General features: G+C 37.9%; 2 protein-coding genes across 2 annotated transcripts; both read left to right on the top strand.

The window, feature by feature from the left end:
• Window positions 1-87,753: 87,753 nt before the first annotated feature.
• On the top strand, window positions 87,754-103,597 carry rgmb (repulsive guidance molecule BMP co-receptor b). The gene is made up of 3 exons (XM_081367292.1): window positions 87,754-88,232; window positions 97,080-97,606; window positions 100,885-103,597. Exons 1-3 carry the CDS (start codon window positions 88,127-88,129, stop codon window positions 101,557-101,559), a joined length of 1,308 nt encoding a protein of 435 aa, XP_081223418.1. The 5' UTR covers window positions 87,754-88,126; the 3' UTR covers window positions 101,560-103,597.
• A 5,594-nt stretch (window positions 103,598-109,191) lies between these two features.
• Window positions 109,192-143,412, top strand: LOC308690373 (leucyl-cystinyl aminopeptidase-like). The gene is made up of 38 exons (XM_081364774.1): window positions 109,192-109,254; window positions 110,272-110,859; window positions 110,942-111,080; window positions 111,214-111,348; window positions 111,488-111,608; window positions 111,725-111,879; window positions 111,973-112,086; window positions 112,745-112,876; window positions 112,959-113,090; window positions 113,184-113,252; window positions 113,411-113,586; window positions 113,715-113,794; window positions 113,972-114,155; window positions 114,283-114,439; window positions 114,623-114,807; window positions 114,930-115,091; window positions 117,618-117,758; window positions 117,864-117,945; window positions 118,030-118,160; window positions 121,012-121,067; window positions 125,021-125,080; window positions 127,755-128,577; window positions 128,740-128,878; window positions 131,060-131,191; window positions 131,288-131,408; window positions 131,562-131,713; window positions 132,307-132,420; window positions 132,539-132,670; window positions 132,807-132,938; window positions 133,132-133,283; window positions 137,760-137,851; window positions 137,948-138,131; window positions 139,159-139,315; window positions 139,431-139,615; window positions 139,818-139,979; window positions 140,070-140,210; window positions 141,030-141,111; window positions 141,221-143,412. Exons 2-38 carry the CDS (start codon window positions 110,366-110,368, stop codon window positions 141,350-141,352), a joined length of 5,937 nt encoding a protein of 1,978 aa, XP_081220900.1. The 5' UTR covers window positions 109,192-109,254; window positions 110,272-110,365; the 3' UTR covers window positions 141,353-143,412.
• The last annotated feature ends 767 nt before the right edge of the window (window positions 143,413-144,179 follow it).

Below are 144,179 nucleotides of genomic sequence, written 5' to 3'. Positions count from 1 at the left end.
GTGCTGGTCTGAAAATGAGATGTGTTCTGGCGCATTGTTGGCACGTTGCTATTTTCAGGCAACTGAAATAGACTGCGCCATTGACAAACTGAAACCTGGTCTAAAGTCAATAGACCAGTGGCGCAATATTTTTTTGTTATTAAAAGAATGCGTTACTAATGTGCGCCTACACAACGTACGTACACTTTGTCCCGTAGATGGTCTGCTTGCGTGCTTTAACCTTGCGCACGAGCCAATCCGTTTCCTCGCAAGAGAAGTGTTCAGTTTTTCAGCTTGCAAATTCCGCCATGTAAATAGAGAATCCGCCATGTCATGAGTGCAACTGGCTTTTAAAGGGAATGGGAGATGAGACTCAGATTTTTTTATCGTACGTTACGCCCAAAACACACCCATTACTCATTTAGAGAATAGAGACAACCCTTTAGACCAGGGATCAGCAACTCCGGTCCTGGAGGGCCACTGTCCTGCAGAGTTTAGCTCCAACCCTAATTAAACACACCTGAACAAGGCAATCAGTGTTTTCAGGATTACTAGATAGATACAGGCAGGTGAGTTTTTATCAGGGCTGAAGCTAAACTCTGCAGGACAGTGGCCCTCCAGGACCGGAGTTGCTGATCCCTGCTTTAGACCATGCGCCGGGTGCGCCGACCATTTTTCCCATCGTTAAGCTGTGCCCTAAGTGCACTTTAGACCATGCGCATAGATCTTTAAAATAGGGCCCTTAATGTCTGGCGATTTAAAGTGCCCCAATTATGCAATTTTAAAGGTTCCTAATTTTGTTTTAGAGGTCTACTACAATAAATTTGCATGCATCAAAGTTCAAAAAACACTTTCATTTTCTCACAATATACATTGCACATCACCTCATTTCTTATAGAGTCTGATAAAGGTTTGTTTGAAGATTCAGACTCTTTAAACCCCTCCTTCCCCAGAGCCTACTCTGCTCTGATTGGTCAGATGGCCCAGTCTGTTGTGATTGGTCTACTGCTTACAGTGTGTGTCGGAAACAAAACGCAATTACCATATCTGAATTTCAGCTCTGGAGGCTTCCTCTGCATAGTGATACGAACAGTAACGATGGTGTCGTTTTTTTTTCCCGTATCAATTCCAGCGCAATTAAGTCTTCAGCTGTTGAAGTGCAGGCAAAGTGGATTTGCAGCACTGAAAACAGTGTCTTCTCGACATGTTGACAACACGAACCAAACTCTTCCAGGCCTCAGCTACTACAACAACTACAGTGTTTGAGGGCAGGTCAAAGTAAACGGATTATGCACATTTGTTACATTGTTACGTAGGTATGTAACAGGAAGTGAGACTGGAATTGCTGACAACAGTTTAGAATTAGTCAAACGTGACACTCAACAAACCTAACCAGTCCAGGTATTTCATGTGTTCTAGCTCAAGCAAACCTGGTGAAACTAATGAAGCTCTTGATAAGTGGCATCCGGTGTGCTTGAGACAACACCTGTTTTGCAGATTTGTCCTGTTGTGAGGGGATTCTGTTCACGGGGATAAATCATTTTGAAACCCCATTTTGATAATTTTCAGTTGAATTCAGGGAAAAAATTTATTTGCTATTTTAATTACTTTTGTTTGATTTGTTCACTGCAAACAGCTAAAAGTCTGTAAATTTTGCAATAAACCTGATTTGCAATGGTCGTTGAATAATTTTTATCACAACTGCATAATAATATAATACACGCACACAATAAATATATATTGTGTGTGTTTTATTTGTCTTTTATTTTACAGACCATCCTTATGATTTTGCCTGCAGGGGGTTTGAGGGGCATTAACTGATGTTAAGCTAGCCTGAAGCTGAAACACCTGCTCCCACTGCATGGCATATAAATGAGCTCTCTCTTTCTGCTGAAGCCACAGGACACCTTGGCAAGAGGCAAACTAAACGAATGATGTGTGTCATTGCCATTTTTCGTTCACATCACTGTAAACCACTGTGCCAGTTTGTCTTTATTGTTCAGGGAATTGCCACTGAACCATGACAAGATAGAGAAGCAGAGAAGGAGAAAGTCCTGCTGATCAAAAAAAAAAAAAAAAAAGAAGAAATATAGAAAGAATGTTTGCTGGTCTATCTGGTCTCTCTATTTGGTCAGTTATCCAGATTCCCAGCTGACAAGCACCCAAATCCCTCTAAAACCAGTAAAACAAGCCAGCTGAGACCAGCAGGGAGAATAAGCACTTGCTATCGACTCATTGTTTTCTTCTAGATGTGGAGTACATATATTATAAATAGAATTTTTGAATTTGAGTTTATTTGCCTGTTCACTCTTCTGCCTTTGGAAGTTCCATTAATCCGGTTTGGCAGTTCAGCAGTATGTAGGACACTGCAGTTTAAAAAAAAAATATGTAAAGTAAACTTCAAAGGTTTCAAGCAGAAGGCTAATCCTGATCGTTAATGGAAAAACATGAAGTGGCTATGGGTTTTGGCGAATTTTCTCAAGTGTACAGAATCCACTGGCACGCAGTTGAACAAAGGGTGGATTGAAATGGATTTGTAATCCTGCAGCAGCTGTATCCTCCTTCTGGCATCCCTGCTCACAGGGCGGAAAACCCAAACTTGAGAGGATCGTTACAGATCCTAAACACTTGAGCTTCTTTAGCGATAAATATCCCTCTCCCCCCCTTTCCCACCCCTCATCCCCCAAAAGGCTTTTTATAATGAACTGGATTTTCTGGAGGTTTAGACTCAGTGCAGACACCTTATCTGTCAGAGAAGATCAAAGGATGAACTCAGGTTCAAAACTTACTGAGCTCAACTTGAAGATTTGCCGTTTAATTAGGCCCTAATTGGTGCCGGATAAACAGACCCACTGAGCAGGTGTAAGCAAGATGGAATACGATCCATGTGGCAGCAGGGGAATCTCGAGGGGGAGGGGAGGGGGTACCTGATAGTACTGGACAGACTGAATGTCATATTATAGTTTTTAATGACTGTTTGTGAAAAAAGAAAAAGAAAAACTATTTGAAGTTTATTTCTAAAAAGACTGCATGCGCAGTCGTAATACTCGTTAATGAGCATTACTGTCTTTTCAATTTGTTTTCCCTTCCTAAAACACTTCACAGTTACGGACCTACTTCAACTGGATGATACCAGTAATGTGAAGATTATTATATTTGTATTGTCCTGTTAATCCCTTGTTTATGTAAAGACTTAGAAGGGTGGTTGTCATATATGACAGTGACCAATAGTGTTACAACACTCCCCAGTCTCCCCTATAGTGCTATAATGCGAGATGTACACATGTCGTGTGTTTGTGCTGAAAAAGGTCGGCTGGCTAATTAGTGAGTATATGCTTCGCTATGCCTGGATTAGCACAAATCCATTCCCGTCATTAATATTTTGTACAATTTTCAATATGATGACTGTGTTTCACAGTTCTGAGGTCTTCAGTCTCGCAGTGTTATTGTTAATTAAAACTATTACAATTTGTGGGGTAACACTTTACAAAAAGGTTCATTAGTTGGCATTAACTAATAATGAACTGCACTTATACAACATGTATTAATCTTTGTTCATGTTAATTTTAATGTTAAATGTTAACATTTACTAATACTTTATTAAAATCTTGTTAACATTAGTTAATACACTGTGAACTAACATGAACAAACAATGAACAGCTGTATTTGTATTAACTAATGTTAACAAAGATGAATAAATACAGTAACTAATGTATTGTTCATTGTTAATTTATGTTAGTTAATACATTAACTAATGTTAAATAATGGACCTTATTGTAAAGTGTTACCAGTTGGGGTAACACTTTACAGTAAGGTTTTATTTGTTCTGCAACATTTATTAATCTTATTTAATGTCAATTGCAAGATAAGGATCTAAATTTGTATGGTTGACATCAGTTAATGCACTGTGAACGAACATGAACATTAGCAAAGGTTATGTAATGCTGTAAAAATATATTGCTCATTGTTAGTTTATGTTATTTAATGCATTAACTAATGTTAAAAAATGAGACCTTGCTGTAAAGTTTTACCACAACTGTGTACTAAAGCTGAAATTAAATGATTAGATTAGTATTAGAAACTTAAACTTGAACGAAAATTAGAAATGTTGCCTTGACAACTAACTGAAATAAGTTTGTTGAAGTAAAAATTAAACTGAAATGAAAATAAATTAAAGATAAATAGATATAAAAAATCCCCAAAACTTAAAAGCACATAGTAAAATTACTAAAACTTAAACTAAAATACAAATTAAAAATATAGTCATAAAGGCTGTAAATACTGTAATATTATATAAATAATGCTAAAATAACAGTGGTGCAAATCAAGTCTATGAGCTTGGTACCGTCACTGAGGTGTTTCAGCAGTTTGATCATTATTCTGGAATAATCTAACAGAGGTGAAAGGTTAAAAGCCCTCTCGCTTTCTGTTTACGGCTAACGGTATAATACAAGACAGTGATCTATTTAGAGGGCGTGAATAAACATCATCCATTGTCCTGACAAGGCTTAATGCAGACCAATCTCTTTCCTCAGTCTCTGGCTCGAGCTGTGGAAACGCTTTGAAGGCATACATTTTATTATGGTTTGAAATGGAAATATATTGATGAGCTAGTGCATTACTCAGCAAAAGTGAACAAAAGAAGTTTTTATTAAGATTAGGCTCGGTCATTTATTCGTTTTTGTGTTTAGGTAGTACTTTGGCATAGTTTCAACAGCTCTTTGGAGATTGTCCTGAGAAAGTGATCTGAATGCCAGCAGCCGAGCTGTGTTCTTTCTTTCATCAAAAGACGGGGGGGAAACACCATGAGGGACACGTTTAGAAGGAAATTTTAACTACCATCAATAATGGATTAAAGACCCATATGTTCACATTTCAATAATGTATCCCACCTAAAATTTTAAACAAACAGAATAGCAAGTAATAAATTGCAAGCAACTTTAAATCAGAAACAGGGACTGTCACTTTAATAGGAATAGTACGGAAATCTTCATTAAAAATATTTGCCTCTTGGGTCGAAAAAGTTCATTTAAATTGAGGTGGGAACATGTAGAATTGTGATTTGAATGCAAGGAAGTAATTAAAGCGAATGGAAACCCACACCCAAACTGGCCTATGTCTACTGTAGTCCACGACAATTCGTACGAATTTTGCGAGGTGGATAATTCGTAGGCTACGAACTCATGTACGACCTGCACTGGTACGAACGACCTACCTCTGACCCAGCCCCTAAACCTAACCGTCACCGGGGTTTAGACAAATCGTGCGAATTCATACGAGTGAGGTCGTACAAATTCGTACGAATCAGTCACATTTTACTCACTCGTACGAATTCGTACAAATTGGTCGTGAGATAGCGTTGGTCTAGTCTCAGCTCACAGCCATGAACCGCCCACAGTCTGTTCACTGATCTTCTGATTAGCATTTAAATCTTTTTAGCATAAAAAAAATGCTGTTCTTTTGAAATTTCTATTCATCAAGAATCCTGAAAAACTTTTCCCCCACAAACATATTAAGCAGCACTGTTTAACATATTAAACAACTGTTTTCAACTGTGGTAAGAAATGTTTATTAAATGGCAAATCAGCATTTTAAAATTATTTCTAATCACAGCAGTAATGACCACTGAAAATTCAGCTTTGCATCACAGGAATAAATTACATTTTTAAATATATTAATATATGAAAATCAATTCAAATATGTAATCAATTTGAATTTAAAGTGTAATTATATTTTGCAATAGCCCTGTTTTTACTGTATTTTTAATCAAATAAATATAGCCTTGCTGAGCATATTGAAAACATATTTAAACTTTTGCAACGATAGTATGTATATTAACTCTGTTTTCTGAATAATTTTACAGAGTCTCAACACATTTCCCTCCATGTTCCTGTATTTTTGTACAACCATTCATAGGGGACTGCTTTATCATTATTTTAAATAGTACATAAAAAACAAATGAACTGTGGTTGGTTACTGTACATGGCCAGAAGATGTCTTCCAGTCTAAGTTGGTGGTTCTTGGCTAAACAAGACACATAGGCCTACATACAGTCGTGTCTGCTGATAAAACAGCATATCTATAGATAGATAGATAGATAGATAGATAGATAGATAGATAGATAGATAGATAGATAGATAGATAGATAGATAGATAGATAGATAGATAGATAGATAGATAGATAGATAGATAGATAGATAGATAGATAGATAGATAGATAGATAGATAGATAGATAGATAGATAGATAGATAGATAGATAGATAGATAGATTCAATTCTTCAGAGGATTGGGATTAGATATGGCACAGCAATTAATTTCAACAAACAAATCTGATTAATAACTATACTTAAATGTGTACCATAAATATGGGGATCTACAGTATATGAAAGCTCGAGACACAATGCAGAAAAACACAGTTACAGACATTAAAACAACATGTATTACAACACTCCCTGGTCTCTTCTACTTGTACTGTGCTGTTATAATACTAGTACAGTACAATATTATTCAATTATATATTTCCTTCCCTCCCCAAAAGACATGTGCACTAAAGGAAGTCTGAAGCTCTTGTTCCCAGAGGGATTTCTTTCTCTTCCTGCTCCGTCAACACATTCATTTATTTGAAAGCTTGTGACACAGTAGCCTGAAATATCATGAGCTAATGAGTTTATTCACAACACTCCGCTGCTCGTCATTGAATAATTTATCGTAAATGTGTCAGATAGGCACCTTGACTGGACAAGCATATCATCTTTCCAGATAGTAAGCAGATTCACTTCACTTGCTGTTTTGCTGATGCTGGTAATGTTGCATTTTGTTCTGAATCAAGACAGAAATTCATGCTGCCACTTTCCAGCCCAGTATATCTCAAATGCCCATTTTGCAGTTAATCAGCATTAAAATTACTCAGAAAATCTATGATTTTCTGAAGAAGCAGTGTCAGAAAGAACATTGTTTGACTTCACTCACAGGTTTGCCTGCAGCAGATTGGGATTCTTTTTTCGCTATAATTTCCAGTCACATCTGTATTCAGAGGGAGGATAAGTCTGAAGGTTTAAAGGGTTGAGTAGTATTTGGACTTAAACTCTTTGTACTAGTTGTCTCTCTTAACCCAGCACTTGAAAAGAAGGATTAGAGCACTAGGCGTTCATCTGGATTTTAAACTGCTTCACACATCACAGTCACGTTGCCTTTTACACCTAGCTTTGACCTTGCAAGTGCTTTCAAATGTAGACTGCTTTGAGAGTGAGTGGAGCAGACAGGGTGGTCCCGCTTCACTCCGAGACGAGCATGTGACCGCAGCCACATGACCTGTGAACATGCGATTGCTGTTGCCCTGTCGAATCAATGTCAGTTAAAAGAATAAAGCTGTGCAGCTCGTTATTCTTCCTTGAGAAGCAGTGTATTTTCAATCCAGGTATGTTTTGTGAGTAACACTTTATTCGAATGTGACGTTGTTACATGTTCTCACTATAGTAATAAAAGTGAACATGCATAATCAAGCAACTAACCCCAAACCTTAACCCTATGTTAAGTACATGTAGTTAATTAATATTACTCAGTCCTTACCACTGTGTTGTAACACTGTAACATCACCTTAAAATAATGCATGACCATTTTGTGTTTGGGTCATGAGATGATTCTAATACTTTAGTCTTCATATAACATGCTTTGAATTTCTGTATTGAAAATTCATTTTGACATTCTGAAGGCATAGTCAAAAAGTGTTAACTTGGTATCATAATGAAGAAAAAGCCTCATTAGTGTAATTATTGAAAAGAAAAACTTTAATTTGGCATATTATAGTTATAATTAAAGTCATGTGGTGCAACGAACATGCAAACAGAGCCGGCCCGTCCATTAGGCGACATAGGCGGTCGCCTAGGGCCCCGCCTTGCCAGAGGGGGCCCCTGTATCTAACAATAACTATACTTCATAAATCGTTAATTAAGCATAATATTTAAAATTCACTTAGGTGCGTGCATCTCGACTTCCGCAGTCAGAGAAGCCCGACGCATTGCATGGACCTGACTAATCATGATACAGTTCACAGAGACGGTGAGTATCTAATAAATTACCCAGACCTACAACATACATAAAAAGGATAGCTCTGTATAGTTCAGACATGACAAATTTCCGAAAAAGATAATAAATACATAACAATAGAACGAATAAAATACGAAAACATAAGAAATATACACAGTAGCTCGTCACATGCTAATTTGCACAATACCGCCCGAGATATAGTGGGAGACCTCGAGTACCGTAATTATCACAGTATCCACACACACGGATTCCACCACACTTCTCTCCAAAATGCTCACGTTTTAGAAACAAGAGACTTTTTTTTTTTTGTGGTGCTCTTACCCTTTAGTAATGCTTAATTTCTTAGGCCTATATGAGGCATTTTGCATGACAGAAAATGTGCTGTCAAAAATAAAATACCAAATATTATAATCTCTATGGTAATAACGTCACGAAGTCTCGTCAGAGTCGTAGTCATACAGCAATGCTATTTTTAGTTAATTGAAATAATAATATGTTAAACTGTGGTAGAAATGGCATCCAAACGCCATCTTTCTGGAGCTGAAAAAAGGAAGAGGAGAATGGTTGAGGAATAAAGACAAGCTCAAAGTAAAGGTGTGTTCTTCTGACTTCTATAAATAGTGCGTTATTTATTGCTGTATTATTAGTTTTACTAATAAATGTAACAATGCCCATGATCGCAGACAGACAGACAGACATGGAAAAATTGGGCCACATTCAGCGTGTTAAGAATTATCTACCCATGCATTTTGTATAGATTTTAATCCTCTGATGAAGTTATCGTAGTTTTTTTAAATTAAGGTGGACCATCTCAGACCTCAAAATGGCCGTTTTACCCCTTTTGATAGGCTATTTATGCAATTAATTTATATTAACTGTCTCTTTTTCTGCAATTTCTCAACTGAGAATAATGGTCATTAATAATCACTATTATAATTTTGAGCAAAATAATTGTGATTATCAGTTCCATTATTATCATGCAGTCCTAACCCACCCCATCCATTCTCCCTTACCGCTAAAAACAGGTTTCTCACTCTTTCCAAATTAATATTTAAACATTTCTAAATAATACAAAACATTTTTATTATTGTGATCATCAGTAAAAAGTTAAAATGTAGTAGCCTACTGCATTTCTAGTCATTATGCATAATTACTACTGCATTTACAAAAATACCTTTAATTTATGCTTTATTTTATATGCTTTATTTTTTTATGTGTGCTTTCTGTCTTTTATGTACTAGGCTAGGGCTATGCTAAAAATCTCTTAGTTTCTTAGTGTTTTTTCATATGTACGTTGAATGTTACACTTTTATAAACTTATATATTGAGCAATCTATAGCCTAATTTTATATATATATATATATATATATATATATATATATATATATATATATATATATATATATATATATTAAAATTTATGTACAATTCACACATTTTACTTCATTTATTTGAGTTTCATGTAAATATTTTTTTCATTTTTGAATGCTACACTTAATACACATTTACAAACTTAAATATTGAAATTGTCATATCATGTGCTTTCTCTTCCTTCATAAAATTGTTATGAGAGTTTTTTACTCCAGTGGGGCCAATTTTCATGATCTTGCCTAGGGCCCCACAACCCCACGGGCCGGCACTGCATGCAAATACATAAATAAGCAAAGAAAAGAAAACATCATAAAACAGAGTAGATTTGTACACTCATACGGAATGCCTAAAGGGATGTGGTGGTAGAAAAACTTGGGATGGGAAAAAATTATAATTCCAATCTTTTGCGTTCCCCCGAGAAAATTTGCATTCCCTTCGGACTTGTCTCTCAGCCGCCTGCTCTCATAGAGAGCAATTTATATTACAAAGCTCGTTTTGAGGAAAATTTGGTTGTAACTCGTTGTCTACATTATATGATTGTAAATAGGTGTCATTTGTGTTTTAACAACGTTTAGCTCACGAGTTATTGATCTGGGAAGTTCGAATCTGTGAATATATTACCAACTTCACTGAACTCCAAGAGTTAAGCACTGACCGCATTTCTTTATATTTAAGTCCAAGTTCAAACACTATGAAAAACTCCATTGTTAATGTACGGAGCTGTCTGATGCACTGCCAGCGGCACATTAAACAGGAAGTGTCTGAGCTCACAACAGGTTTGCGAGGGAATGCAACGTTTTTCGGGGGAACGTAAAAGTTTTGCGAGGGAACGTAAAGATTTTGAAAATCTGTTTTTCTCCCATCCCAATTTTTTCCAACAACATGTCCCTTAGGGGCTCCGTTCATATGCATTCAAGGTACAAGGAAAATGTGTTATTACTTTTAACTTGATGGTTACATCACATTACCATTTTTAGAGTCAATAAATAAAACAATTTCTGGAAAATGGTATACAAAATTTCAAAACCATATGAAACGAACTTGAATACAAAGAGTACATTTCTAAGAACTCAACACATATGTTTTAAACTCAATTTTAAAAGGTTTTTCCTTCTTTTCATTGTGTAAACTCTTATTTGTCCCATTATCAGCTGGTCACAAAGGCTTCATTTAGTTGTTCTCGAGCTGGTTTCCCCCCCACCAGTAAATATCTTCCTATGTGTATCATGTTTGAGTTGATTTCGAGGCCAGCCCAGAGCAGCAGGTGATCCAGGAGCTGGAGGTGGAGAATATTCACCCATGTGGTGCTTGAACAGCAGGGTGGAGGAGATACACAGGACCTTAACTGATCTGCCAATTATTTAGTCCTGATGGCCCAGCAGCAGGTGCATTTAGCAGGAATGAGAGAAACGGAAAGAGAGAGAGAGAGAGAAAAGCAGAGAGGGATTGAGAGAAGCCCCTACCACCTTAACATCTCTGCCTTTGCCTAAATCTCATGTTCTTTGTATTGTTATCAGCATGGTGGCTTTGCTTCTGTCAGACCTTCCATTTAATTCTCTTCGCCTTTCTATCGCTAGTCCTCAGATAGTTTCTCTTCTCCGTGGTAATCCATCCTATTCTACATGGTAATGGTCCATCAGTGGCGATCAATATTTCATACAGAAATAACCCAACTTGAGTGTTCTTGTCTAACCCGCCCTCCCCCCAGCCCCAGGGTCATCAAAACTGTTATTTCAGGAAAAAGAGCCCTGAGCTTGCATTAGTACGTGGAGGAGAAGGGCGAGACATCAATCATTCATGATACACTGCTGCCTGCCAGGAGAAACACAATGATTTATGCAACACTTGTTATGACGCCTCGGTACAGTCGGGGAGCTGCGCTGCGATGCTTCGTGACTTGCAATGATGGGCCAATGAGGCATTTTTAAACACCTCTGATGTCTGGCTTTGACTCAGATCTGATGTGCTTTCTTTTGGTAAGAAATGTGACATGCTGTGCTCTACAATATAACTATTTATCATTTATCGTAGGAACCTGGATTTGTTTGTGTATATTTTTGAAGTAACATTCAAGACACCAGATATTTTTATTTATAATGTATTGTATGTGTGCCATATGTTTCTTAATTTTTGTTTCACACTAACATTTTTCACTTATTAAATGTGTAACCCAAATTTTAGGGGACGTTTACATGACAATGATGTACTAAAATAGGAAAAGTTTTCCTTTGCTTTTTTGTGTCCAGATGACAACGTTGTAAAAATGATCCCTGTTCACAGGGAACCGCAAAAACGAAAAAAAAAAAAAAAAAAAAAAATCATGCGAGGCCAGTAGTTGGCGATGTCACTTTGTAAAGAAACACTACGCGCCTATTATTATATAGACTGAACACGTAATATGCATGCACAGGATGTCACCGTTTTCACAAATTCCTGTTTTTGTTGTTTACACAGGGACAATAACGGTATCGTTTTCAAAAACTTAAATCTTGAAAACCGTTTTCAAAAGCTTGCATTTTCAGTCCCCCAAAACGCAGTTGTTGTGTAAATGAACGGTCAAAACACTTAAAAAGTTTTCAGTTTTTAGTTGAATGTGGTGTTGTTTAAACACCCCTTAAGTATATATATATATATATATATATATATATATATATATATATATATATATATATATATATATATATATATATATATATATATATGTGTGTGTGTGTGTGTGTATGTGTGTGTGTGTGTGTGTGTGTGTGTGTGTGTATATGTATTTGTTTATATATATTTTCTTTTTTCTTTTAAAGGACAAGTGGAAATCAATTTTGATATTAATCAACATTGTCACAAATGCTTTCAACTTCCTGTTTCAAATAATTTCATGGGGTCTTTAAAGTCAAAACTTTCTTAGACCAACATAAACCTTCCCTCACACCATTATCCTTACTAGTTGAGGGCCATTAGGGAGTTGGCTTAGGGTATTTGGCAGGAATACTAGACCTTCCAGGAAAGCATCTCTCACAGACTGTATGATTCATTGCAAGGTAGCTCTAAAATAAACAATATTCTGCACAATATGTATACAGTATGAAATATAATATTGATATAAATTAATAACAGTATAAATAAAATAATATACGTAATAATAAAGAAACTATGTCTACTAACATGTGGCCTTTAAAAGAAAAAAAGAAAAAAAGAAAAAAGGAAGATGTTTTCAAATGAGATATTTGTGAGACTAGACACAGTTATCAGGGTAATTTGGAGTTACACTTGTTGTATTAACTCCAAAATATATGATGTCACTCTCTTTCTCAGCGCCAGCTTGTAGCACCTGTTCAGATCTGTCTTTTACTGAGAGTCCTCTTACAAAGTTACAAGTAGGATTAAAGTTGAAAGTAGGATTTGTTTGTGTGAGTGTGTGTTAGGGAAATTTCATTGTAACCTTTTTACCTCTATACAATGTGTCAGACATTTTTTAGTGACCATAGGTCTTTTTCTAGAGTGGAAAACTACTGTTTGCACTTTTTAAATTCCTAGCACCACTATTAATTTTGCACATAATTGTTTTAATACACTTAACTGTAAGTACTAAAGGTATCTGTAACCCATCCCACACTTTATGTACTGCAGACACAAATGACACCTCAAATTATGTGGCTTGTTGAGGAGAGGTGTGCTTTTACTTTACTTAAGATTCAGATGAACGATTATAGTTTGCTGTGTGATAAAACTGACAAAACAAATTCAATAGACTCACATTGAGAGAGGGATCTGAGCCATATCCACAGATCAGAATATCATAGAGACTTGGGGATGGTATCTTTTAATGTAAGCAACAACAAAAAAAAAAAAAAAAAAAAAAAAAAAAAAGAAAGAAAGAAGAAGCTTAGAACATCTTAGAAACCGCATAGCAAACACCTTTGCAACACCCCATAAACCAATCAGTACACCTTAGAAACCACATAACAATGTGCTAAAATCCAATAAAGACACATTAGTAACCAACCAGAACACCTTAGCAATGCTCTAGAAACCACCCATTTAGAAACTGCATAGTGATGAGGCACAAAAAAAAAAAAAAAAAAAAAATTCCTTCAGAACACCATAGCAACTGCACAGCAACATCCTGCCAACCACCCAGAACACCTTATCAACACTCCAACCCAGTACACTTTATAAACTGCACAGCAACATTGCAAAAACACTCAGAAAATATTAAAAGCCTTGACAACCACCCAGAACACCCTAACAACACCCTAGAAACCACAAAGCAATGTTGCAAAAACACTCAGAACACCTTAGAAACTGGACAGCAACATCCCAGCAACCAGAACCACATCCCGACAACCACAACACCCTATAAACCACTCAGAATAACTTAGAAACTGCATAGCAATGTTGCATAAAACACTCAGAACACCTTAGAAACCACATAGCAACACTCCAACAACGCCCAAGAAACCAACCTTGAAAACTGCATAACAATGCTGCAAAAACACTTAGAACACCTTATAGCGTTCTTAAAACTACTCAAATGCCTTGTCATGGTTTTGCACAGGTTTTGCACAAGCAAATGTATTTCTGTTTTTCATTGTCACTTTCACACTCACATTGGGTTGTAAAATAAAAATTCCACATTTCCAGTGATATTAAATATTGAAAGTATTAAAAATATATGCCTTTCCAAGTCTGTAATCAGAGAGGATTAAAAACAGCTCACGTCAAACACCTCCACAGGGCTTTTTGATGCTGCAACCTCTTGTCTCTTTTTCCACATGTTCTTTCATGTATCTGAAGAGCACAGTGTCGACAGTGACTTTCTGTCAAGTTTAGTCAAGAACTCTGGCTATAGAAGCCTATCAAAGTGGAGTTCAGACTCTTCCTACTCTGCGCGCTCCAGACACTCGCTCTCTGTTGCTCTTAAAAGCTCAGAGTGACGAAGACGTCTGACCCGGTGCTGTCAAGGTCTTGGCTGTCTGACCGTCGGCAGTGAAATTAATGACGTTGCTGCAGCCGTTTGATGTCTGTCTACTTTCAAGAGCTCACAGGATGTCATCTTCTGCCCCATATATGCAATCCTACCCTTAAATGATACTGGTCAGATCAAAGCTCTGCAGCTGTTAAAGCAGACACGTCACGGCGGACCAGAATGCACCTTTGAGAAGAGCCTGTTTTATCAAGTGACTCAACAGAAACTTAACAAGCGTCTGACATGGTTTGCATATAAACAGCCACTCTGTGTTGATTGCGTGGCAGTTTGACAGTGTGGTTAGTGATGTGAGTGTGCAGCATGGTGAAAGTGTGTGTAAGTGTGTGTGTGTTGCTCTCCGCAGTGGTGTGCGGTGATGTGGGACTGACAGGGCATGGACTGTAGCCCGGACCTCCCTGTGTAGGAGACTTTGGGCAGCGCAGGCCTGATTAGGCAACATGAGGCAGGCTGAGTGTTGACATCATCCCCTTAATAACTCCTTCACCGCTCAGACACACCACCCACATGCACACATGATTCCTGCCGATCATTACAGCATACGCCCTGGGATAATAAAAGTGACACCCAGAGCCAGAGTGCGGCTGATATGACGACACCTGTCACAAATCCGCTCACTACGGCCACTATGGCACATTCACCATGCGAAACCAGATGATGGACCGTAAATTAAAGGGATAGTTCAGCCAAAAAATTTGCATTCTGTCATCGTTTACTCATCCACATGTCCTTCCAAACCTGCTTTTGTCCATACAATAAAAATCAGTGGGGTCCAAAAACAACATTGGAAGCTACTGACTTTCACTGACAAGAAAACACAGATACATTTTTCAAAAAAAGCTTTTTGTGTTCTATGAAAGAATGTACACCACCTTTCAATAGTTTTGTTTTGCTTATCGCTTTGAAGTCTCTCATGGTCGCCAAAGCTGCATTTATTTGATCAAAAAGTACAGTAAAAACAATATTGTGCAATATTATAACACCTTCAAATATTGTTTTCTATTTTAATATACTATTTTAATGACAACATGTATTATGCAAAAGTCTTAGGCATGTTAGTATTTTTCACCCAAATAAATAGTCTTAAGCAATTTATATCTTTTGCTGTACTGTATAAGTAATATTAGTTTACATTTTCAAACATTCCTTTTGCTATTAATCGTAATAATCCAGAGTGATTTTTGTACGCACAAGGAGTCTGACAACAGCCGGCGATCTGATCTCACCATCATCGAGTCTGTCTGGGATTACATGAAGAAACATAAAAAACTGAGACAGACTAAATCCAGAAGCACTTTGAAGAAACCTGAAGAAACCTACCTACAGGCATTTAAATTTTGGGGCGAACTATCCCTTTAAAATATTATTGTTTGTGAAATTCCTGCGTTTTACACACCCCTCTCAGTTTTCACAGTGGCAATTACTTCCAGAAATAACAAACACTTGGCCTCTGATTTAACTTGATTCACGTTATCGGCTCAGACTTGTCAGAAGTACAGTCTTTTTCGCATGCGCATAAAACTGGTGTATCTTGTCCAATCCAAAACTGTGGAATAATCCCTCTTACATTCCTTTGCTCTCCAAGTCAAACATGTCTCCCTCTCTGCAGCTTCGCTGAGGTGGCCTGGCTTCTTTGGGCCCTTTGTGTGTGTGGTCCTTACCAGGGTGGCAACCGCACGGCTTGAGTCCGTCCTCTGTGGCGGCCCACCTGCTGCTTCTGGGATTCGCCGTGGCGCACTCTCTCCTGCTGCCAGGCCGCCCCTCCCTTCTCAATGAGAGACGTCGAAACCAAATATTTACACAAGGAACTGCTGGAATGCAGGGCTGTTGTAACTGTAGGCTGTTCAAAACCATGTTGAAATAATAGCCAGAGGTGTTTTGACTCATCAGAGAACCTGAGCAGGGTACCTTTGATGTGGCTGTGAATGTAATTTTGTTACAGCTGAAATCAGCTGAAGAACGTTCCTCTCTTTTGATTTGCTTAAAAGTGGTGACCGTTTGAGTGTCTATCCAGTGTTGCTGTTGAACAGTATGTCGTGCTTGTCACTTTACAACTTTATATATTTTCGGCAATGGAATATTTGAAACTGTGCAACTGTGCGACTGACTGTATTTTGTCGGATACTGGTTTCCATTTCTGTGGTGATGCACTAAGTTGTCCTAACTTGTTTTTCTACACTGTAAAAAAAAATCTGTCATTTTTCCTCCAACCCCCATTGCAAATCAGGTTTATTGGCACAATTTACAGACTTTCAGCTGTTTGCAATGAACAAATCAAACAAAAGTAATTGAAATAGCTAAACACAACAAATGTTTCAAGTGGTTTCCCCAAATTCAACTGAAAATGCAACTTTTAATGACTTCTGCAGTCTCAAAATTATTCAACCCCTTCATGGCAAGCATCTTTAGTACTTAGCAGAACACCCTTTTGCTGTTATGACCTTCTGTAATCGAGATGTATAACCAGACACCAGCTTCTGACAGTGTTTCTGAGGAATCTTAGCCTATTCCTCTTGAGCAATGGCCTCAAGTTCAGTAATATTCTTGGGTTTGCATGCTGCAACTGCCTTCTTCAAATCCCACCAGAGATTTTCTATGGGGTTCAAGTCAAGAGACTGTGATGGCCACTGTAGAATCTTCCAGGATTTCTTCTGCAACCAAGTCTTGGTGGAATTTGAGGTATGTTTGGGAGCATTGTCCTGTTGGAAGGTCCAATGACACCCAAGCTTCAGCTTCCTCACTGACGGCATGAGGTGATACCTCAATAAATCCATCTTGCCTTCCACACACTGCAGAGGATGCAAAGCAGCCCCAGAGCATCCATGCACCACCATGCTTAGCAGTAGTGTTTTTTTTCAACATGCTTTATTCTTCTTCCTCCAGACATACCGCTGATCCATAGGGCAGAAAGGTTCCAGTTTTGTTTCATCACTCCACAGAACAGAATCCCAAAACTTCCCTGACTTATTTATATGATTTTAAGCAAACTGGAGCTGAAATTTATTGTGTTTCTGGGTAAGTAGTGGAGTACATCTCGGAGTTCTGGCATGGAAACCGCATGCGTTTAGTGTCTGTTGCCATCAAGTCTTGCTGCAGGTCTTTTGCCGTCACTCGAGGGTTTTTCTGACCCTGCCTTCTCAGAAATCTGATTGCAGCCGTTGATAGCTTCCTTTTCTGCCCCGTCCTGGTAGTGTAACCACTGTTCCTTTAATTTTGAACTTGCTAACTATGCTTGTCTATAGGAACATTTAGTGCTTTCGCTATCTTTTTTTTAATCTTTTTTTTTATGAAGGGCGATCTTCTCGTAACTTTTTGGACAATTTTTTTGATTTATAAACGTTATTTGACCTTATTTCTAACATGCAGTCAAACGTGACACTCAACAAACCTAGCCAGTTCAGATATTTCATGTGTTCTAGCTCAAGCAAACCTGGTGCAACTATTGAAGCCCTTGATTAGTTGCATCAGGTGTGCTTGAGACAGCACCTGTGTTGCAGATTTGTGCTGTTGTGAGGGATTCTATTCAGAGGGTTGAATAATTTTGAGACTGCAGAAGTCATTAAAAGTTGCATTTTCAGTTGAATTTGGGGAACACTTGAAACATTTGTTGTTTTGAGCTATTTCAATTACTTTTGTTTGATTTGTTCCTTGAAAACAGCTGAAAGTCTGTAAATGTTGCCAATACACCTGATTTGCAATGGGGGTTGAATAATTTTGATTACAACTGTAAATACTGTACACACCATGATCAAAAGCTTGGGTCTGGTAAGTTTTTTTTATGTTTTTGAAGTATCTTATGCTCACCAAGGCTAAGTTTATTTTACCAAAATACAGTAAAACATAATATTGTGAAATATTATAGCTACAATTTAAAATAACTTTATTAATGAAATCACATGAAATCTGATTTCATGTTCAGATCAGGTGGCCGAGTTGCATTTCTGTATTATTGAGCAAACTTGTCAAGTGTTATCATTCTATTTCCGAATCAAGAATAACTTTATTTTAAATAGAGTTTGTAATAAAAAGAATCAAATGTAGTAAGGTATATTTTCTAAATTTAATCCGGTTACTTCTGGTCAGTGTTGTTTTCGTCAACGATGACGATAACGAAATGATTTCGTTGACGCACCTTTTTTTTATGACGATAACGCGACGATGACTGGCTAAAAATGGCTCTAAGGTGACTAAAACATGACGAGACGTTTTCGAGTTTTCGTTGACGAGACGAGAAGGAACGAATATTATTACAAGTCTGACGGTTGCCAACCGTTCCGTATAATACGGAATCGTCCCGTATTTGACACAAGTCTTGTTCAGTTCCGTATTTTTGAGAATCAATTCAGTGCAATCCAGGACAGACACATAGCCGCCTTCTAATATATGTCAGACTATGAACGAAGACATTTGTAGGCTATGAGAAAAAAACCCGACGGTGCGGTAGATACTAATTTCTCCCCCTGTTTGTCTATGATCAGCATAGCGTTTTTAACATCTTGGAACATCATCAGAGAATGCCCTTTTAATTGGTCGTTTCAGTCATTGTGAGTCACGTATCGTAGCAACGATGACGACAAGTGACAACAGCGGGAAATGTAAAAATGACTACCTCCGAGCAGCCGGCGAAAAAGAAAAGAGCACAGAAATGTAAAATTGAATGGGATTAAAATACCCGTGGCTGGAATGTGGAATGTGTGAGTGACAATGAATACAAGGCCAATTGTACCATATGCCGTCGCGTTTTTTTTTTTTTTTTTGTCACGGCGTAGTGTGTGATATTAAGCAGCACGCATCAGGAGATAATCTAATAATTCTATTGAATAAGTTCGCACACAAGGCTACAGAAAACTGTTGTGTTTATTTTTCTTCAAATGCAGTCTAAGCCGGTGAGTTTTGAATCTTTGTTATATGTTGTATTTGTTTAAGTTAAAAATAAAATGTATTATAAACTAACGTACTTGGTTACTTACGTAACCTCGGTTCCCTTAGACATAAGGGAACGAGTACTGCGTTGAAAACGCTGTGGGAAAACTCCTTTTCTCGAGAATATTGAAGCCTTTATTTTAAAACGCATTGCTGCAGCACATGCGAGAGCTAGAAGCTCGCGTGAGCATGCTGATTGGCTTGTGCAAAGCAACTGCACGAACCAATGGCGGATCAGCAGAGGAGCGCGGACCAATCGGGGCGCTTGGCACTCTGCCAGAGTCAAGCGCGCGAAACCGCACGTGACAGAAGAGTATAAATACACAGAGAATCCGCCATTTGACAGGTTTAAATCGACTGAAGCGAAAAGACACCTGCCATAAGAGACAATAGCACGGCAAGGCAACGCAGTACTCGTTCCCTTATCTCTAAGGGAACCGAGGTTACGTAAGTAACCAAGTACGTTCCCTTACGAGAACGTTCTCTCGTACTGCGTTGAAAACGCTGTGGGAACAATATTTAAAACGCCGTGCTTGTCGTCTTTGGCCAATCTGACTCACCGAGAGCTCCAGGAAGTACAGAATAGCCTAGGATAAAGAGACCGAATCTTCGGGCCCTTAGATATCCAAACAGATAAAGCTGGGCCAAGGGCCAGTCTTAAGAATCCCACAACTCAAGATGACAACCAGTGTCTGAGTCAAAAACTAGTCTGGGTCCACAGAGCCAGCGTTAGATAGAGACTACTCATGCCTATAAGGCAGGTACCATAGAGGTTTAAGATGCGGACGGAACGGACCAGCTGGCCGCCGCATAACATCCTACATAGGCATTTTCGTAACTAGTCTGGATCCATAGAGCCAGGGCCTAGCCAGAGAGAATTCGTACCTGCGGAGCAGGGACTTTTGGGTTGTAACGTTTCACAGATGTGGACGAAACAGACTAGCCGGTCATCACACAAATGTGCCAGAAGGAATGTCAAAACTAGCCTGGGTCCGCAGAGCCAGAGCTTAGATAGAGAGAACTCGTGCCTGCAGAGCAGGAACTTCCAGGTTGTAAAATCTTACAAATGTGGACGGGACGGACCATCCGGCCGCCGCACAAATGTCCTCGATAGGAACACCACTCAACCAGGCCCACGAGGAGGCGACGCCTCTCGTGGAGTGAGCTCTAACACCTATGGGACATGTAAGGCCCAGTGAGGTGTAGGCCAGAGCAATGGCATCCACTATCCATCTGGACAGCGTGAGCTTCGTGACGGGAAGACCTTTGGTTCGGCCCCCGAAACAAACAAAAAGCTGTTCAGACTGTCTGAAAGAGGCTGAACGCTCTAAATAAATTCTCAAAGCTCTGACAGGGCAGAGTGTGAGAACATCACTGAACTCTTCTGAAGTGGGAAGAGCTGACAGAGAAATAACCTGGGCTCTGAACAGAGTTGAGAGCACCTTAGGAATATATCCATGTCTTGGCCTAAGGATGACCTTAGAGTCATTGGGGCCGAATTCCAGACAGGAAGCGCTAGTAGAGAGCGCCTGTAAGTCACTTACTCTCTTGACTGACGCCAGTGCCAACAGCAGGGCGGTTTTCAGGGAGAGAGGTTTTAGGTCGGCTGACTGAAGTGGTTCAAAGGGAGGTCCCTTAAGAGCCCGCAGAACCAAAGAAAGGTCCCATGCTGGGACAGATGGCGGCCGAGGCGGGTTAAGCCTTCTGGCGCCCTTAAGGAAGCGAACTATAAGGTCGCATTTTCCTAAGGAGGCTCCGGCTTCCGATACATGCTGTGCAGCAATGGCTGCTACGTATACCTTGAGAGTGGAGGGGGAACGACCCGCATCCAGCATCTCCTGGGGAAAGGATAGCACTCTTGGTACTTCACAAGTGTGTGGGTCGAGGTTTCGTGCTAAACACCAGCTGGAAAACACTGACCATTTATGGTGGTAGAGGCGTCTGGTAGACGGAGCTCTAGCCTCCCTGATCGTGTTCAGGACGCCCTCTGGGAGGTCCTGGGGTACCCGTTGAGTGGCCAAGCGTGTAGGGCCCACAAATCGGGACGGGGATGCCATATAGTCCTGTTGGCCTGAGCCAGGAGGTCGCGCCTCACTGGGATTGGCCAAGGGTCTGTCACAGACAGCCGTATCAGCTCCGGGAACCAAGATTGGGTTCGCCAGAGAGGAGCTATCAGGAGCACTGCGCATTTCGTGTCTCTGATCTGTTCGATGACCTGAGGGAGCATCGAGACCGGAGGAAACGCATAGAGGGGAAGGCTGGGCCAGTCGTGGGCCAACGCATCCCTGTTCTTTGAAAAGAAGATTGGGCAGTGACGATTGTCTTCTGAGGCGAAGAGATCTACTTCTGCCTTCCCGAAGACCTCCCAAAGTAGGAGAACCGTCTGAGGGTGGAGAGACCATTCCTCTGGGGGAACCCTGCCCCGAGAGAGCATGTCTGCTCCTGTGTTCAACGTGCCCGGCACGTGAGCTGCCCTGAGCGAGCGCAGATTGGTGTGAGCCCATAACAGTAGCTGGGTGGCTATGGCAAGCAGGATGCGGGACCTGAGGCCGCCCTGGCGATTTATGTAAGATGCCACTGACATGTTGTCCGTCCGGACCAATACGTGGTGTCCAGCCAGGTATGGGAGGAAGGTTTTCAGGGCCAGAAAAACTGCTCTCATTTTGAGGCAGTTGATGTGTAGGCGTTTCTCCGAGCTCGACCAGAGGCCGGAGGCAGGCCTGCCCTCGTACAGCGCTCCCCAACCTGAGTTGGAAGCGTCTGTTGAAATCACCCTCCTCTCTGAGACCACCCCCATGCTTAGGCCCTGCTGGTACCAGCTGGCGTCTTTCCAAGGGGCCAGGGCTTGAACACAGCGCTGGTTTACCTTGATAACCAAGTGGCCTGAATGGCAGGCGTGGGGTGGCACCAGAGGTGCTAGCCACAGCTGAAGAGGACGCATACGCAGTAGGCCGAGTTGGAGTACTGATGATGCGGAGGCCATGAGGCCAAGGATCCTCTGGAACGTTCTGAGGGGTACATAAGAGCCCTCTGTGAGCGATGCTGCGAGCTGCTGAATCGTTAGAGCACGGGCCGGTGTGGGCCATGCTCTCATAAGTACGGAGTCGAGAACTGTTCCCAGGAACGTGATACGTTGGCTGGGCAACAGAATACTCTTGGCAAATTTGACCTTGAGCCCTAGACATTCTAGATGTCTGAGGAGCCAGGCTCTGTGAGTATGTGACTCCGCCTCTGACTGGGTCAATATGAGCCAATCGCCGAGGTAGTTCAGGATGCGCATTCCCCGCTGTCTCAGGGGGGAGAGAGCTGCATCCATGCACTTCGTGAATGTACGAGGTGCCAGTGCCAGTCCAAATGGTAGGACTGTGTACTGGTATGTCTGCCCCTCGAAGGCGAATCTCAAGAATGGCCTGTGGTGGGGGTTCACTTGAATGTGAAAGTAAGCGTCTTTTAGATCTATTGAGAAAAACCAGTCGCCTGGGCGAATTTGCGCCAGGATGTGTCTGGTCGTGAGCATTCTGAACGGCCGTGACATGAGAGCCTTGTTCAGATGTCTCAGATCTAAAATGGGTCTCAGGCCGCCGTCTTTCTTTGGAACAAGAAAGTAACGGCTGTAAAAACCTGACTCGCTCTGAGAAAGGGGGATCTTTTCGATGGCCCCTTTGGCCAGCAGACTTAACACTTCGGTGCGGAGGACATGACTCAGTGTGCTCCTTACTGTGGTTTGTATAACCGCATGGAAACGCGGTGGTCTGCGGGCGAACTGAAGCGAGTAACCGCGCTTTATGATGTTCATTACCCATTCTGAAACTCCGGGAATAGCTTGCCAAGCTAGAGCCCGCAGAGACAGAGACATTATCATATCTGGAACGCCCAGTGTTGGGGGTTCGAACTGACATGTATGTGAGGGAGAAATTTTGCTCGATTTGTGCTTTTTGTGGGTCGCTGTTAAAACAGCGTTTGAGTGCAGGGGTGCGTGACAGGTGACGGGCCCATGTTCTGCATTTAATACTGCTCCAACCGCCTGAACTGAAGAGGGGGCTGAGAGTAGCACTCGAGCGATCTTCGGGGCTGGTCCGGCCGCGGCGGGACAATGACCCCTCTTTAAGCCGGTTAGGACGGCTTCTTGGGCTCGTGATCGAGCGTGAGCTTCGGCTGCGGGCCCTGGCGCTTAGGGAACAGGAACCGTTTTGCAGGCTTCATGCGCTGGCTAGTCTCAGCCACTGGGCGGGGCTGGAGGACTTGTGAAGCTACCCTCTCAGGTCGCGGCGTGCTCTTGGGGCGCCGTTGGACCGAACTGGAGCGTTTAGGAAGGAAATGCTTCATGGCGCTGGAGACTTTCTGAGCCTCAGTGAAGCGGTCTGCGAAGCCGCTGACAGATGGGCCGAAGAGACCAGATGCTGTGACCGGAGAATCGAGGAAGGCGGTTGTGTCTGCGTCCCTGATTTCGGTCAATGTCAGCCATAGGTGGCGCTCTAAAACTACTAGGCTGCCATGTTGCGGCCCAGTGCTTGAGCGGTGGTCTTAGTGGCCCGTAGCGCTAGACCTGTCGCACTTCTGAGGTCCTTAAAAGTGTCTGGGTCAGAGCCTAACTCATCCATGTAGCGGAGGAGCTTCGCCTGAAACACTTGGAGGGTCGCCATGGCGTGGAGAGCAGAGGCGGCTTGACCGGCGGCAGCATAAGCGCGGCTGGCAAAGGCCAAAGTAGTTCTGCACGGCTTAGATGGGTGCACAGTCTTAGACCTCCAACTTCCTGCAGTGGGAGGGCATAAGTGTGCAGCGACCGCTTCCTCCAGTGGGAGGAGACACACATAACCTTTTTCTTCAGCGCCGTCAACAGTGGAGGGCGTTGAAGAAGCAGATGAGCGCGTTCGTGCTGAAAAGGGCGCTCGCCAGCTTTTAGTGAGCTCTTTGTGGACCTCAGGCAGAAATGGAGCGGCGCGCTGACGAGGGGCCTGTTGGCGCCCCGGCAGGTACCACTCGTCGAGGCGGCTTCTGGCAGGCTCAGCTGGAGAAAAACCAGTAGAGTCCCAGTTCGTTGACAGCGCGAGACATGACGCGGAAGAGTTCGGCGTCGATGTTCGCTCGAGTGTCAGAAGGTTCTAACTGAGACGGGGGGGAGGGGTCCGCGGAGCCCGACCAATCCTCGTTCTCAGATGCCGCCACGGAACTGCGTCATGCATTAACATCAGCAGATCCGTCAAAAGAGACGAATCCCGCCGATTCAGACAAGGGGCGTTGGTCGCTCTGAGAGAACTGAGAAGAGCGTGGGGGAAGCACGTGGAGAAAAGCCCAGCGTGCATCCGCTAAACTCACCGCGTTCAGGACGCCTCATGATCGCGCCGCTTCTTCCTACGGGGCTCACGGGGCGCCGAAGACGGAAGAAGGGCGGGATAACTCACCGACGAAGCGAGAGCGAGTCTCGAGCGGAGAGAAGAAACAGGCATCCCGTCGCAGAGAAGGCAGCCCCCTATAGTGAGCGCTGACTCGGCGTGCTCAGGGCCGAGACAGGCAGCACACAGAGTGTGTGTCTGTAAACACAAGCAGGGGAAACCCGCAGTATTCACAGATAGAGAGCGGCATTTGAATCAACACCGCGCGCTGTGAAAACAGCGAAATTGCTCTTTTAGGATAGAGAGAAAGAGAAAAAGGATACTCGTCGGATGCCACAGGGAAACGCTCAGCTGGCAGATGCCGGGATGCGAAGCTGTTCCGCTGGACGGCCGTTCAACGACGAGCGGCTTCTATCCGGAGAGGATCAGCGACGAGGTGAGTCGAAAGCTGAAGGAGATAAAATCTGTCAAATGGCGGATTCTCTGTGTATTTATACTCTTCTGTCACGTGCGGTTTCGCGCGCTTGACTCTGGCAGAGTGCCAAGCGCCCCGATTGGTCCGCGCTCCTCTGCTGATCCGCCATTGGTTCGTGCAGTTGCTTTGCACAAGCCAATCAGCACGCTCACGCGAGCTTCTAGCTCTCGCATGTGCTGCAGCAATGCGTTTTAAAATAAAGGCTTCAATATTCTCGAGAAAAGGAGTTTTCCCACAGCGTTTTCAACGCAGTACGAGAGAACGTTCTCGTAAGGGAAACAAATCCATGGTTCATTGTTGGCAAAATGATCATGATAGCCTTTATATTTCACATATATGTGGTTCAGTCTTGTATATTGATTAGGCTTGTATATTGTATAGGCTATTGTATATGAATTTAGTCTTGTATATTGACTACTTTGCTATTCTATAAATGTATAGGCCTAATAAGTTGTATTATAATATGCTATAAGGTATGAAATATATTTATCTAAATGTATCAATTAGTTTCCACAATATTCACCAGAAGTCATAATTTCAGGGGTTATTTTTCAAAATAAAAATAAAAAATAATGAATTGCAACACTTGCTACAACCTGTCAAACCTAAGCCCATTTCCAATACTTTTTAACCTAAATTAATTTGTTAAAGACTACTTTTTTTTTTTTTTACTAAAATTGACTAAAACTTTTTTGAGTTTTCGTTGACTAAAACTTGACTAAAACCTTTTTGTGTTTTCGTCGACTAAAACTTGACTAAAACTATCAAGTTTATAAGTGACTAAAATGTTACTAAAACTAAAAAGCATTTTCGTCCAAAAGACTAAGACTAAAACTAAAAGGGCTGCCAAAAACAACACTGCTTCTGGTTTAAGCCCCATCTACATTTGGTACTATCCGAATTTGACATTCAGAAAGAGTTATATTTTGTCATTGCGATAAATAAAGGTGCTGATAATGGCTTCATTGCACATCCTTATTACTTTATGACAAATCCTTTAAGTTTCACAAGATAAACAATAAAAAGCATGCCATCTGCAGAAGCATCATGAAAATATAAAGTATATGTTTTCAGTTAAACGCTCTTACCAGTGTGTTGTGAGAGAGAGCGGAGCGCTCACACTGTTCTGATTGGCTGTGATGATGTTGCTTTCAGTGTGGACAGACAATTGTCTTTCATGAGGCCTGAATGAATGGACAGCTACCAAGCCAGACAGAGAGTGGCTACATCTCTTGGTTTACTGAAAAGCATTTTTCACATTGGAATCTGTCAGAGTCTGATATTACATGAATCCATTTTTTCTTATCTACGTGAACCATTGGCAGGGTACAAAAGGGGCTCTGTGAAACAATTTATGCTATAACAAGATAATGTCTCTCTCACTAGATTCATTAAGCTTCATGTGTTGGCTGTATCTCACCACAGCGTTCCAGCACAGTGCTTTGTGTGTCAGTCTATTGTTCTGCTGCAAGTGATGATGGTGACCTTTGTCATCAGCCTATTATTCCTTTGTCTTTTACCTGCCATCTTGTAGCGCTGGGTCTGACAGGAGAGTGTGGCCCTAAACCATTTAATATCAGATAGTGTACAGCATTGTTATTCCACCAACTTGATACTCAAACAGGACTAACTAGAAATAAACTAGCCTGGAAAAGTCCAAATGATGTAAGCTAGCCTTTTCAGATTGCACAATCTGATTTTATTTTATTTTACATGTTCTGGATCCAGAGCTGAAATACAAAACTGCACTGATATGGAAATGTAACCCGATGCTGATAACTGGTTATTATTTATATTTTGGAACTGATAGCCAATATATTGTCCAATCTACGTTTTTCTGATGTGACAAAAAGCTCCAGATTTCTGAATGCTTCAAATGACACCAGACATCATTTACTGTACTGTACACATTTTTAGAAGCTTTTCATTTTAATTCATTACATTTTTTTTTTTTTTACATTTTTGAGAGAGATCTCTTATAGATACTCTCCAAGCCTGCATTAATTAAATACAGTAAAAACAGTAATATTGTGGAATTATTATTGCAATTTAAAATAACTTCTATTTTAACATTTTTTTCCCACAAAAATATTAAGCAGCAAAAACTGTTTTGAACATTGATAATAAGAAATGTTTCTTGAGCATCAAATCAGCATATTATAATGATTTCTTAAGGATCATGTGACACTGAAGACTGGAGTAACGATGCTGAAAATTCAGCTTTGACATCACATTTTAAAATATATTCAAATAGAAAACAAGTATTCAAAACAGTAACAATATTACACAATTTTACTTAATTTATCAAATAAGTATAGCCTTGCTGAGCAAGATACTTCTTTAAAAACGCTTTTTTGACAGTGTACAACAGCAGAAAACAAACAATTTCTTTAATGTAATCTTTTAACAAATGGGCCTACATTTAAATAAATAAATCATGCATGCCTGCGTACAACAAAAAATATGAAAAAGAATAAAGAAATTTGACAGTGTTAACATACAAGTGTCAGGTTTAGAGAAGACTCAAACAGGTGAGTAAATATAAACAATGTTTATTGAGAACAGAAGCACGGAACCAGCAGATGTAATGGTGAGTAGGTCATGCAAACTTGAGATGAAGATAGAACTTAGCTGAATAGTAATATGAATGTCTTTGCAGGTGGAGTGGAAACCAGAGTGGATGAAGACGGATGAAGATGATCAACGGAGAAGGCAGATGGCAGATCGGAATGAAGAATGAAGATGAGTATCTCAGGTTGGTAGATCAGGTAAGTAACAGGTAGTGAGTCTTGTGCGTCCATGTAAAGACGAGACCAGACACTGAACAGAAGGTGAAGGGTTGTATATAAAGGGGGTGAATGGTGAGGTGATGATGAGGTGCAGGTGTGGTGAATCAGTATTCCGGGGAGAGTGAACGAGTGGGTGGAGTATGCAGATCTGGTGGATCCCTGACAGTAGCCCCTCCTCCATGGGCGGCTCCTGACGACTAGGTGGAGAGATGATGACGACGGTCTACCACGACCTCTGGGAGCTGGTCGGTCAGGGTGTTCAGTGTGAAACTGGGTGAGGAGCCCTGGATCAAGAATATCATCCCATAGGACCCATGAATGTTCCTCTGGGCCGTAGTCCTCCCAGTCCATGAGGTATTCGATTTGGGAACCTCGTCGCCGTGAATCCAGGATGGTACGAACCCTGTAGATATGCTCTTCTTTAGCTAGGTTGGGAGGAGGAGGTACGTCGGCCACACCAGGATCTGTGGGAAGAGGAGTGACAGGTTCAGTGTGAGGTTTAAGGAGAGATACGGTAATGTGGTGGTAAGTTGAGTCGATAGGTGACCTCGTTGAGCTGCCTCTGCATGGTGAATGGACCTATGTATTGAGGACTCAGCTTACGGCAAGGCAGGCGGAGGCGGATGTCCCGTGTTGATAGCCAAACCTTCTGTCTAGGTTGGTATTGAGGGGTTGAGGTGCAGTGGATCTTGTGTCTCCGCACTGCCTGCGGTTGACAGCTGGAAACTCAGAGGGCTCACCCGACCAGGGAAACAGAGGTGGTTGATATCCCAGGATGCACTGGAAAAGGGTGAGTCCTGTGGTGGATTGGCGGGGTGAATTCTGTGCGTATTCCACCCAGGGAAGGAATTGGCTCCAGCTGTCCTGGTTCTGGTGGCAATATGCCCTCAGGTATCTCCCGATCTCTTGGATCTTCCGCTCAGTCTGGCCGTTAGTTTGTGGGTGATAACCAGAGGAAAGGCTTACGGACACTCCTAGGAGTTTAAAGAAAGCTTGCCATACTCTGGATATAAACTGGGGTCCACGGTCAGACACTATGTCTTCAGGGATGCTGAAGTTGCGAAACACGTTCTGAAAGAGCCTCTGCTGCTTCGAAGGCAGTGGGTAGTCCTGGAAGAGGTATCAGCTTGCAGGCTTTGGAGAACTGGTCAACAACGACGAAGATGCAGGTATGATTTCGTGATTTAGGTAAATCCGTCATGAAGTCAATGCCAATGTGAGACCATGGTTGATGTGGAATAGGGAGTGGAACGAGCTTGCTTTCAGGGAGTTTCCTCGGGGTGTTGGTAACTGCACAGACTGAGCAACCTTTGACGAATCGGGAGACATCCTGATGCATGGAGGGCCACCAGTAGCGTTGACGCAGGAGCGAGAGGGTACCTCCTGCTACCTGGGTGTCCAGAGCCCGGAGAAGTGTGAGCCGAGTCCAGAAGGGCTGGACGGAGAGGAGGTGGTACGTAGAGGAGCCCTTCTGGACCTCCAGGCGGAGCAGGATTGGTAAGGTTTTCTTGGGAGATTTGCTCGTCGATGCTCCAGGTGATGGGACTGACAACAATGGTTGGAGGGAGAATAGGATCCGGATGGGTCTCTTCAGGAGATGGTTGATGAATACGAGATAGAGCGTCAGCTTTACAGTTCTTGGTGCCAGGACGATAGGTGACGATGAAATTGAAGCGGGTGAAGAATAGTGCCCATCGAGCCTGGCGAGGATTGAGTCTTTTAGCCTCCCTGAGGTATTCTAAATTGCAGTGATCGGTGATGACGTCAAACTGATGATTTGCTCCCTCCAGCCAGTGTCTCCACTCTCTTCTAAGGCAAGCTTAATTGCGAGCAGTTCTCGGTTACCATTGTCGTAATTCTGCTCCGCCGGGGACAGCTTCTTAGAATAGAAGGCAGATGGATGGAGTTTAGGAGGATCACCCTGCCGCTGGGATAGGACCGCTCCGACCCTAGTAGAAGAGGCTTCAACCTCGACGATGAAGGGGATATCTGGATTCGGATGAGCCAGGATCGGAGCGGTCGGAAAAGCTTATTTTATCTGTTGGAATGAGTTGGAGGCTTCTGGGGTGAAGGACAGAGACTTGGGCCGGCCTTTGAGGGTGGATGTCAGAGGTGAACTGATGAGGCTGTAATTGTTGATGAATTTCCTGTAGAAGTTGGCGAATCGTAGGAAACGTTGTAACTCTTTGAAGGTAGTGGGTTGAGGCCAGTTCCGGATGGTGTCCACCTACCTCTCGTCCATCTGGATCCCATGTTGGTAGATGACATATCCAAGGAATTGGACTGAGGTGGTGTGGAACTCGCACTTCTCCCGCTTGAGGTACAGTTGATGCCCACAAAGTTTTTCTAGGACCTGCGTGATGTGGTGCCGGCCGGTGTTCAGTGAGGTTTCGGGAATAGATGAGGATGTCATTGATGTAGACCATTACAGATCTATTGAGGAATTCTCAGAAAACCTCATTCATATAGCCTTGGAAGACTGCTGGTGAGTTGGACAGGCCATAGGGCATCACCCGGTATTCATAATGCCCAGAGGGTGTGATGAAAGCCGTCTTCCATTCATCACCTCGACGGATGCGGATAAGATTATAGGCACTACGCAGGTTCAACTTCGAGAAGATACAAGCTCTTCTTAGTTGCTCCAGAGCGGCCGGGACCAGAGGAAGGGGATAGCTGAACTTGACCGTTTTTTGAATTGAGATGATGGTAGTCGATGCACGGCCTCAAGCCTCCGTCCTTCTTAGAAACAAAGAAGAAGCTTGAAGCGGCAGGGGAAGTAGATGGTCGGATAAACTGTTGTTGCAGGGCTTCCTCAATGTACTCAATGGCCTTCTGCTCTGGGTTGGACAAAGGGTATACTCTACCTTTGGGTAACGTGGCTCCAGGTAGCAGGTCGATAGCACAGTCCCATGGCCGATGTGGTGGTAACTTGGTAGCCAGCTGCTTACCGAAGACATCCTGGAATGCCCAGTACTCTTCAGGAATCTCTACTTTATGGATGACTTCGGGACTCTCGATGGATGTGGAGTTGATGGAGAGGTTCTGACAGTCCCGAATTGATGAAGAGGATGATGAGTTCTTGGGGATTCTTTGAACAGTAGAAAGACAGGATTTGAAACAGTTCTCGCTCCATTGGATTATCTCACCAGAGTCCCAGTCGATGAGTGGTTGATGTTGGATCAACCACGGGCGTCCCAGGATGAGGTCAGCAGTGGACTCTTCCAGCACCATGAACGTTATCTCCTCGGAGTGTAGACATCCAATGCGGAGCGTCAGAGTGGGGTAGAAGTGACGAATATGACCCTTGCCCAGCGGTTTTCCTTGAATGGTGTGTATACGAAGATCCAGAGAACGTCGTTGCTTGGGTGCATTCAGTTTCTGAAGGAGATAGGCTGAGATGAAGTTCCCCACTGAATCGGAGTTGATGAGGGTTTGCACATATATCAGAGGTTAGGACATAAACAGTAGTGCGTGACAATGTTTCAATCTTTGGTGATAATTGGATTGTACTCACCGCCGGGCATTGGGGTCATACGGGACAGTCATTGATGGCATTATTTTCTCCCCCACAGTACAGACACAGACGATGTTGAATCTGGCGTTGACGCTCCGCATGGGTCAGGTGGTAAGCGTCAAGTTGCATGGGCTGTGGTGCTGGAAGAGTGACAGATGGTGCCGTGGGTGGAGGACATGCACCGGAAGATTGAGATGCACAGGCGGTGAGGCGTTGTGATACACGGATAGTCTTTTGTATGAAGTTTGAACCCCATCGAATCGTCATACATTACCATTTGTTGGCGAATGTTGGCATTGAGCCCGTGGCGGTAAGCTGTGAGTAGAGCGGTTTCGTTCCAACCGCTAGATGCCGCCAGGGTACGGATCTGGAGAGCATAGGCACAAACAGATTGTTTACCTTAACGAAGATTGAAAAGCTGATCATGGATTGATAACTCAGACGCTGTCTGGCCGAAAAACTTCTTTGAAGTGTTGGATGAAATTGGAAAGGGATTTAGTGACTTGAGCATTAGAATTCCATAATGATTGAGCCCACTGAAGAGCACGACCAGACAGTAATGTAATCACAAACGCCACTCTGGCTGAATCGCTGGGGAATTGATGAGCTTGCATTTCGAAGTACAGTAAACATTTTAAACAGCTGCAGTCCTCCGCCTCACCGGTGAATGTCGCTGGTCGGACCACGGGACTGGCAGAGGCAGCTAGTGGTACAACGGGTGATCGAGGAAGAAGTGACTGGCGTGCGGTGTGCAAGACATCAGCGGGAATGGTGGGTGGGTTATCTGGGTGTGATGGAAGTAATGAGAGTCGAACAGCATGTACCAGCTCAGCGAATGGATCGTTTGGTGGATCCATCGCTGATTCTGTGGGGTTCTGCACATGGTCTGGTCTTCTGTCAGGTTTAGAGAAGACTCAAACAGGTGAGTAAATATAAACAATGTTTATTGAGAACAGAAGCACGGAACCAGCAGATGTAATGGTGAGTAGGTCATGCAAACTTGAGATGAAGATAGAACTTGCTGAATAGTAATATGAATGTCTTTGCAGGTGGAGTGGAAACCAGAGTGGAGAACGGATGAAGATGATCAACGGAGAAGGCAGATGGCAGATCAGAATGAAGAATGAAGATGAGTATCTATCTCAGGTCGGTAGATCAGGTAAGTAACAGGTAGTGAGTCTTGTGCATCCATGTAAAGACGAGACCAGACACTGAACAGAAGGTGAAGGGTTGTATATAAAGGGAGTGAATGATGAGGTGATGATGAGGTGCAGGTGTGCTGAATCAGTATTCCGGGGAGAGTGAAGGAGTTTTTTTATTTGTGTTTAAAAATATAATGGCAACCATATGTGAGATGCCATTTTGTTTGTGGGTTTCATTTGTTGCCTTTCATACATCAACATGTTTTACTTACGGAACCGATAACTTTATTTATTTATTGGCTGATACCAATATGGCATCTCTAGTCATTGTGTAAAATAGAAAAGATGTGCTTTTAAAATTAGTTCATTCAGACTGCCCCCATTTTCTTACTTCAGGTGATTCAAAAGAGGCCCAAACTTGGGATTTATGACATTCCAAACAACTGGCGTTCTACATCAGAGTGCTCTTCATTTATCACACCCTCATTTGACACTCCTATTTCCAGAGGCTCACTCCTCCCCTCCAGCAGCTCTCCCAGGACAGGAACAGGGCACATTCACCCTGCATCAACTTCACTGTAAGTCTTCTGCTTCAGTTATCTGTCAGAGAAACGTAAACACTAAGGGAGGCTTGCACGCACGTGGAGCACGCTGGGAAAGCAGCTCCGCTGTGAATGTTTATAAGTGCTTATTATGGCGGTTAATGCCCCTCTGTGATTTACAGGCTGTTCTTGAAATCGAATGTTTAACTTTGGCCAATAAAGCTGTGTGAATCAGCTCATGACTCACCTTTTCTGACTGAACATATATGAGCGAATGTGTGTTTAGAGTACTTTTGGTTTACACAGCTAAGACCACCATCACATAAGGAGATATTAAAATACTGAAAAGAGTGTAAATATTCCAGAAGTTTCATATTTGTCTTCTCTTCTGTGCGTTTAAAAAAAGAACATAATAAGAACACATGGTGTAGGTTGTTGTGGTTTTGCCCCTGCAGTGATGAGCTGAATAACACCTGTATTGGGGGTAACTTTCTAAAAGTGGTGACGCTATTAACATTTTTCAATAGTGTGACAGTATTTCAGCTGTTTTCAGAGTAGACCTGTATACAGTGTCTCCGGAAAGTATTCACAGCTCTTCACTTTTTTCACATTTTGTTATGTTACAGCCTTATTCCAAAATAGATTAAATTCATTATTACCCTCAAAATTCTAAAAAAAAAAAAAAAAAAAAACATAATCACAGCTTGAAAGAAGTTTGTTTGAAATTTTTGCAAATTTATTAAAAATAAAAAACGGAAAAAAGTCAAGTCTTTTTGCATATGATGCTACAGGCTTGTCACACCTATTTTGGGGCAGTTTCTCCCATTCTTCTTTACAGAACCTCTCAAGCTCCATCAGTTTGGATGGGGAGCATCAGTGCACTGCCATTTTCAGATCTCTCCAGAGATGTTCAATCGGGTTCAAGTCTGGGCTTTGTCTGAGCCACTCAAGGGCATTCACAGAGTTGTCCCATACACTAAAATGTACTCATAGCCATTATGATAAAACAGGTGGTAAAATAGAAAGCCTCATAGTTCTTTGTAAGTAGCCTGTCCATAAAACATGGCCAATAGTCAAATATATATGGTGAACAGGGTCATTCAGACAAAGGCAAAGCACCATCAGGGTAACACACATGAGATTAAAATAATGCAATAAATATTAGTGTAACTTCTTCAAATTTCATTTGTTACAATGTCAGTAGTATATGTAAATTAACAAAGTTTACTCATTCAGTGTTACATGGACTGAGAAATTTACGTTTGTTAGCAAAATGTGTCATCCGGCGGAATTTTGGCAGCTCCAGGACTTTCGTGAAAACTACAGATTATACTTTCGCATTTTTGTCGGATCGACAGAGGGTTATTACAGAGCAGTTATTGTAGAGGTAGGTTTATCATGAAAAATGGTTGTACTTTGTCTACTCTTTAAACAGCATTATGGTATTCGAAAAACAGTAGGCGAAAAGTACATGGATGACCAACTTCCGGCAATATTCTTAAATGCACATTCAATGGAGACCACAGGATATGATTTAAGAATGGGAGTGAAGCGACGCAACTGACGCTGGTAGGTCACGTGACAGTGACAACATGGCGGATGTAGTACAAATTTAATTTATACCATACTCACCCTATATAGAGAATCGTTTTTTAACGGCCACAAAGTAAATTCAAATTAAAATATAGTACCAACTCCTATATTAAAATATAGTTTGAAATGTTGACTACAAACACAGGTTTTCTCTCCATATTTAAGATTCTTTGCAGTATTTAGCCATCGCACTGGATCCTTCACTGGGAACCAAAAGTAACTCACTCCCGCTAGAATTCTTGCACCCGGGAACAATACAAGTCGACAGCACTATAATTAAAAGTTTTCTAAGAAGTTTTTCTATAGCAGACTGGTGGAAGTGGCCTTGGATGGAAACATTATGGGTGTTGAAGGTTTCCCACCTATTCGGCAAAAGGAAACACAACAGCTTTTTTTCTTTGTTTTCTCTGGATTCATCGATTTCTTTTTTTTCACCTTTGTGCTGCAAAGGCAGACAAGTTTTATTGAAAGCCCATTTTACCAGCAGTGAAGTACCCCTTTAAGTAACAGAAAATGTAACACAAGACTCATAATGTATATAACCGATAACAAAAATGAGAAGACACAAAATTGTTTCTATAAAAATGATCATATGTTATGTGTTTTCTTTTCTGGGACTGTCATTTTACTATTTTTAAATGGTAATTCATAGGTTTTACTTTGAATACACCATAAATTTGATTATTTTACAGTAAATTTATTATGACACGTATAGCTTTTAGCATAGCAGCTATGATGGATGAGTAGTTTGCAGCTTGGTAGTTTTTTAAAGTAGCTTCTGCACCTGTGTATGTTCTCCACTTTTTTTTTCATGGCTCTGGTGCAGTATTTTGGGATTTCCTGTAGAATGAAGAATGACGCCTGAAACACTGTCAGAAGAAGGAGACAACAGCTAGTTTTCAGAAGCAGTACTAACAGGCTTTTACACAGCCTCCAGACTGTTAGAGGCCAGCAGAGGACCAAAACACAGAATCTGTTTCTGGACTAGACTGCATGTCCTGGGGCGGCTCAGCAGGAGCTCGGTTATAATTTGTCTAAAAGTGCTGGAAGCTGTCTCAGTGGAGCTCCAGTTGAACAGCCCACAGTCATGTCGTCAGAGCAGAGAGACGGCTTAGTCTGTAAGGACCAGAGTGTGGCTCTGGCTTGTCTAAACATGGGACAGTATAGTTTGACATGGGATAGGAAGACACAAGGGGGTTAAGACTGTGCAAATGTGCGAGACTAGACACTAGAAAGCAGGAGAGAGACCAGATTATATTGCTTTGCCCTGTCTTTGTACTCCTCTCAGTTCCTTGGAGCTGCCCCTTAAGAACTGGGTCACACAGACAGAGAAGGAGAGAGAGAGAGAGAGAGAGAGAGAGAGAGAGAGAGAGAGAGAGAGAGAGAGAGAGAGAGAGAGAGAGAGAGAGAGAGAGAGAGAGAGAGAGAGAGAGAGAGAGAGAGAGAGAGAGAGAGAGAGAGAGAGAGAGAGAGAGAGAGAGAGAGAGAGAGAGAGAGAAGTTAATAGCTTATAGAAGTCTCTCTGGGTTCAAGCAGAACCCGAAGGAAACAAAGCACTTAAGAGACAGTTTTGCCAGTGTCAGGCAAAGTCCACATCTATTTTTATTAGTCACTGTGATTGTGGATACAATTTAAAAAAAATCTACATTTGGGGATCGATATGATGATCTGTACTGATTTTTACTGGAATAGTCAGATTGTGTGTGTGTGTGTGTGTGTGTGTGTGTGTGTGTGTGTGTGTGTGTGTGTGTGTGTGTGTGTGTGTGTGTGTGTGTGTGTGTGTGTGTGTGTGTGTGTTTTGTTTTGTTTTGTTTTTTTAAATGCAACCTTTTTGAATGTTGAGTATTGTAAATTATGTTCTATATGTCAATAAAAATTTCCTTTTCAGTTTTGATAATATTTGAGTCATGAAGAAAAATGAATTAATTCGTATTATTTAGAAGGATGCATGAAACAAACTCAATTTGCATATTTTTCTGTTTTCCTCGTCATTTTGTTGTTTGTTTGCTCTGCATCCTGAAATGGGGCATCAGGCTCATTGAATATTTATGCTACTTAAGTGTTAATAATTGACACCGCTGGCATATTTTCCTTAGGAAGAGCTCACACACCCAGAACAGAGAATAATTTTTCACTGATTTCTGGGTACTGGGACAAAACAAAACAATTTTTTTTATATATCAAATTACTTAAAACAAGTATTGGTTTAGCACATTCATGTTCATGTTTTTGGGTGCAATCTCTTTCTGCTTACAATTTCTTATAAAATAAGTGTTTTTCATTGCTATTACCCAATATGGATCAACACCTTCAGATACTGTTAAAAAATAATGCGTTATATTGATTGCAAATATAGACAATCACCGTTGGCATCAATGAAGCATCATTTTAAATTGATTCTCATCTCCATCTATTGGATTGTCAACAAACTCAGAAAATATGGGTCAAATTGTTGTTGGCAAAATATTTTGCAAATGACATGTTTACTAAATGCAATATCCATTTTTTTCTTTATAATTTGTGTGTCCGAGAAAATCAAGCTGGTGACACAGAAAAAGCACAATTATTTAAGTCCCCCTGTAGTCAATAATTAACTGATCTAGACATATTTTAACGTTTTTTTCCTATGAAAAATGTCTTCATGCCTTAAAATAGCTTAAATGTAACTCTAAACCCTTGCTTCAGTTAATATGCGGATTCATGAATATGCCTCTGCTCAGCGGTTCACTTGGTCATCTTACTGAGGTAAATGCTGTTATGGTCTCGCTCTTTACAACGTCGAACACATAACGGTAATTAATATGATTAGCCTTTTGCTATTAACAACCAGCTAATAATGTGTTGCTAATGTTACACAAACCATGTTCTCATCCGCCATCTCGGAGTCAGTATGCTGCCTTCTTATCATCAGAAACGCTTTGAACAACTCAGAACGTCAGTGGAGAAAGGCGTAGTTTATCACAACATCTTAATATACATTTTATATTATGAGTTTTTATGAATTAGGAAGGACAGGTGGTTTTATGTAGTGAATGAAAGTGTGATAATTTTGAGAAAGAAAATCAACTGAAGGGGTACGTTTGTGATAGGAATATTGTTAATCTCATGATTAAAATCAAAGTGAAAATGTGGTTATTATTAAAAACTAATGGCAGGTTATGGCACATGTTTTGTCCAATGTTTCATGAAGCAGTGTTTTTATTTATTTATTTATTTATTTAATATAAAACTTCCACACCCACTTTTGAGAGTAAAAAATGCATCATCTGTGGCATTGGCACAAATTTAATTTTCATCTCTTCTCTTTTCTCTTTCTCCTTTTCTCTCCGCAGACAAAAGTAGTTTCGGGATGCATTAGCCCTCGCTGCATCTGTCTTCCTCCGACAGCTCAGGAGTGAAAACAAAAGAATGAATGAAAGAGAAGATGAGATAAGACAAGCCAAAAAGCAAGTGAAGTCATTCTTTTTTCTTTGCCTCCAGCTTTTAGTTAGAAAAGCCTTTATTCCCCAAATTCTGTCGTGATGCATTATGCATGAGCTAAACACCCCTCTCCTGCAGATGCTTCTTTTGCCTCCTTTCACTTTTTTCTTCTTCTTCTGTATACTATTCTTGTTTTTGGCTCTCGGTATGTATCCTCATCCTCTTTCTCTCCCTTTCTCCCTCTTCCTTTGTGTCTTAGTACATTTTTTCAACCCCCACCACCCCGTTTCCCCCCCCCCCTGTCCTTGCTCTCTTATTCTATCCTCTCTGCCCTCTCGTGTTGCCTTGTTGAAACACTAATGGCTTGGTACAAGTCATTTCCTCCCTGAGCGCTAACATGATTACTCTGTTTTTGTAACGTGTTTCTGTATGACAAATTTGTTTATGGGAAGAAAAGGCGTAAGAGAAAAAAAAAACATCATCTAATGACCCCGCCGAACAGGCCTGCAGCACAAAGAGGCTCAAAGCATCAAACTACTTCCAACAAAAGTCAATCTCTTTAATTACACAGTTCTAGTCAAAGGCTTTGAACATTATGCACGTCATCTGCAACTAATGTGTCTCACACAGACATGAACGCGAGTGGAGCTGAATATTAAACCAGTGATGTGAAAACTGATGATGAGCTTCAGAAACATACTCAGGCAGAAACAGAAAACAGAGTAATGGATTTTAAATGACTATTGCATTCTCAAAAGCTTAGTTAATATCCCAAGTCTGATAAAGTGAACTTAAATTTGCAATCTGCAAGTGTTACTTTCCTACGTTGCAGCTTTTACTCCTTGACTAGTTGACCAATGGCTGCACAGAAATGAACATACAGTGCTATAAGTTTAGACACCCATGCTAAAGTTGACTAAAAAGAGGACTTTAAGGACACCAATTTTCTTTGTGAATGAACAATGTATCGTAAATAATGTTCTTCCTTAAAATACAGGGTGCATAAGTTTGGACACCCCTATGTTAAATTCCCATAAAGGCAGGCAGATTTTTTTTTTTAAAGGTCAGTTACTTCATGGATCCAGGATACTATGCATCCTGATAAAGTTCCCTTGGCCTTTGGAATTAAAATAGCCCCACATCATCACATAGCCTTCACCATACCTAGTGTTTGGCATGGAGTACTTTCCATAAGATCATCTCTCAATGCAAATCAAACTAGCTTTTAGGCTAACTGAAATAAAACCATGCCAATCTCTAGGTATGGTGAAGGCTATGTGATGATGTGGGGCTATTTTAATTCTAAAGGCCAAGGGAACTTTATCAGGATGCATAGTATGGATCCATGAAGTAACTGGCTTTTAAAAATAAAAATCTGCCTGCCTCTATGGGAATTTAACATAGGGGTGTCCAAACTTTCGCACCCTGTATTTTAAGGAAGAACATTTATTTATTTACGATACATTTTTCATTCACAAAGAAAATTGGAGTCCTTAAATGTTGGATTTTTCCTAATTTTTTTAATTAAGGCATTAAGTTCAATTTCCAAAAGATTATTTTTTATTCCTCTTTTTAGTCAACTTTAGCATGGGTGTCTAAACTTATGCATAGCACTGTATTTCCGTAGATTTGTATTAGACCAGGTTGAAATCACAAAAATGTGCCTAAATAAAAATCCTCAGGCATTTTTGAGTAAAAGTTGGCAAATAGACTATTCTAGGGGTATTTTTTATGCTGAATCCATTTTTGCTGTTTGCCAAGCTGTATCTCTTACATGAAACTCAGAGTGCAAAATCCAAGATGACCGCCTCATACGCCAAAATAAGCAAATTTCTCAGCACTGGCTCAAAGATAAACTGTTTTTATTGTGCTATAGCATTTATTGAGTAAAGGAAACAAACAGAATAGTCAGAACAAGTTAGTCATTCTGTCTTACAATATTTCTGGTAAACACTGACTTGTAATTTTGTGTATTTGAGTATGTCCATGTAAGAACATCAACATCATGCTGGTGGCAGCAACAGGCCTATATCTTAAACCATCATCCTATTACATTATGTTAAGAGTGTTTATTACTTTTCAACATTTACATGTCCATGTAAACAAGTTTAACGACTTAAATTTAACCAAACTAAATTCTCTTTTGGTTTATTTATGAAAAAGATATTCTCAGAAAGATTGGTTGTAAATATTAAGAATTGAGACAAATTAACAAATTACCAAAACATATCATGGTAATGTGTCACACCACTAACATTAGCTTTGAACAGATAAAGGAAATAAACACAGTAAACTTGGCCTAAAATTACCTTATAAAGTTGGACATAACATTAGCTGAATAATAACTAAAACATGAACTGCATGGCATATAAAATGTAATGTTATTTAAACAATGGTACAACAAGATTCTCCAATATGATCACAACAACACAGAGCAGTGCTCTTATTCAGTTCAGCAATTGCTACATTCTGCATCACTTGTCTTGCACTTGCATGCAGCAGAGCAATGCAGACGAGACTTTTTACATTTACATCGTGCACTCATACATCTTAAGGCGCAGTTGCAGCTGATCAATTCCAAACAGTAGTCTGACTAACCGAGGTTACGTTAGGTAACCAAGTACGTTCTCTTAGGAGAGGTTCTCTCGTATTGCCTAAATTGCTTACGCTACGGGAACCCCTTGTCAATGCCGTGCGCGCCGAGCATCCACTGCATGAGTCCCAGGGAAGCCCGGGGAACACAAAACGTGGGAAACAGGCGGCCAGCAACGCGGGCCAGCACATGTACATAAGCACTTCATAGGGAAATACAGAGCGGCTCCGCCGGTCTATGTATAGAGAATATCGCCCTTAGTACAGCTCAACCAGAAGAGCTAATAGTCACGTGAGAGTAGCCTGCACACGAACAAACTGGGCAGAACATACACACCACTTAGACTGATAAAAGTCTAGCCTGCAAGGCGGAAACTTCCAGGTTATAAAACTTAACAAATGTAGAGGGGGAGTGTCATGAATAGAAATCCCGCTGGACCAAGCCCACGACGAGGCCATGCCTCTAGTGGAATGGGCCCTGATGCCCATAGGGCACTGCAGGTGTTTGGACGCATAAGCTGCTGCGATAGCGTCCACTATCCATCTGGACAGGCTCTGTTTCGAGGTGGCGAGACCCTTGGTGCGCCCACCAAACGAAACAAAGAGCTGCTCAGAACGCCTGAAGGCGGCGGAGCGTGTGATGTAAACTCTTAGCGCCCTGACGTGGCATAGGAGGTTTTCACCGCCCTCGCTATCGGATGCTGGCAGAGCCGATAGGGAGATGAACTGCGCTCTGAAGGGAGTGCCAATCGCTTTGGGGACATAGCCATGTCTCGGTTTGAGGATGACTTTAGAGTCATTTGGTCCAAACTCGAGACACGCGGGGCTAACGGATAGTGTGTGTAGATCCCCCACGCGTTTTACTGATGACAGAGCTATCAGAAAAACGGTCTTGAGCGAAAGGTATTTTAGGTCCACGGATTCTAACGGTTCAAAGGGAAATGCTTTTAGGGCCTCTAGGACCAAAGTAAGATCCCAAATAGGAACCAAAGGGGGTCGCGGGGGGTTCATCCTACTAGTTCCTCTAAGGAAGCGGATGATGAGCTCGTTCCTTCCTATCGCGCGGCCGTGCATAGACTCTGCAAACGCTGCAATAGCCGCAACGCAAACTTTGAGCGTGGAAGGGGACCTGCCCTTGTCCAACAGCTCTAGAAGGAAGGAGAGCACCCACGAAACCCCACATGTGCGTGGGTCCAGGCTCTTTGTAGCGCACCATTTGGAGAACACTGACCATTTAGACGCGTAGAGTCTTCTCGTAGAAGTAGCTCTAGACTGCGTGATCGTGTTCACGACCCCTTCTGGCAAAGCAATGGTTATTCGTTGATTATCCACGCATGCAGAGACCAGCGCTCTGGATGGGGATACCGCGAACGCATAGCACAAGCGGTGCCAGACCACGTGCTGTTCTGTGTTCTGGACAAGAAGCACTCTGTCAATTGCTTCTCTGTGTTGAGGATCGTGAAGCTTGCCTCTACTTTGTGCAGCTGCTTTTAGTGTCAAAAGGCCCTGTTCTGTCGCATTGTATAGCTTATCTTTCTTGGATTCTTGGCATATAATGCAAGTATCCAATGACATTGACCGGTCAGGCTTCAAACTACACACAGCTTCCATAATTGGTGATCTTATAATCTGACCAACTTCATGGGTACAATTCCACAACTGGAAATATTTTGTGTTGGTTCATGTCGCTCTTTGGATATAAAAATTTATTCTGATGAAAAATACGATGTGTGGAAATAACTGCAGAAAGTAATAGAAAGTAGAAAGTAGAATAAAAAACCTCTTGGATAACTCTGAACTCAATTCACACACTTTGATCCAAAGACAATAGTATGCATGTGACTCCAAACAAATGACTCTCGCATTTTAGATATTCTGTTTGTCCATTTGAAATAAGGAGAAAAACAGATATTTTCATGACTACAATGAGAAATAATGCAATTATCATTGTCACATACAAGTATCTTAATTCCCACCTAAATAAACTTTCTCGTTAATTGATGTCGTGCATGATGTAAAGTTTATAAATATAGAATTTCCTGACATTTTAGAGGTCATCTTGAAGTTTGCGCTCTACTGAGTTTCACATAAGAGATACAGCTTGGCAAACAGCAAAAATGGATTCAGCAGAAAAAATACCCTTAGAAAAGTCTGTTTGCCAACTTTTACTATAAAATGCCCAAGGGTGTCACATTATCTGAAAATCGACCTAGTCTATATACATGCAAGTTGTTCACATTGTATTTCAGAATTTTCTTAATCAGTTTTTTTTTTTTGTTAGTTAAAATATCTGAAGAGTATCTTTTATTGACAAGCAAAACTGTGTTAAGTATTGAAATATTGTTTTCGGGAAAATACATTTCTAATTAAATATGTTTTTCAGATTGGCTAATTATGTTTTAAGCATAAATATAAATGTATTCAAGTTTATAGCCTATGATATAAAAATTAATATTTTTCTGGGATATCAATTACATTTTTTATGTAAAATGTCACTATTAAGGGTTAAAAAAATGCAGCTAAGTATAAAAATATGAACTGGGTCTAACACACACTCCCCCGTTTTTAATTTAATAACACATTGTATTTTGGAACATATGCATGACTACACTTTCTGTCATTGTTATTGAAAGTAAGATGTGTGGTGTATTAGCTTTATCAAATAGTCCAACAATAGTAGTTCGCACATTCATACACAAAATCCTGACTTGATTGAAAAGAGCATTGAGAAAATATATTGAAATGCTGCAGAGCCCCAGCGGTTTGAATGTTGTCTGAGCTGTATTCATACTGCCAATAGCGGATTTGCACTTTAATGAAGTGAATGGAGAAGAGGAGCAGATAATGAAGGTCAGGTGTGTGTGAAGGGTTAGTGTTTGCACATCCAAACAGGCCATGCTCCAGGGACCCTTAAGAATGCGATTTGCAGGTAATATCACATGCGTAAAGAAGGTAAGACTCAGTCAGACCTGCCAAAGACTGAAATATTTAATATAGGAAGTAATGCATAATTCCTGCAAGAGAGATTTCATTACAAACCAGTCACTACTCCAAGCCTTGTCAGGCCTTCACACCAGGTGTAATAATAAAAACATTAGCCTTTTCAGGAGTGTACATGCTTCATAGAGTGACATTTTTCAATATGCTGTCTTTATGGAAATTATCTCAAAACGTTGACGTGTTATATATTTATAAAAAAAATGGTATCATCAACAGGACCCTGCAGACCCTCATGACTGTTAGGTCAGGTTAGGTCTTTTAAAATATCAAATGATTTGGCCTTTTTGTGACAATACATGGTTTATGTTGTAAAATGTGATGTGACTCCCGCAAACCTTAATGAAATTTATGAATGGATAATTCATAATAATTGTAAGAATAAATAAATAAGAAAATATATAAATAAATATTTATTTGTTTATTACCTGAAAAAAATATTTTAATTAAAATATATATATATTATTAAGATGTGTGCATTCACATACTATTCAAGGTGTAAGGAAAATTGTTATTGAAAAATAAAAGTAAAATGTTAATGAGTCAATACATTTAAACCTTTCTTTAAAATGGTATTTAAAAATAAAAAAAACATATGAGTACATTTCTAAAAACTTGGATTATATTGAAAAATCCTTTTCTTCATTGCAACACTCTTATATGTTATTGAGCCAGGCCCTGTCTTAATATATAGTTAATTAGCTATTAAGATTGGTCTATTTACCATAATCATTCGGTCTGCTAAATTATATATATGATAAATTATATATTATATTTATATATATTATAATTATAAATAGATAAACTCACACGTTTGTGTAGTGCTGGTAATCCCTACATTGTTGGGACAAAATTTCTCCACAAAGACAGTAATAATGTTTGACCATGTGGACACATTTGTTTGATCCCCAGGAGGAAAACAACTTATAAATAATACTACATGATGTAAAAAAAAAAAAAAAAAAAAAAAAGTTTTCTGTGATTGGTAGGTTTAGTGGTAGGTTTAGGGTTAGGGGATACAATATACAGTTTGTGCAGTATAAAAATCATTATGTCTATGGAAAGTCCCCATAAAACATGGAAAGCCAACGTGTGTGGGTGTGTGTGTGTGTGTGTGTGTGTGTGTGTGTGTGTGTGTGTGTGTGTGTGTGTGTGTGTGTGTGTGTGTGTGTGTGTGTGTGTTGTGTGTGTCTACATGTGCTCCCAGCTGCTCCCTGTACAGTTTGCATTCTGAGTCCAAATCCAGCTGTTTCATCACTTGTAATTTGAGTTGCACTAAGTGAACCATTTCCTGTTCACTGGGACCGCTGAGGTTTGAATCTGTTCATATGGGCATTGGAAGCTTGGGTTCATTCCAGTTCAGTTCATGGTGCCAAAACAACACAAGTCGAACATGGAGCAGCTGAGAGACAAATGGACAAGAATGAAAGACAAAGGACTGTAAATGTGACACGCAAAATGTTGTCATGAAGATTATGTTTGACATGATCATGTTTGCTCAATTCCTCTGTCTAATGGAAGTAGATTTCACTGAGAAGATTCATCATTCATTAGTAGATTCAAGGATGGATATACCAGACAATCTGAATTGAAAGAATATGAACAAATCTTTATCTTCCTGTCCTTTTAAGTGCACTTTTCTCTATAGGATATGGAATGTAAACTTCATGTAGTACCGTGTGAGCAGGTTGGTTATTTAGATAAGCAATAATTGACAACAGGCCAGTTGAATTATTTGAAAAATAATGCACATCCGAGGTGGTAATGTGGCCGCAACACATAACAAAGGCTTGAGCCATTGGTATGCAGTTATAAGAGAAAGAGAGATTGGTTGGTTGGTTGGTTGGTTGGTTGGTTGATTTGTCTGTTTGTTTGTTTGTTGGGTGGGTAGGTTGTTGGGTTGGTTGGGTGGTTTGGTTTGTTGGTTGGTTGGGTGGTTTGGTTGGGTGGGTTGGTTGGTTGGGTTGTTTTGTTGGGTGGGTTGTTTGGTTGGTTGGTTGGTTGGTTGGTTGGTTGGGTGGTTGGTGGGTGGGTGGGTGGGTTGGTTGGGTGGTTGGTGGGTGGGTGGGTGGGTGGGTTGTTTGGTTGGTTGGTTGGATGGTTGGGTGGGTGGGTTGGTTGGGTTGGTTGGTTGGTGGGTTGGTTGGTTGCTTGGTTGGTTGGTTGGTTGGTTGGTGTGTGTGTGGGTTGTTTGTTTGGGTGGTTGGGTTGGGTGGGTTGGTTGGTTGGTTTGTTGTTTTGTTGGTGGGTTGGTTGGTTGGTTGGTTGGTTGGGAGGGTTGGTTGGTCGGTTGGTTGGTTGGTTGGTTGGTTGGTTGGCTGGTTGGTTGGTTGGTTGGTTGGTTGGTTGGCTGGTTGGTTGGTTGGTTGGTTGGATGGTTGGTTGGTAGGTTGGTTGGTGGCTGGGTGGGTTGGTTGGTGGCTGGGTTGGTTTGTGGGTTTGTGGGTTGGTTGTTTGGTTGTTTGCTTGGTTGGGTTGGTTGGTTGGTTGGTTGGTTGGTTGGTTGGTCGGTCGGTCGGTTGGTTGGTTGGATTGGTTGGTCGATTGGTCGTTGGTTGGTTGGTTGGTTGGTCAATTGGTTGGTTGGTTGGTTGGTTGGTTGGTTGGTTGGGTTGGTTGGATTGGTTGGATTGGTTGGTTGGTCGATTGGTCGTTGGTTGGTTGGTTGGTTGGTTGGTTGGTTGGTTGGTTGGTTGTTTGCTTGGTTGGGTTGGTTGGTTGGTCGGTCGGTTGGTTGGTTGGATTGGTTGGTTGGTCGATTGGTGGTTGGTTGGTTGGTTGGTTGGTCAGTTGGTTGGTTGGTTGGGTTGGTTGGATTGGTTGGATTGGTTGGTTGGTTGGTTGGTTGGTTGGTTGGTTGGTTGGTTGGTTGGTTGGTTGGTTGGTTGGTTGGTTGGTTGGTTGGTTGGTTGGTTGGTCAATTGGTTGGTTGGTTGGTTGGTTGGGTTGGTTGGCTGGTCGATTGGTTGGTTGGGTGGGTTGGTTGGTTAAATTAAGTGTTTCTGTGCACTGTTTCCGTTTGTGTTTGTACTGTATCTGTGTGCATTTGTATGGGAGAGAGAGCAGAAAATAGGGGGGCTGCTTCCTCTACATAATAAAACCTAACTTAGTCAGAAAAACATGGGAAAATGTTGTAATTTGTATCCTATCATTTATTTATTTGCTTGGTCATTGTCTTTGTGGGTTTTGGTTCTTTTGCTCAGGTTAAGGACCTTTGTGATAACTGAAGTTATTTGGCGAAGTGATAAGGAACTGTAATGCGGTCAAGATCTGCCTGCTACTTTAGCTAAGCGTTCAGTGGAAAATAATTGCACACCTTAGAACGTTCGTCAACCAATCAAAGTGTTCAACAGCCCAGTAGTATAATAAAAAGTGAACATTTTGGGAATGGCTGGGTATTTTTAGTGGAATAGTGTTATATCTTACATTATGGGGCACACAAATAAAATATTGAACTTTCAACACCTTGCAGGTGTTTAAACCCAATGCGTCCCTTGAGTGAGATTGAAATGTTTAATGGTTTGTTTGGTTTGGAGTCTGTCTGGACTATTCTTAGCCATGTCTGGGGAAACTCTCAAGAACTTTTTGGTGTTACACATGTGTGGCGCTTTCTTAATCCCCCCTGTTTTATTAGTCTTTGGCAGGTCTGATGAAGTTCTTTAGAGTTTCAAAAAATAGCACAAACAGCCGTGGGATTGTTTGGGATGTTGCTAGATGAACAGCTACAACACTGTCATTCCTGTTAATGTTTCTGTAGAAAGTGTTCGGTACAGAAGTTCTGCTGACAGATCATGTTAGTCTGGATGATAAATTGAAAAATGAGCAAAGAGACTCAACATGTTGTAAGTGTTATTCCAGATGTTACTCAGAGGAAACAATGACCTGCCACAAACATATTCAGCTGTGTGTCTCTTTCTTTCTGCATTTTGGTTGTTTTTATGCATTTTTTATGGTGTAATTATGGTGCTTATCTTTTGGCCCTGTGGACTTTCAGAAAATACACTGTTTTAAAACACTTTTTTGCACTTTTCTCAACAGTTCATTTAAGCTGGGCTGATACATATACAGTAGTGGCAAAAAGTGTTGTCCGGAGGGGATATTTGTTTTTAATAACCCTACAAGTTCTTTAAACTATCAAACTATCAAAATATGAGGAAACATATTTTATATTTTTTGAATATGGGGAAAGCACAAGCACAGGTATTTATTTGGCAAAAAAAGGCAAGCTACAGTTTTATTTTATTATACCAAAATTGCATAGAAATACAAAAAGCTCAAAGATAATACATTGACTACAATATAATAAGTTATGAATGTTTTATTGCTTCTCTCTAGTTTTTGCATGTGTTCATAATTTCTTTGTATGACAGCCTGACCAAAAATTATGGAAGTGCAATTTGACACACATTCACGCACGCACATACACACACACACACACACACACACACACACACACACACACACACACACACACACACACACACACACACACACACACACACACACACACACTTAATTAACAGGATATATTTGGTTGACTTATTTTATATTATTTATTATTGCATGACATTATATATATATATATATATATATATATATATATATTCCGTTTTTATTTTAATTTAACATTAAATTGTTTTTGTCATTTTGTTATTTTTTAAGTATTTCTGTATAGCTTTAATTAACCAAGTTGCCAAGGCAACTTTCCATTAAGGTTTTCCTGTCCTATGTTTTATGTTTATTGTTTAAACTGATACACACTGATACACACTCAGAACAGCTCGTCCCATTCCAACCATATACAGGAAACTACAAAAGTGTCCCTAAGTCCGTATAAATGAAGTACCTCTGCCAACGCCCATGTTTCAGCTGCAGCCATTAATGACTGCTGTGCTCTGAGTGATGCCCTGCTGGTCCAGTCCTGCTCAGCCTAATGGACTGGGCCTGACCTGGTTTCTCCAGACCTATATTCTTCTGGGAAAATGCTTCATCTGGCAGGGCCCAATCCTCCACAGCTGCAGCACGAGTGTGTGCGTGTGTGTGTGTGTGTGTGTGTGTGCGCGCCAATAGCCGTCAGCATGAGTTGAAGTAAGAACATCCTTCAGGGGATTTCCTTGAATATGTGTGATGGAAAGAAGCTGTAAAACAAGTTTGCTTTTAAAACAAGTTTCTACGTTTACACTGTTGCATCGTCTTCGTATTGCATGACATTACCACAAAAACATTATATTAAAGCCATAACACTGCGGTTAGCTCAATTGATCATGTAAAATTGGGTTATGAACTAATATTTACTAACAATGAACATTAGCATATTTATAAATAAACAATTTTATTAAATTCTGTTTATTCAGTGCTGCACAAATAATGTGTTTTTGTTTTGTTAATTCATGGTGTGTGCATGTTTAAACCTTACTGTAAAGTGTTAGCAAAATTAAAATTATACTCCTATTAATCACAGTTGCTCTGTGTATTTTGCATTTTTATCTGACAATCCAGAATTTACATTAAGTCTGTCTGGAAATTTGTTTAAACGAGTATAGCATGATGAGTCAAGGTTTTGGAGCAGGTGTGGGTTCATTCCCCTGCTGCCACGAGAGCAGTTCCTCGGGTGAGTATTTGATCAGGGATGTGTTGCTGTTAAACTACTTGCCTTTCTTCCAGGTGTGTGTAAGCGTAGGCTGATTGGTGAAGCGTGTGACACAGGAGCTCAGGGTTGATAATGATGGCTTTGATCAGGAGAGCACTGGATGTGTTCTCCTTTCTGACAGTGAAAGACTAGAGAGAAGTTGGTATGCTAAACCCTGCCCCTTTTCACCACCTCCAGTGGAGAGGCTCTGTAATCCTGTAAAAGTAAATAAATAATTCAAAATATGATATAAACTTGTGTTAAACTAAATACATTTACCCGTAATAACATGTTTTGTCAGGTAAACTAAAGTATGCCTCATGTGGTAACATTAAATAGTTTTACTGTTGAAAATATTATTTAATACAGTTTTTCTCAACCTCTTTGACTCCATTTGTCCACAACAATATTTGAAGGCCCCATGTATTTTCTAGTTGTTTGTGATTTATTGGATAAGAATTAAGGATTAGGATTTTTTTAAGTTGTCGACCATCTTTTCCTCCTTATTGTAAACACGACCATCTTTTCCTCCTTATTGTAAACATGACCATCTTTTCCTCCTTATTGTTACGTATATCTGAGTTCAATGGAAAAGAAAAACATGTAAAGCAGGACTTGATTTTGTCCATCGGGAATTGATTGGATGGTTGTGATTTGCTCTTGCTGTGATGTCATGTGATTGACAGGTCTTCCCACCCTCAGGCAGAGAAGAGAAGTCGTTATGAGGGGAGGGGAAGTTATTTTAATTAAAGATTATGAGGGCACATGAATGTAAAAAAATAATGATGTGCACGGATAAATGATTTAAGCTATAATAAATACTGCAATATTCCATAAAAAATAGAATCGTCTATTTTGATATCATGGGCACTTTAAAAATATGTAATACTCTCAATATTTACCCAATAAAATATTTAAGTTTAGAAATTAGTTTATGATTGTATTCATTTTATTTGACTTTTCTAAGTCTAGAAATTGCACTTTTAAAATGAGGATTTCTTATATATTCAAGAATCCTTGTTCTTCAAAGAAAAGCACAAGTTGTATGAAATATTTGATTTTGTTTTGGCTTGTTTTAATGCTTGTTTTGGCTTATTTATAATAATTTTAAGTGATCTTGAGGTCTCCTTGGAAGTTTGCTTATAGGGCCCCTGGTTGAGAACCACTGATTTAACAACTAAAAAAAAAAAAAAAAAAAGTGACTACATTGGGTTACACAAACAAGTCATTTTTGGACTTTAAGGTCTATTTAAAATAGCTCCTTATTAAATAAAAATTCTGTCATTATTTACTCCTAACATATACTGTTATTATTTCTGTAAAAAGAAAATCACTTTCTCTTTTCCAGACAACAACAGTTGATATGGTCTGCCAAATCGAACACAAAGCTCACTATTAAGCCAAATAGCTATTGTGCTATATGCCAGGCCTTCTGATGATAACTTTGCATAATGAACAGACCAAAATTCAGGCCATTATTCTCTATTAATATTTACTTCCGCTTCAGCTCTCAAATCAAATATAGCATCTACTGAATGGTGCAGGTTGAACATGTGTGGAATGACATGAGTGTCAGTAAATAATGACAGAATTGTCTTTATTGTACCACTTTTTACAGTACATGTAACGGTATTAATTACTCAGATTTTATGTTACTCATTTCTGTCATTTTTATTTATGTTTTGACCCTCCCCTCAGTTTTCCAGTCCGCTCTCCCAAATTAAAGTCAAAGAAAATCAATGTCCCCCAGCACTTTATAGACACGCTATTGATCATCCTCCCTCACCATCCTTACCAATTATCTTCCAGATTATTCAAAAACCCACAATTTGGCTTCTCTATGCCTGTAGGTCATTACTCAAGGTCCCAGTGTAAGACCAACAGTCTCCTTATGTGTATCTCTTCAGTGGTTAACTATTCAATAAACAAAAACGATCAGAGTTATACACACAAACACACAACATATTTTATTTTATTTTATTTATTTTATTATGCAATAATATTATGGTTCTTATTATGTATATATTACATTATTTATATATTATATAGGTTAATGTGGGGTTTTTTTTGCATTTTAATAAAAAATGTTTTTTAGTTATTATACAATTTAATAAGATTTATGTAAACACACACACGCGCACGTATATGTATATATAATATATATATGTATATGTATATATATATATATATATATATATATATATATATATATATAAACAGCATTTAAATGAGATCTGACACTTGCGTCTCTGTCTATGCTGTAAAGTGTAAATCAGACAAAGGGAAGGTTGTCTCAATGAACGCGAGGGATGAATTTTGAACTAAAGCGAGTGCTGATGATCGGCTCACTGTGCTTTCTCTCTCTTTTGTTTCTGTCTTCCCTCAGATGTGTAGCGTCCCCCTCCTGCTTGTCATACTGCCAACTAGAGGCATCATCCACACCGCGGATCTGTCATGCTGTCAATACAGGGGTTCAATTAAAATCCAGGTTTGAATTAAATGATGGCACCACCAGATTTTAAGAGCGATCCCTCCGGTTCATTTATTTCCCAGCTTGACCTTGGTGCAGTGACCTTTAGATGAGCAATAGGCAGCTCTTGCAGTTTTTCATTTCGACTCACTCTGTCATATTGTGCCCTTCTGCGTCTCTCCCCCGCCTGTGCTGTCAGTGTTTCTAAAGACACAACACACACAATAACGGTGACATCTCTGGTTGAGGTTCATGGCTGCCTCTGGTGCACATCAGAATTGACTTCTTTGTTGTCTCTGATTCCCAGTCATACCTCTGAACCTTGAATCAGCCAGACCTTTTTTAGCACATCATTCACGGGTAAATTACAATTTTTCCGAGAAGCTTTATCTCTTTGCGCACGTTCCTGCACTGCTTTTCTAAATCGTAAGATAAATAAGGTTGTTGAAGGCTACAGCAATTATACAGAATAAAAGGGAATTCCTAAGCTGAGAACAAAGAAGGCAGTGCAGCGTAACACCTATTAGATTTTAATACGGATTTCCTTCATTTCCACACAGACAGAATGATTTTTGACCTATCTGACCATCCTTCTACCATTTTTTTTTATTGTTGTGGAGATGTATTGATCTACATCACATGGTGAAATTAGCTTTGGTTCAGTCGAAAAACCCATAGTGGTATGGAGAGGTCAGAAAGCCCTCGGCAATTTATTCGTGTTGGTCAAAGGGCACGGTGAAGAGCAACCTTTTGTTTGCACACCTTTCAAGTTAAGCTCACGTCTATCAAACAAGCCCCCTCATCCATTGTTTGCACTGTGTCTCATTCAACTAGCATTTCGTACTGGTGTGCGACAGTGTTTTTTGGTGAGGGATACCTAGAGCAAAATTATATTTTGAATTATAGTCTCAACATTGATGACCTTTTTCTAAATTGATGTGTTAAAATTTATTTCAGTATTTTTTTGGAGGGCATGTGTAAGTATTTGAAGAGAAATGCCTATTAGTGGAGCGGCTAAGTGATATAATCGTTCAGTTTATGATACAAGCATGAAAATTGGCATGAGCAGTCTCCATGGGTCACTTGACAAAAAAATTGTCCGAGCCACTTGAAATTTCACAATTTTTCATTTTTCAAGATGGCCGACACCTTAGTGGAGCAGTTAAGTGATATAGTGGTTTATTTGATGATACAAGCATGAAAATTGGCATGAGCAGTCTCTGATGGTCACTAGACAATAAGCCACCCACGGCTACTTGAAATTTCAAGATGGCGGCCATTTTTCAAGATGGCCGAAACCTTAGTGTAGCATTTAAGTGATATAGTGATTTATTTGGTGATACAAGCATGAAAATTGGCATGAGCAGTCTCTGATGGTCACTAGACAATAAGCCACCCACAGCTACTTGAAATTTCAAGATGGCGGCCATTTTTCAAGATGACCACCACCTTAGTGGTGGTCATCCACTAAGGTGTCTTGCTCCACTAAGGTGTCGGCCATCTTGAAAAATGGCCGCCATCTTGAAATTTCAAGTAGCTCGGACAATTTTCTTGTCAAATGACCCATGGAGACTGCTCATGCCAATTTTCACGCTTGGATCATAAACTGATTCTGCTTTATGCTGAATTCTGCGGATTCTGATTGATTCTGCCAAACATAACTGGCAGACACTTAGCCGCTCCACTATATTTGAACAAAATATTTATTGATTTATCAAACCTAAACTACCATAAAATGTCATAAAATGTAGCCATAAAAATGTCAAATTTTCTGATTTTGATTGAGACCATAGACTGTAAAAAAAGATGGACGATGCCCCTTCGCTCTCTTCCATTGATGAGAACTGAAGCCGCCAGTGTCCCGATATGGCGCTGACATGTTGGAACTTGAGTCTGCGCAGTAGCGATCTCGGGACCAGACCTGCGCAGTAGTGAGCAAGAAGTAAAGCCGCGAAATCAACGCTCCGTTTTTTTAAAAATTGATTGCAGTACGACAAGAGGCTTGTTAACATAAAGTAAATACAATCTCCTCAGTCCTCCGAAGATCCCGAAAAAAATGTCCGTTGGTGCTTCAGTGACTACTTCGCTCAGAGAACCTGTCAATCACAGCTGTCAATCATGACGTTACACCACCGGATCACGTAACTAACTAAAAACCAACTTATTTTTGAAACAGACACTTGAACTTACATCAGCGTGATACAAACGACAGCAAATGAAAGAAACCACCGTTGAAAAAAAGATATTTGAAGTGTAATTTAATTGTTTAGTTGGTCTCACGTCCCGTTGAATAACACGGGGAGGCGGGGCATATGACCTATACTAGGACCAGCCACCGGGGGGCGATCGAGACGTTTTGGCTTCACTTTTCAGGGCTTGTGCGGCACGCTTGATTGAGACATACTGACCTTAAAACACAGTCATGGTGCTCTGCAAAGAATCCAGACTTTGATTTGGTGGACAAAAGTTTTATAAAAATCATAAAAAAAATTGATGATACTTTTAAACACACACACACACATACACACACACACACACACACACACACACACACGCACACACTTTTGTTGGATTTTTATGTTTCATGGGGACTTTAGACACAATTAAATATTTTTCTCTAAAAGAAAATGCACCTTTAAAAATATTTATATATGAAGACTTCAGATGCAAAATAGATCATTATCATTGCCATTAAAGTGAAATAACTGAACATAAACATTCAAGCTTGATAAAAATTGCAGATGGCACTTAGAGGCTTTTGCATCTAAAATAACCAATAAGATGTGTACATTCACATGTATTCATAACAAAATATCACTTTTTACCTGATGGTTACGCAACATGACAGTCATTACATTTAAAACTTTCTTGAAAATGAAACAGTATAAAAGTTTCCCACCATAGAAATAACAAGTTAATTCTTGATGTTTGGGAGTTGCTATTGCAGCAATAATGAATCACACGTTTAATATTGTGAAATCATATTGTTTTCACAAGATTTATTGCAAGTGCTGTACAGAACCACACCAGCGTTTCATAGCTCATCTATGACAGCAACCAAACCATAGACCCATGGAAAGTCTAAATCACATAGAGTCTGTTAGAATGTGTGAAACGCGGAGGCAGTTTGTACACAGCCTTATAATCTGTCTCTTTACTTGACAAAATTCTGTATGTCATTAGTTTTATTTCATTCGGTTGGATGTACTTTAGTCCCATGGAAACCTTTACACTGCCAGGAATAAGGAATGAGTCAAGGTGAGGATGTCATTATGGGAGTATTATATCTGCAGATATGCTGCGGTGAACCTGTCAGGATTTATAATGTGCGCATGAGGGCTCCTCTGACACACCCCGGTCTCATCATATTTCCTTAGACTATTCCGGATATCATCCCACTGACTGGCAAGAGCGTCTGCATTTGGGATGACTTACACATATAGTGCAATTGAGCATCTTCTGCCTGCCTAAGATGAATACAGACTGTAAGGTCATGGAAACTCTCCAAAACTGCCATGGGACATCCTTCAAATTTAAGTGAGAAAGACACAGTCTCCTGTTCTTTAATTTCATTGGAAGGTCACCTGTCATGTAGCAGCAGCTATCACATAATTAGGTCGTTTGAATCATTCTTAACCTGTTTAAATGACTCCTTTGACCCTACAATGACATGCCAGCATGGCGGCTGACATGCACCACATGTGTCACATTGTAGATTGATTTCTCTTTTATGCAGCAGTAAACGAAATATTTGTTACATTTTATATTGTTGTCTAGAGACTAGTGAGTATGACAACAGCCTTTATACTTAATTTACAGTAAACATTACATACATTAAAAATGCAAATTATACACACAGTGACTTGAACATACAGCTTCTATAATGAGAATGTTTTCAATTTTTTATTAAAATTTATTTTGATATTAAGTCAGAAAGGTCAACGTGATACCACTATCCTGATGTCAAAACATACAGAAACATTCAGGGGGGGAAATTATTTTTTTTTAAAGGGAAATTACATCATACAAGACCCTTGTGAAAAATACTTTTAAAAAGAGTCCTTATTACAGAAATAATATACTTTAAAAAATATATATAATGTATATAATTAGTTTAAACTATAAATATAGTGTAAACTAAACGTAATGATTTCTGACACTTAATTGCATGTTAATTGCAAATTGATTATATTTGAACTTAAATATAAAATACAGCTAGAACATAAAAGTGCTTTTTTTGACCCAATTAAGTAGGACTTAATTGTACAAAGTACAAATGTATATGTAATTTCATAATTCTATTGTCTTTGAAAAACAGCAAGCATTTATGGTAAAGGTCTATTCATTTCTATGGAAACTTGTACGTCAGGTACGGTAACACTTTATTTTACAGTGTCCTTGTTTTACGTGTACTTACAATAGCATTAACAGTTTGCATAATTACAGTACATGCAACTAACCCTCAACCAAACCCTAATCCTACCCTAACTCTAAGTACATGTAGTTGCTTAATATTACTCAGTACTTAAATATATAATTACACTGTAACAATGACACCATAAAATAAAGTGTAACCTCAGGTACTTATACAAAATATATTTGTAAGTACACATCAAGTACTTAACATGTGCTGTTGTTTGTTAGTCAACACATTAAAATAAGCATAATTTAAAGCATGACAAAAGCGTGAAAATGATTTAAAATGTACTTTAAAGTAAAAGGTTGTGTGTTAAGTTTTTTAAGAAACAAGAAAGTGTACTTTCTTTAAGTACACTTAAGTGACATTTTATTTCATTATTATATGCAAGTACAGTTTTTTTTTTATATATACTTTTAATATTTAAAGTACAATACAAGTACACATTTAATACAATTAAGCACACTTCCTTTTCACAATGGCACCCCATGTGATTATGTGTCAAGGTCAGAAAGTCTATATATCAGATATATCGTTTTATAACACGCAGGGCAAGGTCAGGTCAGGCAATAAAAAGTCATGTGGTGCGACTCCCCAAAAAATAAAGGGTAACATGGGGTAAGATGCTCCCCGGGGCAAGATGTGTATGTTCAGCATTTTTCGTGAATGTTTGTTACTGAGGGATCTGTGGACACATCATTGTTTTTGGATTTGTGGAGTAAAAGTTATAGTTTTTCAAGAATTTGCACAGAAGTGACATGTTGTTCCTTTTTTTGTTAATTTAATACTTATTGTAATTAATGGGGTTATTACAACCTGATCTCACGGGAAAACGTACAAATTCTACGAGGTGGCTAATTGGTACGAATTCATACGACCTCACTCGTACGAATTTTTGCAAAATCGTACATATTTTACGAATTGCCCAATTCGTATGAATTCATACGAATGACCTACCCCTGACCCCGCCCCTAAACCTACCCATCACGTGGGTTTAGACAAATCGTACAAATTCGTGAGTGAGGTCGTACAAATTTGTACGAATTAGCCACCTTTTTATCATTCGTACGAATTCGTACGAATTGGTCGTGAGATAGTGTTGGTTATTACTGAAAATGTCCATGAATTAAGTGACATGACATAAAGGCTTAAGGAAGTATGGTAACCCTTCTTACCCCAGGTAGGGGCCCAACTTACCACTCTTTTAATATTTGTCATTTTGTGCTATAACAACTAGATTCAGATTCAGATTCCCATATTCGATTCCGATTCACAAGATCCCAAATCGATTCTCGATTTTTGATTCAATGAATTCAATGATTGAATTTTCACTGGCCGCACCACTAAAAAAGAAATAAATGAATAAAATAGTAATTGTTTTTGTTGTTTTTGTCTCATGTATCCTTGTATTGTAATAAATAAGATTGTGACACCAAAATTGATACCAGTGAAATTTAACAATTCTCGATTCCAATTTCAATACTACACACTGTTAGAAAAATCTGTAGAAATTACAGTATTACTGGCAGCTACTTGCCAGTAACTTACTGTAGATTTAAATTGATGTTATTTACTGGCAACAATTTGTTCAAAATTAAATGAACATTAAACATTAACAAGTCTTTATCTTTACAGAATAAAACTAAAATAACATCCTCATGCAAAGCATTCTGGGAACCAATATCTGAAGGAAAAAAACAGAAAAAGGTTGATGAAGATTTCTGGTTCCCAGAATGCTTTGCATTAGATTGTTATTTTATAATGTTCATTTAACTTTGAACAAACTGTTGCCAGTAAATAACATAAATTTAAATCTACAGTAAGTTACTGGCAAACAGCTGCAAAACTACAGCAATTTTTTTACAGTGCAGCTAAAACTACTAACTAACTACTAACTATCTAACTAATATAAATTTCAAAGATTATTAATCAGTTAAGTAAACAGTCATTAATAATAATAAAAAAGAAAAAAATAATTAAACTACTGCCACATTTATGTTCAGTTTAGCTCAGTTCATTGACTTTTATTCCTGCACTTAGTTGCTATTGTCACTGTCATTATTAGTTTGTTGAGTTCAGCTGTGCTTGATTAATCATCTTGTTTGAGTCACTAGTTCTTCCCTCACAGTCTTTCATTGTTCAGTCACGTTTATGTTTGTAGGGTTATCTTTAAAACTTTGTGTTGGAATTGCAATATCCCAACAACCACCCTTGACAACTACAAGCAATACAACAAATTACTAAATATAATATAAAAAATATAATATATAATATATTACTAAATATAAAGATACAACTGAAATAATCAGTGCTTTTAAAGTTGTTCAGGTAGGTCTAACAGTAGTTTTCAGGTACATAAATTGAATAAAGTAATAAAATGTAAAATAACTGCATATAATCTTTACTGTGCAAATTAAACAAGGGTTAATCCTTATTAAAGTTACAAAAAAGTGGCTGCTGTCACTTTAAGACTAAAGCAAAGATCCAGTATACTGATACACATTCACTTAAGCCATAACCGACTATGTGGCAGGCATTTTGAGATCAATTTATGTGAATTTGTCCGTTCAAGCACAAGGAGATGTGCGCTTCGGATGTGTGTGACAAAACTTCTCACACGCGAGTTCTCTTTCGCGTCTTCTTGCGCTTGAATGCTTAAATTGGCAAGGCTTGAAAAAGTGTGCAAATGATAAACTTTCGTGACCATGCAGCACTGGCCCGATCGTGTCAGTGACAATTCCTTCAACTGTCTGGAACGTCTTTCACGCTTAAAGGCACACCTGCAACCGCCATTGACTGAATAACAGCTGTAACATCGTTCAAGGTAAATAAGAGGATGACATCTAGTTGAGAAGACTAGTAATAAGATTAACGTCAATTAGATACTGTCTTAAATGTTTGTGGGTAAATAATACGGAAAAAAACGATTTGTGGCGAAACTGAATCGACCACATTTTAAAAACCGATTAACCAAAAAATTATTTTTATTTTTGCCCAGTCCTAGTTTCTATTTATTACCTGTGCATTGGCTGATGCATCATCATCCAGCACATGCTAAACTTATCTAAATATTTTACAGTTTAAAAGTAGGCTAAATCAATATTGTTCTTAAGGGGGGAAACTTTTTACTTGATTGCACCACATGAGATTCAATCATTTCTTTTCTTGAAAACGGTATGAAAGCTTTTCAAAAGCATATGCTTGGCACGTGTTTTGAACTAGATTTTTCTAAAGATTTTCCCTTTCTTTTTCATGGACACTCATTTAATTTGGCATTGACCTTCACACTTGTGACGGCCAAATATTTAATTGATTATTTAATTATTAGTGCATTCAAGACCATTTCCATTCTCCTCACTCTCCATCTTTCCCTATTCAATAAGAGCTTTGTCTTTGCTTCTTTAAGATTAACATCCAAGCGTTTTTCAGTCATGATTCATTTGACATGTCTCATCCACCAACCTTCCAATTAAGATGGTTGTTAACCATTCAGATACCACAGCTCTGGATTTAATAATTCTTCTTTATGAGCACATAGTATGGAAGCCTTGGTCTGGTCCCAGTGCCGTGAGTCATATAAGCGCTGTATTATTCAGCACATCATAGTGTCTGTGGTGGGACATTCCAGAGTGTAAGCGGAGATAAACTGAGCGCTCAGAGAGAAAGCAGACTTAGTTGCATCCTGTTGATGAGCTACAGAGTGTGAACTACTGTCATACCAGGACTTTCATCCTTAGTTGGGCTTGGATTAACCTGTCATCACTTATATCCCAGAATATGCACTCAGCCACATGCAGTTATTTAAGAACACTGAGGTGTTTTTCTGACCTCGATCTAGTCAATAGGTCCGGTCAACTATGAGTTATGTCCTTTTTTGGGGGGATATTGAATATGTGTTAGCTTTGGCAACACTCAAACTCTATGTTCTTGTTCAAATTCATGCATTGAAAATTGATTCTGACACTGGATATTACAGTAGCCTCTTGTGAGCATATTTTTCCACACAGGTACAATAATGCATCTGGGGTCATGTCAAAATTATGGCTATAAAAGAGTATGAAACTCTCATTTCCCAGCCTAAAATGTTGAGACTAAAAGTAGGTCATCTGTAGGTTAATTCGCTCTAAAAGTGGTTAGGAAGGCACATTTCAAAACCCTGAACACTGGCTCAAACAATGCTGTGAGTTTGAGGCGGGGCTACTTGTTAATCCAACCAATGGCAGGTGAGGGGAGTGTTCAGGAAGCCTTCTTGAAAACATGTAATTATTTATTGCAGTTATCAATTCCGAAGTGTCTAGTAATTAATATTTTTTATTAATTTTTATTATTTACTATTTGTTTCTTATTTAAAGATATTCTTTATATCAGTTAGTAATTTAAGTGCTGTAAAACAAACATATTTCAGTTAATTTCCAAGGCAACATTTAGATTTTCGTTTAGTTTTAAATTTTCATCTAATAAATACATTTTATTATATTTATTTTATTTTATTGTTATATTTTTTATTTCAGCTTTATTTCAATTAACAAAAATGTTTTTTAGTAGTTTTATTTTTTAGTTAAAGGGATACTCCACTCTAAAATGAACATTCTGTCATCATTTACTCACCCTCATGTTGTTTCAAACCTGTATGCATTTCTTTCTTCTGTTGAACAGAAAGTAAGATATTTAGAAGAATGTCAGTAACCAGACAGTTTTTGGTACCATTGACTTCCATAGTAGGAAAAAAATATACTATGGAAGTCAATGGTACCAAAAAGTGTCTGGTTACTGACATTCTTCTAAATATCTTCCTTTCTGTTCAGCAGAAGAAAGAAATGCATACAGGTTTGAAACAACATGAGGGTGAGTAAATGATGACAGAATGTTCATTTAGAGTGGAGTATCCCTTTAACAATTACAGCTCTGTTTTGTCTTATGTTTCTTTCTCCTCAGTTTTTGAAATAACTTTAAAATGTCTAATGCTAATTCCTCCCATCAGTTTATTGGATAACATTTAATTGTCTACATGGACAAGCTCTTTTGTATTATCCATAATTGACATTTGAATGCTGAATATGGCAGCAATTTTAAAGAAAATTATCCTTTGTTAGCCCATCTTTCATTTAATTACATACAATTTATACCATGCGACCTGTCACACTAGCCACGATGCTTTATTAGCAAATGAATTGAAGGTGTTATCTGAGTAAAGTACCCCATATTTAAATCGTAAGTTGCGAATTAATATGCAGTGCCCTGCTTCAGTCCTTATCATGTGAAGTGCTGGTGTTCTTGTTAATCAGGTAAAAAGACCTGACAGGAGTCTGAAGTGGACAGCTGGTCCAGTTTAAAATTCTGCTGAGACTCACATTTGAATATGAAGTTGCGGTGATTGTTTTACTTTAGATTTTTCTCTGAGCACGTCCTCAGAGTGATTTACAAAAACAACAGGGATTCTGTTTTAATGGAAAAGTACCATTGATAGTTTTATTTTTGTTTTTAGTTTTTGATGAGAAATCCTTCATCCACAAAATTACACTGTTAGAAAAATCTGTAAAAATTACAGTATTACTGGCAGCTACTTGCCAGTAACTTACTGTAGATTTAAATTGATGTTATTTACTGGCAACAATTTGTTCAAAATTAAATGAACATTAAACATTAACAAGTCTTTATCTTTACAGAATAAAACTAAAATAACATCCTCATGCAAAGCATTCTGGGAACCAAAATCTGAAGGAAAAAAACAGAAAAAGGTTGATGAAGATTTCTGGTTCCCAGAATGCTTTGCATTAGATTGTTATTTTATAATTTTATTCTTTAAAGACAAAGACTTGTTAATGTTTAATGTTCATTTAACTTTGAGCAAACTGTTGCCAGTAAATAACATAAATTTAAATCTACAGTAAGTTACTGGCAAACAGCTGCAAAACTACAGCAAATTTTTTACAGTGTATGTATGGTTGTTGCTTTCCAGAGGAGAAAAAAAAAGCAAATCAGAGAAAACCAGATCTGAAAAGGGTAAATATTGATGTGGACATAGTATCGCCATCATTACCTCATCAGTTTTCACAAACAGAGAGCGAAATGACCTCCACTCTTTACTCGCTGAGAGGAAAAAAAGGTTGATTGCTAATGTATTTCCTCAGTATGAGGCATATATGCACCACGAGTGGAAAGACTCTGTTTGCATATCAGTCTTTGCTGTGAGAATTAACATGAGAGCGGCTCAGCTGGGCCTGAAATCTTTGTTAATATGCAAAGCGGATTTCTGCTTGCTGCGCAGTAGCTCATCAAAGATATCATCAAGCTCAAAAAGCCTCTATCCAATCCTGTAATGATTGAGCTATGCTAATCTGGGCTCTCTCCACTATCAAGGACAGAAACAAAAGGGAGAGACTGCAGGGGTTTCCCCCTCCAGATGAGGAGGCGCTTAACCGAGAGGTTTCTGTCATTTAATTACCTTGGACGAAACTAAGGCTACACCTTTTTTTTTTTTTTTTTATTACTACTATGGCTGTACTTTGTTGGGGAGAGATGGATGAAACAAAAGGCATTTGCATTATTTAAAATGTTAATTTAATGTATTTGTGATGCCTATAAACCAAATCCGTTTATGTTTTCCACTGACAATTTCACACTTGTCCCTATTTTAAATGCTCACCAGACAGTGAAACAGGAAGCTTAGTATCTATACCACAAAGGTGCTTTATTGGGATGTATGTAATGTGGAAAATTATGCTTTATGTACTGAGAAAAGCTTACCATAATGCATGTTGAGGGTATATATGTAGCACTGATTCAGAAACACTGTGCATTTCTTTGTTTAGTCTAGGCTAACAGAGCATAAGCTCAGACATGGCTTCTCTGAAAAACTAGAATCAGCAGGGCTTGTGTCATCTTCAGATTGTTTAACATACAGTATTTTATTGATATGAAAAAATATGTTGCATGAATTGTACAAAAACAAATTAATATCATAGGTTTCCTGTCACTGAAACAAAGCACTAAAACTATCATCATTTCCCAATTGAGCTTATAACCAGGTGTAAATACCATCTAAGTAACTATTATAGAAGTGTATACCTGTATATTCTTGAATTTCGTATATTTGAATTGGTCTTCATTTCATGTCTGGATCCTTGGGGTCTGTTATCTGGAGCCACAGACGGACTTTCACTGCCACCATCCTTTCAAACCCCCCTTCATGTTCCCATGTCTGAGTAACTGGCCAAAATGTGCTGATCTGACTGTCTAGTTGAGCTGCCTCAGTAAATATTTAGCTCGAGCAATTCTTACAGAGCCATTTGGCATAGTTTTGAGAAAGGATTTGGGGAGATTTACTGAGGCTTTTGTTTAATATGCATTCAAATGTAAGAACTGATTCCGTTCTGCTACACCAGGAAGAGCGCTTTATCCCTTTTGTTTCCATTCGAGTGCAATAATTAAACAATATTTTTTCTTTCAGTTCAACTTGTTTAACTAGATTATTCTGTTTACTAGAGAGCGTTCATAATACAATTTCACAAAACACCGAATTATATCCCTTTAGGGGCAATGATACTGAGAAGAATACAGTGAAAGTAAAATTTCAGCCATAATACAGTCACGTATTTATCACTTGACTTCAACTTTTCATATTCAGTTTCACATTTTGCTGTTTATTTATTAACCACATTAAAATAGAATAAAATTTGATGCTGTTTTTATATCATTATTGATTACAAATCTAATCTTCAGATCACCGTCCTCCTCCTCAATATCTTCTCTTCAGCAAACAAAGCTGATGCCGTCTAAATTCACACCCTGCTAATTCAACATGATCCCATGTTCAGGTAATTGGTGCCAATGTCGTAGAGAGAAAAAAAGGACTAGATAACGTTCTGGCTTTGCCCCATACAGCCCAGAGAAGCTGCGCTCTGATTGGCCGTTAACCTCAGGGGGCCGTCAGAGACGGCTTATGTTATACTCTATGGACCAATTACTACTGAAGGAGGAGGTGCTACCCAGGTGTTGACCATTCACAGATGCAATTTAGGTAGCTTTGCATCATTTGAACAGCACTAATGCAGCAAAAACAAGTGAAGGGGAACTCAACTCCAAAGCTCAGAGGGGATGATATGGAATTATTGTCCTGCTTCGGTGCTGATCCTGAATTTAATCCCTGCTTCTGGAGGAGACCTTCTGGCTTCTGGAAATAAATGCAGATGTATTCAGCTTATTAATTGCTGATGTGGTCATGTGGTAATGTTTGCCCAACAAAACACCCTGAACGATATATATGGAATAAAAATAAATGAAAAAAAGCTTAAATCCGGCTTATTCATGACAAGCTGTCTTTTTTACCGCCTCAAATGTATGTTAATCTCTTTGTAAATAGGCTTAGCAGAAAGCGTATGCTCTCGAGATAATGTCAGAATGGAAAGAAGTAGCTAGACGAGAAGTTTGTAATGAATAGGTTGGAAATATTTAACTAGTTCTTCACTCTCTATAGTTAAATCGCTGCAGGCTCCTTCCTGCTGAATAAATGAATGCGGCAGTACTTAGGCTGTGAGAGAGTGTACGGTGAAGCACTCTGAGCTGAGAAGCACTCACATGGTCTACAGTCTAACTGCTTCATCATCACACCGCAGTGAATAATTCAGCCACTTACTGCTGGACATACTCTACTCACACACACACACATAGACAAGGGAGTATGTGTGAGTTCCTGTAGAGTTCATAGTGAATAATGAAGCAGTGCTCTCCTGGATGGCCTGTCGCAGAGGGCTTTTTCAATGAAAAAAAAAACGCAACGTTTGTGACATGAATTTAATTTCCTCGCCATTTTGTCTGGGTGAATTCGAGGACAAAGGCCAGAGAAGGGGGACTTGCACATGAGCAGACATGATTTGTGTGGAAAGACGTTGAAGGCTGAATGCGGGTCGCTCCTGCATCCTTACATTGGAGTTGAATGGAAATGATCCTGATTTTATACCATTTTGCATTTATCTTAAAATTAGGGCTGTCAATCAATGAAAATAATGAATTGAATTAATTACATGATATGCTAATTAATTAATCTATTTATCCAGAATTAATTGCATATATCAGGATTCGCTGAGAAAAGCCCCCAAGCGAAGATAATTCAGACTTTACATTAGTGGATTTGGGCAAAATGGAATTAGAAGTCAGTATATGGTTTGTTTTATTTGCATTTGAACTGAAAGGGATAGTTCAACCAAAAATTTTAATTCTCTCATCATTTACTCAGCCTCAAGTTGTTCTAAACCTGTATGACTTTCTTTCTTCTGCTGAACACAAAAGAATATATTTTGAAGAATGTCGGTATTCGAACAGTTGATGGGCACCATTTACCATACCATACTAAGGAAGTCAATAGGGTCCATCAACTTACCGACATTCTTTAAAATATCTACTTTTGTGTTCAGAACTATCCCTTTAAGCCTGAAACGGTTGTTGTTGTTGTCTGTCAGGAGCAGCAATAAAGCACACAAGACAAGAGTAGCAAACCTCATCCATCTTGTTTACCTTTCACTTCCATTCTCACATATTACATCATTACAGCGCTTTTCAAAATAGCAGTCACAATACAATTCACGCATGAACAAAACAACATTTTACAGTTGAGTTTGACAATCTTTTTGAAGGTGTGGCCGTCAAAATTTTTGTCAGCATTTTGTGGGTAAAAAAGCTCCATTATCTGTTAAAGTGCAAAGTGTTCTTCAGAAGTCGCTTTCAAATCAAAATCTTTTCAACTACACCAACTTTGTGAATTCTGCATAGGGAAATCTTTAGCACTCACATGAAATTCATATGACTGTTATTGGAATGATTAGTGGAAGGGATAGGCTGCGCTGACTGTGGACAAAAAATAGAAAGGTGGTACTCAAGCATGAATTTCTCTGATGGTTGGAAAATTAATTATTACAGAATTTACATATGGCTTGAGGACACGATTAATTACATGAATATTTTCTGGCATTATTATATTTTATGATTAAATAATGAATCACACTAAATATCATGTTCATTTCACTGTGCAACTTAATTTATGTACCATCTGAAAATAAATTGAAAATATAAATAATTTCTTAAATAATTTCAGGGTTCTCACAGAAGGTAAAAATAAGAAATCATGAATTAAAAGTGTAGAAAAGTCATTAAGCATTTCCACTGGTAAGATTTTTGTAACATTTTTTTCTTTACATTGAAGCAAAACACAAGCTTTAGCTATAAGAAAGCAATTCACATTTCTCCAAAAAAAAAAAAATCTCTCTCTTTCTGAGGTAAATGAACATTGGCATGTAAAATAATGTGAGAAGCTACAAAGAAATACAATTATTTGTTGTGTCTATAATTTTGGCCATAACTGCAGAATAAATGTTATTATAAATAGTGAGAACTGTTCTTAAAGAAAGAGAAATAAACTAAATCTAAGCGTATCATTATATGTCATTTAAGGTATTGCAGAAGGTATTTTCCCTGGAAGATATTAGGACTCACCTTGACCTTGAACCTCATGCTGGAGCGGTCCAGGCGGAGCAGAAGGCACCTGTCTATATACTGAGAAATTCTGCTGTCTGTGTTTATAGCCCTGTCTTGATTTATGGTGCCCAGAGGGCTCCTGAGCCCAGTGGCTGCCACTGCTGACCTCCCACTATAAACCTCAATCACACAGACATGGCTTCATTTGGACAGGAACAGGAAAACCTTCCTCCTCCACACACCCAGCTTTAAAGGAGACATATCATGCTTTTAAATTGTTCCTTTTTTCATATAAATCATACATTTGTAGTCTATATAAAGCGGAACTGCAATGCTTGGGTCTGAATTCCTCATTATTATAGCTCCACAAGCCCCCTTTCTACCCCTTTTCTGACGTGCGTCTGAGATCAACTCGTTTTGGTGCGGTCTCTTTAAATACAATTGAGACACTTCATACCCCGCCCCCTCTCCAGGTTGCAGAGGTTCAACTCCACCCCGTTCGGCCATTTTTGTAGTCTGATAGCAGAGATAGGATTATCTAGCGGCACATAAACTTTTTATTCACACGTTATTAACTAAAATGTCAACAACGGAAGACTTGTCCAGCCAGCCTTACATGTTCGAGCCGGAGCGAGATAAAAATGAAGACGACGAACCTGCAGAACAACGTCTTCATATGGATGTATCGCAATGGTGTGTTACTGTATTTAACTGTTACACATGAAACTTTGGTCTTCCGACCTTTTACCACCGTGTCGATTTATTTTGATTAGTATGTGCGAGGGAGAGAGAGCAAGACAGCGTCTAGTTTGGAGACGGTGATGTCTTGTTTACACTTTTGCCTCTCTGAAGAGAGAGAGTGAGCGCGCGCGCACGCAACCGGGTCTCTCTCTCTGCTCGTTCTTTCAGTCAAACATGCGCCACAAGCGTGGCAGTTCATCTACATTAGACGGTGTAATAAAGCGTGTGGGTTACTACATCCAACAACCGAACATTTTAACTTACCCTCTCGTAACTTCTGCATCCTTTAGCTTGGACTACAAAATTGCAGCGAGAAATAATAATGGCGGATTGCTCGAAGTGTTGGGCCGGAAGTCAATGTCCTTATGTGGCAGTTCCGCTGCAAATACTGTGACGTTATAGTTCAAAAAACGTCATAGATAACAGAAAAAACTGAACAGGTTGAAAAATATGACCAAAACAGAATATAAAGATATCAACGAAGCACCTGAAGAGAATAATTTCATCTTTTCTGTACTTCTAAACACTCCAAATATACAACAAAATGCATTTAAGGGCTAAAAAAGTGCATTTAGCATGATATGTCCCCTTTAAGGTACATGTGAACCTCAGCAACTTTTTACAGTCTCTCAATCATTTAAAAGGCATTTTATCTCTGCCCTCATCTCACTTTTTTTTTTTAAACATACAAGTGAAATGCATATTGAAAGTCCCAAGGTCCCACTGTTTGCAACAAGGCCATACAAACAATGTGCAAATACTACTGAAAAAGTCACCTTGGGAAGAACACTAGCACACCTTGAGCATGTCAATACAATGAGCAACGTTTCCAAAATACTAATAGTACTAGTCAGTTTCTCTCTATAGAGTGCTGCATAAACAATGTCTTGTATGAAGAAAAAAATCCATCTCACTTTTTTTATAGATATATATTTTTTGAATGGCATCCCTTGGTTTTTCACATTTAAAGAAATGTCATAAAATTACAGTTTAGATGGTAGGGTAACTGCTTAGCATACTAAATGTAACCCACCATTCAACTAACTGGCTAACTAAATAACTAACTAGCTAAATAAATAAGTGAAATGAATTGATTCAGGCATACAGATTAAACTAGTTGGATAATCATGATCATTTTTAAGAAGGTTTGATAAAATAACTGAAATCATGCTTTATTATGTGAAAAAAAAAAGAAAATAAAGATGAGCTGAGAGAATGGAGGTACAGTATTAGTACTTATATTTAGGGACGCACAATATATCGGCCAGTGTATCGGTATCGACCGATATATGTTCATTTTGAATGTTATCGTTAAGCCTGATAAGAAAATTTGTCCGATATAATAAAGCCGATAAATAATGAATTATTTCCTTCAGCTGAGACACTTCAGATGTGCACTGGTCGCCATGATGGTTTTGAATTGCTTGAAATTGGAATCATTTCAAGAAAGTAAAATACAGTTTAGTGCAACGTGCAGTGCAAGTCTGTCACATAAGGTACATAAAATTATAACGAGAACATTATAATTGTGTGCTTGGGACATAATTGTGTGCTTTTTTTAGCCAATATATCGGTTATCGGCTTTCAAATAAAGAATTATCGGTTATCGGTATTCGGTCAAATTTTTCATAACGGTGTATCCCTACTTGTATTCATTTTACTCTTTATGTAAATGCAGAGCTGTGACATTTATGTATGTCAGAGGAACTACATACATGATTCATGGCCCAGACAGTTCAACCACTATCATTTGCTGCTCTGTGTAATAAGGTTGGGTCAATGTGAGTTTGAAAGAGCGGGCGTGTGTGTGTGTGTGTGTGTGTGCGTGTGTGTGTGTGCATGTGTGTGTTTTAGACCATTGGAGTGAGGACAAAGAGAGTAAAGTGAGGACATTTTGGCCGGTCCTCACTTTCTGAGACCCCTTTAAAGGCCAGTTTGAGGGTCAAGACTTGGTTTTAGGGATAAGGTTATAATTAGGTTAAGGGTCGGTTTAGGGTCAGGGTTCGGCTTAGGCACTTAGTTGTGATGGGTAAGGTTAGGGTAAGCGGCCAGAGATTGCATTGTGTCAATTAATTTCCTCATAAAGATAGATGTACAAGAATGTGTGTGTGTGTGTGTGTGTGTGTGTGTGTGTGTGTGTGTGTGTGTGTGTGTGTGTGTGTGTGTGTGTGTGTGTGTGTGTGTGTGTGTGTGTGTGTGTGTGTGTGTGTGTGTGTGTGTGTGTGTGTGTGTGTGTGTGTGTGTGTGTGTGTGTGTGTGTGTGTGTGTGTTGGGGAAAACCATACAGTTCTTTGAGTTGTATACTAAGGAAACCAAAGTAGACAAATGCCCAGAAGTGTCCCAGACAAATGCAGAAGATGTTCAAACATCTGTGGTCACCCTGAAGTGACCATAAATATTTTCAGCATGGCTGCTGGTAGTGTCAGCAGCGCCCAGGTGCACAGCCTCAGGACACAATCTAAAATACAGCACTGACAGCAGCCTGAGGAATCCCAGCTTGAGTTTCACTCTTAGACATCAGGGGGATGGTGGAAAAACAACATCTAACTCATCTAACACATGCTTCTTTTTATAATGATTATTATTATTTTTAATTATAGTACTTTGTCACATTGCCTTGTTGCATGAGAAATCTATAACATCTTAATGCAGAAAAGTAGTGCCATAAATGTTTTAATATACGGTTTGGAATCATACTAAAGAGTGTTGTGTAATGAGTGCCAGGCAATTTCTTAGAACTGATTTATAATGCGCTTAGAAATGCTGTTGCGTAACAAACTCGTATTATTGTCTCAGGGATATATTACTTGTTCAAAGCCATATGGCTCACTGTGGACTGTTGTAAAAACTGCGTTCTGACCACAAGATATCGTTGTTTACAGCAGAAAAAAAACATTAATCCTATTCCTTGTGGTCACATGCTTACTGGAAACTCGTCCAGTCGATCAATTATTTGATTAATGCATGATTCATAGAGACCATAGAGATTTATTCATAGTCACGGTTGGGTCGCAATGGCTGTCCAAGGCATTATAAACAGAATGAGAGGGCCTAACCTTTGAAACACAGGGGACCCTCACAGTGTTTGGCAAAGGAAGTGAGAAACACTGCGATGTTCAGCTCGGTCAAGGCAAACTAAATATTTGGGTAAGTCCAACACTTCAAGAATGGGCTTTTAAAACTGGTAGCACAATAAATCCTGACAGGTAAACAAAGTCCTAAAGAAGCTATTTAAGAGCCATCGTTTTTAGAACACACATTACAAAGTGCACACTTTTGATTGAATGGCGGAAAAACAAGTCTGCAGTAAATGGTAATCAATCAATCAATCTATCCATCCATCCATCCATCCATCCATCCATCCATCCATCCATCCATCCATCCATATGAGACTTACAGATCAAATGCTTTTGTCAGGAATTTAAAAGGCTAATTTATCAAACTAGGTTTCTCAGTTTATATTTCAGTGATGTGTTTGATGCAAGTCTTGATCCTTTAGCAGGCAGGTGCAGGTTTATTATTTGTCCTGCTCAGTATCACCAAATCTGGACTAAATGCTGGCACTCTCTTGTGCTGGATTCAGCTCAGACCATCTCTTTATAGCCAATTTATCTTTAAAAAGAGGTTTTCAAGCAAGTTTATTCTGGCCAACTCACTGCAAAATGGCATTTGTTCGCTGTCTACACGGTCTCCAAGGAGTAGAATGATCCTCTGATCCAGACCCTGGATTGTGATTGGAGCATGAGTCTCAGACTGGTCTGGCAAATCATTGCATTCATACCCACCTTAATTACTTCTCTCCCAGCCAGACAAGAGAATCTTAAGCCAAATGGCTGCAATTATGGTTTAATCAGACACCCACGATCTCTCCATTTAGTAAGAGGTAGAGGAAAGGGCTCTTCACTAATTTGCAATTCACCAGGGAGTATAAATGTAAATGGGCCATCATTCACCCAGTACAGAACAAGAAACCATTATGTGTGTTTAAATTGTCAAATATGCATTAATATGTCCCAATTCTTAGTAGCTTAAATAGGAGATTTTGCAGTGATATCACATACATAATTATTTATGGTTTCACTGGTTTAAAATAGGCCAAAATGTTCTTACATACTGCAATTATTGATTGAACTGAACAGCTAGACCTCATTTACACCTATCATTTGTACATTAATAAATTCAGAACGGTTTGCATAATATTAAATATTATTTGACTATATTAATTGTATAATAATTTGTCAGTTTGAAGTAAATAAATAATAAAAAATTGTTTGATAAAACATATTATATTTCAAATTAAATACCTAATTAATGTATGTAATGAAAACTATATTAATTAAATAAACATTATTTTTTTAAATAATCAATTATTTAATTAATACATAATTAACAGTTAGTTAAAACATGAATTATATTTCATATTATAAAACATTAGTTCTAAAACAATTTATAAAACATTAATTAAATTTCATATTAAATACATAAAGTGTATGTTATGTAATAAAAGGTATATTAAATCATTTGTTTATATAAAAAAATACAAATACATTAAAGCATATTATGTACTTAAAAATACCCTATTAAAGTATATAATGAAAATGGTTTTATAAAAATGTTAATTTAATAGTTAATAAAAAAAATTGTTAAATATATTGTTTCATACCTTATTAATGTATGTAATGAGAACTACATGAATTAAAGTGACATTTATTTATGTTAAATACATGAATAATAATTAGTTAAAAATGTTAATTATATTTCATATTAAATATATAATTAAAGTGTATGTAATTGAATGAAAGCTATATTAAACAGTTAAAAATTAAATAAATTTGTTCAAATATGTAATATTATTAAACATTAAATACACCTAAAGTGTGTAATGAAAATATATATATATATATATATATATATATATATATATATATATATATATATATATATATATATATATATATATATATATATATATATATATATATATATATATATATATATATATATATATAATTAGGTATTTAATATGAAACATGTTTTAACACATTATGATTTATGATATTAATTAACTATTAAATAATATATATATATTATATATACATTATTTAATAGTTAATTAATATCATAAATCATAATGTGTTAAAACATGTTTCGTATTAAATACCTAATTAAAGTATGTAATGATAATGTGTGAGTCTATCCACTGCTGTGAAGGTTTCAAGCACATTACATTACAGACAAGTGCACTGTGAACTCAGTTCCCTCAAATGACCAGTGAGAACCCTGTCTCATCCACAGTCATATAAGCCTTTGTTTGATTACAAAGGCTCATAAAACACAGGCTGAAGTTTGTCAAGCTCAACTTACACTGCAAAGCTTCAGGCGGGCCCAAAGGGTGGAGCAGTGTGAATTCCAGCCCAAGCCCCCGGTGCGCCAACACTTGTTCTGACATCTCACCGACACTGTCTGAAGATCAGATGGGTGACCTGCTTTAAAACTTAAAACAGCAGTCTGTGAAGCAGTCAGGTGCCCCCGCTGCCAAATACCAGGAGCTCGTCTCTGAAATTAGCATAGTCTGTTATGATCATCTCAGCACATCATTAAGACGCATGATGCATGTTTGTTTAGCTTCGCTCGTCCCCATGAGAGCACAAGGTGTACGGGGGTGTTCAAACGCTTCTGGAAGACCTCCACAGCCTAGCAAAACAACAAAGAGACTGCTTGCAGAATCTGTAATCACTCCAGCCAGCGCACATTTCACAGGCCTCAGGTCAAACGAAAAGTATTATAAATCAACCTGCCTTTCATTTTGAAACTTTCACCAGCTTTTCCAGCCTCTCTTCCTCTGCCAGTCAGGATCTTCCACACTACCTGTCATTCCCGCTTTTTCATTTAACTCTTTCAAGGTGAAGTCATAAGATGCTACTAAACTCTAGTCTTTCGATTTACCGCCGTCTAAAACATTTGCATAAATTATCATTTGCCGAGAGCCATTAAACATGAGTATGGTGTTTTGAAAGTGATACTGTGCAGTTTGAGAGTCACAGACGCTGAGTAACAGTAATGGCTCGGCTGCAGCGCATTTGGATTTAAGCTTTTGCCAGAAATAAATGATATGCACATGTGTAAAAAAGAGATTCAGAGTGAGGCAAAGTACAGGAGTTTAGCTTTTATCAGAGTTTAACTTGATTAATAAACAACCCCAGTCTTAAAGTGAATTCAAGGTAAAATGCTAATGCTGGTGTTGTTTCCGGAATTAAACTTTAGTTGTCTGGGAGACTGGACTACAGGTTTTTTTATTTTTATTAAAAAATCTATGTTTTTATTTATTTATTTTCACATCTTCTGCAAAGCTGACTCAAAGAGACAATGTCTTCAATTTCACTTGAGAATCATTGATTTGAATTGACAGGCTGATTAAAAATTCACTTCTATTAATTATTTAGGCTGTTATTTCAGCTATCAAATCCTAGGGAAACTCACGAGACCATGTCAGCTTGTTATAATCAGCAAAGTCAAGCTAATAACCCTGCTTTAAACTAAACACGTGTCCATGTGAATTTACACAAACCTGATTTCCCATGGTGCATTTGTTTCTCAGAATAAGCTACAAATGAATTATAAATAAATAATGGTTGCTCAGCTAAATCTTAGGAGATTTTCTAAATAAACTTTATCATGTTCAAAAAAATGAACATTTTGTTATGAGCAGAAACACACAATGAAATGTCTCACTTTAGTTCGCCCACAGGTTTCATAGACGGAGCCCTGGAGGACAGAAAAGCAGATGCAGGAACCATAAGGGAAAACTATGCAAGACAACAGCGATGAGAATGATTTCTAAACAGAAATAGCAGTCCAACACAACATACACACTGACAAGACCCGTCAAAGAAACTCAAACAGGACTGAACTTAAGTAGTCGAGATAACGAGACACACACAGCTGAACATAATGATGAAATCAAATGAATAACCATGACAACTAAGGCGAGAATGGTGCAAAACACATGCGGTGTAAAAAAAATCAAATAAAAAAAATGAGTGAATTATAAAGAAAATGGAAAGAGAAAAAAAAAACACATTACAGCACATCAATACAATAAACATTTTTATACATCACAGTTCGCAGCCTTTCATTGTGTAATTTAACTTTGCTACTTTTCCAGAGTTAGTTGTTGCTGGATTACAAGAACTGAATTATTTACTGGACATGTCCAATTCAAAAGAGGTGGGAAATTCAATCGTCCCATGCTGTCTGATCCACTTTCTTACAGTGGTGCAAAAAGGGAGTCCACATTTTGAAAAAGTTTCCCTTTAACTACACATGTCAGTTTTTCCAAGGCAAGGTTGCAGGTCATTTCTTTAAACCATTTATTTGGGAAGGGTGCTTGGGTCTCCTTCCATTTTAAAGCAATAGCACACTCAGCCTGAAGAAAACTAAAATCAATTAGTTTGTGCTTTCTCCAAAAAAAATTTGGAGCAAGAGGGATATTTTCTTCAGTCAATTTACCAATCATAAGATCAATCTCCTTCCAAAATCCTTGAATCTTTGAATGTTTGGATTAAACTTATGTAGTTTGATGAGGGTAATTTAGGTCTGCAGGAGCCAATTTTAATGCAGCAACTTGCACCAAGTAGGCTATTGACGCTGTGGTTTTGGGCAAATAAACAAAATTCGATCAATCCTTCTTTAGAAATGTCTTCCATGAAAATCATTCTTCCATGCTAATAAATAAGATAACAAACTCTCTGATCCCTCACCCTCAGTATATTATAAAAGAATGACAGATTGCCCTAACCCCTTCAACGTTTTAAAGTGTGATTTTCTAAAATTGGCAAGAGGGGTTCTGAATACATTTTCTTTTCAGAATGTATAAAACGTATTTGTAAATATATACTATATACAGTGCTATGCATAAGTTTAGACACCCATGCTAAAGTTGACTAAAAAGAGGAATAAAAAAATCATCTTTTGGAAATTGTACTTAATGCCTTGATTAAAAAAATTAGGAAAAATCCAACCTTTAAGGACACCAATTTTCTTTGTGAATGAATAATGTATCGTAAATAAATAAATGTTCTTTATTTACGATACATTATTCATTCACAAAGAAAATTGGTGTCCTTAAAGGTTGGATTTTTCCTCATTTTTTTTTTATTAAGGCATTAAGTTCAATTTCCAAAAGATGATTTTTTATTCCTCTTTTAGTCAACTTTAGCATGGGTGTCTAAACTTATGCATAGCACTGTATATATATATATATATATATATATATATATATATATATATATATATATATATATATATATATATATATATATATATATATATATATATATATAATATGTTTCTGAGGGATATCATATTTCCTCATCACATTGATCTGTATTTTATTGAATTTATCACAACCAAAAACCGGAAACAAAAAGTGGCAATAATACCGCTACTGCTGAAGTCTTTTGGCTAAGAGCTCTCTAGTGCCAGCTGTGAGGAGTTCTGCTCGAGTCATTCGTTGGCTCATCTCCCTTCACGGAGGCAGTGACAATGTGGCATGTGTTGAGGAAGTGGGCAGGCATTGCTCTGCTCAGCAGCCCTTTGGGAGGCACACTTGTCTCAACACCAGCCTCCTGGACCTGACAGACACACACACACACACACACACACACACACACACACACATGCGGAAATACACACCTCCTGTCTCTGGTGACTCATATTCCAAAAACTTGTCTGATGAATATCAAGACACATTATAAACATCTTCCTCAAAAGCTTTACTGACTGACGTTGTATAAACTGAGTCTTTACAGTAGACTTGCTCAGTTGGTTTGCTTTTGAAATCAGAGCAGAGTAAACCGGTGCAGACTGGTTATTTTCATCTGAGTGCAAACTATTCCCATAGGGTCAGAGGAATTTTGACATCTGCCCCGGCACACATGGGAGCACAGATGTGTGGAGAACTCCTGAACAACAAATCCCACATTTCCTGTGTTTTACAGTAACAGGGGTATTTGCATTTGGTGATTGGAGTTCTGGAAAAGAGGTTACAATCCCAATAAACATGAACTATATGCAAATGGGTCTCAGGCTATTGGCATTTTTAACTTGCTAGTACAGAAAATAAGATGGTTTGGGTTTTAAAACTACTAATTTCGATGTCTGTGCTTTAAGGCTTCAGCAGTGTGGTACATTATGGGTTGTGGGTAAGTCTATTGGATCATAGTGTAATCTGCCCACAGCAATAAATCAAATTAAGTTAGCGTGTAAATATTTACTGATAAAATGCATTAACTACAGTTAGATTTTGATTTTAATTGGCTGAGTGGAGTTCCTAGAGTGCTGCTTTACAACAGCATTGTTTGGAACTGTAACGTCTAAGTCTTAGGAAGAAGGTGTGGGCAGATTCAATAGTTCCAATAACAAAGTTTAATAAATGAGAGCTGACAACACAAAACAGTGTGATTACATGACAATACCGGACAATGAGGGAGAGGAGGTGAGGAACTTAAATACACAATGGTGATGGACATGATGACAAACAGCTATGATGATTGACAAGTGTCCATGGAAACTGATGAGTGGTGAGAAACTTGAACAAATGAAACATGCGACTGAAGACAAACAAACTAAAAGTCCATGAAAATGAAACTAACTGAGCAGGGACATTTCACTGTTTGTTTTTCAGCCTTCAAGTGGAGTCAAAATCGGATTTATGAGACCAGAACACATGAATAACCAAGCAAAGTCTAGTAGTATTTTACTAGAGGGAAAATGGAATTGTAGATGATATATGAGTTGCCGAGTTTTGATGTTTGAAGGTCCATGAAACGTGGTGGCAAACAAGTCTATTTTAGTGACTGTTTTAGTGAATTTTTAGTGATTGTTTCTGCAGTTTACAGTCTTACGCTAGTAGGAGCAAGTGAGTCATTGAATCATTTACTCACCCGATTTGTTAAAAAATTTGATTTATTCAAGTGCAAAACACCTATATCATAGATTCTGTTTTGAGTCCCTTTGGAACCACTATCAGTGGCAGAGAATAAAGAGACAAAGTAACACATCTGATAGCAATACTGTGTTTAAAATGCAAGTTATTCAGCTATTAACATCTTGTTAATTGAACTGGTAACAGAATGAAGCAATATCATGCTTGCAGTATTGTTGGTCTGAATAGCATGCTCTTGCATCTGTTTCACATTTCATTATAGATGATTGGTTCAGTTGGTTGTGTTCAGTTCACAAATCAAAGGGATCTAAGACTGCCAAATCTGAGTAACAAAACCAACCCATTGGCCAATAAAAACTAGTCCAATGATCAATAAAACTATAGCCCAAATACCAAAAATCTAAATATGCCACTCCCATACCTCCAATACATATTTTACTGTCACAGTTATGCATTACACAAAATTTTAACTTGAACATCACTGCATCATAAACCATCTGTTTTCGTAATGGATCATCTTTCCTTAATACTGAAAGAAGATGAACAAAATCCATCATCAGTGGGGGTGAAAAACCTTTATTTTATGAACTACCGGTATTTGAAAATAAACAATATACAATTTACAATTGAAGAGACTTGTCAATCCATGAAAACGAAAACAGGCACAAACAGACTCCCTACCAGAGCCCTTCCCTCACAAAAATCTCAGCCCAGTTTATCATTGATATATATAAATTGGATAGGCTAGTAAAATATTTCAACACAAGCATTTCTTTCAAATATAATTTATGCAATTATGTCAAACCTTTAACCTGCAGGGGTGAAAGACTCTACCCTTGGCAACACTTCTAAAAAGAAAAATGCAGACTTAACAACCCTGAAGGTATCGTTGAATTTTTCAGAATAATGATGAATGTCTCAGTAGTTTTTGGGAATTTATCAACAATATAAAACCGTAAGCAATAAATACTCTCACACAGTATCTGTATAATGCCATTCTATGAATAATGCCATTCTATAATGCCATCTATTGAATTGTGCCGAGTTTCTACTAGGGAAAGTGAGCTGAAATCCACTGGAGAGTAAAATATTCGTGATGAATATGTTTGTGAACGCCACAGCTCTCGGTCAGATAGCGATGAGAGTATGTGAGGCGTTATCACCAGAGGCCCATAAACTGGGGGGATCTTCTTATGGCTGCACATCACAAACTGGAATTCAACATCACCATCGGCATGATTGTGGTCATGGTCAAACAGTGAGTATTAGTGGTAACCGATACACCACTGCTGAAACATAATCTACTGTACACATCTTGCATGCTACGACATGTATAGTCAACCTTGAAATGCTCTTACATGTTTTCCTACATTATCTCTCCAGCCAAATTCACATTCTGCAATTTCTCAAGTGTTCTGCTTCATTAATGGAAAAACAGTGATCTCAGCCCTTTCCTGATCCAGATTGACAGCTGTCTTTATGCCGCTGTCATTACCCAGGCGATGGTATAATGCACACAGATTTGGTGCCTGCACCCCAAATGACAGCAATCCAATGTTGCGTCTAAAAGAGGTATTTAATATTATAATTACGACAGAGACCAACCCTCCATACAAGTGCTTTAAGAAAGGACGCTTGGCTCATAGTACTGAGCTTATGCATTAAACATGAAACCCATATGTTGGGTTGTGGAGACGGGTCTCCCAGGAGGCAGCGGTGGATGATGCACTGAAGCTGGGGGGTGCATGAGGGGGTTTCTATTGATGCACCGGGAAAAAAAAAAAACAAGGATTGAAGTTGTCAGTTGAGAGCTATTTGCATATCTACAGAGTCAGGGGTTTGTTTTTATTCAGACTGTGATTTTACTCAACTGAGCACTGACACAAACAAATATAGACGAAGTTGTGCTGTGGGCAGTGGTCTCAAATCAGTGATAGATAACCCTGTTTGTTCAAAAATGCACTGGTTATGTGTTATACATGAGATGTTTGTCTTCTGGGTATCATGGAATGAATGGTGAACAGAAAAAGAGAGAGATTAGATGATAGAACCAAGTGTTTGGCCAAAATGCTGTGATGAAATTTATCTTGCTAACATGTACTCCCTGAAGATCATGACAGATTTGATGTTGTGAGTGCCTTTTAACTGCCATTTATATACTGTTAGTCACAGCCAAGACTTTAAAGGGATAGTTGACCCAAAAATGTATATTCTGTCATGGTTTACTCTTATTCATTTCAAAACCTGTATGACTTTCTTTCTTCAGTAGATATTCTCTCTTCAGAAGATATTTTGAAGAACAAACAAAATTGGACCCCATTGACCTTCATTATATGGACAAAAAGAGAACTATCTCTTTAAGCAATTTCACATGAGCCACACAAGTGATTTGACCACATGTAATCAAAGACGCCCCCCCCCCAAAAAAAAAGCCATCAAAACCATCAAGCAAAATATAGCCTACTTATTTTTTTACACACATATATTATTGTATGCGCACAGTTTTTCACATTAGAAAAAGAAATGGATGTGATAAATAGTGGAAGATTAATGAGATAAATAGTTCAGACATTAGTCAAGGATGAAACTTCTTTGTATGCATATCAAGAATACTGGCAGTATGCATATGCTAGCGTTCGCATCAAAACTGAGGAACACTGTGGGCTTTAAAGACAGCATGAATTGCAGTATGCAAATCCTTTTACGTCTGCAATGTGATGTATTTCTGAGTCAAACTAATTAAAATGGAGCTTGATTTTATCCATTAGCAATAGATTGCTGCAGGGAAGATCGTATGTTTGATTCCATCGCCCAAGTCATTGGGTTTTTTAAATGGGTTTTTGGTTTGCCTTAAATAAGGTCTGTGTTTAACACAAGCTCAAGATATTTTCACATTTTATTCTATCACTATTTAATACATCAGTAATAATAACCAGTTGTGATTTAAAAAAAATCTTGGTCACACTTTAGATTAAGGTCATATTCTCACCTTGATCTAAAGTGTGATAACTATTAACTATGACTTTTGCCTCAATAAACTAACTCCTGCTCATTAATAGTTAGTACTAGTTGGGTAGGATTAAGGGATGTAGAATATGGTAATGCAGAATAAGGCATTAATATGCACTAATAAACAGACACTAGTAATATGCAAGCTAATAATAGTGAGGATTGGACACTAAACTTAAATGTTACCAAAATTTTAAATTTGGTCTTGAAATAGCAACGCATTCTCATCCTAGGGCAGGGGTCGGGAACCTTTTTTGACCAAAGAGCCATTTTTTCATTTTTGGATAATGCATTTTTCCAAAAGAGCCACAGTAGGAAAAAAAATTGCCTATATATATATATATTATTAAAGTTAATATTAAAGACGTGCTTTTTTCAATAAAAAATTCAACCGTAGTAATTATTATTAATATTATTTAATTATTAATATTATTAACAAATATTCAGCAAACAATAAATAAGTTGGAATATGGAATTAATTCTGCAGGGCTTTCACTGTGAGGTTGAGTACCAAGTGATGAGCATATACCATTTTGTTTGCGTGTGAGAGAGAATGAATGCACACAGTACTATCTGCTGTGTTTACGTGAATACTCGACTTAGCATTTTGATATATTTCTGTGTTTATTTGGCCGTTTAGGCGCGCAACCGAAGACAAAGGCTGCTTGTCCGTGTTGCGCTCGGAGCGCGCGCACAGTATCCTGTCAGTTCTCTTTCGACTTATCGCGCTTTTAATATTTCTTTTCAATATAAAGCACATCCTGTTCTTTTCTTTCTCATTCATTCATGTTTTGTTTTTAATAACTTTAAACAGAATCGTCAACTGAAATCTGCGCGGATTATCAAAAATACGACACATTTATAGGACATAAAGGGTCTCTGCGGCAAAAGTGAAAGTAGCCTACCAGCGGGTGAAATGTCTCTATGCGCAGCAAAGCACCCGTTTCAATAAAATGTTATATTAAAGTTTATAAAGTCTACTTTTACATTTTTGCTGCTGTTCTAGAATGGTTTTCGCCAGCTTGAATCCCAGTGCAGGAGCTGTAGGTTACCACAGAAACGTAAGCGGTTAGTTGATTGCTGTGGTGACTCGTGACACTCGCGAACAGCACTGAACACGCACTTTTGCCGGTACAACTTTAATATTATTATTATCATAAACTTTTCATTAACTTCAGTAGGCTGTACAACAAGGGAATTGTAATTGGTTGCTTTTTCTGCAGAGAGCCGATCTCTGTTGATGTGTTTTAATTGTTTTTCATCGATGGTTTGTTGGTAAAGGGTTAGAGACCTCGCGAGCCACATGATTTTTGCCAAAGAGCCAGATGTGGCTCGCGAGCCATAGGTTCCCGACCTCTGTCCTAGGGCGTCATATACTGACGCTTTTGACATTTCGTCTACATCGAACGCACATGGCACCACATTTAGCGTCAATATGAGACGCACAGAGCTTTGTTCGGTTATGGGTAGGTTTAGGTCTGGTGTAGGGTTAGGGTTAGACCGCTAGGAGGCGTCTTCTGGCCCATTTCTATCTGTGTCTCATATTGACGCTAAAGGGTGCCATGTGTGTTCGATGTAGACAAAATGTCAAAAGCGTCAGTATATGACGCCTTGGGATGAGAACGAAATAGGCGGTTGCTAACAAGTGGCTAAATGGAATGGCAACGGTTGTCGGGGACTTGAAACTTCATCACACCAAACAGTATATCCCATCTACTCACCAGCCTCATTGTGTTTACAGTCATGCTCTTCCAACTGTTCTAGCTCAAACTTTAATGGAAAATGTTTTTTAAAGAAAATACTTAAAGTGTTGTCGGAAGCATAGTGATGATGATGTTGAAGTCATGTGACTGTGGTGTAGTTAGTTTACAGCCTATGAAAATGTTTTACTTTTGCCAATTCTGTCAGGACCACTACCGTCAAATACGATTGACAATTAGCATACAGTTTGGATTGGCGGTATGGTTCCGTTCTGGGCGAGAACTCCCTGCGCATCCATGCAGCCTAGCATGGATAAGAGCAGGGAGAGCAGCAATAATCCCCCTTGGGGTAAACACAACAGAACCAACATGAAAGTTTGCAAATATATTTAATTCAAGATTTTAAAGTACAACATTATTCGATAATTATTCTGATTCAAGGGGAATCAGAATGTCAAATCCTGACTGGGCGAGAAGAGGAGCTGGGGATGGAGGAGGGTAATTAGCGCCTGAGAAACGCGATATCTGCTGATAATACTGAATGAGCTTATATATGTATATGGTGATAGGCGTCGTATTCCTATAGGTAGATGTGGATCAGATGAGGGTCAGCTGATGCGAGCTTGACTAACGTGACCTGCCAGAACTAACGCTACGCTTGATTTGGATTCAGAATTCATAAAAGTTGTGCTCATTTGAACAAAAGTAGCAATCATAAACTTTTGTCAGTCACAGAGCTTTTGGTCATAGAGAGAGGATTTTTGTTGAGGGAACATTGTGATGCTAACGTGCAAAATTGGGTGGTGAAAAGTAGGCATGGCCTTCCAGAACAGAGCCAGCTCCAATCCGGGTGAAAGAAACCCCACTACAAGAGATCCTGGAGCGAAAGAACACATTTACAGAAAAACTCGCTCTAAAATCACTCTGCTTCAGCTCTGCTCTGCAAAGTTGAGAACACCAACAAAGCGGAGTCATAAAAACAGTAAAATGCAGCGAATACTAAACGTAAGCACTCTTGGACTTCCGCCTCAGTTTAGACTACCGGAACTAACTGTAGTATAGAAAATAGCTGTTGCATGGCATTTTTATCAGCATGCATTGACCATTTTGTGAACTCGCCAAAGGAACATTCAATCCCATTTGGAAAATCACATGTCCGTGCTGAATATAACAGCACTGGATGCATTGCATATTTTCAGTAATTGCTTTGGCTGAAGTGGTGCTCATTGAATGCTACTGTCCACAGCTTAGAAGGATTTCACTTTTGCCAGGTGCTGTTGCTAAAGCCAACACCTGCGGAGTTGTGTAAGGCCCTCTTGTGTGAATGTGGTAAATGCCTTTACTGCCAAAAACTGAGCAGGAATGCAAGAGATGTGCCTCATTAGCTTTTTCTTCAGCTGCATTTTTTTTTCCGGATTTCTATGTGTGCGCTTAAGAGAGAAAGAGCTTGTGTTTTCGGTGAAGCCCTCCAGGAGGAGGCATATGAGCGGCCCAAGTACACGGGTGCGTGCTCGTGTTTTTGTATTAGCGAGTGTGCGTCCGCCATGTGCCTGCCTGTGTGTGACTGCGGTGCGAATAGCCCCACAGTACCTTCTAGAGGGACCCTGCCGCAGCACAAAGAGACCCTTGTCTTGAGGTGTCACAGAACAGTATGTATTAGACACCATATTAAATGTCCCTTAAGCATAGAGGAAGTCTGACGAGGGGTGAGGCCATGCCAGGGAGCCACCAAAGAGGCTTTTGACAGTGGCCAAAACAGATGGCTGGGAATGGAGAAACAAGGTCAAAGAACACCGAACACACTCTCTCCGCTCTTTTCTCCTCACCACATTCGATACGATTGAGCATCATCTGATGTTTGCCTCTCTTTTTAATTAAAATGGATGATTTGGAATAGGAGCTTCGTTGTTTTCCCCCCAAAGGTGCTTAAGGGGGGAAGTAAAGATAAAAGAGAGGCTTTGTGTCTGGCCGCTGAATGAAAGGAACCACTGTGTTGACTGCTCGGAACAAGACCAATCAAAGATAACCTGTGTTCGAATGATAAGCGCTACACCGTTGGTTCAATGACATGTATCTACATGGAGGTTTGATAACTAGTGGTAACATGACCTTCGGGTGGTCCCATCGGTGTGATTATGGTCGCCACAATGCATGCAGACCCTCTTACGTGTTTTTCAGCTCTATCTGCAGTAATCAAACGCTCTCCTGATCCTTTACTGGGTGATTTGTTGGGTGCGATCATGATAGTGTTTCAATGCCTGTCGATCACAATCATGGAAACTCATTAGAATGGTTAATTTAGCGTGCTTTGTTCAGCGTGCTTCTTTCCATGCTGTACATTAAACACAGCAAGAGCCTTTACAAAATGAGGTGCAGTAATTACTAATGGTAAAACGAATGCCGTAGGTGATTATACACCATTTATCCTTGTACACGTCAAATTAGCGTCAAGTCAGTGAGCCTGATGTTTTGTTGGATCAAAATATCCAATTTCTGAAGTAGTAACAACTAAAGCAAGAGTTTGCAGGTCAACCTCAAGAGTCATTCTGACAGTAAGACGTATTATACATTAAACATGTACAGCTGCAAAACAAGGGTGACTGCTGGGACACGGAGAGGCTGTAAGACTATGCCGTTGTCCTATACCGTGAAGGGGAATGGCACAGGGCTCGCCTTTTTTCACTGACTGACATGAAAGTCTCAGGCAAGTTCAGCCATGTTGCCTTGATGTTGTCACTGAGTTGAAATGTTAGGGTCAGCGCTTTGTGGGAGTTGGGTTCAGGCCCTGGCCCTTCCTCTTGCAGCTGTGTGGAGGGTTGTTGTCCGGAGCTGGTATGCTCTCAAGCTCGTCTATTGACGTATTAGGAGAATCCAGCTGGACAGACAAAGCACAGTTAATAAGACTGGCCTACGGCCCAATGCCCTACGGTACTGATAAACAAAATCCGATGTATATTTTGTTGAAATGAGGCATATTTTGTTCAAAAATGAATGCGTATAATTAAAAATGTGGATTTCATATTGCCCCTAAAGACATCCTAAGCTGTGATCCATAAAGCACAGACCTCTGCTATAGAGGTTTGGGATTAACATTTCCAGCGAATTTCATGGCAAAAAAAAAAGTCCATTGTCAATATAGCGTACCAATATATAAAGCACAGTTCACACAGAAGTCACTTTAAAGCCAATCAGGTTTCTATTGGTCAGCATGGATAATTCACATGACCAATTTGAATGAGCTAAATCTGCATTTTGCAGGAAAACAGTAAATGTGACCATGTTGTTGCATTATTTGCATAAATATGCATGGATGGACTGTTGCATGAATGTTGCATATAACAAAGTTGATGTGTACATTTTAAAATAGAATAAAAAATTGGATGACAAAAAAAAGAAATACAGATTTCATTGAATTACCTCGGCGATCATTTGAGTTTGATTGTTGACGCGGTGCTCATTTTTCATCCTATCTGTTAATTTATTCAAAAATACATTCAAAATGCAATTCGCGCATTCGGTGACTTGAAAGCACTTCTTTTATGATTATAATCACAATGATTTTTAAGAAAAGGGTTAATGAAAGCTTGCATATACCATCTATCAAATTAGCTAATGGCAATTCTAATGTCAACTTGATGCCTCACAGAATTACTTTGTGGTTTGTAGGGGCACTTAGAGGTTATAATAGTGACTTGCCATTGACCTATATTCAGATGTGCCAGAGGGGACCAAGCTGAGGCCCTGACACATCTGAATGCATGCTCTCCATGACCAATCAATAAGCCATTATCACTGCACTCTAAGACAATACACACTCTGTGTATCGTTTAGGCTTATGGGACACCCGCATTAGGACTTCAATATCATACTCATGCAATTGATTTAGGTCAACTTGTTTTCCTCACCTTAAATAAAAAAATGTTTTGGCTTTTGGATAGTAATTCTATAATCCGGTTCCCAAGCAGTGTCACACTAAAGTGAGAACCAGGCCACTGTTAAGACCCCCCCAAAAAACAAATCCCCCTAATCCTAAGGCTGGCAAAGTACTTCTTACACCTCGCCTGATTTTTGACTGACCACTTAAGCCGTGGAAGAAAATGAATTGGGTTAAAGGCAGGCTTAAACCTCCACGCTTCACACGCTGCTATCCCATTAAACTGCTGTTCCAATACTCTAATCAACTTACAAACTTACTGCTTTGCCCTCTACCACAAAAGCAACAAAACACAGAAGAATTTCCAGTGCTATCGTTTGAATCATCCCTGCGAGACGTACTGTATAGCGCAGCATAACCCAATTTTGTGTATTTATGTGAAAATGGGTTCATGTTTAGTCTCCTGCATTCTCTTTAAATTGATTTTGTATTGTGTTGACACTGTGGACCTGGTCTTGGATTTCTAACACTGCTGCTCCCCTGCTGGACAGCAGTAGTGCTGCTTTCTCTACAGTAAGAGGGTGTTTGCGGCCCTATAAATAACACTTTCACTGCTATCCAGCACAGGAAGTACGTCTGTATTAATGTCTTGTGGTCTTAGCATGTTATTGCTAAAAAGCTGATGATATCATCCTATAATTGGCTCAAGTCTGATTTTCAATTAGAATTTTCATATAAAATATGCAGCTTTAGATTACACCCAGAACTGTTTATATCATCACCAACCTGCAGGTTAGTCCATAATAGTCTTACTATATTTTACAAGAAACATTATTTCAGTTAGGCTCTATATCTCTTTAGCAATAACATTAAACCATAATAATAGCCTACATATTTTTTATTTGTGCCCTTCCAATTTAGTTTTTGTTAGCTTTCACGGGTGTAACTTTCACTGAGACTTTAAGTGTGGCTTTTTTTTTTCTGTTTTATTTTTTAGTTTAGTTTTAGTTTTGCAGTGCTTTTTTTACATGTGTATCTTAAAAATAATAATTCAATGCTGTTGCGTTCTCTCGCAAACGTTTTGCACTCCCCCGAGAAACTTTGCATTCACTCACAAAACGTTTTGCGTTCCCCTGAGAAACTTTGCGTTCCTATTTGCACTTGCAAAACCTATGTGTTCTTCTTTGGAGATTTTCGGCGTAATGCAAAAGTTTAGCAAGGGAACGCAAAACCATTGACAAAAAAAAAAAAAAAAAAAATTCCATCTCATTTTTTTTTTTTTTTCTTCACCATGTGATGTCCCTTTAGGGGCTCCGTACTACACAGTATGTGCACCTGAACACTTTTGAATTGAATGGTGTATTGAAAAGAATCGCACATTCTTTAAGTTTAATGAAGGCAAGTATAAAAGGTTTCTAATTTTATAATAGACTACAAGGTATCAAAAACTAAAATAAAACATTTTTTAGCGGTTTTATTTTATTTTAGATAGTTTTGGAGTCAGATTTGGTTACTTTTTATTCCAAATATAATAAAAACAAAGAATTAATTAGGCTACCTAAGTCTCTTTAATAAATTATCGGTGTACTTGGGTGATGTTACTATGGTACTATTTTGTCCTGGTATTCAACTCAGTTTGTTTTTATTCTCAAAAATATAAAGGAAACCCAAAACTCGTCTATTTTTCTCCCTGCTGAAAGTGAGAGCTCTTGCTGTCAATCTGCGGCTGGGGTGTATGGTTTAGGAGGAGGGGTTTTGTGTGTCGGTGTGGGCGGGGTTTCCGCTAAACTCTGGGTTAGGTTGATTCACTATCGATCATTGGGGAAAGACAGGGCTAGATTTCCTTGTGGCGGATAAATCTGATGTGTAGGCAACATGAATCGGGCGATCGCGGGGCGCAGATTAATTTTAGCACGTTTACAGCTTTCTTTTGTACTGATTATCTTCGCCGATTAGATAAGCGCATACAAATGAAATAGCTGTTTTTTTTTTCTCCCGTGTGAAGTGTTTTGGATCGGACTTGCCAAAATTGCTACTTTGTTTCTCTTATGGACGGTGTGTGTTACCTAAAAAAGTAGTCGCGTCTTAACAGAGTTCCGCGTCCCGTGAAGTTGGGAGAAGCGAGGCCCGATCTCTTGACCCGTGGAGTACTCTTGAGTCTCTCTGGATGGATGGATGGGTATGGGGAGAGCAGGATCTTACTACCCCGGGGCTGAGCGCCTCATCTCTCCGGTACTACATCTACTAGTGCTCTGCACCCTCTCCTCACTCACTCGCATAGGTAAACATGCTCTTTCCACTTTTATGCACGATTCGTTGGACGTTAAGTCTCTAGGCAAAATTAAAACACCTTTTATAAGTAGCCTTTGTGTTAGGAGCTGTTTAATTATCGCTTGTATAAATAGCCTACTAAATAGGATTTACGTGCTAAATTATGACAGTAGCCTACTGGTTAATATTCAGGTATGAATTATATAAAAGTGAATTATAGTTGTTTATGTGACGGTTTTACAGTCGGAGGCAGTGTCCTTCATCCATCCGTGTCTTCTTGCACACTTGAATCTTTATTCCTAATAAATGTAGTGCATTGATTTACGCGTCCCTTTGCGCTTCACTGGATTGGTTGCTTTTTAAAGGATATTAAATATTTATGAGTGATCGTAATATTAATTAATTTCTCGTTTTATGCAAGTTATTGTTTGATTCGGTTTTATTTGTTGTTTGCTTTTGTCATTGTGATAGCAGGGCGCATGTTGTCAGTTGCAATAATATATAAGTCATGGTGATCATATTTGTTCGCTTACATCTAGCTTTTGATACGTTTATTTATTATATATATTTTTTTGCGGTAGCCTATTATATATATATATATATATATATATATATATATATATATATATATATATATATATATATATATATATATTAAATAATCCATGTACTGCTCAGTTAGTGTAATCAGCATGTATTTGTTTATTTATTTACGTACTCACTTAGAAGCCTAAATTCAGTTAGTTTGGTGCCTTTGACCACTTTGGACAAGTCTTAAATGATTTCGTTCAAAATGGGTTGGCTTCTGAGCTGGAGACTGTGAAGACTACACATTTGGTGCCCTGTTTTCCCCTTGGCACCTTGTCAAGTGCTCCACTTTGGGTGTCCTGGCCGTAGACTGTGTTAATGCCATTGTGAATTAAGAGGATATGGAATGCTGCTGGGTGTCCATTGAGCAGTCACACCTTCATAATTAATTTAACATGGACCCCGGCCGGGCAGACAGGCATTATGCACTACACTATTCTTCAATGAAGCAAAAAATATGAAATAACTCGACCTAAATATGTGTTAAACATAATTTAAGGACATTTTGAATTAACACATTTTTTTATGCATATATATATATTTTTTTTTTTTTTTTTTTTTTTGAAAATGAAATAGCCTTAGTGTGACCATTCCAAGTGTTATTGTCCCTTTTGTGCTTTTAAATTTATAACGCTTGATAGGCTTCAGTTTTCTACAGATGCATGTTTGTTTCCCCTTCAGTTGCAATATAATAAAAATACAATGTAATATATATATATATATATATATATATATATATATATATATATATATATATATATATATATATATATATATATATTAGCAGTCTATATTCAGTATTCTTTCATTTGGCAAGAAAATAATTTAAGTATACAAAACTTGAGTAATTTTATTTTTGTAATTTTTGTCTAATACAACTGCATGCTTGCTGTTCTTTGATTTCATTTTTGGATATTATATCTGGCTGTATCCTCTCTCAATTGATTTAGTCCCAAATATACATCTACCCCTTGGTGGTATTTGATTGGATTATAATCTTGGCAGAAGCAAAAGACAGTTGCAGCTGTTGGGTTTCTTTATTTTTTATTTATAAAAAAAAAAAAAATCCTTTCTCTTTTCTCATGCCTGGAATAGTGCTTTATTGTTATAGGTTTTGCCGGATTTTACAGGCTACCTGTAAAAAGGTGCCTTTTAAAACTTGTTTAATAGATGCTTTCTGTGCTTAACTGTGACAAACCATACTATAATACTGACCAGAACCATGATGTTCTTTATTTGTCTCGTGCTGTAACAAGGTTACGAAATGCTTGAAGTCACAAATAAGAACAAAAATGAAAGGCTGACAAACTAACATATTAAACCAGATTCCAAAGTTCAGTGCGATACAGTGTGAGCTCTGAATTTAAGGCTGGAGATGTCATTTAGACATTGGGTCTTGTATCCCCCCCCCCCCTGCTTTCTCCAGATCTTCACGTTGACTCCTGGAGAAGGGGTGGGCCTGTTGACCTCTCTGCCCTGGCCAAATTCCACATCTTGAAATTTCACTCCGCACACACTCTTTGGGCCCCTCTACAGCTGAGAATGGCTGCTCAAACGGCCGGCCACCCTGAGAAAATATTTCCAACGACTTAATAGCAACAAGGGTGTGCACTGTGCTCGAAATGAGACGGATCACCCCAACTGCAGGATCGCAGAAATGAGCTGAGCCTGTGAAACAAACGTTGTGTTTTCTCTGTCCTGTGTTTTACTGTTCACTTGGTTTAATGATCTTGACAGGAATAATATGCAATCTAATAGCTGTTTAATCATTGAAATAATTGAGATTTAAAGAAGACATATTATGAATAAAAAAGTATTTTTATTTAGCTTTGTGGATATTTTAAACACAAATGTTTTCCTTTTAAAATGGAGTCAAATGATTTTTACTGTCAGTTACTGCCCCTGAGCATTTGTGTATTCTACCACATTAGCTAAAGACCCAGTTAAGTGAGACGTTTCAGGGTTTAGGTTTAACATTTGTCAGGACACTTAGACATTCTAACACTAAGTGTGATAGTCTGCCCCCCCCCCCCCCCCCCGTTTGCCAGTACTAGCTTAGGATCTGCTGCCCCCAACTGGGTGTCCCCTAAGACATTCATCGGAAGTGTTTTGCACAGAGAGTCAGAAGGATTCAAAGTTGTAAATAAAGTAGTTCTACAAGAAAATATAATTTCGGTCTTTCTGCTTCAAAATGTCATTAATTGTGAAATTTACTAGCAATTTCGGAGTTAAAATAGTTTGGTTTCTTCAAATGCTCTTTTTGAGGATATGGCTGTGAATTCAGTTGCATTGTCTGGTGACGAAATTGCATTTCAACAAGCAACCAGCAAAAACAGCTAATCTCCAGGATTGCTGTGAATTGGATTATAGGGTGGTTGTTTTGTCACTTTAGTTCATGCATAAACATCTAGTCTACATTAAGATTACACCCAGCTCCTCACAGATTGCTCATAGATTATAAAACAGACCGCCTCCCCTAACACCTCACACCATGCTGCTGAGACAAACAATGGAGGCACATGCGTTTGATGGGCGGCGAGGTCACATATGGCCAGTGGGACTCCAAGAAAAGCCTCTCTGTTTCTCTGTGATATGTAGGACATACCTACCTAATACGGTTACATTTGCAGCACAGCCTTTGTCGTTTCATACCCTTGCCCACTTACCCGGGTCACGATTCTTTATTTTTCGAGCAAACCGCTGTTTGTTCGTTCTTCAATATTACTTGCTTTGCATCTGCTTTGAGCATCCGCTCGGACTATAAATGGGAATGTGCCGGAGATGGCTTTGTCTTGCATGCCTTGCCAAGTATTTGAGTTTTTTTTTTTTTTTGTTCTGGTACAGATGTCACTGGAGCCTTGCCTGATAAAACACAGCGGGAGGTGGATGGGAGCGGGGACTGCCTCTTTCCTCTCCCCTTTCCAGCCAATGTCTTTCCAGCACAACATCAACATGGCTTCGGCCAGGCTACCGTATTGTCTTACAGCATGTTTCTGAAACACAATCCAGCCTGTGCTTTGTCATGCCTCCTTCTCCTCCAGCGCAACGCGGATCGGCCGATCCGCTACAAGCAATCTGCGCAGCAGCGCGTCATCCGATAATCAAATCAGATGCATTTGAATCCACTACGGTGGGAGATATTGGCGTGGCAGGCAGAAATGGGTGGCCCTGACTGTGTAAGATAGAGTCATCACAAGCGTGTTAATGGAGAGGCTGCAGCTGATATCAGATTAGGACGGCCTCTCTCTGAGCTAATGCAATTGGGCCGCACTCAAAAGTGAGGCATTAAGACTCTAAGTGATGCAGTCGTCCTTTTCTGGGAGATGTTTTTCTGCTTATGCCGTGTCATTGGTGGCTAATTAAGGGCGGCGCATGACATGATGGGTGTATTTTCGACAACAAGTGTGTATGAAGTAGGGCTGGGTTGAAAATATTATTATCAATTCTCATTTTGATGAACCAATATGATCCCAAGTATCCATCTTTTAGTCTGTGCTGTTGATGGGTGAACATAACCTCACTAAACGTCATTTAACGTGTCTCATTCGCAATTAGCTTTGTGCTTTGTTTCTTTTGATATGAAACAAAGTCTCAGCTTTCAAATTATGTCAATTTTATCACAAAATGCAATCAGTGAAGGCCGTTTTATTGTAGTGTGAAAGATCGCTGTAGTACTTCAGTACATGAACCAGTCACCTCTTTACTACTAGTTAAAGCATGAAATAAACAAGAATGAACATCAGAAGGTATGTTGGATGATACAGTACATCTTGCTGAAATGTATCATGTCTCCGATATCAATAAACTATTTTGCTAAATATATGCACCATATTACATATTTTCACTTAAGCTGTCCTTCAATATTTAATGTATTGGAATAAATTAATTCAAATTTTTTTTATGATAGCCAACATTTAAATGATTATATTTCAAAGAAAGAATTGGAATAGAAACAAAAAATTCTATATAATTTTATATATAATAATAATATATATTATTAATATTATTATAAAAACTGCCTTGCAAGTTTTTGTGTAATTTAAATGTTTTTACACAAATCAGTTGTTAATTTTAACCAACTAGGGATGCACGATATATCGGCCACCATATTGGTATCGGCCGATGTATGTTGATTTTTAATGTTATCGTTATCGGCCCGATAAGAAAATTTGGCCGATATAAAAAAGACGGTAAATAATGTATTATTTCCTTCAGCTGAGACACTTCAGATGCACACTGTTCGCCATAACGGTTTTTGAATTGCTTGAAATATGATTGGAATCACTTAGAAAAAGCAAAAAAAAAAAGCAGTTAAGTGCAAATTATAATAAAAAAACTACTGTAAAAGAATGTTGTATATTCTTTGTACACCCGTGTTTTAGTGCGTTGTTATGGGATAATCAGAGTTAAACCTTCATGATTAGCACAGTCAAGTTCGCTTGCAAAGCCTTTTGTTTTGTGCAATTGTTAGTTGTAATATTATGTTTATTTTGTGTATATATTCTGTATGTACAGGTAGCCTATATATGATTTATCTCATGTTGGATGCGTTTGGTTAAGTTCATTAAAGCGGTAGTAAAGTGCTTCAGTTTACCGGTGATCATCTTTAGCTTCAGCGCACGCAGCTGAAACAGCAATGCACAACATTAATAACTATGAATGGCACTGTCATATTATAACATTATAAAGAGAACACTGTTGTAATAAAACATTGTGAATTATTTGTGTTTAGTCGATGTGTTTCTGTGCATTGTTACGGGGCACAACAGGATTACAAATTCTGACTGGCATGTAACTTGTAAAGAATTATCGGTTATCGGTAAATGTTCATATCGGTGCATCGCTAGTACCAACTGACAGGGTTTCCTGTATAGTTTACAACATTTGTTGAGAGAGATTTGTTCCCTTGAGACAAATGTATATATCGTCGCTGTCCGATGAAAACCGCGTATGTCCATTTTGCCGATTTTGAGATTTTTCGACGGATAGAATGTCCAGGTTCATTTCCGTATACAGTATGCTTCACATATCTAAATGACCTATGAAAAGTTGTGAAATCATGTCATCTGATTTTCACGTATATCCATTTGGTGTCAAAGCTGTCAATCACGCCGCGTATCTCCCGCCCTGTGGAGGCATCTCGCGGTCTAAGCGTCTCTGGAAGCTCAGCATTGGATAGCCGAATAACTCTGTGAGGTAAAGTATCAGCAAACGTTTGTTTTTGACAACTGTTCAAGTTTATTATATATTCGCAATATATTCACAACTGTTATTTACCAGTAAATGGTCTAGACGAAGTAATTGTCACTGTTTATTGTGGAGATGTTAACGCACGGGCCTGTTAACTTAAGCAATACTTTTAAGGTAGTCTAATATTTTTCTGACTAATAAATTACTGACACAGTAAAGGGTAGATTTAAATAAAGAAAAACAAAATTTAAATAAAGAAAAAAACTAAATTTAAAAAAAGAAAAATTCAATTTAAATACAGAAAAAACTAAATTTAAATAAAGAAAATGACATTTAAATAAAGAAAAAACGAAAATTAAATAAAGAAAAAACCGAAATTTAAATAAAGAACAACGAAATTTAAATAAAGAAAAACGAAATTAAGTTAAATTAAAAACGAGATTAATTTAGATTGATAACGGGTAAAAAGGCTAATAGCCTACATGTTGGGTCCGTATACTTTTTCGTCCATTCATTATTCTATTTCGGAATGAAAGATGAAATGTAAAAAAAAAGGTGTAGCTTTTTTTCCTTTTTTTTGTTTAAAAGAAAAAAACAGAAATGGCTGTATTTTTTTTGTACATAGCATAGCCTACTTTGTTATGAGTTTAGTATCATAATGATTAATAAATGCACGCACAATTATCCGTGAACTTGATTTGAAGCCTTTCAACAAAATTCAGAATTAAATGAATGTGCAGTTTGTACAAATAGAGTCTGTAGGTCTACTATGCTGTTGAAAGTATGAAAAGTGAACAGCACGAGTAATAGGATGCACAATTTGAGACGGGTCAGACATGATTTTGACCACTTCATTAAGTTTTGTTTTGTAGAAAACCTTTCTTTAAAGTGAATTTAGTTTTGTATAAATTGTATCTTAATTTTAATCAATTTTTCATCAACCATGGATTTAATAAATAAGCAAAAACCGGTATATAGCAGACAATATAATCATGGAGGCGCCATCGCGTTCACTTGCATTGCACGTTAACTGGAGCGCATCTCATTAACGAAACTCAGTGTATGCCTCACACAGACATGAGAAAGACATCAAATACACAAAGCTTGAAAAGTCTTTAAACGAAATAATTCAAAACGAAAAGAAAAAGGCAACTCTCTGATTATGTATGCCCTTACAAAAGTGCCGCTCTAGGCAATTGCCTAGTTATATGGACGCGCCGGCCCTGGGGTCAGCAATGAGTGTATTGATTCATTGTCCCTTCATAGTTTGCAAGAGACATTTAATAAACTGAGCGTATTTAATAAACGGAGACGTAGGCTATTTAATAAACTGAGCATATTCATCTGTCAATATGAAACGCGACTTGGCCATTCTAATTAATGATCGGAAAAACGCGTATCGACCACCGTTACTGTAAAATATGCGCGTATGTCCATTTAAACTCGATTTTGGTCAAATGTGGATTATATCATTACACTGGCAAGAATATGGCTACATTTAAAGATGCCATACCAAGTATGACAACGCTATGTTCATATGCTTTTAAATTACGGTGTTTTTTTCACTTCCTGAAAAGTAACCGTTTTGGACATACGTGATTTTCATCGGGCAGCGACGATATCCAAATGAATCAAATCGAATTGAAGTGAGATTGGAATTGATCCGAATCGCAAGCTTGCGAATAGAAATCGAGTCAAAACCTTAAAAGTGATATTGAATCGACATCAAGTGGAGCGAGTATGTAGTATTCAAAGAAAACACTTTTAATTGTTACTCTTTGACCACCCTAATGACACTTTTAGGAGGTAAACAGTTGCATTTAGGTTGCATGCCATGACTCTTTTGTGCTTACAAGCACATAATGCTGCTTTTGTGTGTATAACAGCGGGGCCAGAAAAGTGTTTTTCTCATTTGAAGTGCCGTTTTATTTGATTTTATTGCGGTCATAAGCATTCTCCTTTGTAGATAACAGGAGGTTTCACACACTTGTTGAGCAGACTGTTAATGTTTCTAGACAATAATGTAAAACACACATGGAGTCACGTTGTGAGGAAAAGCACAGTCCACTAGCACACCTTATTATGGTTAAGCAGTTTAAACTGGTTTATGACACGAGCCACAACAATGGCTGTTAGAAGATTCTAGCTTGTATTTGTACTCCTTTGTTCATACAATGTGTTTAATTGGTTAAGTCAGTATATTCTTTTAAATGTCTTGTTTAAAACGCATGTGCCAAGTTCTTAGAAATGTACTCTTTGAATTCATGTTAGTTTCATATGGTTTAGAAACACTTTTAAACCATTTTAAAGACAAATTTCAGTTTAATGACTTAAATTGCTGAACGACAGTTTAAATATGTCATGTAGTGTAACCATCAAGTACAAAGTAATAACATACAACGTGTGGATACATATGATATGAGTGAACTGAAAAAAGATTGGTGTATTTTTACTTAAACATTTTACAAACAATTACTCAGAAATGTGACATTTTTGAAGTAGAAAAACTGTAATAGTGTTTTCTTGTAAGACATACTCCAATTATCCTTGTTTTATTCTAAACTTTTAAAATATATATTTTTTTACAGTGTGTACACATCTTTATCATTATCTTCAAAAAGGATTTTAAAATGCTTTTTTCAAGGCAAATATTATGTTTATGAACATCAGCAAATCATGAAAATAAATTAAAATATCATAAATGTGCTTTTTAATGACAACTAACCTTGCATGTCTTTAAAAAGGTCACATTATTTGTTATTTTAAAAGACTTGTATAAATATATAAATAATCATAAATAAATAATCATAAAATACCATGGCAAACTTTTTAATAATTTTTTTTTATTCATTTAATGAGTTTTTTTTCTCTTCGTTATGGAAGCAGGATATGCTGTATTACGCTGGCATTTAAAAATATTAAATTCAATTCAATTTAAATCACAAATTAAAAACATGCTCATCATTGAAGAGGTGAATCATTTGAAATTGAATTTGTTAATTATATGTACGAGTTTAATTTTCGAATAAATTAATATTTATTCAGATTGTTCAAAAACAATGTCTCCTTTCTTTTTCAGGTGAGAGCCAGGTCCAAACTCCACAGTGCCGCATCCAAAAGTGCACCAGTGACTTCGTCTCTCTCACTTCCCATCTGAACCCTTCCCTGGATGGCTTTGATACTGAGTTCTGTAAGGCGCTGCGGGCGTACTCCGCCTGCACCCAGCGGACCGCCAAGAGCTGCAGGGGCAACCTGGTCTTCCACTCCGCCATGCTGGGCATCACTGACCTCATGAGCCAGAGGAACTGCTCCAAGGATGGGCCCACATCGTCTACCCATCCCGTCATCCCCATTGAGCCGTGCAACTATCACAGCCGCCATCACCATGAATTGCGGCCTGGGACAGGGACAGGGGTTCCAGAGCTCCCAAGAGCGACCTATCTGTTCTGTGGCCTGTTTGGGGACCCTCATCTTAGGACTTTCAAAGACCATTTTCAGACATGTAAGGTTGAAGGGGCATGGCCCCTCATTGATAACAATTACCTGTCAGTGCAGGTCACAAATGTTCCAGTGGTATATGGATCCAGTGCAACAGCAACCAATAAGGTGAGTTGTTTTTATATTTATTTTATTATTATAATTATTTTTATTTTTTTTATGTGGAGAACTTTTTCTTTTGAAAAAGAACTGCCTCAGAAGTGTAGCATATTTATGCTGCAAAACAATAAAAAAAATTAAAAGGCTAGAAGGACTTCACTATATGGTTTAGTTACTGTTAGCTAAAATTAAAATGAACATTAAAAGTAATATTGGACCCCAATGAGTTCCGTTGTATGAACAAAAAAGCGAAAAGATATTTTTCAAAACATGTTTCTTTTGTGTTCCATAGAAGAAATAAATAAAGCTGAAATAAAGTAAAGCTGAAATAAATGTTAACTTATATGTAACAAAACTTGAATAAAAATGTGAAATGTTGCCTTGACTGAAATAAAAATAAAATAAGTTTAAGTACTAAAATTAATAAATATAAATAAATAAAGCCAAATAGAATTGTTAAAATCCTAATATAAACAACAAAAGCACATAACAAAATGACATTAAAGGGAAAACTGAAAATCTAAAAATAAAAACTAATTCCAAATATGAAATACTAAAATGGTATATAAATAAAACTAAAATAGCACTGGTTCATTGAGCTAACAATAAACAGCATTTTTTTAAACAATTTATTAATCTAGGTTAATAATATTAATTTAAAGATATATTTTTGCTCTTGTTTTTTTTTGTTTTTTTCAAAATATGATAAATTATACAAATTTACAATTTAACATTAAACAAGATAAATAAATCCTGAACATGTTTTGTTCTTTGTTATTTCAGAGCTTAACACTTTTTTAGATGAATTTGATCATATGAAATTGTAAGTTTTTCTTATTTGTTTCAAAGAAAAATTGAAAATGTTTACTGTTACACAGTGTAGCATGATAAAATGTAAATATCAATCCACATTTGACTGAACAGGCATTTCATTAAAAAGTTTAGCTTTTTTTGTTTGTTTTACCTTCATAAATCACAGCATTCTGCGTTGTTATTATCTTTGTTTGAAGTGTATGATGTCTCTCTCTATATACATGACTATATGGATAAGATTATCAGAAAGAGCTGCAGATAAGACCAAGTAACTTTCAACTTTGACCAAGTATTCACAGGTGCAAGTTAAACAAAGCAAACGGCTCTAGTCTTATGACTAACACTTGTGACCAACATGTCTGTGAAATTCTAATATCATTAATGTCTGGATGCAGCCTGCGCTGTGGCGTGACCCATAATACGGTGACTTTGAAAGAAGCCTCTGTCTTCAGTTTTTCAAGTCTGGGGCTTATAGTCAAACACTCAAACACACCCGCTTACACACACACGCAGACCCATTTCAAATGTGCTGATGCAGAATATTGACTTCTAGCAGCATGTTTACAGATTTTTGTAACGTGAAACATCTGGAAGCTTGAGAATATTACAGCCTGAACGGATTCGTCAGATACTCATCGATTTTGTCCTCAAGTTAAAACAGTTCAGCTCTTCGTTGCACAGATGTGGCTTCAAATGCTAAGTTTGTCCGCCCATGCTAATTACCTCTCGTTTGACCCCTTGACCTTGAAGGTGGGGAGCCATTATTAAACATTTGCAAGTAATTATTAGCATACACCGCTTAACTGAGGCCTTTTCAGCTGCCTCACCTTATGGCCAACTGGTCATCATTTTTCATCCTTGTCCTGTGTACAAAGCTGCTATTCATCCACCGCTAATGTAACGCCACACTTCTTGTTAGCCAGTTCTTTTGCTTCCCACAAATCTTAGAGTTTCACAGTCTGAGGACTGTATACTGGGTGCATTTCATGGTTAACACTAGCAGGGCGAAAAGGGTTTGCGGATCTGTAAATACGTGTAATATTCTAAAGAGCTGCACAAATCCACATCTTGTTTTACCGTGATAGAGTAATTCTCATTTTCAGTGTTGGGCATGAAAGCACTTTTGTTCTTTAAATGTGAATTGTGTTATTATTATCAGCATTCGTAAAAATTCTCATATCCCAGTTTAATATGCAAAGACTGTAAATGGGCCATTTGTACGTTGATTGCTCCAAAAACGAATACTGTGGTGTTATCAAAACACTGCTCTGTTTGTTTATGCATCCTGACTGGACCAACCGAGCAACTGACTCAACAAATGACGTGAATTTGTGGCTAGACTATATATTTGTCCAACCAATGGCAGATATGGGGAATGTTCAGGAATTCCTGTTTGTTTTTATTGTGGTAGAGATTTATTTTTGTGAAGTATTATTCAACGTACAGCAATAGTAATTAATTAACAAATAACAGTCATTCAATAACAATTAGCTTTGGCAAAAAAAAAAAAAAAAATGGTGATGAATAAAAATGAAATATGGACAATAAATACAAACAATAGTACCACAAGATACACAGAGTAAAAACACAATTGACAGTTAAATAAGTAGGTAATGTATACATAAGGTGTAGCATCAGTTGAATATGATTGAACTTTAAGTACTAATACTTTGCATGTTGTTGTTATTATTATTATTTATGACGGTAATAATAATAATGCAATTTATTGTTGTTTTCGAATGATCATTTATTTATTGATGACGTCAAAAAGCAGAAATAAAACAATAGTTAAATTATTGATATTGGTCATAAAGCAGTATTGGTTCATCTCAACTATTGATGCAGAAGTGCAGAATATCCTGTCTAACACTTCACTGTTATGTAAATATAATTGTGGAGGGCTAAATTACTAGAGAAGTCCTGCATTTACAAGTATGTTGTGTCACTGGAAGATATTTAGGACATTTTTTTGAGATAAAAAAGAAACTAGTGCTGCCAAATCAATTAATCGCGATTAATCAATTTGGCAGCACTAGTTTCTTTTTTAACTCAATAACTCAATAAAAATGTCCAGCATCTAACATAAAAAAGTTTGTTTATATATTAAATGTGTGTGTGTATATAAAACCTTTTTGTTATTAAAAAACAATAAGCCACACCCAGGTGAGAAAAAGTAACGCAAAAGTAACTTAACGCATTACTTTTCTTAAAAAGTTACTTTTTAAGAGAGTAATGCAATATTCCCAACACTGTATATATATATATATATATATATATATATATATATATATAACAAACTTGTATGTTAGATTAATCGATTTGACATCACTACTAGAAATATGAATGGATGACTTGTTCACAATAAAATCAATATTGCATTCAGGAAATAGAAATAGGGTATATTTTTATTTCTTTTTTATGACTGACTTGAGTTCATGATTGAGTTCAACTATGCTCTCTGCTCTTCTTTTAAGGTCACAATAATCTTCAAACCATACCAAGAATGCACGGACCAGAAGGTCTACCAAGCCGTAACAGACGACCTTCCAGCCGCCTTTGTGGACGGCACCATCAGCGGGGGCGACAGCGAAACCCGCAGCATCTGGATCCTGGAGAAGTCGCCCGGTCGACACGTAGAAATCCACGCCGCCTACATCGGTGTCACCATCATCGTACGCCAGCAGGGCCGTTACCTGACGCTAGCCGTGCGTATGCCAGAAGAGCTTGCCATGGCCTTCGACGAAACGCAGGACCTGCAGCTTTGCATGAACGGTTGCCCCACATCAGAGCGCATCGACCAAGAGGGACATCTTCAGATGCCCATGCTGGGACTCCAGCAGGCCGGCTTTCAGCAGCAGGCCAGGGTCGAAGCCCAGAGGGGCGTCTTCACCCTCGAAAGCGCATCCAGGAAGTGCAAGGAGCAACTGGAGGTTAAGGACATCTATTTCCACTCCTGCGTGTTCGACCTGCTCACCACAGGAGATGCCAACTTCACCACTGCCGCCTACAATGCCCTAAAGGACATGGAGACTCTGCACCCCAAGAAGGAGCGCTGGCATATTTTTCCAAACTCGACCGCTGGGCTGAGGCCGTTTTCATTACTCCTCAATGCACTGCTAACCGGCTTCCTCATCACTGTGCTTTTATAATGTGTAAGGTGTTTTGATAACCGTTTCAAAGAAGAAAAAAAGATGGAAAACAAGACTGTAAAAAATCAGTACTCTGGGTAAAGGGTACTTTGTATATACTGTCTGTGTGGAGAATGAATGTTAGAACACGAACCTTCATTAGACTGTACATTTTGTGTAAATTATGTTTTCAAGAGAGCTGAATATTGTAGATTTTTGTGAGTGAATTTTGTGAGATTTCATGTTTTTGGAAATCTTAATGGAAGCACTTTATTTTTCTTTTCTTTTTTTTGTTTTTGCAACTAGAAAACAGTGTTCCACGGAACAAGTGCTCAATAATCTTTCTTGGTACACTCAGCGCGTTTTCTTTAATACATTTCTGTAGGTCTCTAGATACAAATGGTACTTACCTCACCATTGTAGAACCGTGTTAAACAGTTTCACGATGTGGCTGGCATAGTGATTTTCATAGACATTTAAAGAAGGATCATGTTGACTAGACATTCACTTTATCTGTATTTTTAGTTCTAGTATTCAAACTGTCGAGTAACGTTGATCAGCAAAAACAAAGTGAAGAATTCAGGCGAACGCAGCAGTCGTAGGTTGAAGTGCACTTAATTCAGAGATGGGAATTTGTCCGTCGTTGACCGTTGGAATTGTATTGGAAGTTCGGTCCATTTTTTTAAAATGACAATCAGAATTTCTTTCGTTTGGTACGAAATCTACCTAATGTACGAACACAAAACATCAATCCTGAAGAGTGCATTTTAGAGACACCAAAATATTTATGCTAAAAGTTTCATGTTCTTTCAGACTAATTTCAGAGTGAGTGGCTCTCATTGAGTGAACTGGAAAATGGATGTTGCATAAGTGCTAAAGTGGGCCATGTCTCATTCCTGGTCACTCAAACGAACTTCCAGAATGGCTCCTCTCAAGATTACATTTATTAGCTTTGTCCCTTTGCCAAACAAACATTGAGTGTTAAGTTCCCTCTAGTCTAGTTTTATCCTTGACCAAAGATATGACTCAGAACCAACACACTTATCAGAAATTTTGCCAGGCTTCCCTATAGATTGTGTTTCCCAAAAAATATTGGTATTGTCGTATGTTTTGCAAGATAGTGCCATAAATCAACTCACCTGACTTGGTTTTAAAAACCAGAAGTATGTTCAATGGAATTGGGATTTGGCCTCACATGCATTTTAACTTGAGCCTTGGTTCTTTTGCTGAATGCACATCAGCAGTGATTTCATTGAGAGCTTCAAAGCAAATGAAGGATATGCAGAAACACTTATGTGTCTATTTGCTTTGAGTGTGGCATTTGGCCTGATGGACACAATTCATTTGATAAACTTGTATTGTATACCTTCTGGGCCTTACTGTCCAACTGCTACAGGAGCCATGCCAACACTCCAGATACGCACGTTTCCATACCAAGACTTGCTACTGTAGAGACGTCATTGTTTAACTACTGCCAGTGCTGAAGAGCTGCTACAATACTGTGACGAGTGTAATCGATTGTATTTGGAACACTGGGAGTTTCGCAGGCAGTGATTGGCCGGTTCCGAAGCACGATCATTTGATTGGCCGAATGGCCTAAATCAGTGTACAGTGGGATCTTGTTTCCCCCCCTTAAAAACCAGAACAAGTCATCAGAGTGCAATTAAGTAACTGCAAAGGAAAGCCTTCATCCTGTGTTTTTTTTTTTTTTTTTTTTTTTTTTGCATTTCGCATTTGATCTTGTGATCTCTTATATTTGTTGTGAACATTGTTTTTGTGAAGAGTGACTGCTCAATGTTTATACTTAAATTATTTATGAAATATAGTGTCTTGTTAGAGAAGTTAAGCTCCATACTCTTGCTGTTGAAAAACGTTTGAGATGTGATTGTACTGCCACCTAGTGGGTCACCATTGTTACATCAGTGTTTTAGTATTGTACGGATGCTGTTTAAAAAAAGGAAAAAAAAAAGAGGAAAAAATGTGTTATTTAAAACAATAAATACATAAATTCCTTTGGCTTTAATATTTATTTGCCCCCACAAATTTCCACTCTCTCTTTAAAAAGAAAAAGAAAAAAAAAATTCCATTGTGGCATAATCATTCATTGCTATGTACATTTACATTTATTAATTTGGTATATGCTCTTGTCCAAAGTGAGAACAACACAGCATACCATACCAAAAGTATAGTGTAATAGTGTATAGCGGAGATGTAAACATGCAACCAATGTAATTAGACAAGTGTTCCTTAATATAATTGTTTTTTTTTTTCTGTAATATACACTACCTTTCAAAATTTTGGGGTCAGTAAGATCAGGGTCAAGAATATATATATATATATATATATATATATATATATATATATATATATATATATATATATATATATATATATGTCAAAAAATGTAGTTCTTTTGAACTTTCTATTCATCAAAGTATCCCGAAAAAAAAAAAAGTATCACGATTTCCACAAAAATATTAAACAGCACAACTGTTTTCCACATTGATAATAGGAAGAAATTTTTCTTGAGCAGCAAATCAGCATATTATTCTGATTTCTGAACGACCATGTGACACTGAAGACTGAAGAAAAGTTATATTTTAAAATTAAAAATTGAAAAATAATTTAAATTGTAATATTTCGCAATATTACAGTTTTTACTGTATTTCTGTTCAAATAATTACAGATTTCTTTCAAAAACATTTGCAACGAAAAAATCTTACCAACCATAAACTTTTGAACCGTAGTTGAATAACAAACAATTGTGAAATAAATGCACAAAAAAAACTTTATAAAGCACTTGAGTCACATTCAAACATACCTCCTTGATATAAACTTTGTTTCGATCTTCGATAGAGTGTTATGCACAATAATCTCATTTCATCAAAGGTTGCTCATTGTCATTCAGATCAACAGTTCAACAGTGTTACATGAGTGGAAGATGACTTTACAAAGCCATGGCCTACATAAACAGCCTTGTAGTGCAGCTCATTTGTTGTATAGTGGATGTGATGTGGTTTTGAGCAGCTATCACACTGATCTGCCCATATCGAAGCACCTGTGTCTTTCGGTCTGCAACTCATCGAGACGCTCATCAGCATTCCAGGTTCTCATTTACATCAGCCTTCAGAGTTCCTTCAGCAGCGCGTCCAATTAAATCTGACAACCGTGACAGTTGTGTTTGAAAAGTCTGCAAATTTTGCAGAAGAGAAATATGACAGGTTTCATTTTAATTGTGAAAAATGTAAAACTTGCCACTGTTCAGACATTGCATAAGCAGTAATATGAGCGCTCACCACTTTACGACGGCTTGCGCTGTCATCAATGTGTTGAAAATGGTGATTTTCAGGAGGAGAATTCTGAGAGCTTGAAGAAATATTAGATCTTTGTTTGCTCTCACTTCTGCAAGTAGAGAAAATGAGTACAAAACAGACACTAAATTGAATTCTTATAGGATTAACAAATTGCCTCTTACTGTACCTTCCAATAAACTGCTTTGATGGTCCAAACAAATATCAGACGTTTCTTCATCATCAGCCCTTTCTGAAATGCATTTTACAATATAACATGATACAATAAGGTCCCTTTAGTTAACGTTAGATAATGCATTACCTAAAATTGACTAACAATGAGCAATGTGTTTGTATTAACTAACAACAAGCGATAAATCTTAAAAAATTTCATTTAACTAAGATGCTTCCAAAGTATTTTCATTGATAGTTCATGTTGACTATACAGTAATGATCAATAAGTTATGGCAACATGTTTTTACATTGCTTTAACTCAAAATAAGTTAAGCAAATTTAAAAATTTTAAGTTATACAAGATTCATGTAATTTAAGTTGAAATTACTTAACGTCCAAGTTTATTGTACTTAAAAATTTAATGCAGCAACTTTGTTTTACAGTGAGTGGTTAACTAATGTTAACAAATGGAGCCTTTTACATAATGCAAGGATCGTGTGATAGTAATTACAGAATTTACCAGTTGTCTCCTTTGGGAATCCAGCATAGTGTCTGTGCATTAGTTGGTCGGAGCCTCGGTGACTCACAAAGCAAGTGTAGGACGTCCACTCACTCGATGCCACAGAGATAAAAGACATTGCGCTCTGAATGCCATTGTGTCCTTGGAGTAAGTTAGAGACTGCTGGATTAGTTCCTCTGGTGCCACTAGAAATCCAGGCCACCTCCATCTCTCCTTGATGAACGTCATGAACCACACACACCAGTATAGTCAAGCCGCTGTGATCAGTGTTCAGATGAAACGGTGGAGATAAAATGACATAAGGGACAGCATCTGATCCCACTTTAGAGACAAGAACAGTATTCATAGAAGTTAGAAACGGTAATATTAGTATGCATAGATAGTTACTCCACCTTTTTTGAAAGAAATTGATAGTTTTATTCAGTATTGATGAGAAGATTATTTCAAATAAATGCTGTTCTTTTGAATTTTCTATTCTTCAAAGAATCCTGGGGGGGAAAAAGTCACAGTTTCAATCAAAATATTAAGGGAGCACAACTGCTTTTTAACATTGATAATAATAAGAGCAGCAAATCGCATATTTGAATGATTTCTGAAGGATCATGTGACACTGAAGACTGGAGTAATGTTGCAAAAAATGTAGCTTTGCTATCACCGAAATAAAATATGTACTAATAGAAAACAATGATCTTAAATTGTAATAATATTTCACAATATTACTGGTTTTACTGTATTTTTTTAAATAAAATATATTAGTTTATTTCAAAAACCTTAAAAAAACATATATATTTAAAAATATAGCCCAGTTATTGCATAAATACATGTATTTAAAATGATATTATCTAATGAAGTGCCTTACTTGAGCTTTGTAATTGCTAAAAATGTTAGCAATTGTGCTAGGCTTCCTATAAACTCTACAACTTACTTGTAAAAAGCATGGTGGTGAGGAGGGTGGGAAGCATGTTGATGTTGTTCAGCTCTATGAGTTCAGCCAGGCAGTGAAAGGGATTATCAAGTTTCAGTCATGTGATTTCACACCCGCCATGGAATCTTTCCATCGGTGTGTTGCCGTGCCAAAATACTGTATGGCTGTGCTAAAATGAGAACACAAAGGCCTGTGCCGCTAAACACGCTGATACACTTAGTTTGGCATCAGGTTTCATTCATGGGGTAGAATAACTCGCTTGCAATACAACATTCAAAAAGAGTTCAATTCGCGCATTCACCTCACCCCGAGTTCATGATCATTTGATTTTCAGAATTTGTTGGACAAAATATGTACTTTAATATAATGAAATAGACATACACAATGTTTTCCTGGTGTGATATGTTGTATTTCTTGTGAGAATAGAGTGTTTCCAAAGACTCACACCTGTTTTATGTTGGTTACTTCTGTGGTGAGAGAGAGATAATATCAACACCAACGGCTGTACCGGCTGGTTTGTACATCTGGATGAAATAAAACTGCACTTTCAAAGAATGTTTTGATCAGGGATATGCTAAAGATGCTTGATATCTTCTAAAAGTTTTTGGCATGAAACAAAATAGATTAAATAGACAAAATAGACAAAAAACATGAATTGGCCATTTTTTGCAAGTCAGATTCAAGTGTTAAGTAGGCCTATTAATAGAAAAGCTGGAGTCAAGTCCTCGAATGAGACCTCAGGGCGTCAACTTACATAAATAAATATCTCTTTTTTGTTTTATTAAGTATACCAAAACAATTATGCAATAATACACAGTCTTTTAGATTGTTATTATTATTATTCATTATTCATATATTCATTATTGTGAATATAATATTTTTTGGTCTAATCATTTCTAGTTTGATTTCAATTATATCAAAGCTGGCTAAGATATGTGTATTTTCCACACACATTTATTACTTAATTAATCACTGAACATATGAAAGAGCAGAAATGTCCAAGTCATCATCTCAGATTTGAGTACAAGAATTGGTGATACTTGTTGGTGATAATAATAGTAATAATAAACTCATGCTTTAACTAAAATTAACTAACAATGAGCAATATAACATGTAGTAAATAAAAAAAAATTCTAGTTCAATGTGCATTATCTAATGTTAAAAGATACAACTTTTGATCTTAATAGTGTATTAGTAAATGTTGAGATTAACATGAATAACTGTTAACAAATGAACTTATTGTAAAGTGTTACCATAATGATACTAATAATAACGCTCCCTTGATGAACACACACAGGACTTCTTAGTGTTGTCCACTATGACGACGACAGCCTGCGTGTGTTTTATCGGGCAGGTCTCGATATCGAGACAGTCCTCGAGGGATGTTTATTTGTTGACTCAATGATTGCTGCATCCGCATCCCCTGTCCCAGCGAAAGTTAGGCCAGAGCCCATTGCAGACAAGGAGCCCGAGCCCACCACAATCCCAGCGCCAGAGCTGATGCCTGAGCCAAAGATCGTCCCGGAGCCTGAGCCCAGTGAAAAATCTGACCGTGAGCTGGCAAAATCGTGGCACTTGGGAGTGCTGGTGGAATATGAGGGGATGGAGTGGAGCCCTTTCCCTTCTAAAAAGGATGCCATGGATGTAAAAGCACAGAACTCAGCACCCCTTATAAATTTGGAGGAGAGTGCTACACGTAGCACTATGCCTGTTTCGTCACCCGGTACCATGCCTGTTTTATCATTCTAATTATTGATCTCTTTTGATGTTCCCATCCTCCCTCCCACCTCCTCTCTCTGTTTCGCATCAGCTAGAGAGGCCCATCCTGAGGTGTCTGAATGTCCCACGTCAGCCAGAGAGGCCGTTCCAAACCTTTGTCAGCGAATCTACCCCTATAGCTCAGTCGGGCTCCACCTTCGCTTTCCGGCTCCACCTCAGTCCTCCGGCACCCTGGCTTCACCTCGTCCACTCGTCCCCCCGGCTCAGCCTTGGCCTCCAGGACCTTCTGAGTCGCACGGTCTCTTTAGCTCCGGCTGGGTCTCCACCGCCATCAGCTGTCTGTCTCTGTCGTCCCCCTGGTTCCACCTGCCAAGACTCCACCATGTCCCTCGACTCCTACGTCCTGAGATTCCTGCTGGGGTTTCCGCCATGGCTACTCCTACTGTTGCCTCCTCCCTGGATTCTCCCGCTGTTGTCTCCACCCTGGCTCCTGTGGTTGTCCCGTGTTCCAGCCCTGCGTCCACCTCCTTAGCCCCCTCCCACCCTCCCTCTGTTGGACTTTGCATATTAATTTGCATACATAGTTGCACTTTTTTGAGATGGGAGAAATGTTATGGGTGATCTGGTCTTTTTCCACATGTTTAGTTCTGTTTCCTTTTTTGAGTTTGTTTCTATGGTTTTTCATTGATTTGATTAGGTGTGTATTCATAGCCTTGTTTTTCTAATCAGTCTTGGTCCGTTCTCTTTTTTCTATGTTGGCTGTTTCGTTCATGTTTTTGGAGATAGTTTGTTGTGTTACATTTTGAGTTTGTTAAAAAATCGAATTACTGCTGCGACTAAACCCAGCCTTTTATTTTACCTTGCTGCAACCACTCGCTGACACAGACATGACCTGGCTGTTTGTACGTGTTGATGGCTCTAGGTCATTCCTCTGCTCGGTGGCTCGAGCCCCGCTGTGTTGTCATTTGAATACAGATACACAGCCAGACAGCACATACTCAGCAGCTGCTGCAAACCAGGAAATTGTGGGCAGGACAAATGAAAGAGAAAATGAAAGCAGCCGACACAATGATGCAGCTGAAATTCAGGTAAAGACACAAAACTGAACTGTTAAAATGAGTGTGTTCTTCAACAATGCTGTTAGTAGATGCTTGTCCTACTTTACAGAGACCGCATTATAGTGTTACAAATGCATTCCAGTATAGAGCTAGAGAGTGTGTACTACTGTATAACAGCAGATGCCAATGTATTAACATGAACATGCTATCACATTACAGAGTGAGGTCAACAGAGAACGCAGCACTGCTCTGTTTTGCCATGCATGCTATTTTAAGAGCATTTGGTTGTTGTCTTTTATTTTAATTAGCATTTAGATCATTCTACCATGTGCTAGAATGTTAGGGTTAGGGTTAGTGCCAATCGCACATGCTCACTGTGAAATGTAAAGAAATTATGAAATGTGCATATGGGTCATTCTCCAATTAGAGAGGCAAACAAGAGGCAGAATTTAAACAAAAAAAAGGTTTAATATGCTATATTCAGTAAAATGTAAGCTTTTTGGTAACACCACATAGGCCTACTTAATTCTAAAATGTCACTCCTCAGATCAGCCATCACTGATCTTTACACACAGAAAGTATGCTCTTTTCTTAAAGGGGTGATATCCATTTTCGTAACACCATTGACTTGAAGTTGGACGACACAACTGTTTCTTAAAATATAATCAATTATGTATTTTTCACATTTTAAATTTTAATTCATTTAAGTGTACATCTTAAAATCTATGTTCACTATATAGCCACTGTGTTGCAATTACATCCCAGGATAGCTCTTTGTTTAAAGTAGGAATATGAAGATTTTGTTAGTTAAATATCTATTTTAAAACATAAATGTATCTTTTAACAGTGCTCAAGACGGTTTTACCTTACAAAATACAAATATGCATACATTTTATGATCTTTTATGGTGGTATTTAAAGTTTAAAAAGAGGGACACTTGTCACAGCAAATGAAAAATGGCCCATATACAGTGATTTATTGTTATTAAAGACAAAGAGAACTTCAAATATTTACATATCATTAACAATTTCACCTTTCTCTCCACAGGGTACAGTGACTGCCAATATCTAACCATTCAAAAATATGAAAGTTCATCAAATTCAGTAATTCCAAAACCAATACCCACAAGTTATATTTCAATATGCATCTCTTGTTTTTAATCCTGCTCTTTCTGGAGTCACACTTTTGTGTCCAGTCTTCTGAGAGCAATAGTCCTGTTGGCAATAACATGGCCACAAACGGCCTTCCTTTTCCATGGAGTAAAATGCGCCTGCCAAACTACATAGTGCCTGTACATTATCATCTGCTTATTCATCCCAATCTCACCACACTGAGGTTCAATGGTTCTGTGAAGATTGAAATTGATGTAAAAAACAACACAAACTGGGTGGTGCTACACAGCAAGAACCTTAAGATCTTCACAGCCACTGTTCTGGATGAGCATGAGGCCCATCTGTCCGACAAGGTGCTCTCTGTGCTGGAATATCCTCCACATGAACAGATCGCCATCTTCTCCCCAAAGATTCTGACCTCTGGGGAAAAATACTTCCTGTATTTGGAATTTGGTGCACCATTAAGTGATGGGTTCTATGGATTTTATAAGAGTACATATAAGACAAAAGCAGGAGAGACAAGGTATAGTTCAAATTTCATAAATCATACATATACACATTGCAAATAACTGCTAAATAATCAAACTACATTTTCTCCCTTAAAGGGTCCTGGCATCCACCCACTTTGAGCCCACATCTGCCCGAATGGCCTTGCCATGTTTTGATGAACCCACTTTCAAAGCTAATTACACTGTCAGAATAAGGAGGGGTCCGTCACATATAGCTTTGTCGAACATGCCATTAGTAAGCTCATTTCATACATATACTACCAATGTACACTGTAAAAAGTATATATATATGATGAAAAATGATTTAACAAATACAACATGGCCTATCATTTTAAAATTTTGAAAATATCCTTGTCTTTACTTTATAGGAACAAACTGTGGAAATCGGCAAAGGTCTGTTTGAAGACCAATTTGAAGTGAGTGTGAAGATGAGTTCATACCTGTTGGCCTTCATTGTCTGCGACTTCAAATCTGTTAGTGGGATAACTGCAACTGGAATTAATGTAAGTAACTAAAACTTAGAAAAGGTTAAACGATATGAAGTGGAAACATGTGAACTTTTTCTGCTTTGTATGAAGTTTTCATCACAGGTTCTCAGGTGAGAAAATCATCTTGAATCAGCTGTTTTGTCTTCTCCCAAAGATTTCTATATATGCAGTTCCAGAGAAATGGCATCAGACGCACTATGCTCTTGAAGCTGCTTTGAGGCTTTTGGAGTTTTATGAACAATATTTCAACATACTTTATCCCCTGCCAAAACTGGGTAAGTATATCTTGCATTTTCCTTACCTTTTACTTCTAATGTTTCAGTGCATATGTTACTGTATATGATGTGTCTTTCGATATTTACATTGTGGTATATTTTATGATGTGTGCCAGATCTGATAGCTATTCCAGATTTTCAGTCAGGCGCTATGGAGAACTGGGGTTTGACTACTTATAGGGAGACCTCTCTTCTGTTCGACCCTGACATCTCATCAGCCTCCGATAAGCTCTGGGTTACCACAGTGATAGGACATGAGATAGCCCATCAGGTTGGATATAAAATATATTCTTAACTTCATCTGTTATTATCTTTCAATTATTACATGTAAGTCCATTTGCTATTTTTTTTTTTTTTTTTCCAGTGGTTTGGAAACCTGGTGACTATGGAGTGGTGGAATGACATTTGGCTGAATGAAGGCTTTGCACGATATATGGAATTTGTCTCTGTTGGGACAGTATATCCAGAGCTTAAAATTGTATGTCAGAGTTTCAAATATCTCTCTCTATATAATGTAATGGGTAGCGTAAAATCCGGCAGTCATTATTGCTAAATAAACCACAATGAGTAATCAAGACTGTTTAACCCTGAGGTGGCTTATTTTGCTAAATTGACCCTGTACATTATCCATCTTATTACACAGCTTTATAATTTTACCTATATATCATCTTAAAACTTCTGCCAAAAGAAAAGAAAAGAAAAAAAAGCTCATTATAACCCAGCTAACAGAGAACGTTCTCAGAATAACGTTCTTCCAGTGTTCAAAGTTACAGTAAAATGTTCTAACATTATTAAACATCATTCATGGAAGGTTTCTTCCTGAAAGGTTTTAGTCTGACATTCATCAAAAATAACATTCCCATAATGTTTTCAAAATTATAAAATGGAATTTTCCTTAAGTTTCCTCCCAAGTTTTCTTAACGTTCGCATAACCAAGATAAAACATTTTCAATATGAACATACTTCTTAGAACATCGTTTTTGTTTGCTGGGAATGTACAAAACAATCCTACTTTGACCAAAGTGAATCAAGTATTAGAGAGCCGAGTAATAAATGAATAAATAAATATCAACACTAATATTCTGTAGACTAACTTGTTTTGAATAGGGTCTCATAAACTTTATTTTACATGTTAGGAGGACCACTTCCTGGACACCTGCTTTGGAGCAATTGGACGGGATTCACTAAATTCTTCCAGGCCAATTTCCAGTTTAGCCGAGAACCCTACTCAGATAAAGGAAATGTTTGATACTGTGTCATATGACAAGGTTGGAAAATGTTAAACGTTAAAACATTATCACTATTGCAGGTGAAGATGAGTGTTTAATGTTTAATTATTGAATATTTTAGGGAGCATGTATTCTCCATATGCTGAGGCATTTCTTGACAGATGAAGGCTTCCAGAGTGGCATAATTCGGTATCTTCGGAGGTTCAGGTACAGCAATGCCAGAAATGAAGATCTGTGGGACAGCCTTATTAAAGTATGTCACTTCTTCATCCACTGCCTTTTTCTGTCATACATTTAAAATTTAGCATCAAAACAAAAACTAATTCTCTCTTCACGCTCTGTACAGACATGTTCTGAAGAGGAATTTACAGCAGGAGAACACTGTTACAGCAGTACTCAAGCTACTAAAAATGCGGTAAAGTGTCACATTATAAATAAAACATTAGATTTTTGCTATTTGACATTCACAGCACTCCATAAACCAGAATAGACACCACGGAAGACATGCTTCAAAGCGTTTTCTTGCACCTTGATGGTGATACTTAACAGTCTGAAAAACTCTTTACATTGTAGTATCGTTTTGCTGGGGAGCACGTAGACCTGAAGAAAATGATGTACACTTGGACTCTACAAAAGGGCATACCACTGGTCACAGTGAAGCGGCAAAAAAGGAAACTTTATATTGGGCAAGAACGCTTCTTAAAGATAGTCCTGCCTGATGATCCCTCATGGCATTCACTTCAAGATGGGTAACAATACAGAATCACATGTATACACACACAGCTCTCGCTGTCTTTTGTGTTTTATAGTTATATGTAAAGGCAGTGAAATGTCTCTGATATGACTCTTCGTAACAGAAAAAAATTATTCTCCATAGCTATCTGTGGCACATCCCTTTGACATATAAAACAAGTCACTCTGACCATGAGATAAAGCACATTTTGCACACAAAATCAGGTAAGATTTGGTGAAAAATCATTCTCAAATGTATATACTTTATATATACTGTATATATATAGGAAACTTTGTCTAGTTGCCACATGAGGAAGTTGTTAGTTACAAGGATGTTGTACTTGGTGAAATCAAGCTCACCCGTACAGTCAATAACTTTTTCCGCCAATCTCTCAAACCCAGATGTGTTGACGCTGGATGAGGAAGTAGACTGGGTGAAGCTCAACACTGACATGAATGGATATTACATGGTTCATTATGATGAGGAGGGCTGGAACGCCCTGACTGAGCTTCTCAGAGTAAACCACACTGCTCTGAGCTTTACGGACAGAGCCAGTCTCATTCATAACGCCTTTCAGCTAGTCACGTGAGTTTACTGTGCAGGTCCACTGCTCTCATTATAAAGCATGTCTCATCACAGGGAAAACAGGAGGAGCATAATTGTATTATCCTTTGAGCTCATTTGTAATGTTATTTATTTTCATAATTTCCAGTGCGGGACGACTGTCACTAGACAGAGCTTTAGATCTGATCAGTTACCTGAAGTCTGAGACCCACAATGTTCCTCTCCTGCAAGGGCTTGGCTATCTTCAATCATTCTACAAGCTGATAGAAAAGAGAAACATAGCTGACGTTACTCATAATCTGAAGGTATGACACAAACATTTCCTGGAGTCTAATTTCATTACTGCCCTCATTCCTCCATCCGTCAAAGAGTCTTTCATTTCAGTAAGGCCGCTTGCAGAACCACACGTTGAGTTCAAATGAGATCCTCTTGTCTGAGTTTATTTCATCTTGTATGTTTTCATAGCTATGTCTGGTTTTGTCCTGCAGACGTACATCTTGCAGTATTTCAGAGATGTGATTGACAAGCAGTCGTGGAGTGATGATGGGACGGTCTCAGACCGGAGACTGCGTGAAGAGGTTCTTTCCCTTGCATGTGATTTTGGTTATCCACCGTGTTTGGAAAAGGCTAAACAGCTCTATGATAGCTGGGTGGAATCCAATGGTACAATCAGGTGACTTGACAACGCAGGATTTGTTTCTGCAATTATACCCTCCAAGAAATATCACATTTTTATCATTTGAAATTATTATATCAGCAGATTTCTTAACACCTGACTAATGTTTTACAAACTAGCTTACCAACTGATGTGTCTGAGACGGTTTATATGATTGGAGCCCAGGATGACAGCGGCTGGACCTACCTACTGGAAAAGTATGGTGTATCCATGTGTGAGACAGAGAAGAGCAAGTTTCTCTCAGCTTTAGCAAGCAGCAAGGACTCTGAAAAACTATCAAGGTACATTGTTATCGACGCATTTACACTAGAATCCCCACGGGTCGTTGTATACCCAAAACCGCCGGCGGGTAAAATTTACCCATGCACATGACTACTGTTTTTAATCTGGTTTTATTTTTAACAACAGGGAATTCTAAATAACACAATTTTAGTAAAAGTCAATGACTGGGAGACTTTTTATTGAAAATCTGTTATGTACATTTGAAAAACAGCCATGGGTAAATTTGGTTACACTTTATTTTAAGGTGTCATTGTTACAGTGTAATTATATATTTAAGTACTGAGTAATATTAAGCAACTACATGTACTTACTGTACCGTAAACTTTACCCCGTGGCGGTTCTAGTGTTAACCCTTTAAAGCCGCATGTATCATATTTGATACACGAGTTTCTAAGTCATATACTGAATCAGTGAGAGCAATACTTTCTTTGAAAACCTGTTGTATCTAATTAGATACGTGTATTCTGCCATCTTGTGGAATTTCACTGTACTGCAGGCAGTAGAGGGGTGATTTTTTAGCTTTTCAAATTGGCGGCTGCGAGTTGAATCAAGCAAGACGCTTTCGGCAGGAAAATAAAGGCTAATTTCAAGTTGTTAAGGTAAAAAATAATATTGAATTTCGCCTGATATAATTAATTTAACACTTTCTGAATTGAAATAATGCATAATTACTTAATAATTTAATCGTTAAATTACGAGTAAATCGTGTTGGAAATTGTGTATCAAATTTGATACAACAGGTATTAATGGAACATAAAGCAGTCTAAACAGTAATGTCAAATGTAGTAATGTTATTTTATGACTACCACAATGCAAACACACACAATATTGGGATAATTCAATTAATGGCAATTAATGACTGAAATGCCATAACCCTCTGGGATTCTTCGCCCGAAAACGGGCGAAAACTTGAACGTTTCGAATTGTTTAATTTTTTTGCTTCATTGGATGGGGGTGAAACTCGGTGACTTTTGTTTTATTACCTATATGAACACACAAAAAAAAAATCCAGGAGATGATTCTGATATGGTAAAGGGTCGTAAAAAAAAAGTCACACTTAGCTTCCTCCCGCCCGAAAACGGGCGACGAATGGGAAATATGAAAAAATAGGAAAACTCAGAGGAACTTTTGGTGGTACAAGCTAGATCAGCCACTGTGCTGAAAAAAAGTGTACAGCAATGAAGGGGTGACACTCTAAAACATCAAGAGTGCAAATAAGACACCCCCCCCCCCCCCCCCCCCCACACACACACACACCCACACCCACACACACACACAGAAATGAACTGGTAAGCCTGAAACAGCCAATTTTGCCCCATATAAAAATTATATAATCATAATAACTCCAAAACTATAGCAAGGAGAGTCAAAAGGTAGGTATCGTTTGAAAGAACTCTTTTTACATTTTTTGAAAATATAAATTACATTACATTTGGACATTGTCCTGCCAAGAAACGGCGGATAAAAGACAATATATATATATATAATTTTATTATGATTTTGCATATCTTTCTTATTTGTCATGGAATAACTCAGGAAGGAAATAAGGTAGGAGGAAAATTCTTTTTTAGTGAAGTCCCCCTATGTTAGCTGCATCTGGATAAAAAAAAATAAAATTTGGATAAAGGAATCAAAAATTACAGCATTTTGAAAAGAGATAGCCTTTTTGTACAGTCTTTGACACCCCCTCATGGGTAATTTTTTCTCCATGAAGAATATCTTGTCATAAAAGCAATAGATTATGTTAATTTTGGGCTCATTTTAATTGTAATAATATGCTGTAAAAAATGAAGTGCCATTTTCAATTATCTGAGAATGTTTCATGAGCTGTATGATGTTTTTGACACATTGCAGTACATTATTTTATAGATTATGAAAAAAAAGAAATTATATTTATCAGCAAATAACTCAGCAATACTTTAGAGTTTTTCAAAGTGGATACATTCACTGTAAAATACAGACTCTAAGCTTTCAAATGACATCAACTTTGTGTTAATCAAGGCAAGATTTTTGAAAAATATGGTAATGAATATTTTCGCAGCTAGATGGCGCCTGCTGGCGGTACACTTGGTTTTAGAGGGATTACTCAGCACTCGTTAGGAATTAATAAATGTAATTAGATGCATTAAAAAGTTGAGATCCTAAGCTTTAAAATGATATATAATTTGTGTTGTTCCATTCAGTGGTTGCTTAGTAATTTAAAAAATTACTATAATAGATTTTTGTATCTAAAATCTACACTGTTGTAAGCAAAACGTTCCCCAAAAGCCTGATGTATCAAATGTGATACAAAAAATATATCATAAACAAAATGAGTTGGCAAAAAAAATTTTTTTATATTTTGATTCAAGGCTTAATAAACATCTAATTTCCAAAAATATATAATTTTCTGACATTTTTTTAATGTGTCAGGCTTTAAAGGGTTAAAAAAGTCATATGTATTCTGATTTTGTGTGTTAGGTTGAAATCTAAATTAGGTTTAACATCACACAATGTCTTGTATTTCTCAATATTTTTTTCTGTAGATTATTACAGCTTGGAATGGATGGAACTGTAATAAAAACACAGAATTTACCCAGTCTCATATACATGGTGGCCAGAAATCCAGTGGGTCATTTTCTAGCATGGGATTTTGTGAAGAAACACTGGAATGAACTAGTAGAAAAGTAGGTGCAATCCACTGCTTCTTATTTAGGTTATAAAGCTGTCATATAGCACTAGTTGTGGTTTGTTCATTATGAATATAAGATACTCTTATCTCATTGTCAAAGGTTTCCGCTGGGATCTTTTGGAATCAGAAACATCATTGTTGGCACTGTAACTCAGTTCTCGTCCACAGAGGAGCTGAGAGAGGTGGGTTGTTTATTTGCTGTTTAGAGGGAATGATCATCTAGTTTTGATGGTTCATTTACAGTGTTTCATGCTTTTTGTGTTAAGGTTGAGGCTTTCTTCAAGTCCATCACAGAGCAGGTATCTCAGCTGCGTGTCACACAGGTAGCCACAGAAAACGTGGAGAAGAACATTGTGTGGCTCAGAAGGAATCTAGAGACCATGAGGACTTGGTTGCAGCAAAGACTCAATTAAAACGTAAAAACAGATCAACATTTCAGACTAGTATTATACTAGCATAATGGTTTTGGTATATTAATCAGTGGATACTGATTAGCAACTCCATATGACTTTCCAAGTTTTCTATTGTTTTGCCTTTTTTAGATTGTATTTTAATTATATTGGGTAACGGCTTGAATAATGCATGATGTGTTTGCTTTTTCTAGTTTACTTTTTTTCAACAGCTATGCAGTTTCAAACCACTAATGGTTTTGCCTTTGTGTTTTTCTTTGCCTTTGATATGTCTCTTCGCAGCTGTGCCACATTTCGTAACTAATGTTAATAGGAGACTGCCTATAAATTAGTGGCACAAAATCATACTTGAAAATGCTGAAAATGAATGAACTGAATAAGGTTTGGAACAAAAAAATAATAATAAACATGTTTTATATATAAGGGATGATGTCTAGCTTAAAGCCTCTGGTCTAGCCTAAAACAAAAATGGGTTCTTATGAAACATGACAATGACAGGAAATGGATTAAATTAAGTATGAACATTGTTTAAGATGACAGTGCATTTCATTTTAATTTAGGCCTGCTGATAAAACATTGATAAAACCTCCACTAAGCTTTTGTTATTATCACAATCACTTCCATACATCGCAAAGTGATGTATCAGTAAGAATAATTAGATCAAATAACTAGTAAATAATTTGGAATTGATTCAATCAGAACATCGCTACATTTTGCTTCAGATCAGTTTTGTCTACTTCATTATCTGTCATGCTCAAAACACTGTTGAACGTTGATTAAATATCATAAGGTATATCATCCAGACATTAAAGGAGAACTCCGGTCAATTTTAACATTGAGCTCATTTTTTTGTACATTTGGAGTGCTGTCAATACAGAGAACAACGACAAAAATCGTTGTGTTGTCTACACCATGTTATCCTCTTTTTAAAATTTGCACCCTGTTGACTTCAATGGGGCAAGTTTTAAACCTGATTTTAGCCTCTTAACATCCTTGATGTGTCATTACAAGTGCCCAGCTAATGTGAGTGATTCCTTCAGAGTGATCACGGGTGAATCTGACTGCGGTAGATGTGAAAGATATTAATAAAAATGATGTTAATTCAGCCAGCGCACATACCTGTATTTACATCCTGTTTTCGGTCGAAGTCCATAGTAATCGATTGTCGAATTCACACGCATAGGTTTAGTTACCCATGATCATGCGCGTGAACTCGACAATCGATTACTATGGACTTCGACTGAAAACAGGAAGAGAATACAGGTATGTGCGTGGGCTGAAATAACATCATTTTTATTAATATCTTTCACATCTACTGCAGTCAGATTCACCCGTGATCACTCTGAAGGAATCACTCACATTAGCTGGGCACTTGTAATGACACATCAAGGATGTTAAGAGGCTAAAAGCAGGTTTAAAACTTGTCCCATTGAAGTCAACAGGGTGCAAATTTTAAAAAGAGGATAACACGGTGTAGGCAACATCGATTTTTGTCGTTGTTCTCTGTACTGACAGCACTCCAAATTTACAAAAAAAATTAGCTCAATGTTAAAATTGACCGGAGTTCTCCTTTAAAGGGGTATTGAGCTGCATTTTTATTTTATTTGAAATATAATGTTCTTTGAGGTCCAGTTATAAATGCTAGCAAGATTTTTAAATAAAGAACATAATTTAGAAGTAAAATGCTGTTTTCTTTCCCGTTTTTGACCCTTTAAAGATAAATGTGATTTGATCCAAGTACAAAGATCCTGGACAACATCTTTGTTGATCCTAGAACAACATTTCAATCAACCAATCAGATTTGAGGGACAAGTTTACAGTTTACACCTATCACTTGGAACAAAAATCCATCCTTCTGTCCTTTTAAATGTCCACGTTAAAGATCAATATCTCTACTCTCCATAATTAAGGTAGGCCTATTATGCTGTGGTCTGCAGCACTCATGAGTCATGGAGTAGTTCAACAAAAGCCTGCATTCAGAATATTTAACAAGGAGATATTCAAGGAAACATAGGTGATTTAGCTAACTACATAAAACTAAAACGAGACAGAACACGACACAGGGAACTAAGGGCTTATATATGCAGAAATAGATAATTAACAAAACTAGAAACATGTGCGTAACTTAATTAGGATCCATGGAAACTAAAAATGAACCAGAACACAGGCAAAAAAAGGAGCTGGGGGTATTCCAAGAATCAGGTTATGTGACAAATTTCAGGGTATAGAATGAGCCATCTCTGAACATATCCTGCTCCAGAACAGGTTATTTTCAAGGTTTATTTTGTTTCAGAGGTATTCAGGAGGACATTATGAGGCTCCAGTGAGCATAACAGATTTCACACAATAATAAATATTTATATAATAACATTACATAAATCAATTTTTTTTTTTTTTACACATCTTAGATCAAAAGGTTTTTGAATGAAAATGGGACATTTTCTATATAGTGTTTTTCTATAATAAAATTCATGTGATGTGTCACAACAAATGTGGTAGTAAAATGGCTAAACAAAAAAATAAATGTACGTTCTGTAAAGGGAATAATTGTTTAAGGTCTGGTATTACCCAGACACATGTATATTGGCCTGCATCTCGCACTGATCCAGAGACAACAATAGAGCGAATAACTAACAAGGCTCTTATGGAGTAATGCTGTCATTGACTAAAACGTCAGTATAGAAAAGGCTGTCTGCCCATGCCAACTGGGTCATGTTCTGAAACAGAACCACATTATCACTTGTCTGACTGACTTACAAGTTGACTCATATATGCTTGACGCATCATCTTGGAGGGTCTGAACTTCTTCACCCGCACTTCCCCCTCCCTGGTGCGCAGCGGGTGTGTCAGTTTCCCTGAATCAGAGAGCGGCTCCCGTTCTCCTCCTAGGACAGGTTCTGGGCTGGTGACCAACTTCTAAACAAAACAAACATCTTTTCTCAGACATGCAATGTGGAATGGGTTATCTCACCAAAAACATGACATATGGATGGATGAGACCAAGAGGGCAAATGCGGCCTATCAGGAGCAGCCTGTACATTGGTGCAGTCAAGCACCCTTTCCAGCATGCAGAGCACTCGATCTGACGTACCTGTGTCACTCAAGGCCATGTGTGTGGGCGCTGTGGCGATCTGAGGCTTTGTGGTCTGGGCACTGGAGATGCATGCAGCTTCGTTCACTGTAGTGTTTTCCACAATAGTAGTCTCTGCGTGGCTGACGGCAGCGGTCGCTACTTAAAAACGAGCTGTCAGGAAGAGAGTAAGAGTGTGGTTTCTTTGTTCTCAGCTCCCTTTGATGCTCATCATGGCTTCTTGCACCTCTGACGATGACCACTTGGTGATAGACTTGTACATACCCTTACGAAACAAACATATATGGGAATATAATGCAAAATATAATGTGATAGATTACACAATACATTTCCATATATTGGAAACTAGTGCTTATATTTGTCAATTTACTGCAATATATCCATTGACCATGTATTGTCTATATATTAATGCATATAAAATATTTATAAATGAAGACAAAAATAGCATTGCATGTAATATTCACAAAGTTTTATCCTTTATTGTGTACATATATTGCACATGCTCCCATATAAATGTGAATGTATGTTCACACATACACACACATTCACAGAATGAGATTTCTAGTTTCCCAGCATGCTTTGCTTCTGACTGTTAAAGTAGAGCAAATGTTAAAATTTGTTGTTATTTAATGTGTTTTGCTCAAAATTAATATAGGGGGAGATCTGTTAGTGTTTAATGTTCTATTATTTTGGAATTTAAAAGGTTTTCTGGTATGTCTGAGTTTTTGGGGTTACATTGCGCTGAAGAGTAGCCTATGGTTAGGCTGACGATTGGCCGAATACCATGAAGACTATAATTATTATGTTTTAAAAGTAATGGCTGTTCAATCCTCAGCACAGGCTAAATACTTTAGTACATGCAGGTGTGCTTGTGCTTTTGTTAACTAGCTTGAAAATATGAAACATTTACAATGTAAAAAAAAAAAATAATAAATAAATAAATAAATAAATATATATATATATATAATATTTCTCTATATATGTGAGTTTATGCTGCATGAGTAAATATATCTGCAATATATTACACATTCAAATCATATGATACATACATTATGATTATCACATTCTTTTCAATTTATGAAAAGCGGCAATTCCTTATGTATTATTCAGTATACTGTAATATATTTACACAATATATCATTCTGTATATTTAAAAATATACTGTTAAACCATTTAATATATTGATCATTCATATATAGGGAAATATATTTTCTTTTCATAAGGGTAAACAGGTTAGAAAGGGTAACATCAGGGCAGTTTCTAATAAACATCATCACAATTTCCTGTGAAATGTTCTTCATTCGGCCATTTCTGCTGGTGATTATCAATGATTTCGGCTGCATTATTTAGACGGACCAGTAGTCGACATGGCTTTCTTTGGCAGCAGTGTAGAATAGAATTCTGCCAGTGGAAGACAAGACTATGGGCTCTCACTGAAATAGCGTAAGAGCATTTTGTAAATGGTTTTAGGGGTAACAACCATGTCAGGTGAAGGATTTCTTTTTAGCCCTACTTTGACAATGTTTTCATTGCAAGTTTGATCATTTTCTTTACATCATACAACACCATCTGTACTGATTCATTCTTTACCCCTCCCCAAGACTGGAGTAGACATATTACTTAGGCTACTCAATTTTAAGCAGCACAACTGTTTTCAACACTGATAATAATCAGAAATGATTCTTGAGCAACAAATCAGCATATAAGAATACATTTCTGAAGGATCACTGAAATAAATATGCTGAAAATTCAGCTTTGATCACTATATTTAGGCCTACATAGAAAGCTATTTAAATTTGTAATAATATTTTGCAATACTGTTTTTTTACCGTATTTTTTTATTGAATAAAAGCATCCTTGCATGGTGAGCAAAATAGACTAGTTTAAAAAAGGATGTAGATTAGTACTGCATTATTCATATACTTTATATTGTCAATAAATAGCTTGAGACACAGTAACACTCAGACTGTAACATGCCAGCAGTCGTGTAGGCTAATAGGCCTACATGAATGAAACATACACATTAGCGCTACATAATGTTTAGATCGCCTCGTTTTGGATAAGAATAAAACGACAGGAGGTCATACATAGACTAGGATATTGACTATCTCCTTGAATTTAAATCTAGATGTATTCACACTGGCCTCTGCGTGAACACACTACGTCCCCCGCGTATTCTACGGCCATTAGCTGTATAAACAGTAGAAGTCAATGGAATTTCCCCATAGACAGTATAAGAAGAATTTCCCCATAGAGAGCCAAGTAAATGTGAGAGTGTGGGCTCCTTTTACTGTCGCTAGGAGGCAATATTGCTTTACTTCAGTTCACAATACACTCAAGCCAGCCATTAAAAATATGTCAACAGTGTCTATAAAAACATTAACATACAAAGTATTTAAGGATTTTTAATAGAATTACATTTTCCCTTCCATTCCCAGATAGGCTAATCAAAAAAGCCTGTACAATACCAACTGCATCGAGTTGGTACTAAATTGTAAATAGCCTAATAGCTTAATAATAAATAAAAACATAATTACAAACCACATGTTATTATTTTGATAGGCTACCTATTTATTAATCTGGTGATATGGTGGTTCATCAGTATGGGATTGTAACTGGTTTCACAGTACTCCTCAATAAACAGATAGGCTACTGCTGTAGAAAACAATGACCCAACTATTTATAACGGTTCCACTGCACAAATGTGCTGCACACTGCAAGCTCTTGAGAATACACCAGCCTATTGTTGTGTTTTTTCAGAGAGTGAAATTGTTTGCATGTGATTGTCCAAATTGCTGAACATTGACGCTATTACAGTTATTCTTGTTGAGCATGGCAGTCTGTCTCAGCGCATGGAATCTGCAAACCATTTAAATCATCAGGAATATGGAGCTATTGGTATGAATTAATCTCTTTATGAAATCTTTTTTACATGTAGATTTTATGTCATGTTAGGCTAAGTTGTAATCAAATTTTTGTACATTTTTAATTCAAAGATTTTTTTTACTCTCTGTATGTGTCTGTGTGATTATATGCGAAGCTGTCATTGATGAGGATAAAATGATCAATAAGCCAGCCAGTGAGTTCAGTGGCTGTATTCCTTTAGGAGTGCAGCAGCAGGAGTTCTGTCTTAAAGGGATAGTTCACCCAAAATAAAATAAAAATGTCATCCTTTACTCGTGTCGTTCCAAACCTATATGACTTTCTTTCATTTGCGGAGCACTAAAAGAGATGTTAGGTGGCATGTTAGGTAATCAGAATCAGAAGAATCAGAATTAGATTTATTTCCAAATTTCGGTGAAGCTTCCCAATCCCACACACAGAAAAAGAAAGAAAGAAAGAAAAAACAGGACACAGGTAATAAAATAAGACAAGTGATAAATTGTAGGTTTGGAATTCCACATGTTTTTTTCTATATTGACTATAAAGTCATTCGGGTTCGTAACAGCATGACGGAATGTCGATTTTGGGGTGAACTGTCACTTTAAACGGGGCAGCTGAATGGGGAAGTAACACTCGTGTTGCTTGTTTCGCAGCAGTGAGTGCTACTTTCAGCTTGTGTCTACTGTTATATCGAAAAACAGTGTGCAGCGATGGCTCAATAAACCGCTGATCGATCATTTTATTGCTGTGAAGTGACAGAGCTGTAGATCAGGACAACAATGCTAAGCTAGCAACAGTTGATCTGATGCGTTCCTGCGTTTAGTGAATGTGTTACTCTTCACCTCTCTCAGGATTAAACATCCGCACTTTCAGCTGAAACAGGATTTGTTTTTACTTCAGACCTACATTTAATCATGGATACATTTGAAAGCGGTAAGGCTGCAGCTAATATGGACTCTTCATTTAAACGCGAGGTCGTGCACCTCAAAAAAGTTATCGGCTAACATGCTACAGCTAGCCGCTTCGCTTTTTATATATAGCCTACTGCGATTTCATTTTCTCAAGTACTGCTCTTGTATTGTGATGACATGTTTTTTTTTTTTTTATCATGGTCCTTGATCTGCGCAAATTAATTCAGAGTTAGTTATGGAGCTGGTTTGGTTTGGTTAAGGAAACAAAGATTACATTATGCAAACTTCAAGCTGGCTAACTGACATATTCAAATAACGTTAGCCATTCGTGCATAAGCTTCGATAGGTCATGACAGGATCTTTGATTAAATTAAATTATATCATTGTTTATGAGGGGAAGTGAATAATCAGTAAATTAGATCAGCAATTTATTTGTTTTGGTGACTGTCATTCACGTGATGTCTCACAATGTTCTGCTGTCAGCATCCACATTTGACTTTATATTCCCTTTAAGTCATCATCACATCTGACAGGCTAACGTTACGTGCATTAGACCTAAATCTCCAGAGTCCCAGGGTTCATGCTTTGCCCAAAATCTTGTCCTAATCTTTGCAAGGTGACATTTGCTGCTTCGTGTTTTTATGGTCTTGCACATGTGACACACAGGCCAGCTGGTTGTCACTTTTTAGTACTGTCTTTGCTTATCTCCTAGTTTAGTTAGCTTAAAATAGTTTCTGTGTTTTCTGTCAATGACAGCCAAAAGCAAAGCAAAGCAAAAAAAAAAAAAAAAAAAAAAAAAACCTGTTCTTGTTGACTTCCTGAATGAGAATTTGCCTGTTAAGAAAGTTTCGCAAACAAAAAAACTCCCAAGATCATATTATTTGACTAATTTATTCACGCTTTTGTTTAAAGCAGTTATTTTACAAGCATCACGATTTTTTTCATGGATTACAATTAAGCACGATCTAATTACCGTAACGTGCGCAAAACAGCACGTTATGAGAAACAGTAATGACAATCACCACTAGAAATAATTGGTTTGTATATCATTGTGGTAATGATGATTTGAGTGCGAAATGTGATTAAAGTTACCATGAAATCAAATATCCTATAAATGTGTTATTATAAAAAATATCTATAATTTATCAGTGTACATATTTTTTTTTTTTATTAATTTGCCCATGTAATCTTTAAAGTCAGCATTTTGATATTCTGTTCTTCCTTATTGTTGTAACGTATAGCCTAAATCCCAGTGAACCGCCTTTTCAAACAAGAAAAATGTAGGATAGGCCATAATTTTGTCCAGCGGTATTTTTAAATTTGATTATATATTTTTCTGAAGTTGGATATATTAGTGGAATATTAAACTTTTAGACTTGCATGATACAAATAGGCCTATTTCATTTAATAAACAATGATTTAATTTTTTTTATTTATTTTTTATTTTATTTTTTTTTTACTTTGCTCAACAACTTTTTGAGGACTTCTTTTTAACTTGCATTAGTTTGCCTATAATATGAGGGTATCTAAAATGTTGGTATCAAAGCAACCTTATTTCCTGTAAAATATACCTAACTTGATATCACTATCATGGAAACAAAATTACTCGTATAAGGTTTTGGTCATATCCTATAACTCTTAATTGTGTTAAATAATTGTGATAACAATATTGACCAAAATAATTGTAATTATGCTTTTTGCTCTAATCGTGCAGCCATATCCTCCCAGCAACCTGTCATTCACATGAGATCACAGCAACAATTCATTGATCTTATCAATTCCTGATGGACAAAATCATTTATTTCTCATTTGAGAAGTCATTTCACTCAGATGTGTCACAACAACAGGAAAGAAAAGATTTTATCAACTTCCGCTCCATGACGACTTTAACTGGCTAATTATGGCATCTTAAAGCAGATAGTCTTGAAAAAATAGGCATAATTTTAATCACATATATGCAAAATATATTATTCATTTATGAAATAGGATCTTGATATGTTTCTGTGAGATTTATTAAGGAACTGTAGCAAGTGTTTGCTTATGTGCCTATGACTGAATAGTTCACAAACTGAACTGTGCTAAACGATACTAAATCAGGCATGTTGTTGTTAAAAAGAAGTTGACATTCAGGTCACTTAAAGAACAAGAGTCTTTGTCCAGCAGACCTGAGTTTGACCTCAGGTCAGTAGGTAGGACACATTAGTTGTTTCAAGCAATGTGTTAAACAGTAATTTGATCACTGTTAACTCAGACAGTGCTTTGATATATTTAATTCATTTAGTCTAATTCTCTGTGGAAGGAGTAAAAGAGGAACACTGTGGTCACTTTATTTTCTTGACAAATCATATGCAGACAATAGTTAAGCAACATTGAATTGAGCATGAAATAGGTTATGCTGTACATTGGTGACAGCCTGTGGTCATGGGTGGAAGTATTTACTGAACCGAATCTTATCGTTTGTGTGCACAGAGACGCATGGTAATTTGCTTTTCTTTCATCTTTAGTTTGACTTTCATTCGTTTTCTTCCTTTTACACTCCGACTCAAACCACTTATGTAGGCTGACTGCAAAATCACTCAACTTTACAGAAAAGCTCTTGGTTATTTTAGACGGCATCGCGCTTGTAAACAGGAAGCCACTTCCAACTACCGTGCTTTCGTATTCACTTGTTTTTCTGTTGCTGCTCTAACCTACAGAAAGAGCTCCCCTGCCAAGGAACATGATTGAGAACAGCATGTTTGAGGAAGAGCCAGATGTGGTGGATTTGGCAAAGGAGTCCACTTCCTACCCCATCGACTCAGATGATGTAGTCTATGAACCCCGCAGCTCACGACTTTTAGTCCGAGGCCTTGGGGAAAACGACCTGGACGAAGACGAGGAAGACTACGAATCCTCCGCCCGTCTTCTTGGCATGTCCTTCATGAACCGTAGTTCCAACCAGCGCAGCGCTGCCTCATCCTACACCCGCCACCAGCCTTCTGGATCGTGCTCGATGCCTTCAGCTAAGACCACGGTGGTAGGTGTTCTCCTCCTGATTGTGGTGGTCTCCATATTCATGGTCATTTACTTCGTTCCAGGCTGCACTTTCACCAGAACGGGGTGCCCAAAGACAAATTCAACCATGGAGAGAATCTATCCAATTTCGACAAGTAAAGAACTTTTCCCATGGACAGAGTTGAGGTTACCATCAAGTGTGCATCCTGTGCATTACGACATTTCACTCCATCCCGACCTGAAGAATATGACCTTTCAAGGCAGTGTGTCAATCAAAGTGGAAGTGTTACATGAAACGAAGATTATTGTCCTGCACAGTTCTGATATGAACATAACCAAGGCCACTTTCCAAGATAAAGTGGTCCACGTCCTGGAGTACAAACCTTGGCAGCAGATCGCCATCAAATTTCCAGAAGATCTTAAGAAGGGGCAATATGTTTTGAACATTGACTACACAGCAAACTTCTCCAACAGCTATGATGGCTTCTACAACAGCTCTTATGTTGACACAAATGGTACAAAAAGGTATTTGCAGTCCAATTCACCTTTGTGTAACCTTCTGAATATTTAGGATAAATTTGAATGAACTAGTCTGCTTAAGTGTGTTGATTGATAGTTACTTCTACTCGGCTATAAATCTTTATGCCTCTCAAACACTTCTTTTAATTCACTTCATCTTTCTTCTAGGGTTTTGGCCGCTACTCAGTTTGAGCCCTTGGCAGCCCGCAAGGCTTTCCCTTGTTTTGACGAGCCAGCTTTTAAATCAACTTTTCTTATTAAGATTACCAGAGAATCCAAGTATATCAGTCTTTCAAACATGCCCAAGGTAGTTTTGTTTGTTTGATTATTTATTTACTGTTTTTTTCCCTTTAAATGAAGTGGCTAATACATAAAATTGTGTATGCTCTTGAATATGTGGTTTATGAGGACACAAATGTGAATAATGACGGGTATTACAATGGAAACATGGTTTATGAGGACACTTCCTGTCTCCTCGTAAACAAAATGGATTAAAAAGCATACTGAATGTTTTAATGCAGTACATTTTCGGTGATGGGTAGGTTTAGATATAGGGTTAGTGTAAAGGGGGTCGCACACCGGACGCGCAGCTCAGCGCCGCACCACGTCTAGGACAACTCTCAACTGAAAATCGGATAACATCAGCAATTTTCTGATTTCTGTAAATAAATATAAAACTAAATGTATATTGCAGCACAGGGTGAAGTCCGTATATACTAGTGGTGGGCCGTTATCGGCGTTTTTCTTTTTTTCTTGTGTTTCTTTTTAACTGAAAAGACATCAGTTAGACAATATTATAACTTTAAATTTGGGGTTTCATAAGCTCAAAGCTATAATAAACATTAGACCTACTTAAGATCTCTGCAGCTAGTGTACTTAAATTTTATTTATCTGCAAAATTATGTTGTATACTTACAGTTTGGCACAATATATGTTCTCAAAACTACATATACCCTTTAAAAAAAAAATTTAGCAGTTGTTTAGCAGGGTCTGTGTAACCTGTTCTGAAATGGTTTTATTATAATATACTGTATATCGTTATCGCAAGAGGCTGCAATGTATATCACAATATAGATTTTAGGCCATATCGCCCATCCCTTATTGATAGCCTATAGTAGTTGATAATAACATAGGCCTATGTTGCCTACGGACGGTAATAGTACAGAAGTAACCTTTTGAGTAGAACAGCTTTCTCAAGCAGTTTGTGATGCATTTTGGAAACAGGAGATGAGCCCCTGGTCTAATGCGCCACCTGGCTTGAGAAACCCGTTCTCAAAGACTTAGCCTACTTTTATAGTCATTATTTGGGTAGCACACATATTCTGAATGCCTTCGGCAGAATTCAAATGAGCCATTTTAATCTAGATTAATCTAGATTAATTTCAAAATTAATCTAGATTAATCTAGATTAAAAAAATTAATCTATGCCCACCTCTAGTATATACATTAACTACGATTTGAGACACATAAATGTAACTTTAATATAAAACTATGTAAATGGCGCTCTGTGGCGCGGCAGGATTTTGAACACGGTCCTGAGCCGTTGCTGGGCGCCGCGGACAGACGCCAAACTGTGTACTCTCATAGAGAATAATGTGTTCGAATTTAAAAGACGTGGCGCTGCGCGTCAGGTGTGCGACCCCCTTAAGGGGATAGTTTGTACAGTATAAAAACCATTATGCCTATGGAGAGTCCATGTAGACCACATATACAAGTGTGTGTGTGTGTGTGTGTGTGTTTGTGTATACACTAACGTTCAAAGTTTGTTTGTTTTGTTTTTTGAAAAAAATTAACTTTTATTCAGCAAGGATGCATTAAATTGATCAGAAGTGATAGTAAAGGTAAATACTAATAGTAAAGGTAGGCCTAGATAGTAAAGTCAATTCTATGATGTTAGAAAATATATATATATATATATATTTTTTTTTTTTTTCAAATTGAAGCGGTTCTTACGTTACCTTTTTATTCATAAAAGTAGCATGATTTTTTTATTTATCACAGTTTACACAAAAATATCACGCAGCACAACAGTTCACATAATTGATAATAATATAGTAATCGTTTGTTGAGAATCAAATCAGTATATGATATTAGATTTCTGAAGGATCATGTGACACTGAAGACTGGAGTAATGGCTGGTGAAATTCAGCTTTGCCATCACAGGAATAAATTACATTTTAAAATGTATTACATTTGACGATGGGTATTTCAAATTGTAATAATATTTCGCACTACTGTTTTTACATTCACATTACTGTTTTTAATGTATTTTTGTTCACACATTTTCTTACATTCAGTCTTGGTGAGCATAATAGAGTTATTTCAAAAACATACAATCTTTCTGACCCCAAACTTTTGAACAGTATTGTGTATATAATATTTGTTTTATAAAACCTTGTCAGATTTTTTTGATTTTCTTATTTTTCTTTTGATAATTTTATAGTTTTGTAATTGTATTGTCCATACATTCTTGTGTGAATTTTTTTAGGTCAAAACCACGGATTTAAAAAATGGCTTTCAAGAAGACGAGTTTAAGAAAAGTGATACAATGAGCACTTACCTGGTTGCATTTATCGTGGCTGAATTTAGTAGTTACAGCAAGAATGTCTCTAATACTACGGTATGTATTCTTCTCAAAATCGCTGTCTTGTGTTGAAAATATTCTGGAAACATATTGCATTATCGGTATAGTTATTTTTTCTCAAATGTTGTGCAGGTGTCTGTGTATGCCGTTCCAGACAAAAAGGAACAAGTGCATTATGCTCTGGACACAGCTGCAAAACTGTTGGAGTTCTACAATACGTTCTTTGAGATCGACTACCCATTAAGCAAGTTAGGTAAGACACCTTTCCTTACAAAAACTCTTCAAACAGGGATTATTAGATTCCTAGAATAGCTGAATGTACACACTAATGTAATTTTTACGAATAACTTAATTTTTTTTAATTGTGTTGCATTACATGACCACGTTTTCTTTCGAAAATCAATAGATTTAGTGGCCATTCCTGACTTCCTCGCTGGAGCCATGGAGAACTGGGGACTAATCACATTCCGTGAGACAACTTTGCTAGTAGGGAATAATTCCTCCCCTATAGACAAGCAACTGGTGACTTCTGTCATTGCTCATGAACTTGCCCACCAGGTAATTCACTTTATAAATAAAGCAACATTCTCATGACAGGGTAATAATAGTCACGTTCAAATGGTTTATAACTATTACTGGTAAAAGCAGACAGTTGGCATTATCAGGACCCACAAATATTGCCCCATTGCATTATACATTTTTATATATATATCATAGAAGATATATATATATATATATATATATATATATATATATATAGTTGTAAATGTGTATGTATATATGTGTATATAAACATTATTTAAATACACATTATATAAATACACACTTATGCATATGTATATTTAAGAAATATTTGTATGTATATACTGTATATATATTTATACATAATGTATATTATATATAAATAAATAAAAATCTAAAATATATACATGCATATTTTGTGTATTTATATATACAAAATAATCATACAAAGTACACACATATATATATTTTGTAAACACAAACTTCTATTTTGGATGCGATTAATCGTTGCCCAGCACTAATAGTAATATAAAATACAAATGATAAATCGGAAATGAAGTCTTTCAATTCTAATAAAAAGAAAAGGCAAGTCAGACATGCTATGTTCATTATGTTGTTTTTCTCTTCAGTGGTTTGGAAATCTAGTGACTATGAGATGGTGGAATGACCTTTGGCTGAATGAAGGATTTGCAACCTACATGCAGTACATGTCGATTCAAAATGTGTTCCCAGAACTTGACATAGTAAGTTTTAGAATAAAATAGGAGAAATTCCCTTTGTTTCTTTCAGTATGTTATTTTTTTGTTGTTTGAATGTGTCATTTAAAATGTCTATATTTAATCTTGTGTCTTTCATTTACAGGGCACTGAATTTTTAAATGTTCGATTTAAAGCACTAGCCAAAGATGCATTGAACTCGTCCCACCCAGTGTCTACTGTCGTGAGCACCCCAGAGCAGGTGGAAGAGATGTTTGACTCCGTGTCTTATGAGAAGGTATATCATACATTACTTATTGCTTGTGAAGTGGCTTAATTAACCCTCTTTTTGAAAACTGGCACAATGTAATCATTTTCATTGATTGTTATTGATTGTATATCTATTCTCATAACTTGTTTCTTGATCATGCAAGGGTGCTTCAATACTGCTGATGCTCAATGCAACCCTCACAAATGGGGAGTTTCGAAAAGGAGTGATTGAGTACTTACTAAAGTATAACCGATCAAACACAGAAAGTGAAGATTTATGGAACAGTCTTTCTCAGGTCAGACCTTTTTTTTTTTACTAGATTGAATTTAAAATGTCTGAACAGTGATTGCTTTTCAACATTTACGATAACAAAGAAAATATTTTTTTGAGTGTCATGCATACAGTTACTATACTTAATGAAAAAGCAACTAGGCTTACATCTGAGCCATGTTTTTATTAGCGTGCACTGACATCTATGTTCTCCATAGGTGAGCAAACAAAATGTAAGTGTATCTGAGATGATGAACACTTGGACTGTTCATAAGGGCTTTCCTCTGGTCACAGTGAAGAGGAATGGCACTCAAGTGACATTGTCACAAGAACATTTCCTTATGAATGCTGAAAACAGCACAGATGACAGGTAGAGGATTTTAACTGTAAACATTGATCTAAAAATGTATTGTAATGAATTGGGGCGAGATTAGATCCTTTCGCTGTTGGTTAGTAATGTTCTTTAGGCTCTTTTTGCTACTTTATGTATCATATGTTCCGGAAAATAAGTTGCACTTGACTATCAGTCGAACCAGGTCAAAATTTTGTCATTTACTCATCCTTGTGTTGTTCCAAACCTGTAAGACTTTCATTCATTTTTAGAACACAACAGAAGATCTTTTTAATAAAATCTGAGCCAGTTCTGTACTCTCCATTGACAGCTACCACTTTGACGCTTTAAAAAGTTAAGAGATTATAAATCTAATCCAAATGAATTGAGTGGTTTAGTCAGAATTTTCTGACACATGATCACTTTATATGATGAACAGATTTAATTTAGGCTTTTATTCCCATATAAACATTGATCAGCGAACATAAACAGAAGCTCAACTGAACCTGCTTGACAAACGAGAACAAACCTCTTGAAGCTCAAACGTGCTGCGTAACACGAGAATGAACCTCATTGGTTCTTGCGGAAGCTCAAATGTGCTGCGTAACACGAGAATGAACCTCATTGGTTCTTGCGGAAGCTCAAATGTGCTGCGTAACACGAGAATGAACCTCATTGGTTCTTGTGGAAGCTCAAATGTGCTGCGTAACACGAGAATGAACCTCATTGGTTCTTGTGGAAGCTCAAATGTGCTGCGTAACACGAGAATGAACCTCATTGGTTCTTGCGGAAGCTCAAACGTGCTGCGTAACACGAGAATGAACCTCATTGGTTCTTGCGGAAGCTCAAACGTGCTGCGTAACACGAGAATGAACCTCATTGGTTCTTGCGGAAGCTCAAACGTGCTGCGTAACACGAGAATGAACCTCATTGGTTCTTGAGGAAGCTCAAACGTGCTGCGTAACACGAGAATGAACCTCATTGGTTCTTGTGGAAGCTCAAACGTGCTGCGTAACACGAGAATGAACCTCATTGGTTCTTGAGGAGCTCAAGCGTGCTGCATAACACGAGAATGAACCTCATTGGTTCTTGAGGAAGCTCAAACGTGCTGCATAACATGAGAATGAATCTCATTGGTTCTTGCGGAAGCTCAAATGTGCTGCATAACACGAGAATGAACCTCATTGGTTCTTGTGGAAGCTCAAATGTGCTGCGTAACACGAGAATGAACCTCATTGGTTCTTGCGGAAGCTCAAACGTGCTGCGTAACACGAGAATGAACCTCATTGGTTCTTGCGGAAGCTCAAACGTGCTGCGTAACACGAGAATGAACCTCATTGGTTCTTGCGGAAGCTCAAACGTGCTGCGTAACACGAGAATGAACCTCATTGGTTCTTGAGGAAGCTCAAACGTGCTGCGTAACACGAGAATGAACCTCATTGGTTCTTGTGGAAGCTCAAACGTGCTGCGTAACACGAGAATGAACCTCATTGGTTCTTGAGGAGCTCAAGCGTGCTGCATAACACGAGAATGAACCTCATTGGTTCTTGAGGAAGCTCAAACGTGCTGCATAACATGAGAATGAATCTCATTGGTTCTTGCGGAAGCTCAAATGTGCTGCATAACACGAGAATGAACCTCATTGGTTCTTGCGGAAGCTCAAATGTGCTGCATAACACGAGAATGAACCTCATTGGTTCTTGCGGAAGCTCAAACGTGCTGCGTAACACGAGAATGAACCTCATTGGTTCTTGCGGAAGCTCAAACGTGCTGCGTAACACGAGAATGAACCTCATTGGTTCTTGTGGAAGCTCAAACGTGCTGCGTCACACGAGAATGAACCTCATTGGTTCTTGAGGAGCTCAAGCGTAATGTGTAACACGAGAATGAACCTCATTGGTTCTTGAGGAGCTCAAACGTGCTGCGTAACACGAGAATGAACTTAGTTGGTTCTTGAGGAGCTCAAGCGTAATGTGTAACACGAGAATGAACCTCATTGGTTCTTGAGGAGCTCAAACGTGCTGCGTAACACGAGAATGAACCTCATTGGTTCTTGCGGAAGCTCAAACGTGCTGCGTAACACGAGAATGAACCTCATTGGTTCTTGCGGAAGCTCAAACGTGCTGCATAACACGAGAATGAACCTCATTGGTTCTTGTGGAAGCTCAAGCGTGCTGCATAACACGAGAATGAACCTCATTGGTTCTTGTGGAAGCTCAAATGTGCTGCATAACACGAGAATGAACCTCATTGGTTCTTGCGGAAGCTCAAACGTGCTGCGTAACACGAGAATGAACCTCATTGGTTCTTGAGGAGCTCAAACGTGCTGCATAACACGAGAATGAACCTCATTGGTTCTTGTGGAAGCTCAAGCGTGCTGCATAACACGAGAATGAACCTCATTGGTTCTTGTGGAAGCTCAAATGTGCTGCATAACACGAGAATGAACCTCATTGGTTCTTGCGGAAGCTCAAACGTGCTGCGTAACACGAGAATGAACCTCATTGGTTCTTGAGAAGCTCAAACGTGCTGCATAACACGAGAATGAACCTCATTGGTTCTTGTGGAAGCTCAAGCGTGCTGCGTAACACGAGAATGAACTTCATTGGTTCTTGAGGAGCTCAAGCGTAATGTGTAACACGAGAATGAACCTCATTGGTTCTTGAGGAGCTCAAACGTGCTGCGTAACACGAGAATGAACCTCATTGGTTCTTGTGGAAGCTCAAGCGTGCTGCGTAACACGAGAATGAACCTCATTGGTTCTTGAGGAGCTCAAACGTGCTGCATAACACGAGAATGAATCTCATTGGTTCTTGCGGAAGCTCAAATGTGCTGCATAACACGAGAATGAACCTCATTGGTTCTTGTGGAAGCTCAAGCGTGCTGCATAACACGAGAATGAACCTCATTGGTTCTTGCGGAAGCTCAAACGTGCTGCGTAACACGAGAATGAACCTCATTGGTTCTTGAGGAGCTCAAGCGTGCTGCATAACACGAGAATGAACCTCATTGGTTCTTGCGGAAGCTCAAACGTGCTGCGTAACACGAGAATGAACCTCATTGGTTCTTGTGGAAGCTCAAGCGTGCTGCATAACACGAGAATGAACCTCATTGGTTCTTGCGGAAGCTCAAACGTGCTGCGTAACACGAGAATGAACCTCATTGGTTCTTGCGGAAGCTCAAACGTGCTGCGTAACACGAGAATGAACCTCATTGGTTCTTGTGGAAGCTCAAGCGTGCTGCATAACACGAGAATGAACCTCATTGGTTCTTGCGGAAGCTCAAACGTGCTGCATAACACGAGAATGAATCTCATTGGTTCTTGTGGAAGCTCAAACGTGCTGCGTAACACGAGAATGAACCTCATTGGTTCTTGAGGAAGCTCAAACGTGCTGCGTTGTTGTCAATGGAGGGACAGAAATCACTCAGATTTTATAAAAAATATCTTCATTTGTGGTTTGGAACGAAATGAGGGTGAGTAAAAGATTTTTGGGTGAGCTAACCCTTTAAAAGAATAAACAAAGATCGCATCGGTGTATAGGTAAAAAAAAATATTACTCTTAGAAATAATGTAAAATACCAGTACATAAAACGGAACGTTTACAAACATAGTGGCAGTAAAGACATTTATAAAGATTTCTATTTCAAATACATACTGTTCTTTTGGACGTTTTATTCACACAAAAAAAAATTGTATTGTGATTTCCACACAGAAATTAAGCACCACAACTGTATTAGCATAGATAATAAGAAATGTTTCTTGAGCTGTAAATCAGCATATTAGAATGACTTGTGAATGATCAGTTGACACTGAAGACTGGAGCATAGCTGTGGCCAAAAGTATTGGCAGTGAAAATGTTTTCTGCTTTAGTTGTGGTGTTGATTCACATTGTTTCTAGATTATTGTGCAGAGTAATCAGATGTATTTTAAATAATTGCAACAAGCGTCACAATACACAAAATATAATTTCACTAATCATATCATCAGCACATTGGAAAGTGTGAACAAGTACTAGTCATGTGAAATCACTCCTATGAAAGGCTTATCATTAATTTCCAGTATACCATAGAAACATGTAAATATAAACTACAAATACTGAAGTATAACTTCTATTATAGAAGTATAATTTTTGTCACTGACAATATTTTTGGCCACGGATGTAATGGTTACTGAAAATTCATCTTTGACATCACAGGAATAAATTATGTTTTAAAATATATTAAAATAGAAAGCAGTTATTTTAAATTATAATAATATTTTACAATAATTATGTTTTTACTGCATTTTTTTTATCAAATAAATGCAACTTTGTTGAGCATAAGAGACTTCCAAAAACATTTCAAAATCTTTCTGAACTTTGAACTGTAGTGTCTGGCATGGGATGGAATAGTCTTGTTTGTATTAAGGTTCCAGAGGTTTAAACAAGCTCTGTTATAATGATCTATTAAAACAGCAAGCTTTACTTGAAGTCTTAATGTTTAATGTTAATTGATCGACTTTTGTGTTACATATAGCCGCTTGTGGCATGTTCCCCTGGCATATGTGAACGACAGCTGTAGTGTTCTCAGCTCCTGCAAGCAAGTGTTTCATCTCAAGGACAAAACAGGTAAGCATTGTCCTCAGGAACGAGTGTATGGGCATAGACAGATGATTCCAACTACTGGAAATGATGATATATTGTATGTTGCTGTAAATCTTCCAGCCATATTAAAGCTTCCAGGTGAGGTGAAGTGGTTGAAGTTCAACTTCAGGAGTGATGGCTTCTACATAGTGGATTATGATGTGGTTGGATGGAAGGCCTTGATTGATGCTTTGAATGGGAACAGGAGTGTCCTCCCCTGTGAAGACAGAGCAGCTCTCATCAATAACATCTTTGCTCTCTCCAGGTAGATCTGATTTTAAATGAAAGGTTAAAGTTATTAGACAAGACTTTAAAGAGCTGATGCTTCAGGATTCCTACAATCAAGGAAAACTTGACATTATCAGGGAATCATTCATTTATTATTATTTCTCAATAGTTTTTATAGTTGTGATTCAGCTATAAAATATTTTTATATGATAATACTGCTCTTTGCAATTGCAGTCTCACTAAAAATAATACACAATTTTTCAATAATTAAAAAATATTTTTTAAATAATTATTCCATCATGAACATGGAGAAAAAAAACACGATTGGTGTTGTACATTTGAGAATATTTCATAGTGATGTGATAATACTGTAATACCCATCAAAACCAGCATGCAATATATATGTTTTAATATTTTTTGTCAAGAATATTTTCTGCAGTGTAACATTAAATGGTTTGTCCTTTTTTATTTTATTCTTTTTTGAAATTCACTACCATACATTCATAAGATTTGTATGTATGTTACGCTTATCAAGGCTGCATTCATTTGATCAAAAATACAGTGATATAGTTGAAATATTATTACCGATTTAAAAAATTGTCTTTTAAATATCTCATTTTGCTATATTATCACCAAATATGGAATTCAATCTTTTTGTCAACTTTCAATTAGGACAGGTTTTGTATTTTTTTTTTAACTGACTGATCGTAGGCCGCATTGATCTGAGCTTATATTGGTCAAAAATGACCATCCATTAAAAATGAATGGGGGAGATTGAAATTTAGAGAAACATTTAATGTTCAGGAGCATGTTCATGTTAACAAATTTGCATGTGTACTCGCAAAGATAAAAGCCTTGGTCCTGTGCATGCTTGGATACATGCGCACGCACACACACACACACACACATTCATGTACACAAACAAACTATTTAGAGAATTACAGGATTTATTTTCAGAGAGATGGACTTTATCCTCAGATCAATGAGATCTACAATCAATCAGTTTCAAAAATATATATGTGTCTATTTTTGGGATGCTTAATTATGCTTCATCTTTCCTCCAGATTGGGAAGGGTGACCTTCAGGCAGGTCTTAAACCTAATGGATTACATTAGAAACGAGACCGAGACGGCTCCTCTGATTGAAGCTCTCTTCCAGCTTGATCAGATTTACAGATTGCTGGACAAAAGATCAGAATTGAACTTGGCGTCTAGAATGACGGTAGGAAACAACGTCTATCTACAACATCTCATGTAGCTGTTGTATTCAAATGTCTCTCTTTTATCTTAGGACAATGTATTTAGTTCTAAAAGTTGTTTGACTTCAATCTTTGCAGAGTTACATCAACCAACATTTTGGAAGTTTGATGGAGAGTCAGTCATGGGAACCGGAAACTTCTGTGTCGAAGATGACGCTTCGATCTGCCCTGCTGGAGATGGCATGTTCCCTCAACAGACCCAACTGCACAACACAGGCCAAACATCTGTTTGATCAGTGGATCAATTCCAACAAGACTTCTCCGTAAGTTTGAGTAGTGATTGACACGCTACCCTTGACCGAATAAGTTCAATTGCTCTTCGTTAACTGATAACTAGTCTTGTGATTTGCAAAAAAAGGCATTATTGTTAGTCTGCAAAGAGAAGGAAAGAGACATTGTCTAAAGCCCTTGACTCTGTGCTCCTCACTGCAGTTTTTTCTCTTGTTACATGCTGTGTTGTATTAGGATTCCCAGTGATCTCATGAGAACAGTCTTCAAAGTTGCTGCCCAAACAGATGACGGATGGGATGTGCTTCTAAACACATATAAACACTCCATCTATGACGCAGAGAAGCACAAGATACTGGAAGCTTTGGCCAGCACTCAGGATGTACGGAAAATCATTTGGTAAGGCTGACGACATGTTCTGTTGGGAGGGAAAATCTTTCGAGCTGTCAGCACATGCAATACTGAATTTCACTTGGTTTTCCATTTTAGGATTCTGAAGAAAAGTCTTGATGGAAGTGAGATTCAAACTCAAGACTTTCCTTTGGTGATGAACACGATTTGCAGGAACTTTGCTGGCTACCTCTACGCTTGGGATTTTGTGAATGAGAACTGGGAAAATATCACTCAAAAGTGAGTGGTGAACTTTTCATATTTATCAAAGAACCCCTGGAGGAGGAGGGTTACTTAAATATTTGTTTTTAGTAACATTTTGAATCCACACACATTTAATGTAACTATTACACCTTTTAGTCTTTACATGCATGTGCATACACTGATTGTGCATAGGAAAGGTAAATAAAGCAAAATAAAGAAAAAGAAAAAAAATGTAATGAAAACACCTTAAACAGTTTTTGTTCCGAGAATGTTTACACGACAATGATGTTCTAAAAACAGAAACGTTTTTCCTTTGCATTTTTGTTGCGTACAGATGCCAGTGTTGTCAAAACGATCCCCATTCACACGGATCTGTGAAATTAACTAAACTAAAGTTGCTGTATTATTCATGCCAGGCCAGTAGTTGGCGATGTCACTTTGTAAAGAAACACTACGCGCCTATAGACTGAACGCGTAATACGCATGCACATGGCGTCACCGTTTTCACAAATTCGCATTTTTGTTGTTTGCATGGGAATGAAACAGTACCGTTTTCAAAAACATGCACTTTGAAACTCTACAACTTTAAAAAAGCTTGTGTTTTCAGGCCCCTAACACGCAGTTGTCGTGTAAATGAACATCCAAAACGCATAAAAAGTTTTCCGTTTTTAGTTGAAAACGGTGTTGTGTAAACGGCCCCTTAGTGGAGAAAGGTTGTAAATGTTTTAAGGCCTAATATAGAAACCAAGATTTTTATAATGAGGTGGTTTTGCAAATGTATCAATTAGTTAATTGTACGTTAAAGCATTCAATGTGTGATTTAATGTTTTCCCTTTTCCATTTTCTTTATGTAAGGTTTCCTCTCGGATCCTTTCCCATTCAGAGCATCATCATGTCCGCAACCAGTCAATTTTCCACAAAAACTCATCTCGTGGAGGTCTGTTCATCAAAAAAAAAAAAAAAAAAAATCACTTATTTGTTAAAATGAAAAAGTCCAATTTTTTTCATGTTTTTGTACTGAATTATTTTTCACCCTTCTCGTCCAGGCCCAGAACTTCTTCAGTTCTCTTGGGGCGAAAGGTTCTCAGATGAGGATCGTGCAGGAGGCCATTGAGACCATTAAGCAGAACATGCGATGGATGAAGAATAACTTGGACGTGCTCAAGGACTGGTTGTAGTGTGAGGAGGAGACGGCTCCTCTCTTGTGCCTCTCACTCCCTCAGGTGATGTCACCGGGCACATGCATGTGTGAGTGATATAACCGATATTACAGCCAGAGCCATAAATGTACAAACGTTAGGTCAAACTCAAGACAGAAGGGCAGATTTACTTGGATGTAAAGGGCCGTTTAAAAACATCTCTTTTCAGGGCGTCTTATAGGGAATTTTCCAGTGAACTGTGACCTAGCCAGAAGCTTACTAGATATCTGCCTGAAAACATTTAGCCTTTAATACTAGCTATGTAAATGAACGCGTCTGGATATTAAGTGTAAAGCAGATGTATTTTCTTTCTTCCTTTAAGTTCTGAGTTAAAGGGTAAAGTCAGCAGCATACAATTTCCTGTGTCATAACTTTAGCGTTGCTGCTTGGAAAAGGTTGGCGTGTTTTCTTTTTGTGGTTCATTTGGAGGGCCCCAACTCGGTATATGTATGGCTCTGGCCTCAAGCACTATTTGCACTATTCAAAAATTCACCTTGCTCAGGGCAAATCTGGTTGTTGTTTAAATATCATGATGCATTTATTCCCTTTTACTTAATGTCGGTGGCTACAGACCAAAACCTCCCATCAGTATCTCTTAAATATGCCCTTATCACGCAATGCCAAAAACAATAGTTGCCTAGTGAAATACTGAAATCATGCGACAAGAGATGCGTCACAACAAGCCCCTTTCTTCTAGGTATAAAAGTTTTATTTATGTATGTGCCGGTGATGTTTTTAATAATTTGCATAGTCTGCAATGCTTGTAATCCAGCACTGTGTAAATGTTATTGCCTGACAAATGTTCCAACTTTCATCCTTTGCACAAGATGTATTTTAAAGTTTAATTTTAGAGTTGAGTGTGTATATTATGTATTGTTTGTGCAAGCTTGTCTATGGGTAAAATAGAGTTTGTTTGTCAATGGAAAGATTAAGTTAGCATTTCTAAAACATAAGTGTGGATTTTATTTTGGGTTTTGCCATGTACATTCTGATGAAGCTGAAATATTTGAGTTTTGTTGTAAAGTATAGAAGAGGCAAAGAAAATGTAGACTCGTACTCGTTTTACCCATCTGATTTGACAAAGAGATATATATATATATATATATTTGTTAGCAAGTTTGGAGAAGTCTTTGTGTACAGAGCTTTAGTTAAGGGTAATTCGCTATTGTCAAATTGCTACAAGACAAAAAAGGCCTCTAAAGTCACATCACTGATGGAGAGTTGTTCGATTTTTCACTCCTTGCTGATCTTCACTGGTTGCTACTGATTTTGTTTTACTCTTCAAGGATTGAAGGTTTTTGTTTGTGTGATGTGTTTTCTTCACATATTTTCCTCACCGATTTTCTAGCTATTCAGGAATTGTTTTTGCAGAATGTTTCAAATGCCTTTAGTTTGTCAAAACATATGGAGTCAAAACAGTATCATATTCTCGCACAAATGCATGTCAAGATGCACATTTATGCAAATTCATTTATTACATTTTGTAAACTCACAATACAGGCCACAAATACACACAATTTAGCTTTATTTTAATATATTATCATGAGATGATGGTGTGTGTAAATATTTGTGCATTTTCTGCATGCATTTCTAATATCGTTTTAGCTCCATACAGATTTTTAGTTCTTTCCATGTGTGAAAATCTGTGCTCACTGTGACTAAAGCTCACATTAATACACTTCCAGGTTTTTGTTTATTGCTCAGTGCTTTGACCTCATAAAATGTCAAATATGACTGGTACATTGTAATACAGCTGGTACATTGTTATTATTTTGTTTGTAGTAGTAATTTTGCCCTTGATCAGCAGCTTTATTCATATATTTGGGATAGAAGTGAATGATCGTCTTTAAAGGACAACGGCAGCATTGTTACACTGTAATGGGCACTTCTAATGTTCGTTTGGATCGTTACAGTTATCGATGAATGTATTCATTTTTGTTACTATGGATCGGTTTAAACACAAACATTATGATTGTAATTCCCATGTATCTGAATTCATCTGGATTTATAATATGGTCAATTAAACACAATGAAGTGTTAAAAATACAATCAGTTTTCTGAAATTTGTCACCGTTTCAGCTGTCGTAATTTAGGATTTATATAAACCTGTTGATTTCTGTGATGTCCCTCATGAGGTGTTTTGTGTTATTGGCTGGATTCCAGATGTTAAATGGTTAAACTTGACATAGTTTAAAGGAGAAATATGCTTGCTTGTGAAACATTTGCTGTGTTAAATGACTTGAAAACCTTCTAATGCCTGAAGAAAAAATTGATTTATTTGTGCGACCAGGTTACAGGGGAAATTGTCTTATTTTATGTTGTTAAACAGCTTTACACTGGGTTTGGGTTCTATGTTTTTAAGATATTGCTTAATGAAAAACCACTGACCCATCTTTATAAAAGACCAAAAAGGAAATAAATAAAAAAGTGCACACAAATTCCACAAGTTTTCTGTCTAGATATTCAGTAGATGGCACTGTTCTCTCTCTTGTTCTCTTGTTCGCTTTTCCAAACATTTATGTGCAAGAACACATAATGTGAAATAAATAAGGACTGTTAATAGAAAAATAAATAACATAAATGCATACTGTATGATCCACATAATGGTTATTTGTATTTATAAATAATTATATGTATATTTATAGTGATGTGATTTTTGTTGGAGCTGATGTTTGTTAAATGAAGTAACAACAACTGGGTGAATAAGAGAGCTTTCAGAATTCCAGGTTTTATTTTGGAGTTGCAGGAAGAGTTTTGCTAGTGTTATTTTAAGACTTAAAGTAGAGCACAATAGCTTAGTTATTGT

This window comes from Scardinius erythrophthalmus (genome assembly GCF_964197995.2).
Source record: "Scardinius erythrophthalmus genome assembly, chromosome: 5".
NCBI classification, from domain to species: Eukaryota; Metazoa; Chordata; class Actinopteri; order Cypriniformes; family Leuciscidae; genus Scardinius; species Scardinius erythrophthalmus.
The sequence above is the reverse complement of the archived record's forward strand: the minus strand, read 5'-3'. Positions and strand labels throughout refer to the sequence as shown.

Coding starts and splice junctions, on each gene's coding strand:
- rgmb (XM_081367292.1), top strand. CDS start 88,127: ATGGGTATGGGGAGAGCAGGATCTTACTACCCCGGGGCTGAGCGCCTC. Junction 88,233..97,079: donor CTCCTCACTCACTCGCATAG/GTAAACATGCTC, acceptor TTTCTTTTTCAG/GTGAGAGCCAGGTCCAAACT. Junction 97,607..100,884: donor GTGCAACAGCAACCAATAAG/GTGAGTTGTTTT, acceptor TCTTCTTTTAAG/GTCACAATAATCTTCAAACC.
- LOC308690373 (XM_081364774.1), top strand. CDS start 110,366: ATGCATCTCTTGTTTTTAATCCTGCTCTTTCTGGAGTCACACTTTTGT. Junction 111,609..111,724: donor TTATCCCCTGCCAAAACTGG/GTAAGTATATCT, acceptor GATGTGTGCCAG/ATCTGATAGCTATTCCAGAT. Junction 113,795..113,971: donor CATTTTGCACACAAAATCAG/GTAAGATTTGGT, acceptor TCTCAAACCCAG/ATGTGTTGACGCTGGATGAG.